This window comes from Paramisgurnus dabryanus, chromosome 10, assembly GCF_030506205.2.
Source record: "Paramisgurnus dabryanus chromosome 10, PD_genome_1.1, whole genome shotgun sequence".
Classification (NCBI taxonomy): domain Eukaryota; kingdom Metazoa; phylum Chordata; class Actinopteri; order Cypriniformes; family Cobitidae; genus Paramisgurnus; species Paramisgurnus dabryanus.
The window spans coordinates 30928161-31072339 of NC_133346.1; the positions used below are offsets into that span (position 1 = coordinate 30928161).

The window sequence follows — 144179 nt, forward strand, 5'->3', positions numbered from 1 at the left end:
TGATCAGAACAGAGGCTAAGCAAGCTTTCTGTGTGATTAAATTAGTACAGTGGGCCCCACAATGAACGTAAAGTGCTAGTGGCTGCTCTTGTTTTATCAGTGCCTGTGCCTCGTCATAATTTTGAACTCGCAAACCATGCCTTGGTAAGTTTAATCTTAGCAGCACATCTTTAACTACTCCAGCAAGGCTTTTTCCTGATGTATCAGAAACAGAATACAAACCAATGAACTAGGGATGCACGATTACAGGACAAATTATGATCACGATTATTTTACTCAAACTTTTGATCACGATTAAAAATATGGCTTATTAGGGTTGCCAACTGTCACTTTAAAACACAGGACCAAAGGTGTGCTAGTGCAGCAGTGCGGGTATGGTTTTGTGTGAATATACAAGTGTTTTGTTTTAAGCCATTTGTCAAAATTACAGTGGGTATAGAAAAGAATCACCCCCCTTTAAAATAATCCCATTTTGTTGCTTTGCAGCCTGAATTGAAGACAGACACATTTTTTGTTTCATTCAGCTGTATTTACTCAGTGTAACTTATATCATCCAAGTGAAAGATTTAAATCCAACATATCAGAAAAAAATTAAATAATAAAAAAACATAATCACTGAGTTGGAAAAAGAATCACCCCCTTGTTTCAGTATTTTGTTGAGCCACCTTTTGCTTTAATTACAGTCTTTAGTCTGTTGGGATATGTCTCTTTGCGCAACTTTGCGCATCTAGACGTTGCAATATTTGACCACTCTTCTTTGCAGAACTGCTCCAATTCAGTTCAATTTGATGGTGACCGTTTGTGGACTGCTTTCTTCAAGTCATTCCACAAATTTTCAATGGGGTTTAAGTCTTGGCTCTGACTAGGCCATGCAAGGACATTCACCTTTTTGTCCTTCAACCACTGTGTGGTCAGTTTTGCTGTGTGCTTTGGGTCATTGTCATGTTGGAAGGTAAATCTTCTTTCCCATTGACAACTTTCTGGCAGAGAGCAGCAGATTTTCCTCAAGAATTTGACGGTATTTTGCCCCATCCATTTTTCCTTCTATCCTGACAAGTTCTCCAGTCCCTGCTGCAGAGAAACAACCCCATAACATGATATTACCACCTCCATGCTTTACTTTAGGGATGGTGTTATTTGGATGGTGAGCTGTATTGGATTTTCGCCAGACATATCGTTTGGCGTTGAGGCCAAATAATTTAATTTTAGTCTCTTCTGACCATAGCACCTTTTTCCACGTGGCCTTAGAATCTTCAAGGTGCGTTTTGGCAAAGCTCAGTCGTGACTGCATTTGGCCTTTCTTGAGGAATGGCTTTTTTCTTGCAACCCTCCCATACAAGCCACATTGTTGTCACATGCACACAATCAGGGGCGTCATGCACCAATTTTTTTTAAGGGGGCACAGTGTGCACAGCTTACAGAAATGTGTGCATACCTATTTTTTTTTACGGTCTATGGTGCATACACGGACAGCAAACGAAATATTATAGAGCTTTCAGTCTTTTCCATGGCTTTATTTTGAGCCTTCCTGCCTTCATGACAAAAACCTCCAAAATAAAAGTGTTGACTAACTTTCATATCAAATACTATTCAATCGGAATAATGACACATTGGCATCATATTTACATCTGGAACGGCATGTTTTGTTTATTTACGTTTTGTTTAATGACTTGCTTAATTGTGTCTATGCAGTTGTTGTATAAAAATGCATTATCCTATAAAATTAATGTAATTTTAAATCCATAAAGTTTATAAACAATGAAAATTACATAAGCTATAGCCACGTGATTGAGTTTAATGTTCAATAATGATTCAAAAAATGTTTAGATAAAAATTATATTAGAGGAACGGATATTTGCATTCAACTTTACCTCATATGTGAACGTGTGATTCCGCGTCCCCGTGAACTCTGGCGAACTTTGGCGTTGTACCAAGATGAATCTAGAAATCTCTACTAATATTACGTTGAGACGGTCACATTTTAAACCATACATTTTCTACACAGAGGAGGTTAACTGCACATTACCGTACTGGGGTTTGGAAACGTTTTAATTCCTCAGATAGCAAAATGCAGCAGCAACAGTAAAGAGCTCGTGAGCGCGCTCAGACGTTGATGACGTCAGCGACTGCGCTGAATGCAGCCTGCCGCCAGAAGTAATGTAACACGATCAACACTATCAAAACGGCGAAAATCTCTGAAAAGTGACAAGGATGCAGCGAAGAATTAAGAATATTGTGCATATTAAACAGATTAAAAGACAAACAACAGATTAATGGACGCTTCTTTGATTTTGAAGCTCAAAAAACCAAGGGGGCAACTGCCCCCTCAGTTTGAATGTCATGAATTCCTGCAACTGCTTCAGAGTTGCTGTAGGCCTCTTGGTAGCCTCTCTGACCAGTTTCCTCCTGGCTCTTTCATCCAGTTTGGAGCAATGTCCTGACGCAGGGAGGGTCTGTGTTGTACCAAATACCTTCCACTTCTTAATAATAGACTTCACTGTGCTTCTAGGCACTGATAAAGCCTTTGAGATGTTTTTGTATCCATCTCCTGACTTGTGCCTCTCCACAACTTTAACCCGGAGATCTTTTGACAATGCCTTGCCACCCATAGTTGATTGTTTTCTTCAGTTGCACTACCAAGGACTGAAATGCTTCAGGAAAAGCTTGTTTCATGCTGAGCTAATCAAAATGACCACAGCTGATCACAGTTGAAAGTCAATTGGCTTTGTGTGCTATTGAGAAGGTGATTTAACTACACCTGGTTGGGTTTACAAGTCATTTTTAGGAGGGGGGTGATCGTTTTTCCAACTCCGTGATTCTGTATTTTATTTTGTATTTTTTTTCCTGACAAGTTGGTATTATATCTTTTACTTGGATGTTATAAGTTGTAAATACAGCTGAATAAAACAAAAATCGTTTTTGTCTGTCTTCAATTCAGGCTGCAAAGCAACAAAATGTGATTATTTTAAAGGGGGGTGATTCTTTTCTATACCCACTGTATATCTAATATACTAATTTATAACTTTTATGCCTACAACATATGGTAGGTTTATTAATAGTTTGTTAATGTACAGCTTTACTTTAAACACAGTCCTTTAATTGAACCATTACCTTTCTATATGTCTAAAACAAAACACTTGTGACTCCTGCACTAAGGGTTAAAACGTTATCCCCTCCTCTATGTGTGACAAACAAAAAAAAAACATCTTACATAGTATCTGCTATTGAAAACACACGTACAGGCTGTGAATCAAGCATGAGAATGTCCAACCAAAGTTGGAAATGCTTATGGGGCATTTCAGATTGAGGCAAAACAGTATAAAAAGAAAATATAAAATGGTATTATATCACCCCTTTAATGCACACTCGAAGGGTCTGTGATTGGATGACAGGTGTGGGTAATCATTATCATGTGTCGTGATCAGCACTGCTGCTATTGCTGCGGGTTCGACTTTATGCAGCGGTGCTGGAACTGACAGGCGGATGACATCAAAGTACCGCAAGAGCATTTCGATAGCAGTCTCCTCTGTATGTTTTCTTCAATCGCTCTCATGGGATTTTGATTTCATCTTCCTCTCGGTTCTTGTGGCACCACATAAAGTTAAACAAACTTATATCAGTCAGTCACTTATTAGATCAGCGTATCAGTCAAAAAATGGGATGCGAGTGGTCATGTAACTGTTACAGGACAAATCAATCACCCCCAAAATACGGGCAAAGACACGTACCTGGCTGTTTTATTTTTTTATCCCACGGACTAAAAGGCTTGCCAATCTTCCCCATTTTGCTAAGCCATGTGACGCCTTTATTGATCTCCAATATATCGGAGCCTTCCTGCATTAAAAGTATGTCCATGCTAGCTAGCTGAAATAAACTTTTACCTCAACTGAACAAACTACATTCAAAAAGCCTGGAGTGGATCCGGAGCGAAGTGATTACAGAAGATTACAAAAGATTTCAAAATCAAATATTTTTTTCTCCGTGGTATAATTTTGGGGGTTCTCCAATACGCCTTCCTAAGATTTTGTTTTTGTATTTTATTTTGTTCATTTCTTTTTCGATTTAGCCAGACCTGCTTTTGAGGCAAAGTCTTTCATGTTTTACACAACAGATGCCATGTTAATTGTTTAATAGTATTTGTTAATAAAACATAGTTCAATTAATTGTTTTTAAATGCAATTTTTATGTCTAAGAAGATACTGAGGTGTTCCATCTATTTTAAATTATAGGACAAATTATGATTTGCAGTGCTGCTTCATTGACATGAATGTAGATAACAGCTTTTTATACTATTCTATTCATGATATACAACTTCAATGCTATAAGGCAGTAATTCACAAGTGTTTACTAAATCAGTGAATCATATGTCCTGTATATAGTAATACAAATTTTAATATACTAATTACTATTAATTTGACTAATTCCATTCAAAAAGTGAAACTTGTATATTATATTCATTCATTACACACATACTGATGTATTTCAAATGTTTATTTCTTTTAATTTTGATGATTGTAACTGACAACTAAGGAAAAATCCCAAATTCAGTATCTCAGAAAATTAGAATATTACTTAAAGGGACACTCCACTTTTTGTAAAATATGCTCATTTTCCAGCTCCTCTAGAGTTCAACCTTTTATTTTTACTATTTTGGAGTCCATTCAGCTGATCTCCGGGTCTGGCACTAGCACTTTTAGCATAGCTTAGCATAATCCATTGAATCTGATTAGACCATTAGCATCGCACCAAAAAATAGCCAAGAGTTTTCAATATTTTTCCTATTTAAAACTTGACTCTTCTGTAGTTATATCGTGTACTAAGACAGACAGAAAATTAAAAGTTGTGATTTTCTAGGCAGATATGGCTAGGAACTACAATCTCATTCTGGCGTATATCTGACTTTGCTGCTGTAACATGGCTGCAGGAGGCGCAATGATATTACGCAGTGCCCGAAAAGAGTCCCCTGCCTTTCAAGGTTACCAAGTTACCCTGAGCCCAGTTATTGGAATCTGGAAGAGAAAAAGGGTATCAGAAAATCTTAAAGTTTTTTGTCTGTAGTCCGTGACACATTGAATGGCTTTCCCCTGAGGATAATTTTTGTTAAAATGTTCTTTAATTCTGAAAGGATTAAATTTTTGGGCCTTCTTGATGCCACATGTGAGGTTGATCACTACTAACCCTGAATGCCACCTTGTCTCCTGATCTAAAGGCTTTATTGTGGGCTTTGAGCAGTGAATGGACTCACGCATGCCAGGGTCTTTGGTTGGGCTTTACAGTGATAGTAGTGAGCACAACATCATTCGCACACTTACTGATGAAACCAGTATGCATATACCTCTAAGTCAATGTTTCGTATGGGAGTATCAATTTTAAACTGTACACATTGTTCTTAAGTTTACTGTCTCATTTTCATTAGGCAGACTTTGTGATGCTTCACTCCGCACCTTGTTTAAGGAAGCAAAGGCAATGGTCAACAGTGGCCCCTTTTAGTGGACAACCTGAGTGACCCTAAAAGGGGCGCCCGCACACCAGATGAGAAGCGTCGCGTCGCGCCATGAATCTAAAAACAGAACACATTATTTTCTATGAATGTATGCACACCGGCGGCGCCTGACAGCAGCTGTCTGCTGTGAAACTGGACAGTTTTTTTCAACGGAGCTTCAAAGGACTATAAACGATCCCAAACGAGGCATAAGGGTCTTATCTAGCAATACGATTGTCATTTTTGACAAGAAAAATAAAAAATATGTACTTTTAAACCACAAATTTTTGTCTAGGTCAAGTCCAGCGCGACCTAACGTAAATGCGTAGTGACGTAGGGAGGTCACGTGTTACATATATAAAACGCACATTTGCGGACCATTTTAAACAATAAACTGCCACAAAGACATTAATTAGTATCGTTTCACATACAACAACGTAGGAAAGGTCCTCTTTCAAGACGCTTGTAAACACTGGGGCGGAGTTTCGCGTTCGTCCTCTGTGACCTCTTGACATCATGACGTATTGCATGGGGTCAGCTGGCGCATCACGACCGGATCTACATGACGAGAAGTTGTGGAATAAAAGTGTATATTTGTTATTTTTATTGTCAAAAATGACAATCGTTTTGATAGATAAGACCCTTATGCCTCGTTTGGGATTGTTTATAGTCCTTTGAAACTCCGTTGAAAAAAACCGTTAAGTGTTGAGTTAAGTATTAAATGTTGGGCTCTATTAAAGTCCATTAAAATGAGAAAAATCCTGCAATGTTTTCCTCAAAAAACATAATTTCTTCTCGACTGAACAAAGAAAGACATCAACATTTTGGATGACATGGTGGTGAGTAAATTATCTGGATTTTTCTTTTAAGAAAATGGACTAATCCTTACCCACCCAACTGGTGGCAATACACAACTTGACAACATAAACATCAGTTGAGGGCTGCAACTCCACTTTTTAAATGACAATATCCTGACCGGACCACTGTTGCCAGTGATATAAGAAATTAAAATGATTTCTTAATTTCTAGGGACATATCAGGGCCATTTTATGATTAATTGATATACATTTCTTACATACTGTTCCTTTAAGAGTGGTACTCATGACAAAAGCAGTGATAAGGGTAGAGCGATTTATCACGGTTCATTTAAGATCCTTAAAATGTAAGATTTGTTAAGCCCCCACCCCAAAAGAGCATAAAGTGTGTGTGTGTGTGTGTGTGTGTGTGTGTGTGTGTGTGTGTACCTGGTAATTATCACGTTGTGGGGACCAATTGTCCCCACAAAGATAGGAATACCAGTGTTTTTGTGACCTTGTGGGGACATTTTGATGTCCCCATGAGGAAACAAGCTTATAAATCAAACAAAATGATGTTTCTTGAGAGTGTGAAGTATCAGAAAGGTTTCTGTGATGGTTGGGGTTAGGGAATGGGGTAGGTAAGGGGAATAGAATATACAGTTTGTATGGTATAAAATGCATTACGTCTATGGAATGTCCCCACAAAACATGGAAACCAGAATGTGTGTGTGTGTGTGTGTGTGTGTGTGTGTGTGTGTGTCTACACTCTAAAAATAAATGGTGCTAAATAGCACTTAAAGTGGTTCACTGGCTCCTAATTATAGGGGAACCAGCACCTATGTAGAACCATAAGTGGTGTTATAGTCGTGCTTTAACACCCCTATGGTTCTACAGAGACTGCTATATAGGTGCTATATATGTAGCACGAAAAATGGTTTTCTATCAGTAGCTTTTAGTACCATTAAGTATTAGTACTATTTAGCACCATTTTTTTAGAGTGTACTGTATGTGCCTACTGTTATTGTTAGTGAGTATTATTTAACTAAAACATAGACATATAGTTTTTGGACAAATTCATGTTTTGCACTGGTTTATTAGCTCTTATATGCTGATCGGTTGTAGTTATCGAGTGGATAAATGATGCACGTGTAAACTCTAGAAGACCACTAGAAAGGTTTTGACCATCATTTGATTTTAAAGTCATAATATGGCATAATTGGTCCTTTTTGACATATTATGGATGGCTGTTCCGAAAATAATTGATCTGTAACGTGTAAATATGTATTGGTTCCATAATTCATTGTACAGTTAGTTAAAATATACATTGGTTTGTTCAGCTTTATATTGGTTTAAATACATTGGTTTGTTCAGGTATGTATTGGTTTAGATACACTGGTTTGTTCAAACATATACTGGTTTGTTAAACTATACATTGGTTTGTTTAGCTATTAATTCATTTGTTTAGTTATATATTTGTTCATTCAGTTATATAAGATGCATGTGGTGAATGGACATAGAGGGGCCGAAGCCACTTAACTGCAGTTCAGTACAGTAATGGCAGAGGGGAAGAAGCTGTTCTTATGTCTGGTTGTTTTAGTGCACAGGGTTCTGTAGGGCCTCCCAGAGGGGACGAGGTTAAAGAGGGTGTATGCTGGGTGTGTGGGGTCTTTAATGATATTCTCTGCCCGCTTCCTGGTCCAACAAGTGTACAAGTCCTGGAGGGAGGGTTCTACAGAGGATTCGTCTGCCTGTTTTCCTGCTTCTTGGTCTGCCCATTGTGTCCCTGTGTGCCGAGTCTCTGATCCTCTCTGTCTGCTTCCATCTTGACCAGCTCTCTTTTGACTACTGTTGTGTTTAAATAAACTCATAATTTACTTGCTATTGAATCTGTGATTGTTTTCTTCCCACACCATGAAATAATTAAATATTGCAATGATTATGATGATTATATAAATAAATGATTAGGAATAAAACTCAACAATGACCAATTATGCCATAATTCTGACTTTTTTATCTCATAATTTTGACTTTTTTATCTTATAATTATGACTTTTAAAGTCATAATTTCTAATTTTATCTCATAATTATGATTTATCAGAGCTTGATTTGTTTTCTTATAAGGCGGAAATGGGCTTCCATACAATTGACTAAAAACAAGGACACGCAATTAATATTTGACAAACACATTGTGTAGTTCATTATGATATTTCTAAGATTTTACATACATCATAATTTACAGCACTTTTACTTTTAAAGCTGCCACAACTATAAATGAGTACTGTCACTTTAAATGAGGACTGTTACTTTATTTGTCTCCGTTTGATGTGAAAGTGAAACTACCGCATCCATTTAGAGAACACAGCAAACACGTGAGTGAGCCGAGAAAAACTTTACTACCATCATTCAGTACATATAATAAAAATGAAGAGTTATTAGTAAATGTTTTAACTAGATGGGATTGTAGTCAGTAGTGAGAAAGTGAAGATTAACAGTTTGAAACAGGTAAGAACTGAACTGATCTGACAAACACTGAGATGATATTTCACTCACAAGATAACATGAATGAAGCTTTAAAATGATCTGATATCAGTTAGTGATGAATACACAGAGCTGTATGTGAAATAATTTTCTGAGAGAATGTCTTTTTTTTACTACTGGTCTCTTATTGGATAGCTATCTGATTTATAAAAAACGTTTCATTTACATTCGCTCACATGGCTGAACGGATATGAATCCGATCTTCCATCCCACGCAAAATGTAAATGCACTATTCATCACTTTGCCTTAAAAAACTTAAGAGGAAGCTTATATAACTCAGATTTAGGATATTTACCACCTCAGCCCAGAAATAATATTTTTAGCTGTGCTCTTTTAATGTAACTAAATATAATAAATGTTTTGATGTTAGTAAATAATTAAAATACCTTGTTTAATCCAGACCTTATTTGTTTTGAGGTGGGAAATATCTTGGAACGCAGCGTTTTACAACAAAAGTCAGCACTTAATGTATTTTACACAAGGGCACAAGTACAGAGCAGTAGGAGAGTGAGACAGCGTGATGATTTACAGTAACCTGGGTTTCCCCATGCTGCCTTGCGTGCAAATTTATTCACGCTGCAAGTCTGGTCTGGTGTAAGCCAGGCTAGATTTACAGGTCCATGAGAAGGGGAAGATTCTGAATTTGTCATTAAACTATTTTATTGGTTCTAGAAAGTTTTTTTACCCACTGTCATCGCTCCACAAAGCAACTAGTGTGTTGTCTTTGTTTGTTTGCCTCTCTCCCGGCTAATGTGGGAGTGACGTGCTTACGTTTGGGAGGAGCAAAGCGCTGACATATGTGGCGATCTGATTTAAGTCCATCTAAAAAACATTTTTTATAGAGCACAAACTTTGCGTGGGAACCGGCATACACACATTTCTTGCCCTGCTTTGTGCATACACTAGCTTTATAAATAAGGCCCCTGGTCTTTTTATGATCAGATAGCTATTCAATCAGAGAAAACGCATGACGTGACCAGGTGTAAAATTATCACTGATGAACTCCAGACATAAGCTTTTGTTTTGTTTATTGTTTATTTTGTTTATTTGAACAGTAACTATTCTGCTCAAAAGGAGTGGGCCGAAACAAAAGAGCTTATAAGCGCCCTCTCCCAAAATTAATAAAATTTCTAATTTTACAATAGTACAGAAAACCATAATACAAAATCAACAACACAACGATACAACATCAAACAACAACAAAACGTAAATAAAACAAAAAAAGGATTATATAAACTTGCAATATCTGATCATGGTAGCAATACTCCTAATGGCAAATCATTTCTTCTTTATACTTTTCAAAAATCTTTTGTTTATATTTAAACAGGTTGATATTTGGACATATTCTAGGACAGAAGCAACACAAAAAACACACTTCTGTTGTGTGTGCGTGTGTTGTCTTCAGTTTCACTTCTGTCATGGGCTCCACAGCAACAAAGAGTCTCCCTGACGAAACTGATGAAGACACAATGAACAGGTGAGATAATTTTAAAGTCTTTGTTTTATATTTAACAGAAATGAATAAACATTAATGATTTTCTGATTCACTGTGAAATAAACACAAGATTCAATTTTTACAGTAATTTCTATACATTATAATTTTTCAGCCGTATAAAATTCAAAAAGCAACAAAAGGATCCCACACACTATAAATCTTGCAAAAGTGTCGACAAGTTTATTATCAATAAGTTATTGTCTCGAAAATAAATCTCTTTTCTTGAACTACAACAAACACACGGATTGTAGGCAACAGTTTACTTCCTGGGATTGATGATGTAGACAAGACAGATGTTATCATAATTCTTCCTGCTTCGGACTCACAGCCTGTAAGTTAACTCCTGTTAGCAACCGAATCTTTCAAACATAGTGAGGATCGTCACATTTCTGGCTGACGTCAGAGGTATTCAGACCGATTAGCCGGCCAATCAGGGACAAAGAGCTTTTCAAATGCATGCGTTTCAGGAAGAGAGGGAAATCTAGAGCTACAAAACTTTATGGTATGTAGAAAATTATGTGTTTTTAACCATAAACCATGCACATAACACATTGTATTATACCAAATACACAAAATAACATTGTTCTTTAACAATGAAATAGGTGCACTTTAAAAAAAAAGATAATAAAACATTACTATCCATCTGCAAGAGACAGGACTTAGATTTCTCTCTCTTTTGGGTGGAAAAAAATTAAGTAAAATTCAAAGTTCTACTGCCAAGTCCATACGAACATCAGAAATATAATGAAAGTTATCTCGTCAATTAAGAAAAACATTTGCATAAAAAACGTGTTTCTGAAGTGTTTTATGTTAATCTGCAATACTGCAATCCACTAGATGGCACACTTACCCAATTTATGAAAAAAACTGAAGCCAATTTATTAATGTTAAACTTGGTATGTTTTGATCATTGTTCTGAATCTGATCTCTAACAAAATTCCTTCACAAAATTCCTGCAATTATTTCAGCTTTTTGCAAAAAATAAATAAATAAATATATTTTTAAGACAAATTCCCATATTTAAGAGTTTATAAGCAGAGAAAAAATGGAATGGGTTAATAACCCATCAGACCGGTTTAGACAAAGACTGTTTTGCTTACCAAATTCAGTTGTATCGATTAACTGAATTATGAAGTAACATTGGAATGTTTTTTCTGGTCCTCTGGTCATTCACTGTGATGCTCTGGCTCTGTTGAGAATTCTCTCCCTATCCTGGTATCTAAGAAGCTGGAAGATTAGCGTTTGAGGGTGGTATGCCTTGTCTAGACTGCCGTAGATACTGTGAGCCTGTTGAATTTCAATCCTTTCACCTTCCTGAAGGCAAGGGATCCCCTTTGGTAGATGTTCTTGAAGAAACTAAAAGCTGTTCCCTTTCAATACGGTTCACTTCGCATTGCGTCAGTTAGCTGACGCTATGGGGGAAACTCCTGTTTACTCAGTGACTGAGGCCTATTGGTTAACGTCTGTACAAAGTACAGACCAATGACGTTTGAACCCGCGCGCGGGAAGCGCACGTCCTTATATAAGCGCGGTAAAATCGTCAGGAGCTCATTATTTTCTCCTTCAGCGCGAACCTCTCGCTGCTCCGAAGAAAAAGAAGAAGCCTTACCTCGCCGTTGACAAAAGCCCTGCAGCGGAGTCCAGGCCTAGCGTCTTCCCCTGCCGTTTTCCGGCTGAGAACCGAAGATAGCAGAGTCCAGGTCTAGCGTCTTCCCCTGCCGCTTTCGGCCGAGAACCGAAGATAGCCTTCGCTTGCCGTGGTACGAGCCCTGTGCAGCGGACACATGCCTGACGAGGTCTCCCCTGCGGCCGCCCGGTAAGATCAATATTTTTAATATAAAGCTACTAAAAAAGCCTCTCTCTAAAAAAGCCTCGGTGAGCCTCTCTGCTATGAATTCCCTCCGAGCGCGTTACCGGTCTGGCACCTCCCACGCCGGGACCGCGCTTATGCTTTGGTTGTCTTATCCATGTTTCGTGCTCCCCCTGCTGTTCCTCTCTCGCCGGGATGAACACACGGCGAGCCATGAGACTAGATGGATGCATAGACAAGCACACACGGACTAACCCCCCCTGTGTTCTGTCACACCGCAACCGTTCATGCTTACAGAGTCCCTTCGCTCCTCTCACATTCAGTGGCGAGATCTCTGGCACATATATTAATCCCCCGAGTACATCGGGTGATACCGTCACGACGCATGGCTGTTCTGTCTGTGTTGCTGCTCCCCTCTGCCGTTCCTCTCTTGTTGAGATGAACAAGCGGGGAACCGTAGACCTGGATAGATGCATACGACAAGCAAACACGGGCGGTCTGCCCCTGTCTCTGTCATAGCACAGCCACTCATGCTCCACGCTCGCGGAGTCCCTCGCTCCTTTCCCCACAGTGGTGAGGTCTCTTAACGGCTTAGCTAGCACGCGGTATTACGGCTCGCTGCCTCTAAATGCTGCTGTCCAGTGTTCAACGATTACAGAGCTTCATGCCCCTCCCCTCCTGGAGCGGCGCGATCTCATTCGTCTGCTCTATAGGGCCGATTCGCCGCTATTGGAGCACCAAGAACACTCATTATAAGAGAGCTTCATGCCCCTCCCCTCCTGGAGCGGCACGATCTCATTCGTCTGCTCGATAAGGCGGACACGCCTCTATTGGAGCGCTAAAACACTTATTATAAAGCTTTACTGGCCTGAGCCGATCTCACTTCAGATAGCTCACTCTTCGTCTGCCTGGTAATTTCTCTCTGGTTTAGACGGAATCAGAGGCAGAACGAATTTGTTTATAATATACTGAGGCCCGAATACCTCCCTTTATTCAGTCCCGTCCTATATCAGTGCGCTGAATATTGGTACATTCTTATATACCCGGTTTTTCTGCCCTTTTAATAAACGGCAAAACCGCGGGCCTCACGGCAGACTTCCTCTCTGCGATGGGTTCAGTCTGACATTAAACCACCTAGACATACTACCCTGCTCCGTGAGCCGTTCGGTCACCGTCACTACTGAGGCTTGTGCACCTGAACGGCTGAGCTCTGGTCTCCGCAGCACAGCTGCATCAACAGAGAACGAAACTGTCTAGGAGAAAAGGTGGTTATGTCGCGCCTAGGCTGGACTGCCCTGAAATGTTTTCTGTGTGCTGTTTATCCAAACATACTGTGTAATACTGTCGGCTATGCGACCTCACTATAGTGGCGAACGGTATTTAATTCCTCTAAAAAGAGTAATTTCCGTGCTTACTATACTGTGTATTGACACCCACGGTTGTACGTGTCTCTAAACACTTTATCGCCTTACTGACAAGCAATCAGTAATACGCACACACGGCCCGCTGTCCATTATTCTATCGACGCTAGCCGAAAAAACCCCGGTTTGGCCATATACTGTGTATTGACACCCCACGACTGTACGGTGTCTCTAACACCTTTCTGCCAAATTCGCTCGCAGCCCACCTCAGTTTCTCCGCTACGATGCTGATGGCGCAAACGAGCACGGTCTTACGGCTGTTATTCTCTCTTCCTAGAGAAAGGACAGCCTCAGACTTTTGCATGGCTCCAAGCGTTTGAATCGCGCCCTCTCCGGACGGCCACTCAAAGGCTTACAGCCAAGCGGTTTATGACGTTTTTCGGCCATATAGCTGATTTATATTAGCAGACCCGAAGACGCTCACACCTCCGCTCCAATACTCGGAGATATTAAGGGTAATATCAACCTCAAGTGAGCTTGCTACCTGCCACAATAAGTTTCAAAGCTCAAAGCGCGCGCACAGTCAGACGCGCGCGGCATCTCGTTTAAGACGGGCACACGTACCCCTCTAACGAGCCTCAGAAAGCTGAATATCGTGGCATTCTGTTCATAAGTCCACTTCAGTTTGACTAAGCAAAGGTCCCGCCCCGAGCTGACGGAAGCTTGCTTAAGTTACACACGGCTGCATGAAGTGCTGTCATTACGAGCTAGCCCAGCATCTGCTGTGGGTTGAACACGCTTTACGACGGCAATCAGCCTTCGGCGCGTGGAACGCCGTTTGTCTCATATAAATTACCTTGTACTGTGAATACGGTACATTAAGGGGATGATTTAGCACTGCAGCACTCTCGACCGTGTTATTGTGATAATGCGGTCGGGCAAACTACGGTGGTTTCATTATTTACCGAACCAGACTGAGATCTCGCCCCCTAAACAAGCTGACGAGTCATCTCCTTTATAAACTCATTGCATCGCTTTATAAGCTATGTTCAATCAGAGTGATACGCATCTCATGCTTAAACCACCAAGATTCAAATATTAACCCATTATGATGGGCGTGCGGAGATGGCATCCGTGGGACACGACCTACATTGACACAAGCTGCTAGGACCCCTTTCACGAGGCGTCCTTATGCAAAGTCTGACCCATTCTGTCTAGTGACATTTGAAAGTCTATACCCCCGCGAATCGTGGGTGGAACACTTTTCTCCTCACTACAGAGGCACGGCGGCTCTCTCCCCTGCCTATATCTATGTGGCCGTGATAACAGCGAACCACGCTTTTACGACCGACCATTCATTTAATTCACAAGCCTGTCATCTCTCAGATGCGGACGGCGGCGGTAACAGCGAACCATGCTTTTACGGCTGGCCATTCACTTTATTCATAAGCCTGTCATCTCTCAGATGCGGACGGCGGCGGTAACAGCGAACCATGCTTTTACGGCTGGCCATTCACTTTATTCATAAGCCTGTCATTTCTCAGATGCGGACGGTGCCCGAGGCACAGCGCTCTGGAACTGTCCAAGGTCCTGTATGACAGATACGTCTGACGTACATCAGACGATCAGCTGTTCATCTGCGTCACAGATCACTCACTAGAGCACCTGTCAATACAGGTTAATTATGGATCGTTGACGTTATCACCTCCCGTGACAATTATGCTCACTTGTCTTAGAGCATGGGCATGGTCTTAGAGGTTTCTCATTTGACAATTGTGACACGGCCGGCTGGTCCCCCGCCGTCCACGTTGTCAGTTTACAGCTTCGACATCCCTGCTTCGCACTACTGAGGTTTGTTGCATTAAAGGTGCGCCCATTAGCTCACCTGTATGCACGATATGGTTTTTAATTATATGCGTCCACCGTGCGCTTAGAGAAGCTCACATGTACACGCTATAACATTTTGGTATACAATAAGATGCGCTTGGAAAAGCTCACCTGTATACACAGCTGTGTTATGCTTTGTGACACATACATTGTTGTTCATCTGTGTACGTTCACGGTGCGTTGGGTGCCCACCGTTACGTTCATCAATCATATCTATACACATTCACGGCGCGTTCTGTGCACTGATTTATCTATACGCACTCACGGTGCACTGAAGAGTTCACCCGTGTGCGCACAATTTATTATCAGAACACATGACGGCGCGCTCGAGAATCTTGCCGACCTGTGCATTATAACACTCTGATTCATCTATATGCATTCACGATGTATTCAAGTGTTCACCTGTGCCCGTGCAATTTATAGTCAATACACATTTACGGCGCGCTTGGAAAGCTCACCGATCTGTGCACTATAATACTACCTATATGCATCCCGATGCGCTCGAGGGTGCACCTGGGTTCACACTATTGTGGTATCTGTATATTCCACGCTACGAACCGTTCTGCCGCATATTATAGTCAGATCGGCCGTTCGTGAGCTTCGCAGATCACTCACTACGTATGGCTGTTGCTAACAGTGGTTATTTAGATGGATTGTTGAAACCATCGCACTGGCTCACGCCCCTCTATGTCCTATATAGAGCCCACTCTGTGCGAGTTTGGCTTCTTCATGAACTTGGTCTACAGGGGTATCTATATCTATATTTGATATCTGCTACGCGGCCGGCTGGTCTTCGCCGTCTACGTTGTCAGATTGTACAGCTTAGACGTCCTTGCCCTACGAGCGCAGGTTCTCTCGGCTCAATCATGCACGCTCATGCGTTATATGTGTACACCACGGTGCGCTCAGCGAGCTCACCAACGTGACTCTGAATTTACTTATCTCGCACAGCCGCGGCGCGCTCTGTACCTCGCCGTCTTGTGCTATGTTATGTGCCCCCGGTGCGTTTAAAACCCCACCGTGTGCGCGTCAACAATTTATATGGTGCTTACACATTTGCTTTAAAGCTGTGAATATGCCGGGTATAGGGCCACATGCAGTGTCTCTCCGGTAAGGCACTTCAGTACGTTGTGTATGCACGGCGTGATGGGATTACGTTCCCCCATAGCGTCAGCTAACTGACGCAATGCGAAGTGAACCGTATTGAAAGGGAACGCTTAGGTTACTTACATAACCCCGGTTCCCTGAAATAACGGGAACGAAGCATTGCGTCTCTTGCCATGCTACAAACGTCTACGCAGCGAGTGTTATTCGGCTACGCGCTTCAGTCGAATAATAATGAGCTCCTGACGATTGAACCGCGCTTATATAAGGACGTGCGCTTCCCACGCGCGGGTTCAAACGTCATTGGTCTGTACTTTGTACAGACGTTAACCAATAGGCTTCAGTCACGGAGTAAACAGGAGTTTCCCCCATAGCGTCAGCTAACTGACGCAATGCTTCGTTCCCTTTATTTCAGGGAACCGGGGTTACGTAAGTAACCTAAGCGTTTTCACACTCGGCTGAGGTAGGCCCACGAATCAAACGTTACATCTTTGGGGACGACGCTCCATTTCCACCATTTTGTCCTGGAGATTCATTATCTCTTGCTGATGCGTATTAAAGAGCCACACAGATCCAAAATCGAAACTTACCTTTATTGCAGTGTGTCATGTAGCTGTCCATCAATGTAAACAACGTGTAAAGTAGATGAACCAAAAAGTGCACGATTAATAAAGTTATTGGCTTCTAAAGTAGGGAGTCGACTCTGAATCGCTGAAACGAGTCGTTATAGGGAGTGAGTCTTCTTCCTGATTTTATCCACGTCACACGAATTTATCCACGTCACATGAGATACTAATCTCCGCCTACAGCCTTGCCTGGGAGAAACAAAAACTATGACCCGCCCACAGCTAGTTAGTGTGTGAATGTAAACATCAGCTCATGCTGTGTTTTCAGCTTGTGTTGTTTTCACTACCAAAGGAGACTTTTTCAAGGAGAAATATACTAAACGTGTCTGGCTGTGAAGAATCAGTGGTTAAAATACATTTTTATCGGAGGGATTTAGACGTTTGGCAATGAAAGTGGTTCAGTACCCACTTTATTTGGAACAACATGTGTCTCCTAACCACAAACTGTAAGTATGATTATAGCTACATACTTGCTTAAAAGAGTGTTAAATGTCTATATTCATTTTTATTGCTTGGATTAATGATGAATGATATCGTTGTTTAAACTCTAACTTATATACTGTCAGAGTCACGATAGCAAGCGGTTTTGCTATGACCCGGTTAGTTTACATAAATGCTTAAATGAGTGTAAAATTGTTAGTTTCAATCGTCGTTTGTATTGTTTGGATTAATGATGAATGATGTTGTGTGTTTAAACTGTTAATTTACTGTCAGAGAGTCACGTTAGCAAACGGCTAACGCATGCTCATTTACGGTTTTGTAATGACCCGGTTAGTTTACATAAATGCTTAAATGAGTGTAAAATGTTAGTTTCAATCGTCGTTGTTATTGCTTGGATTAATGATGAATGATGTGTATTGATGTTGATAATGTCTTCTCAGTAAATCATGTTAGCACGAGGTCAATACATGTTGCACTGTTGTTGGTCTGCCACCGATCTGTGGTCTGTGAGACTGATCTGTGATCTGTGCAAAGACACTGTGTCAATTGACCAATCAGAGCAGAGTAGGCTACTGAAAGGTGGGGTTTAGGCAGACTGAGTCGTTGAACGGCTTTACACGAATCGTTTGGGGATCTCTGAGAAATGGGGTCATTTTAAATTTATATTTTGAGAAAATTACAGTGTTTTTTGACCTTGCATGCATTTAAACCTGTTGTCCAGGACTTATAAATAGTGATAGGATGCTTAAAATTGTCATCTTACTGGCTCTTTAACCTCCTACTTAACCGCACACACATTTGCATTAATAGAGTCCATCCACCCTTGTAATGATTTACAGAATTCAGCTTTTTGGGTGATATCCTGTCGCAATTCGTTAACAGATGAGTTTGGGGTTTTAATCATATTCTTTAAAGTTTGAATTTCTCTAGAGAGTACCTCTTCCATTATCTCTCTTACTGCATTTTTCATCTTTTTTGCAAACCTCTCCTCTTGATCTTGCAAAGATCGGATCACAAGTGGACGAGAGAGCAGAGGTGTAAAGAGTAGCTGAAAGCCATACTTGAGTAAAAGTACAAATTCCTTAATGTAAAAATTAGTAAAAAACTACAAGTTACAAGTCACCAATTTAAATACGACTTGAGTAAAAGTATTAAAGTAACCCAATTTAAAAGTACTCAAGTATTTTTACTCGTACTGAATGTTGGTTCAAAGATGCACTAGTCCTCAACACAAAGAGACATTGTAGGTCTGGGCAGTGAATACTAAGAAAGTTTATTTATGAGGTTTTATTTCCTAATATAGAAAAGAAATCAAACACTTCAAAATTTTGACCTGGCAGAACAAACACAGATTAAACATAGTCATAGTCTTTTGACTAAAATTTTATTTAGTTTTAGTCATATTTTTGTCATCTGAATTGATTTAGTTTTAGTCTTATTTTATTCAACTAAATGCCATGAGATTTTAGTCTAGAAATCTACATTAAATTTAATTTAAACCCATTTAATTTTAGTCTAGTGTCATTGTGTACTTGAATGTGCCATGTGGAAAAATATATAGCCTAACTTTGTGATATAAATATATGGTAACACTTTACAATAAGGTTCATTAGTTAACATTAGTTAGCTACATTAGTTAACATGAACTAATAATGAACTGCACTTATACAGCATTTATTCATCTTTGTTAATGTTAATTTCAACAATTACTAATACTTTATTAAAATCTTGTTAACATTAGTTATTGCACTCTGAACTAACATGAACAAACAAATAAAGCTTACATTTTTATTAACTAACATTAACAAAGATGAATAAATAATGTAACAAATGTATTGCTCATGGTTTGTTCAAGTTGGTTAATACATTAACTACTGTTAACTAATGAACCTTATTGTAAAGTGTTACCAAATATTCTTATATAGGCCTATCCTAAAAAAGATATAATTTTAATATTTAAAAAATTCCAGTAAACTAAAATTACACTAACAGAAATATGATAATGCATATTAAAAACGTGAAGTTGTTCATTTGAAAGATTAATTGTAAACACATGTAGTACGTAACACCACTATCTCACATGAAGTGCACTACATTTCTTCCGTAATGCATCCCTCTTTACAGTAAATACATTACAGCATACTTGATTAAATGTGAAGACAGTGAAATTGTACACTTATTATCAATCTTATAATGTACTTAAGTTACTCGGGCAATCAGTACAGGACCTCGCTGGTTTATTTTGGCTTATATAGTAAGTTATATCAAGTTATGTAACTTACCAGCTCAGGTTAGCAGATAAAGTAGCATCAGAGTATATAAAAATTTGTGCTTGCCTTTGAGTTGCGGGATGACCCTCCTGCAATCGCGCATCACTTTTGTTTTGATTGTAGCATCACATGTTTAACAAAGGGTCCCTTGACTGAAGCAAATGTGATATGCATCTATATTTTTGCTCTTTATCTCTTCTCTTAGACCGACGCAAACTTTTCTCTACAGTTTATGACATACGCAGCACGCAGATGTCCCGCTACGGTGGCTCAACGCAAGCCATTCAGCGTTTGACATCAAAGTACCGCGAGACCAGACTTCTCCATATGCATTTGATTCGCTCTCGCAGTACTTTGATTTCATACGTTTGCTCTGCGCACGCCAAATGAAGTCCCTCAGTTGTGTGTGTGCGTGTAACCTCGTGACCACAGATTCTATCCATCATCACCCTCTGACACTTTCGTCTCGTTTTTATTTGACGAATAAACAATGTAGCGAGTAACGTTAAGTGTCATATCAAATGTAGTGGAGTAAAGAGTACAAATACCCAATCAAAAATGTAATTAAGTAGAGAGTAAAAGTTGCCTATATTTTTGATACTCAGTACAAGTACAAAGTAGCCCAAAAAATACTTAAGTACAGTAACGAAGTACATTTACTCAAGTACTTTACACCTCTGCGAGAGAGACACATTACGTTTACACCTGGTATTTAAATCCGTCTTTTTTGTCCACTTTCGACGGCCTCTGTCCTGAATACTGTTGGGGGTGGTCTGTGAGACGGTGGGCGAGTCTCTCTGCTGTCATTCAAACAGCAGCGGGAGTAATTATGAGTTTATATGGACGCAAACTTATATTATGTTGGAGTCCACTGCTTGTTTAGCAAGTAAACATGCTGCACAGAGGCTTGTACATGTGTATGTTAGAGATTTCTCTGAATTTTCAGCACAATTGATGAAATAGGATCACACAACTTTCACACGCTTTCAAAACGAAACTACGGAGATCAGATGCTTTAGTTTTATCAATGAAAGGCTAAAAATAGCGCTGTTCACCGTATGTTCACACCAGAAGTCAAAAAAGACGTAAAACTTGTGTTTAATAGCTCAGATTAGATAAGTGGGCGGAGAGAAGGCGGTCGCGTGTGGCTGTTCGAACACATTCAACCAAATGCGTTCCGAACTCCAAAGCGATCCAATCGAAAGTGGTTTCGACTACCTCTGGATGTGGTTGAAAGTGGTCGAAAGTGGACGAGCTCAAAACGTTTTGAACACCATTTACACCTGGCATTAACGTCGTCCACTTGTGATCCGATCGACGAAAACGCATGTTAATGCCAAGTGTAAACAGCCTCTAAGTCTTCAGGCCATCTTTGCCTTTCTTTTTTGTTGTCGTCTCATCTTGAGATGGTTTATTCTTAGTGGATTTTGGTCCAGACTTTCCAGGAGTACTTTAGAGAAAAATTTTCTGACTTAATTTTTGAATGTAATTATGTTAAATCAAAATGTTGTATCCTTGAGACGGGGCTCAGTTCTAGGCGGATTTCACGGAGTGACTTTAGGTCAGCAGAACCAAAATGGCGGAAATAGTTCAGTCCGGACCATTTTCACTGTAACACCGGGCCGGTTCCGGCCAACTCGAAAAAACGAAAAAGAAAGAAACAAACAAGCAAAAAAAAAACGAGATAGAGCTGTGTTTTTTTGCCCACCGCCGAAACATGGGTTACATTTTCACTGCTACGCTGATGATACCCAGCTCTACATCAGTACTAAGCCTTCCACTTCTCTCCCACCCTTGCCACTTAACAATTGCTTGAAGGATATAAAGCACTGGCTTGTCAATAACCTTCTCAAACTCAATAAAGACAAAACAGAACTCATGGTGTTTGCTCCCTCGTCACTTCTTAAAAAAGTTGATGACTTCACACTGGATGTGGATGGCTGCTCAATCTCAGCATCTTCACAAGTACGCAACCTGGGCGTCATTATGGACTCTACTCTCTCTTTTTCTTCTTTCGTTTTAGCCCAACTACTGCAGCGGCGTTGGCCTGTGTCGTCATCTGCCTTGTTCTGCCTGAAGCAAAGAGGTGTTATCTCTCCTTGTATGTTCACTGGAGTATTCATACTGAAGGAAATGTATGTGTTCTCTGCTGCCAGTCTGCAGATCTGAGCCAAGGCCTCTGTGTCGTCGTGGGACTGTTCCACTACATGCTGGGAAGTCAAAGTTGTGTTCATCAGAAGTCTGTCCTAGTGAGAAAGGCTAGGAGTTCGCTGTGTGTCTATACGTCCTCTCCAACCACCTGAGTCTCGAAGAGCTAAAGCCCTGTGCATGCGTCCACCCACTTGTCTGTAAGTTAAACCCAAAGCTAAAAACCCAGTGTACTCACCTGTATACCTCCCTGTACGCCTAAACTAAAAGCCCAGTGTACTCACCTGTATACCTCCCTGTACGCCTAAAGCTCCAAGCCCAGTGTACTCACCTGTATACCTCCCTGTACGCCTAAAGCTAAAAGCCCAGTGTACTCACCTGTATACCTCCCTGTACGCCTAAACTAAAAGCCCAGTGTACTCACCTGTATACCTCCCTGTACGCCTAAAGCTCCAAGACCAGTGTACTCACCTGTATACCTCCCTGTACGCCTAAAGCTAAAAGCCCAGTGTACACACCTGTTTACCTCCCTGTACGCCCAAAGCTAAAAGCCCAGTGTACTCACCTGTATACCTCCCTGTACGCCTAAAGCTCCAAGCCCAGTGTACTCACCTGTATCCCTTCTGGACGGCAAAAGCTCCAATCCCAGAGTACTCACCTGTACACCTTCTGGACGCCTAAAGCTTTAAGCCTAGTGTACTCACCTGTATACCTTCTGGACGCCTAAAGCCCCAAGCCCAGTGCATTCACCTGTATACCTTCTGGACGCCAAAAGCTCCAAGCCCAGTGTACTCACCCGTATACCCCCTGCACGCCCCAGGCAACAAGTTTAAGGTACTTACCTGTCTACTTACCAGTGTGCTTACCTGTATCTGCCCTTCTGCGTCCCGGAAGAGAGGCTGAAAGTGTTTACCTACCGTACCTGTGAGACATGGAGAGAAGAAGCTGCGAAAACTTACTTACAGTGTTCTTAGCTCCGCCCAGACTATGTCGCTTCCCCAGTTCGCTGTTCACTCACATGGGTTAAGGAACAAGTAGTGACCGGCCTTTTGCATTCAGCCTCTGTCTGTCTTTCCAGTGGAGTTGGAAGGCTCATGCAGGCACTGGAAGGGTCCAGCAGCAGTGGCGTTTTGGTAGGGATTCCCAATTCGTCGTGAAGTCGTAGTGACCGACTGAAAGGGAACGTCTGGGATATGGATGTAACCCTCGGAGACATCACGTCGCCACAGTTTGCTGTTCCATTGCTGATACCAGGCTGGGCACTGGTGCTCGGCTTTGTTGCAACTGCTGCTTATATACACACCTGGCGGGGCGGCGCCCGCATTATGCAAATACCTGCATGCCAAGTTTTGTTAGTTTCTCGTCTTCTATCCAGTTTCCCCTTAACTGGGCACTGATATAGACCTTTATTCTCATCTTTAATGTTTTTTTGGTGTTAATAAGCTAAAAGTTCTCCCGCTTTCTTTGTTGCTCTGCATCCTCTACAGCAACTCCATGTTGTTGTAGGTCGCCCACAAGGACATCAAGCCATTGGGTGCGAGGTTTATTTCGTGGTCGTCTCTAGCCTGCGGCCCTTGGATCAAACTGGAGAATAGCTCTCGTAGGATGGTCAGAAGGGAGGCGGAGGACATGGCCGAGTTAGCAGGAACAGAGTTGTGCTGCCAGGGCGGATGCTCTGCGCTGGCACATACGGACTCTAAGAATTTGATTGGAAACCCGCTGGGGCCACCTGATGTTCCCGATGGTTCTGAGAGCCCTGCTATCAAAGCCATCTAATCTTGCAGCCAGTGTCTTGTTTAAGGGCCAAGTCTCTGAGCCATAAAGCAGGATGGAGAGTACTGCTGAGTTGTAAATTCTGAGCTTCGTCTTGCGTGAGATAGTCTGGTGATGCCAGAGTGGTTTCCAGAGAGACTGCAGAGCTGACGCAGCTAGGGCTCTTCTGCAGGTTATCTCTGGTTTTAGGTCCCCGTTGTCTGTCACTATGGATCCCAGATATGCAAAGTTCTTGACAGGCTCCACAATGTCATTGCCAAGCTGCAGAGAAGGTGGATGTAGTCTGTCACCGACATATATGAACTTGGTTTTTGGAAGCCAAGCAGGGTCGGGCCTGGTTAGTACTTGGATGGGAGAACGCCTGGGAATACCAGCTGAGCACGCCCGCTCTCATCTCTTATCTCTACAATGTGTAATTTTTAACCCACGCATGGGCGTCTTCTTGTGGTTCTGAGTTGTGTGTTAACTTTACCCGGGCTGCGTAGACCCATCGGTAGATTCAGCTCGCATGGTGACATTGCATGGTGACATTAAACGATTGACGCGTCATGAAATTAAACGGTTAAAACCCCGATTGTGCATTCTGTATTTTTGTCACGGGTGCCCACACATGCGTGAGTACTTTTGTCGCACTCTGGAGCCCCCAGGGCACTCACCCAATTCCTTCTATGGATAATCCGGCCCTGCTCTTAGCGGCTACTGGTTTCTGTTACACTTCATTTTTTTTCATTTTCATATTTTAGCCAAACTATCCCTTTAATTTCTGCTGTTGTATTTTACAGTTTGATTGATAGAGAATCTGCTGAATCTATGAAAAGTGATGATTCAATGCCACATCCACCTAACTTCAGTTTAGAAGACTCTGATACAGATGTGAGGTGAGGACAAATACACACATTCATCTGTGTTTACTGTTGTGCATGTTTGATTTTCTTTATATGTAAATGCATAATGTAATGTATTGTAAATTCCTTCAAAGGAATTTCAAAGGAAAGTCCTCCAAAGGGAAGGATATGGATTCTGTTTTCCAGGTGAGAGAAAGTTGAAATTTAAATGCCTTTTATTTACAGTGGCACACATATCTTTTACTTTTTTTACATCACCACATCAGAAAAGTGCTAGTTTTATGTTAATCTGCTATACTGCCATTTACCCAATTTATTAGAAAACTGAAGCAAAAACATTATTTACTAATTGTAAACTTTGTGTATGTTTTGATAATCATTCTGAATCTGATCTCTAACAAAATTCCTTCATAAAAATGCAATTATTTCAGTTTTTTGCTAAAAGTTTGTATTTTTAAAGAAAAATACCAATATTTAAAGGACAAGTTCGGTATTTTAGACTTAAAGCCCTGTTTTCAGATTGTTTATGGTCAAATAGAATGGTTTTGACTGAAATTTCGACATTTTCGGCTGCCCTGAGAATTTTCGCGTGTTTGTGTTTCAGCTCAGACCTCTACAATGGGTTTATAGGTGCACTGGAACAATCCTTCCTAAAATGCATTAAACTTTCGTTTACAAAGACGTGAAACTCACCGAGTGGTCAGGGGTGTTCACTGGTATGCTCACACAAAAATCGCTCCAAAAGACGCATTCCAACAGGTTTTATCGTAGTTTTTACCAACTCCATTGACTGTATTAGACGTCCTGTGAGGTACGGTATTACTCCGCGCCGGGAACTTTGTTTCTATTCTTGCAATTGGCAAAGGCGGATTAGCGCCACCACCTGGGCTGGAGTGTTTATTATTCAAGCTCTAAGCGGAAAACTGTACGGGTGTGAGGCGTTTGGGGAAATAGGTCCACAAGTTAACAACGAATGCTAAAACAGCTGTTGGAAAGCATCTTTTGCAGAGATTTTTGTGTGAGCATATCAGTGAACACCCCTGACCACACGGTGAGTTTCACGTCTTTGTAAACGAAAGTTTAATGCATTTTAGGAAGGATTGTTCCAGTGCACCTATAAACCCATTGTAGAGGTGTGAGATGAAACACAAACACACGAAAATTCTCAGGGCAGCCGAAAATGTCGAAATTTCAGTCAAAACCATTCTATTTGACCATAAACAATCTGAAAACAGGGCTTTAAGTCTAAAATACCGAACTTGTCCTTTAAGAGTTTATAAGCAGAGAAAAAAGATAGATAGGATGAAACTTTTTCCTGTTTTGTTTGTTTTTTGTTTATTGTTTGTTTGAAAGCAGAGGGCCTGTTCTTTCATTTGATATATTTTTATGTTTATATATTTTTAGAAGAAAATTTACCTGGAAGGCAAACAAAACAAAAAATGCTGGTGAGCAATTTAAAAAAAATGGCTGGTAGGGAATGAGTTAATTAAATCATGTTTTGTAAAAAACAACTCCTCACCAACCACAGAACACAAAAAATTATTACAACACCAAATCATCTCAAAAGTTAAAAGATCTTTTGTAGACTTATAAAAACAGGAATCAATCAGATCAAAAACACCACATCATCCCCTGACAATCTTTCAATTATTTTCTATTTCAATAAATAGCCAGTTTTGCATGACCTAAAACAAAATTTAAAGTCAACAGGTGTGCTTTCTACTAGGGCTGTTCTGAATACCATTTTTTGAGCTTCGAAGCTCTAGTAGAAATCAAATTGAATATTCGAAGCTTCGGAAGGAGGGGCTAAACATATTTTTCTCTTTAATAAAGGCAGGAATCTCTGTGTGTGTGTGTGTGTGTGTGTGTGTGTGTGTGTGTGTGTATGCGTGTGTCTGGCTGTCTACAGTTTTATTATGTGACGGATGTGTTGCTGCGGACCCAAGGGAGTGTAGTGCCTTTTTTCGTGCAATATGGACATCTGACACGTTTAGAATTAATAAACTTTAAAAATACTACAGAACAGCGCAAGCCGGAAGCGGCGTGCCTGTCATGCGTCCTGCGAGAACAGCATTAGTGAAACAAAACACAAGAGCAATACTTTTAATAAGGTAGCCTAACATTTTTCTAACAAACAAACACTCCCGTATCAGAAATGAACAGCACAGTAATTACTGACAACGTAAAGGGTAGGCTATTTAAATAAAACAACGAAAATAAATGAACGAAGTTCAACAAACTGTAATAAACTGTAGCATACTTTCAAAATCAAGTTTATTTATAACAATTACACCATCCAATCAGTTTTTCATCAGTAGAACAATAAAGAAGATATTTTGCAGAAACCCCAGTGCTCCGTCATGCAAGTCAACCGATCCGCACACTTTAAGAGCTAAAGCATATATATCCAATACAAAAGTAATCTTCCATAACTCCGTGTGACATATTGATGTCTTGTGAAGCAAATCAATCAGTTTTTGCAAGAAACTGAACGTTATTTACAACACTATTAGCGTGAATGTCAAAGCAGGAAGCGCGCTTTACGTTCGAGGCGATCTCTTCAACTGGTGGCGTTTGGTGGCTTTTTGCTATGGATGTTGGTCTCTCAGCGCCACCTATAGAGCGGGAGGGTGAAGCGCACTTCCTGCTTGGCAAAAGCTCTGCATTAACGCTGTAAAATATTTATATATATATATTCGAATCTCAAAACTGAAAATCAAATGTCAACCCACGGAATGAATATTCAAATATTCTGGTCCAGCACTACTTTCTACTTCTGGCGAACATTAAAAAGATTTCCAAAAATTAAAAACTGACGTAGAATACATGGATTTCTCGGCAACATCATCAGTGCTTTGTGCACGCAACCGAGAGGCAGAAAGAAGAGACGTGTCTCATGTTGTAGGCTAGTAGCGGTGTCTGTAAGTCAAAATGCCAAGAAGTTGCGTGGTTAATTTTACCAACCGAGCCAGTGCTGGGTGCCTGATATTTAACATTAGGGGTGTCCAGTAGATGCAGCTACAGTATTACATTACTATCCTAACATGATAATTTATACATGTATTACAGTAAAACTGCAAAATTAAAGACAGACAAACAGATCCAAGTAAAATCACGTTTTATTTAGTAAGCAGTTATATACAAACAATAAAGAAAGCTTCATTATTAACCTCACAGACTATACACACATAGAAACCCTGCGTAGGGGACACAATGTGGGTGCCTAGCCTACCACTGGTTTTCAGAGAATACATTTAGTGAGAGGCTGACAGCTGATGCTCCACAACATCGGCCGCTGAGGCGGTGGAGGAGCATTAAAACCTTTTTTGTAACATTTCGACACTTACAGTCTTCCATAATGGTGCAATGTCAAGGATACTTCCTTGGCAGGACTGGTCACTACAAGTCACTTCCTTCAGAGGCTAGGCTAGGCTCCTTTTTAGTATTCGGAGACAGTGTTGGGAACGTTACTTTAAAAAAGTAATTAGTTATAGTTACTAATTACTTCTCAAAAATAGTAACTGAGTTAGTAACTGCGTTACATTATTATAAAAGTAATTAATTACCAGGAAAAGTAATTACTGCGTTACTTAAAAAAATCTAATATTTCAAATAACTTGAATACCCCTTACAAATTAAATATGTTCTATGTAAATGACTAAAATGAATACTAAAGAGAAATCACAAATTTTTTGGCAGCATGTGACGATTTGAGGTGCTTTATTAGATCAGAATTACTTGCCACAGACGTGGAGAGAGTTTTTCTTCATGGGCATAAGTTGCACATTACACAAACATTATTGCCTTTCACCTCAACAATGGAAAAGTAGTGCTTTATACTTCGTGTTTGCGATCGCTACCTTTGAGCTTGTTGTACTTGCCATCGCCCTGTCGCCGGTGTTTTCGGAGTGATTGATGCGCGATGACCGGGCTGCCTGTCAGTGCTTTGAGATGGGGCACAGTCAGCAGCAGCACCGCTGCTCGTTGATAAGAGAAAACGACGCGTATTTTCATGTCAGTCTACAAATGTCTCCAACCACGTCAGAAAAGATCGCTAGATTAGTCCTATAAAGTCGCTAAAGTGATAGAAAGTTGCTAAATCTAGCGACAAAGTTGCTCAGACTTTTTTACACTGCTCGCTCGCTCAGACTCAGTCGGCCTGTGCGAGTGGGCGTGCCTGTTTGTGAACTCTGCCTTTGGTTGGCTAACGTTGGAGACTAAGCCAATCACCATCAGCTATGTGGTTCTCCCACCCCCTCTAACACACAGACACACCAATCAGCATCAGTTATGTTTCTCCCAACACACACACACACGAGAAAATCAGTGTTTGGCTGAGAGAGTGAGCATACGCGGGTGAAAATCACTACAGTTAGATCAATTTTAGTAACGCGCAGCATTTTATTGTCAGTAACGATAACGGCGTTATAACGGGGGAAACAGTAATTTATTTGATTACTCGTTACTGAAAAAAATAACGCAGTTACTAACGCCAATTACTTATAACGCCGTTATTCCCATCACTGTTCGGAGAGCACGTAAATGGAACAGGTTAGCAGGTGCATGTCATTGCATCATTATGTAAGTGAAAATGTGTGCTTTCAGCGCTGCACGCATAGGATTGTGGGTGATTTCAGGGCGCGAAGGCTACAAATATGCATCCTCTCCTGTATATGGGATATTTCTCAAACAAAGGACTCAGTCCTTGGTTGAAATTCAGAGGATCCTCAACATTGGAACAGTCCTTTGATGGATGTCAATGACGTAACATCCTCGAAATTCTGGCTTCCGAGGATCCTTTCTTGACATTGAGAAACACCTTTAATCTCCGTGCACCTCTTAAAAACCTCATAACCAGGTTGTGCTGACCCACTTACCTACCGTTTATCAGAGCGTGATATGTAGATACCGTAAAACTTCAAATAATAGCCGAGTCCCAAATAGACGCCTGTCTCTTTTAGACGCCTGGTGTGACGACAAGTTTGGGTAAAGAAACGCCTGTCTCAAATAAAGGCCTTATCTGTTTTTTAGTTTCGGGTTGTATTTAATCTTCTAAAACCTGTCAGATCATCTGTTTAAGCCAGTTCTATGGTGCAGATTGCACACGCTAAAGTTTTGATTACCGGTAGATGTCCCGTGACAGACGCATCACTATGACAACACAACAAGGTTCGTCGTCAGGATTGAAGTGATGATGACAGTAGCGAAGTGGCTATCGGGAGAGTTGGGACTTTTCCCGGTGGACTGGCAGTGTTTTGAGGCGCGGAATCACTATTTATCACATTTAATATGCTGCAGCACCCAAAATGTATCTGGCCGTACTGCTCTCTCTCTATCAAGCCCTTCTCCCCTGGAGTTCTAGTCGAGCAAGCCAATCCAAAAAAAAGAAATGATAAATAAAACGTAATATGTGGTAACCTCCTGCTGTCATGCTGGAACAATTAAATTAAAAGCCTGTCTCTTATAAGCCCTTTTCACACAGACATTCCGTAATATACACGGGATCCTCAGATTTTGTGTTCATTCACACTGACATGATTACCCGGCATCTGACGGTCCCGTAAAGACACGTGACCTGTTGAAAGTCCCGCCCTCTCTTCTACGCAGCGTAAGAAGTTTGCAAATAATTTATTATTTTGTGCATTTTTGTTTATGATAAGACTATAAAGGGGCGCTTGAACGCACAGTTCTATGCTGGTGAATGATCTCAGAGTGGATATTTGACGAGCTCCCTGATCTCTGCTTTAATACAGTTTTCAGACATTTCTCATCGTGATTGTTTATATGCATTTAAAACCCACATTTTGAGGAGCTGAACGATATATCTTGTTGGGATGACGCGCGGGTATTTTAGTTTATTATAGCTCAAATGAGCATGTGACGCGATATTATTTTATGCTGCTGAATGATCTCCGTTTCAACGCAGTAGGTGACGAGCTAACTTACCTGATATCTGCTTCAGTCCAGTTTGCTAACATTTCTCGTCGTGAATGTTGTAAATCCCTCATTTTAAAGAGTTGAACCAACTTCATGTTGCCATGTCACGCGCGTCCTCACTGCGGCACATGCGTCATTGTTTATGCGTCTCATTTATAATTTCCTGATAACTGCTTCAATCTAGTTTGCAACATTTCTCATGTTGAATGTTTATATGCATGTTATCTCTCGTTTCAAGGAGCTGAACCATAACTTTTGTTGTACGACACGCCCATTACGGCATTCGTTCGGCTTCTTGTTCACACAGAGGGTTATCCGGGTATCTGACTAGGTCCTCTTTCCGGCAACGATCCCAGAAGATTAACGGGACGAGTTTTTGTTCACACAGATGCTTGTCTGGCAATTTTACGGGTATTTTCTGGGACCAAAGGTCTGTGTGAAAGGGGATAGACCGCTGTCTCTTTTAGACACCTGGTGTGACGATAGGTTTGGGAAAATAAAATCCCGGGCTATTATTTGAAGTTTTACGGTATGCACGATGCTGACAGGGCATTCTCAGGAGTTTTCTTTTTGAGAAGAACACCAGTCGATATACTGGTTTCATTTCAGCGTGTAAATCTCTTCCCAACCTGTGGAATTTCCATGTATGGTCTCTGAACACGGAGGTTCTAAGTGATTTACCGCAAGGGTATCTAACATTATTGCTGCATATGGAACACAAACCCTCCATGGATGCTGTCTCGGCATCCTGGAGACCCAGACACAAGACCCAATGCTTGTTGCCATCACAGGGGAGCCATGTACATGCCGTATCCTGAACTAGAAAAAGGACAAAATGCCATCTTTAAAAAGTCATAAAGGTCAAACGTGTTGCTCTTTTAAAGTGCCCATATTATGAAAAACTCACTTGTTTTGGGGTGTTATTTTGTGTCTCTGGTGCTTCCACACGCATACAAAATTGGAAAAAAATCCATCCATGCTGTTTTGAGTGAGATACAGGTTTCTGATTGTCCTCTGCCTTGAGTCTCAGTTTGCACCGTTTCAAAATCAGCTCCATTGTGACGTAACTAGCCTTTTCGTCACATTCTGTTTGAATTTAACCGCCCACCACCCCACTCGCAGATCTCCACCCACCAGGTAGCTAGAGAGCATAGAGCAGTCACTTTGCCGATATCCTCTATACTGTTATCATGGCTCAAGGAAATAACAGCGCTATTTGGATTTTATGTATTATACTCCCGCCTTCTTTTAAAAACAAAGTTTTAACGCGTGCATATGTTTTTTTAGGAACCTTAAGCATAATCTCATATACAGTTTGTTACGACGCAAATAGTCCTCAGATTGTAGGCGATATTATACTATTACAAGACGTTCATGCGAAATCTGATGTAAACAACAGACTTAGGGGTGTCCTCGACTAAGGATTTACATATTCGAATCAGAATTTTCGAATCTTTCCATAGTCGACCGATAGTCGAATCATCTATTTTTGTGTGCATGGGTTGGGAGGGGGCCAGACCAGGTACAAATTGGTAACTTTTATTTTCTTTCACAAGCAGCACACATAAACAACTGTCTGATAAAGTGACCAAAACTGTCTTTCAAGTAATAAACGAAGACAAAACTGAGGATGCATTTATATATATATTTTTTAAGGTAAAATGTAAGGCAACATTTGTTTAATTATTCCTCATAACATTTTAAAGCCACGATCTACAGAACATCACACAAAAATACATTTGATAACTAAACCTAAAAAAATAACAAAGGTGATCCTGCCTTGGAAACTCCGGCTACAATTAAGTGTTTTTATTTAATTTGGAGATAGCGCGTCAAAGCAGTCATGACCAAAAAAACCCGACAAATGAGAAATGACAAATAATTTGTGATTGTGACTGTAAATGATAAAAACTAATCTTTATATACAATTCATTAAACTTTAATTTATAACAAGAAAAACACTGAAATTAATGATTTTATAGACACTACGCGTTATTATTTAGCACAGAAATACCTGCTTGCTTGCTTTGACTTTGATCATCTCTGAATTCACTTTAGATACAGAAAGACCGGATGATATTATTTATTTCAGGAATCTCTTTGCTATCATTTGAAAGTGAACACCGCCCGACCATAATATTAAATCACAAGAAAGACATTCGTGTCAGGCAGAAATAGGTTCGGTGCAGATACTAATTTCCGTTTAATCACCGAAATAAAAAAACGGCTTACCTGTTTTGTAGTTTAACTTTAAGATAGACAATATAACCACTCTGTTTTAAATACATTTTAAAAACTTATACTCGTCGAAAAACATCCGTTTTTTAATGTTTAGTTTGATGAACTCCTAAATATGGAAATATGGAGACGCATGCAGAGCACCTAGCCCGTTCGGCTAAATTACAAGCGCAAGCATGACCAGCACGCAATAGCGCAACATCGATACAACGAAAAGCTATCCAAAATTTACATACTTAAATTAGATCGGAATTTACGTTTATAATAAATACAATTTTTTAATAAAATAAGGTCAGAAGTAACAAAGTGAAGAACAAATATGCAAAATGTCTCAAGTGCACGGAAACAAAACACAAGCCAAATAGTTAAATCAGATAACCCAAAGTGATTTATAAATAAAATAAAATAAAGAAATTATTAAAGAACGAAAGTCATAGTTTAATTTGCCAGCTTTGTCTTTTAAATGTCGAAACAAAGAGGCAAGGCTTTATTAACATAGAGACCTCTTATGGACGTGAAGCCCGGTCACAGGGGTTGTTGGATTTATTAACGCATTTAAAAAATATTTATTGAAAGCTGCTACTTCACATATTATTTGCAGCATTATAATAATATGCTGTATATTAATATATTGTGAGAAAGCTGTTATATGTGAAATCAGATAATGTGTGCACCCATACGGCCAAAATTGAATGATCCTCATTTCATAACACATCTGCGACGATTCGACTATGAGATTGGTAGTCGAATCAGGCTTCTCCTATCGATGCATCGAATCTTCGACTATTCGGGGTCACCCCTAAACAGACTATGTATCTATATTTCACGAATTATACGAATTTGTGGACAAAAATGGTCATTGGATGTATTTTATTGGACTTTCATGGATTATTCACACACCTAAAACAGACTGGATTCGATTTGCGATCGTTATATCAAAATAGAGGTAAGAAGTTAAGTTTATATTTAGCATGTTGTCATTTGGACTTCTGTCACAAAGTACAACATTTATGATGCAAGAGCATCAGTATCTCAAAATAGAGACCATACAATGATGCTAAACCTGTAAGATATACCTTTTAAACGATGTATAGTAATGCTAATATAATTCATGTTTGTAGACAGTAGGCTATATAGATATTGTTAGCAGAAAAAAACTGACATCATCCCGCCCACGAATTGGTGCACGTCGAGTCGGTGAACTTGTGTGTGTGTGTATGTGTGTGTGTTTTAGCAGACATTTGTTGCTGTCACTGAGAACGACGAGGTGGCTAACCGCTATGCTAGTTAGTTTACAGCGTGGTTTCTCCTGCAAAGCCAGTGACCAGCTACCGTTCTTTTCGAAAGTTAAAAGAAATATTTAACTGCTTTGTTTTACAATTCTACATGAACTTACTAAGTAATAGTGTTTTGTCTAACTAACCAAGACCTGGCCTTACCGACCCTGCTTTTCCGACGAGGCTAACGTACCCCCAAGTCTCTTATAACTTTCCCAAGATACGGCAGACCTCCCGCTAGCTTCTAGCAATTAGCATGCTGTCCACAAGCAGTATACATCCCCAGCTGGGTCTTAATTTCTGTAATTTGCGAAAAATGTTTTATAACGGGAATATGTTAGCATTGTCCAGGGAAAATGAGTGTATTGTTGAGACTGCTACATCACAATTTTCTCTCGAATCATTATGTGTCATGAGTTTCTTCTCCTGGAGTGTACTTATTAGTGATACTTTTTTGCTTGATTTGCATGCTTTATGGAACTCATACACCTATTTAACTTGTGGAAAAGCAGTCATAAGATGGGCACTTTAAAGGAAATCACTCTTTAGTGTTTGCACTAGCTGATGAAGCACACAGAGGAGTGAAAATGCACACACTCAACTCAAAACTGAGAAATTAAAGAGGTGGAAAAACTGCGAGCCCTTCGATGTGTTGCTGAGAGTCCAACCAACTTTAGGGCAAAGCAGTGTAGATTCCCAAGCAGGATAGAGAGCTTCTATGGAGCAGATGATCTGCAGGCTTTTCGAACCAATTCGTCGGTCACAACCAGGCCCAGATTAACACATTGTAGGGCCCCAGGGTGACAACATTTGAAGTGCCCCCCAAAAAAGTCTAAAGTTTTTGTTATAAGGAGCACTGTAGCCCCTGACTAAAAATTTTACGAGCGCCAGCAGAAATTTTAGGGCACACCTTAAATCCGCCTTCAATGCAATTATTTATATTTTCCAAAATAACTGCATTTCTAAAAAAAAATTACAAAATGATTACTATTATTACTTAAAAGACTTAACTTTATGCATTTGCTGCACATGGCATTGTGCACAATTGATGAAACTTTCAGAATAGGAAGTTATGAACCAAATAAGCATAATCCCCTCAACTAATTCTAGGCATAAGATACATACATATACAATAAGTTATATCCAGATAGCATATTGTAATGACATGAGTGGCATTGCAATATAAATTCTATGTATATACACATGTACCCTTTACACGTTTCGCGTCTTCTATCCAATTTTACTTAATTGGTCACTGATTTAGACCTTTATTCTCATCTATAATGCTTTTGGTGTTAATGTAGGCTAAAAGTTCTCAAACCATCTTTATCTCTCATCTCTGCAATGTCTTATTGTAAAACGGCGTTGGTGCGTCTTCTGAGTGAGATGTGACCCATCAGTAGATTCAACTGAGTGCACGGTGACATTAAACAATGCATCATGCAAATTAGCTGTTAAAACCCGATCGCGCATTCTGTATTTTTGTCACTGCTTTCTGCCCATGCACGAGTAATTATAAAAAACATTTAGTCGCAGTCTGGAGCCCTTGGTGCCCCCCAACTGCCTGGTGCCCCTGGGCACCCGCCCAATCCCGCCTATGGATAATCCGGCCCTGAAATTGTGTGCGTGTTTGTATGTTTAGAGTAGTATGTGTTTAGTAGGGCTGTCAACTTTAGTCGTTTAGTCGACTAATCGGTCGATGCCGTCTTTGTCGACTGACATTTTCATTGGTCGACCAGTTGCATAATTTATTTTATTTTCTCCAATAAAGAAATTTTCATTGATTTACTCCTTGATATTTATTCCTTTATAGGCAGTTAAATATTACTGTATTCTAAATATAACTAGAAAAATGCATTTCCCGAGGAACTGCAAAAGTGTGCTTGCTCTGGTGCGGTCACTAATGTGATTTGTGAAATGTAAAATTGTAGAATGTTTTTTATCTTGTGCATCCTCGCATTGGAGTCCCAAGTTCATGTACAAACTTTGGTTTCAATACGTGAAAGCATTCATGAGACACACACACACACACACACGCACACACACACATTCTGGTTTCCATGTTTTGTGGGGACATTCCATAGACGTAATGCATTTTATACTGTACAAACTGTATATTCTATTCCCCTTACCTACCCCATTCCCTAACCCCAACCATCACAGAAAACTTTCTACTACCTTAGATTTTCAAGAAACATCATTCTGTTTGATTTATAAGCTTGTTTCCTCATGGGGACATCAAAATGTTTGGTCCACACAATGTGATAATTACCAAGTACACACACACACACACACACACACACACACACACACACACACACACACACACACAGACCTCCATAAGTATCAGAACAGTAAAGACAAGATTTTTCTGTTTGGTGTGGAGACCAGAAATTGATAAGATGAATATCGGTATGTCAGAAGTACAGAATGTCACATATTATTAACTTTTTTTTATGTTTCAACAAATACATGCTTTACCAACAAAGAACAACAGCATTGAATGCTGATTTATGTGTGTTGTACCCAAATGCACATAAGTGAATCAAACTTATCCTACACATTTAATGCTTTTCATGTGGGAACAATTAATGCATCAGGACACAGCTCATCACTTCAACACTTCTGAGTCAATGGTCTCAATATGCCCACAATAGATAGGAGTACCCTTATGCAACAAAAATATATTTCTCAATATATTACATGACAATATATTTAATGTGTCTCCATATATTGTGAAATTTACATAGTAATATATATCATGATATATTATATAAGAATATATTATATATATATGTAAGTGATATATTGCAATATATTATACAATGCTGCAATTATTGCCGTTTTCATATATTGAGTAAATACATCTCATTATACTATTTAATATATTCCATAATATATTGGAAATACACATATTCTAAATGCATGTAATATATTGCTGTATATATTGGCAATATATGGAGTAATATGTTGATACATATATTCTAAATGTATGTAATATATTGATACATATATTCTAAATGCATGTAATATATTGCAGTATATATTGGCAATATATGGAGTAATATGTTGATACATATATTCTAAATGTATGTAATATATTGATATATATATTCTAAATGCATGTAATATATTGCAGTATATATTGGCAATATATGGAGTAATATGTTGATACATATATTCTAAATATATGTTATATATTGCAGAATATATTGGCAATATATGGAGTAATATGTTGATAAATATATTCTAAATGTATGTAATATATTGCAGTATTTATTGGCAATATATGGAGTAATATGTTGATACATATATTCTAAATGTATGCAATATATTGCAGTATATTGTAAAATACATGAGTAGTATGTTGATATATATATTCTATATATATGTAATTTATTGGAGTATATTGATAAATATAAAAAATTGTCGCTTTTAATATATTGTACGTGAATATAATAGATGTGTTTATATATATCTCAAAATATATGCAATATTATATTCATAAATATCCGCCATATTGTATTCCGATTGATATGCAAAAATGTATTAACAATATATGTACAGATATAGTGGCACATGCATGTTTGGTAGAATGTATTTTAAATAACATGTAAAATTATATAGAAATATATACATAAAAATATGTACACACATTTATACCACATATTAACACAGACTAATGGATAATCCATCAAAAGCCACCTTTATTTTCTTTTAATCAGGCACACATACTAAAACCAATTTGAGGTAGAGAGCTAAACAGACCTATTACAACCACAAGAGGTTTTGCACATGGTCAGACAATGTGATTTGCTTTACATTACATAAATGTCTTGCATTACATTTACATAAATTACATGTTAAAAGAGTGACATTAAACAGAAAATATACAAAATATAAATTAAAGCAATTTAAATTACCAATGTCTATTTATTTAAAACTTTCAGCAGTGCCATTATACAGTTAAAAATACAATATAAACAAAATGCACAGACAAAAATAGATAAATAAATAATAAACAAACTTTCAAGGAGCTTTGGCAACATGGAAAAGCAAAGAAATAAATTGCCAGAAGAACAGGCCTTTATCCTGATTAGGAGTCCATCTTGGCTCTTCACTGATTTAAATGACTTATATACCCATGCTTTTGCACTTCACCTGGTGTCTTAGCTCGCATATTCTACTGTTGATGGATTTTCTAACATCAGCTTCGGTCGTGGAAACTGGTTTAAAACAGCATCTGTGGAACAAAACAACGATGATTACTCTCTCCCTTCTCACTCATTCCCCTCTGGTTCACAAAAATCTCTCCTGGAAGAGATGCAATCAAAACTGGAAAGCACCACCCCTGAAAACTATGTACCTTGTAAAGCTTGAAGTTTTTCCTGGGTTGAGAGCATGCCAACGATCAGTCTCCTCCTCAAGTTTTACTGGTGGTTAGCAAACAACTTTTAGGTGCAGTACCGCCACCTACTGATTAGGAGTATGAGTTAGGACTAAAGGTCAGGACCTATCAGCCTCCTTGTTGCTAGTGTCTCTTACGTGTCCTGTCCTCTCCTCGCGCCTGAATCTCAGCTTCCTACTCAAGGGATTATGCTCCATCGCCTTTGGCACGCATTGTGGTTAAAGCAGTCGGTGCTAGAGTACTGACAAACGTAGAAAATGAAAGGAAGGTCTCTGCGGTTTCAATAAAACTGTTATTTGTGTAATGCAGATTTTTGTCTTCAATATTTTCTTTAGGCTATATCCCATGCACATGCATGCATATGGTGCAGTTGTTTATTTGGAAAATATAAATTGTTAAATCATACATACATACATACATACATACATACATAGCACATGCATATATTCAGGGGCATTGCTAGATATAAAGCTCTACTGGGGCACAGGCCCCCCATTTTTTGCTGACTTTTTTTTGAAAGCCTGCTGTGTGCAAGAAGTGTGCAACACTTCTATACAATGTCCTTTGCTTAACCCACTATTCTACAGTTCAACAATTACTGCAAAATTTACATCTTCATTATACCTAACATTTTTACACAATTCTTGAAACTATGCCTCATATTCTCAAAACAGTAAAGACAATTCCATAAAGTCTCACACAATACTCCAAACATCATATTTTCAGGTCAAAATGAAGCTCTACACTCAAAACCATTCACTCTTACTGAAATACCAAACTTTTCCATCAGACAAAACACACAAGCTTTCAAAAACACACACACTACAACATAGCATTACACACTGGTGCAATCAATTCAAAACAATATATCCAAAACTGGTAAGTTGCTTGTGGTTCTCCCCCTCAAAAACCTTTTCACATGACCAAAAAGACACAATCAATGTATGCATTTGCTAATAAAATGTTTTATTCATTAATGTGCTATACACAGCACAACTGTAATGTTTTTTTATTATTCACCTCAACATCCCGTCTTAGTTCTGGGTCAGGCCAGATAATCTCATCCACATCACAGACTATATTGGTCCTAGCCAAACATCAAGGGTAAAATCCTCTTGCCTGATCCACCCCTTGCATTCATATACTGATATGTTGATCTGTATGGAAGGCAATTTGATGCATTTCTTTATTCCAGTAGCATAGTCCAACAGTGTATGCACACTAAAGTTACTGTACAGAGCAGTCTTACTGGAAGTACATCTATCTGTTTTCTTCCCTGAAGGCTCTGAAGATAGAGGCAACAGTGAAGCGACTCAAATTAGGCTTTACTCGTTTCTCTGCCTCCCTCATAGTCATGGACCAGGACATGGTGGCTTGAATTTCATCTGAGACTGCTTGTCACCTTGCCCTTCATCTCCCTCCTCCTCTTTCACCACGTCCTCCTCCTCTTCTTCCTCCTCCTTCACCATGTCCTCTTCCTCCTTCACCATGTCCTCTTCCTCCTTCACCATGTCCTCCTCCTTTCCCTCCTCCTCTCCCTCATCCTATTCCTCTCCCTCCTCCTCCTCAACCTATTTCTTCATCATGTCCCCTCCCTCCTCCTTTACCATGTCCTCTTCCTCCTCCTTCACCACGTCCTCATTCTGTCCCTACTCTTCTGCCTCCTCCTCCTCCTCTTCCTCCTCCTCGACCTATTTCTTCATCATGTCCTCTCCTCCTCCTTCACCACGTCCTCCTTCTTTCCCTCCTCTTCTGCCTCCTCCTCCTCGACCTATTTCTTCATCATATCCTCTCCCTCCTCCTTCACCATGTCCTCTTTCTCATCCTTCACCACGTCCTTTCCATCCTCCTCTTTCTCCTCCTCAACCTATTCCTTCATTTCTCTGTGGATCTATTGTTCCAAAGCTCAGTGAACAGCTTCAGGCCCTTTATCTATCTATTGAAGGATCTGATTGATGTGTGTTCAATTTTGACTTTTAGTGTTTTCACCTTGGTAATTATTTGCTAAATGAGCCTAAGCTGTGCTGACTTGAGTGAACAGTATTGAATGCTAGTGCTTTCCATACGAACAGATGGTGTAAGCACTGAGAAATGTAAGGATTTGTGTGTAGAGTTTTGAAGTAACAGTTCACCAAAACTGACTCATGTGTTAACCCAGGTTATTTAATATTCCATAGTGTATTTAAAGTGCTTTATTTTCACACACAAATTTTGTACTTAATATACTAAAAATTCATCAGACAAGTCTGTAGAATTGCATTGTTGCTGAGACAGATGTAAGATGTTCTTAAGATTATTAGTTATTAGATTTTCGTTAGATAATATTATTCAAAGATTTTAACATTAATTAACATTAATTCTGCATTTAAAAAAAACGTTTTTAAACTAAAACACAGCAAAAAAAGTGACACCTGAAAATGTGTTCTACAACTAAGACAAGAGGTTTTCCTGAGATTTTTCCTCTAATGTTTCAGACCTGACCGGGTGAGGATGTAGTTTGTCTTACCTCCTTTAAACTCATCATCTCTCTTGTCTGCTTCGCTTTACCTGCTTTGCACAAAACATGTTCATCTAAAGAAGCCAATAATGATCGAGTCAAAATAAGATTAACATTATTATTTAGAAACTTCCTTTAGTCTGGTCATGTTTTCATAAGCTAAGTCACTCGCGTGGCATCACTTTTTGAATGCGGTTGTGCGCAGATGAACGCAAAGACATGCGTGGTCATGGTCCATGGATACGTTTGTGCACGAGTCAATGCGACTGCTTCGTCGCTTTTGCAAGCGTAAATTGGGTAATTACATTGCATATATATCCGTTTTTGCCACGATTATCTTTGTATAGGAATACACTAGTTAACTGCTCAAATTTAAACTTGAGATTTACACCGGGACACAAAAGATTTACACTGGGGCATGTGCCCCAGTAAAAGGGATATTGCGACGCCCCTGCATATATTGCAGTATATTAAATCATATAAAGACAAACTATTAATTGGAAAAACATAGTGCCCTTTTTGGTCTTGGTTACAATATATTTTGTTTCAATATATACATGTATGGTCTATTCATATACTGCAATATAATGGAAAATATACATATTAAATCCTATATATGGGAATTAGAGCATGGATACCCGAACCGAGCCCGACGGGACCCGACGGTACCCGACGGGCCGGGCCGGGTTCGGACAGATATTTATAATTTATGTTCGGGTCGGGCTCGGTCTCGGTCACGTCAGGGCTCGGCACTGCATTGAACATTTGAAAATTTACATTTGAAATGTAATATATTAATATATTACATTTGAAATGTAATATATTAATATATATATATATATATATATATAATTAATATTTTTTTAACATTCATGTGTGCGTAAATTTGTTTATGTTGCCTGTGACAACGCACAACACGTGCGTGGCTGCGTGCATGCATATTACAAATTCGGCTACATGTGGCTGGCAGCGCAACGATGGAAGACGTTAAAAAGAAGTTGGCCTCAGGAGATTATAAAACCACCGAAAATGAAGGAAAGTCTACTGTATGGAAGTATTTCTACATAGTTGTCAAGGCCGATAGCAATGAACCTGTTGGTTATGTTCAATGTAAGGGTTGCAGAGTTCACATGAAATATGACAGCAAAAGGACCGGGAATTCCACCCTGCAGCGTCATGTGGATAGAGTCTGTAAGTCACCTGGGTTACTGCAGCCGACCATCACTGCCTTTGCTAGTACCTCAAGAAAAATTCCTCAGCAGGCCAAACAAAAACTGACAGAAAAATGTGTTGAGTACTGCTGTAAAGATATAAGGCCATTTCGTTCGATTGAAGGAGGGGGTTTCATTGAGCTGGCTCAGCAGCTTATTAACATCGGTGCTACATATGGTGTAGTGGCAGTGCAGGATGTACTGCCTGATCCCACTACTGTGTCAAAACGGTGCCGTGAGCTGACAATAGAGAAACGCACAAAGCTCGTCGAGCAGCTAAATTACACTTTGACTGAGGTGAATTCAATCGGAATGACAACGGATATCTGGACGGAGGACTACCACAAATTAAGCTACTTGACCATCACTTGCCATTTCGTGACACAATCATTTAAAATGATAAGCACCGTATTGACAACAGTCACATTCCCACCAGAAGAGGCTAAGACAGGAGAGAATATTAGGAGAGAAATCATCAGACTTCTAACAGAGTATGGTCTGGATATGCGTCTGCTGAATAAAGTGGTGTGGGTGACAGACCAAGGCTCAAACATCATCAGTGCCCTCAGACCATATCGAAGACTTGACTGCCAAGATCACGTCTATAATACAGTGATGCGACACGCACTGGACCCCACACAACTGGCCCAAGATGCTCCAACTGTTGCAGACACTCTGCAAGCTACCAAGGCACTGGTAAAATATGTAAAAAAATCGGGCATGGCAGCTTTGCTGTCTAAAACAGTCATCCAAATGGCAGACACGAGGTTTAGCACGGTATATCTGACCTTAAATTCTGTCCGCTCGGTTTATCAAGAACTGCGCGAAAAACTAAATGAACGCGCAGAGGGCTGGCGGATAGATGCCATATCTCCAGATGTCCTTGACTTTCTTATCGAGTTCCTGCAACCATTTTATGATGCCCAGCGTGAACTTGAAGGGGACCAGTACCCAACCATAAACCTGGTGTTTCTGTGGTTTGAGCGACTGAAGCGTCACTGCAACAAAAAAACGACTGACAGCCCCTATCAAGCCATCATACGCGAGCGGCATCTCAGTTGGATTTTGCGTAAAGTGGAGATCCAAGAATTCCAAAAAATTGCAACTTTCCTTTGGCCTAAATATAGCCAGCTCCGAATGTTGTCCTCCTCAGAGAGAGACAAACTTCACCAGGAGGTTCGGAGACAGCTCAGTGACCTCCGCAGTGAGGAGACCGCCACTGAAGGACCCACGCCCAAGAAAGCTGCCGTTGACTTTGAGGAGTGGGAAAATGTACCTGTGTCAGATGCCACGGACGAAGTCGAGATGTACTCGACTCAAAATCATACAATGCAGGACGACAGAGATGTTTTGGGCTTGTGGCGCGATCATCAACTCAACTACCCGAAGCTTAGTGTCCTTGCCCGCGGCATCTTTGCTATTCCAGCCAGCAGCAGTAGCAGTGAGCGCAACTTCAGTGCTGCTGGCAGGACCATCGAGCAGAGGAGGACAGCCTTGAAGCCATCCACTGTTGATGCAATCCTTTTTCTGCACAAGAACCTGGATTAGCCTAAACATTTAAAAAATTATTTATTCAATTTACTCATTTTTAAGGTAAGCAATCAATTTATTTAAGCTAAATTTAAACAAAAGTTTTTTAAATGTTTTTTTCTTTTTTTGTTTAAATGTAGCTTAAATAAATTGATCAAGTAAATTGAATGTATCATTAGTTTCAGTGATAGATTATGTAATAGATACCATGTTGCAGTTTTATAAGCCACACAGTTTTTGAGAAAAATTGGTATTTTTATTTCAATAAGCTGCATTTGTGTTACGTTAATATTTTGTTCTGTTAGCTTGGGCCATTTTTGGTAGACCTACCTTTGTTTATTTAATTTCAATTGACTATTTGTTTTGGCATCTTGTGCGCGCCTGTGTTCACGTGCGCTTTGTTGGCCGTGTGCTTTGTTGGCCGTGTGCGGCACATTCTGAGCTGATGCGCACATTGCGCACATCTGTATTTCCGAATGCCTTCCAGTTAATTAATAAAAGCGGGCTTTCTACACAAACAAATGTACATGTGTCATTTGTATGAAAAAAAATGATATTTTTAACGGTGTCGGACTCGGGTCGGGCTCGGACATAAATATCTTAATGCACGTCGGGCTCAAGTCGGGTTCGGGTACTTCCCTGTCGGACGCGGGCTGGTCTCGGACAGAAAAATGCGTCCCGATCCGCACTCTAATGGGAATATACTGCCTAATATATTACATGATATTTTCTATGCATATATTACAATATATTGGGAAATATAAATATTAAATCCGATATATGGGAATATATTGCCTAATATATTACATGATATTTTCCAATATAATGCAGTATATTTTTATTGCATAAGGGTAGGCCTGGCAAACTCGATTCCTTTTAAGGATCCGGGTTATTGTGAGTCACTCACTAAAGTGATTCGGGTTGTGTGATTCACTTGAGTCATTTGAGTCAGTATTGCTAAATTGCCAAGGAAACTCAGTACAGACCCACTTGTAGTAACCGGCTGATCCACGCGACTCGAGATTCTCAGAGCCGGAAACATTGCAGACTCGCAGACCATGGACATCAGACTCGCTCTACAGATCCACTAACTCAGCCGGAGCCGGTTAGTGGATCTATAGAGCGACTGAAGTCTCCTCAAAAGCAAATCCATAACAAAAGCCTTTCACTTCTGAAATAACATGCTTATAGGTTTTAGGTTTGGTGTGTATGGTCGACCATTTAAAAAAGAAGCCTAATAACAATAGCATAATAATAGAGAGAAAATATAGAAAAAAACTGTCCTGCTTATGTAGCCCCTAGAGCCGGAGAGACAGTTCGCGTAGATCAGCCGGTTACGAATCAGCCAGCGGATCAGCTGGTTACGGATCAGTCGGTTACGGATCAGCCGGTTACGAGTTGAGAGACTCTCGAGTCAGAGCAGATTCGCATGTCTCTCGAGTCCGCATTGTTTCCGGCTCTGAGTGAGAATCTCGGGTCAATTCGCGATTCGCTTTTTAATTTAAAGATCCGGGTTAAAGATCTGAGTGAGTCACGACTCGAACAGGTATATTAAAATACAAATGTGTTGTTCAATTGAGTTGGAATATTGTCTATTTTAAAACAGATAAAAAGTTTATGTGACAGATTTTAATGTTTAGACATTTCTTGACTCCACAGCAAACAGAGAAATTTTGCCTGTATTTTCCCAATACTTATGAAGGGCAACATAAACAGTACAGAAAAAAGAATAAAAATACAGACTAGAGAAGCATTTCAAATCAACAAATCAACTCTAGTCTCAATGTTGATGTAGCTTATAGCTGAAATATCAGACATGACTGAAAAGAGTTTTGCATTCACTATGTATAAAGTTAGAATCTCCTAAGATGGTCTGAGGACATAGACAGTTTACACTTACATGATACAAACTGATTTTAGACTAAACTTGTATTTTCTTATGTTGTGAATATCATGTCACGTGTGTGTTGTGAGAAGCACTTACATACAGTACAGTATACAGCGAATCAGACGTCAATCATCGATGAATTTTCAATCTGTGCTTCTGGAGGCTCACGCGTTTAACTGTGTTTGACGACGAACAGGTCACGCGTATATATTGGGGGTACATGTGTGAAGTTTTGCTTTTAGTTAAAGGATTGGTACATTTATATCCACATCATCCAACACTGTTTACGTTCTGTGCGTTTCTAACGTTACATAAGCTAGTAAAACAGCATGAGACGATCTAGTTTTTGCAGCGATCTGAACAATTCATTCAAACTGATTTGCGAACAAATTCAAAACGTTTGGCCCATTTGCTTTGTAAAGAAACGACTCAAAAGACTCATTTATTTGCAATACTTTGTAAGGAATCGACTCAAACGAGTCATTAATACGCCAATGGCCAAGAAACACAAGACGGCACTTTAAAAATAAAATACACAATGAGGCTGGTGAAGCCTCAGTCTGAGAGGATCAGACAGCGGAAAATGAACGTTGAAGTTCAAAGCGCCAAACCTGCAGAGAATGTTGCTTCGATGTTGAAGTAAGCGCAGAGGCATAGGTGTTAATTACGGAGACATCTGTGTATCGCAGCTAGCTGTACCGTGCATTAGCTGTGCCATCAGATTGAACAGATTTCCTCCTCCAGTTTGCTGGGGCAAGCCCAGACCAAATGTCCAACTTTCCCACAGGCAAAACACTTAATTTTATCCACACCACATAGTCAAAATCATCAAGACAGAAGTTCAACGCGAGGTCTAGGCTAGCGTCGTGGTTTATAATCATGAAGACTGAACGTCTAAATGAAACAATGGGCTCTATCTTGCACCCAGCGCAATTGACTTTGTCCGTGACGCATGTATCATTCGTATTTTGCCCCGGCGCACAGCGGGTTTTTCCCGTCACAGAAGCACGTCGGCAAACTAGGGAATGAACTTGCGCTCCCTGGGTGGTTCAGCGCAAAAAAAGAGGCGTGTTCCGGCGCAAACCATCCCTGATGCTATTTTGCAATTTCAAAAAACAATTGCACCACTGACCAGAAAAAAAAAGTTTAAAGTCAGTGGCGCGTTGCGCGTTGTTCATTATGCTATTTTAAGGGCGCATGCTTGACCATAATGTATAGGGTGCACAACGCGCATACACTTTGCTTATCTAATCTACACAGATGCAACAGTTATTTTTGCAAATCATAAATTGTTACACTTAAAAATATTAATACCTGAGATAAGGGGAATCATAGTGGTGAGCATTGTGGTGATAGTTTTTATTTATTCTCATGCAAATAACGATTAAAATATTTTCATAACTTTGTTGTGTGGCTGTATTACGTTTATTTTATGTAAATAATAATTAAAATGTTTTCATAAGAAACCTTAATGTATATGAACTTGATTTGTAAGAGTACTTTGGGGTTGGACCTTGCTTGCGTTTCTTGGGTCCGATTTCAAAGCCCCCAAACCCTTTCAGCGGTGAGGGTGGACGCAGCGATGTCCTCTGCTGGCGTCAAGTCCTGAGGCAGATCCACCTCCCGTTACACGGCGTGCCCGATTTATGCTGGCAAGCGTGGGATTCCCCCGTACAAGGACGTCGGTCTCCTCGGCTGTGAACCGCTCCTGGCGTGCGCCTGGTAAATCCGTCATAATAATAGCAACCCGCCATGGAACTTGCGCTCTTGCGTTTAAAGGGAATGTTGGCTAGCGTTCTGATTGGTTTATTTGACGTTACGCCCAAACCACACCTATGAATAATGAACCTACTTCAGACCAACCCCTTATTGATTTGCGCCCGGCGCAAGAGTTATTTCTCACGCCGGGAAAATAGCAACAGCGCCCAAGATCCGCCCACAAACTCACTTGCGCGTTGCGCTTCGCACTTGCGTTTCAGATCGTTAAAATAGGGCCCAATATGTTTTAGTTAAGGGGAAACAGGGCCAATTGGAATTTTATTAATTGAGGAGACAAATTTTCCATAGCAAGACAGCACTTGTGTTAAAACAGCATCGCTAATGAATTGTGATACATTAGAGAGAGTGACTTTTTTGAGCAGTAGTAAAAGTGGTAAGACTGCAGAAATTATCTGTACCATATAAAATTGCATAGCATCATATTTTTTCATTGCATCATACTGCTGTAACGACTCAGACAAGGTTGGATCCATATGCAATGCTTTATTCAGCACAATCACAGGTTGATTCAGTAAACAGGCAGTAAACAGGGCAAAGCAGTATACACTCACAAACCAGGTAGAGACTGTTGGTCGGGGCAGGCAGATATCATTCATAAACGGTAAACAGTCCAGGGTCAGGGCAGGCAGCATAAATACACAATCCAGGAAACAGACAATGGTCAGAAGGCAGGCAGCAATCAAACTCAATAATCCAATAAACAAACAAAGAGGCACAACAAGAAAACAAACTCGGGTACACAGGGAAAAACGCTCAGTAATGTGGCACTAGGCAAACAGGACTTCGCAAGAAAAGTGTGCATGAGTCCCAGGTTAATTACTGTAGGCCTGATGATGAGGAACAGGTGGAGCGTAATCAGCGGGTGAAATGCATAATGGGAAATGAAGTCTGTATTAGAATTCGGGTGACTGAGTTAACTCAACACCGGAGGCGTTGGCGCTGACATCCGTAACAACTGCATTGAATGACATTGTGTGGAACCAAATTAAAACCGGACCGCACTCCATCGTAATTGGGGTATTGCATTGGTAGCTGCTTCATATTTATTTTTAATGTATTGTTCCGTAGGCTATGCACCGAGATGCATATCAGCCTCAATTATGGAGATGCACATCCTTAGTGTGTGTGCATGCAGAATAAAACTCTCTGTGTTTGAACAATGATTTCAGGAGCTTGAACACGAAATCATCTCTCTGATGAAGGAAGAGCTGAAGATCTTCAAGAGTCTACTGAGCTCAGATTACCCAGAATGCTCTGAAAGAGAGGAAGAGGAGGATGAAGATCAGATCAGAGAGGAGCTTCTGAAGATCACACTGCACGTCCTGAAGAAGATGAACCAGAAAAACCTTGCTGATAAACTACTGACCAGTAAGCGAGTCATAAACTCATTCCTGTACATTACCTTTTTTACTTTTATTTGACATATTTCATGCATTCACATCCATTTCTCTTCATCTACACAACAGAAATTTTACCTTTGTGTGTGAAAAAACACAAATCCAGACTAAAGGAGAAATTTCAGAGAATAAATGAAGGAATATCAAGTCAAGGAAACTCAAGACTTGTGAATGAGATCTACACAGAGCTGTACATTACAGAGGGAGGGAGTGAAGAACTCAATAATGAACATGAGGTGAGACAGATTGAGACAACATCCAGAAGATCAGAGACACAAGAAACACCAATCAAATGTAATGACATCTTTAAAGCTTTACCTGGACAAGACAAACACATCAGAACTGTGCTGACTAAAGGAATTGCTGGAATTGGAAAAACCGTCTCTGTACAGAAGTTCATTCTGGACTGGAGTGAAGGAAAAGCAAATCAGGATCTTCACATCATATTTCCACTTCCATTCAGAGAACTGAATCTGATGAAGAACACAAATATCAGTCTGATGGATCTTCTTCATCAGTTCTTCACAGATACAGTAGAACTGAGATCAAGAGACTTTGATTTCTATAAAGTTGTGTTTATCTTTGATGGTCTGGATGAGTGTCGTCTTCCTCTAGATTTCTCAAACAATCAGAGTTTGTTTGATGCAAGAGAAAAAGCTTCAGTGGATGTGCTGTTGACAAACCTCATCAAGGGGAATCTGTTTCCTTCTGCTCTGATCTGGATAACATCACGACCAGCGGCAGCCAATCAGATTCCTTCTGACTGTGTCCACCAGATAACAGATGTACGAGGATTCAATGATCCTCAGAAGGACGAGTATTTCATCAAGAGAATAAATGATGAGAGTTTGTCCAACAGAATCATCAGACACATCAAATCATCCAGGAGTTTGTACATCATGTGTCACATCCCAGTCTTTTGTTGGATTACAGCCACTGTTCTAGAGAGAATGTTGAGTGAATCAGAGAGTCAAGCAGAGATCCCCAAGACTCTCACTCAAATGTTCACACACTTCCTGATATTTCAGACCAAACTGAAGAGTCAGAAGTATGATGGGAAACTTGAGGTAGATCTTCAGCAGGTCAGAAAGAGTCTTCTGTCACTGGGAAAACTGGCTTTTCAACAGCTGGAGAAAGGGAATCTGATCTTCTATGAGGAGGATCTGAGAGAGTGTGACATTGATGTCAGAGATGCTTCAGTGTACTCAGGAGTTTGTACTCAGATCTTCAGAGAGGAGCTTGGACTGAACCTGGTGAAGGTCTACAGCTTTGTGCATCTGACCATTCAGGAGTTTCTTGCTGCTTTATTTGTCTTTCTTTCATTTTCTCAACAAACGCCAGGATTCTTCAGCATGATCAGATTTTCAGATTTAATGAAGAGTGAAGTGGACAAAGCCTTACAGAGTGAGAATGGACACCGGGACCTTTACCTCCGATTCCTTATGGGTCTCTCACTGGAGTCCAATCAGATGATCCTACGAGATCTACTGACACAGACAGGAAGAAGATCTGACACCAGACAGGAAATAGTTGAGTACATTAAGATGAAGATCAGAGAGAATCAATCTCTAGAGAAATCCATCAATCTGTTTCACTGTCTAAATGAGCTGAATGATCAATCTCTAGTGAACGAGGTACAAACATATCTGAACAGAAAAGATAACAGTCGTCTCTCTGGAGTCAAACTCTCTCCCTCTCAGTGGTCGGCTGTGGTGTTTGTGTTACTGAACTCAGATCAGACGCTGGATGAGTTTAAACTGGAGAAATATGGTCAATCCGATGAATGTCTTCAGAGGCTGCTGCCAGTGATCAAAGCATACAGAAAAGCTGAGTGAGTCATTTTATCTTTAAATTAAAAAATAGACATGAGTTTAAGAAGAGAGTTTGTATGTTAGATGAGAAACAGTGTGTTGTTGTTATGTTGGTGATAGTTTGTGTAGTGTAATGTGTTTGTATATTTTGTGTTGAGGAGTTAAGACAGACACAGATTCAGTCAGTTTTGAATCAGTGTTGTTCAGTGTTTGGTCATTTGTGAGGTGTTGATGTCTCAGTGTTTTTGTGTCTGAATGATGTTAATAGCTGTGAACTCAATGTACTGAAGCTGTGGGTCGATGAGAAGATGATCTTACATCTGTTTACCGGTTTAGATGAGGAGCTGTTTTGTGATTCAAAGTTTTAAACACTTTTCAAACACAATTGCACTGAAAACCTGTGAGAGACACAGTTAAGGACCAATTTAATATAGTTAAAAGTATCATATATAGTCTAAAACTATTTATATAGTTGTTTATGTCATGTTATTATAAAGACAACAGTATGTGATGATGTCATCAGGGGAAAATTTTATTTTGGCCTGAAAACTAAAACATCCGAAGGTAGAAAATATTTGAATGTGCAAGAAATCTTTACAGAACTTGGGCCAGACCTACTAAACAGGGCAAATTAGCATGGGAGCACAATTCCAAAAAAAGCTCAAAGGGGGTTGGTTATATATGCGGGTTATTTACTAAAAAGACACAAATAAAATAACACAGGTGCAACATCTGATTTCCATAATGACTAACACAATCTACTAAAAGCAGCGCAAATTAGTCAGAATAAGCAGAGCTAATGATGTGCGGTTGATCTAATAATGCCTGATGCACTTGAGTTCAGCACCACTTAAATCTCAGGTGAAAATACAGGGTGTGAAATCCCAGCTAACAAAGCCAAAGGACAAAAAAATCAAGGTTTACAAGAAGTTTTCTTTATATCTGGCTGTGAGTGATACTTAAAGTTGTAGTTTAACACACTGTTATCTTGTTTTTTTTTCTATCAGTCTGATGGCATGTAATCTGACAGAGAAAAGTTGTTCATCATTGAGTTCAGTTCTCATCTCAAACTCCTCAAGTCTGACAGAACTGAACCTGGGTGGAAATAAACTCCAGGATTCAGGAGTAAAGCTTCTCTCTGATGGACTGAAGAATACAAACTGTAAACTGAGGATATTACAGTAAGAAAATCCTTAAACCAATAACATTAAACTTGTGTGTGTTTCTATCATCTTATAATTTATTTGTCTCATAACACAGCATCACTACATCTAAACATTGCATACATGCATGATGAAAATTTTCATCAACAGACAAAAGACACAAATATTTATTTTTTTCAAAATAAATATATTTACATATATTTTTATTATTAAACAGATGAATAAATGTTGTTTTTATTGAAAAACTTGAAAGAGGAAACCAATTTACAGTGAGGAACGAACCGGAACACCCAAAAGACAGGGCAACCCTACGGAAAATATCTACTTAGGTAGAATTTAGCTGGTTAAGCTGGTGTAGCAGGCTTGTTTTAAAAAGAGTTTTGGCCACTTTTTGGCTGGTCTTAGCTTAACAAGCTTTGCCAGGCTGGAAGGACTAGCTCAAACCAGCTACTTCCATTTTATGCCGGCATAACACTTCAGGATTTTCAGCCTGAATTTACCCTGATTTTCCCCTCGCGAGAATCAGAGAGAAAATTGGGTCATTGACCTCGATCAGCTCTGAAGTTTGGCCCAGATTGTCCTCTTACGTTAGCCTAGAAATCTACACGCACCCTAGCGGCCGCAAAATATATTTGCTGCCAGGGTTTAGTCTAGGCACTCACAATACACTTAACCGGTCCAAAAACCAAAATTTGGTCAGGCCAATCACATCGTGTGTAGCGTCTGTGGGGCGGGCTTAACATGATGACGACAGAGCTGCAACGGTTCCTACTTGAAAACAGAGAATGGCTGCTGCTGCTGGCGACCAGCTATCTTTTGAAGCGGCTTTGGCCGCGACTCTGGAGGACTTAGACTTATGTTTTTCTTTGAGAGAAGAGCAAATAAACCCTACTGAAGTCCTTTTTAAGCAAGAAAGATGTGTTTGGAGTTTTGCCGACTGGTTACGGTAACTACGTCACCTTCTTCGTTGCTCTGATCCGTCATAGCGCTATCCTATTGCGTGCAGAGGCATTTTGAGGGACAACCTTATATCCCGCCCCTTGCATTGAGCCGTTTGTGTGAAGAGTTGCCAGACCTTACATCTTGATGTAGGTCTGGCTAACCAGGCTACTCTTACGTGAGACATTTAAAAATCAAATCTTAAACCTACCGATATGCTCTCAAGCCAATCGGGCCACCCCAATCTTATCAAACATGTTTGATATTTAGGATTTTAAATCTAGATAATTATGTCAATACTTTCACAATAACCAAAGAGAGACAGTGATGAATGATAGGGGTGGGCAAAAAAATCGATTCTTAGATGAATCGCGATTCGGACGTGGGCCGATTCTGAATCGATTCACAAATGTCAAGAATCGATTCTTAAAAGTTAGTTTACAAAATAACGTCACGTTATCAGAACCAAAAGGCGGAACTCAACTGGGGGAGCGGTGATGCACACAGACAACTTAAGAGAGCGCGCCCTGCAAGAGCGCATAGCGGAGCTTACAAGAGCAGAAGAGAAAGAACACTTTAAATGCTTGTAGGACTATACTGCATATATCTCTACATTGAATTTAGGGCTGTCACCATTACTCTATTCTTTTTGAGGAGTTTAAAAAAAAATCCTTGAGTACATGTCGAGTACTCCTTAAAATAGCGGAGATGCGGTTTAGTGAAACTAACAGTATTAGAAGCATACAAATCAGCGCTACGCTGCCTCTCTCTCCCTCTCGTTTGCTCGCTCACACACACCGTGCGTGTGAATCAGGAACTGAGTGAGGCAAGAATGCGCATCCATGTGAATTTTGGAAGTTAAAGACGACTGAGCTGCAGTGGCATGGCAAAACACATTTGAGAAGAAAGGCGCAGCAACTCAAAAAGACCTGCATGTTTCACAATTACTCCAAAAGACCATAATGACAATTTTGCGCGTGGAGCAGCAGTTATGCGATCTACCGGCATTGCCTTTGCGATCGACGTATTGTACACCCCTGCCCTAAACCATCCGCAGACTGTTTAGATATAACATGAATATACTTCTGTAAAAATATGCACATAGTTTGTTATTCAGTCGCTGGGTGTGCTGCATTATATAAATACAGTAATACTGCCAATCACTGTGTATAATGATGATGATTAGACGCTTAACGTTCGTGGAAGTTAATGCCGGTTAACATATAGAATTAATATGTCACGTTAAATGAATATTTTTACTGGTTTTAATGTCTTACAACAGAAACAACACATGTATGTATATATGACATTATTTATCCCTAGTTGCATTAAAGTACACTATATGACAGTTCAGAGACTAGGATAAGCGCAAACATAAACCTGGATTTGAAAGCAAATGCGACATAATGACGTCACAGATATGCAAATTAGTAGGTCAAGAATCGATTCTGAATCGTATCGGGACCCTAAGAATCGATTCTGAATCGATTCATGAGGGTCCAAGCGATTCCCACCCCTAATGAATGACAGACCTTTAAAAATAGCAACCACAAATTAAGAGTTGTACGTGTCCGGTAGACAGCGCATCTGGAGAAACTGTTTGTGGAAGTCAGGGTTTCATTCTACATTTACTCCGTCATTGCTGCAAATTTTCCCGGCGCAAAATTAGGCTACCAAAATGTATATTGCCATTCCAGATGGACTATTTTAAATGGTGAAATAAATTCCTTGCTTGATTCGTGTTGTTCACATTCATAATCACATAAATATACAGTGGATATAAAAAGTCTACACACCCCTGTTAAAATTGCAGGTTTTTTATTTAAAAAACGAAACCAAGATGAATAATTTTGGAACCTGTTCTAACTTAATTCCGTACTTCTAACCTATATATTAAAGTGAATAACAATAACAATAATTTTATGGTGAAAATATGGCAAGTAAAGTTGTACAATAACCAGGTTGCATAAGTGTGCACACCCTTAAACTAAAACTCAGTTTAAGCACCTTTAGATGTTATCACAGCATTCAATCTTAATGGGTATGTGTCAATCAATTTCACACATCTTAAATTTAGGTACAGATACATTTTGGTACAGATACATTGATGACATTTTTTTTATTTTTTTGGGTAATCATAATGATGTTAATGAGTTTGTGTCTGTCCTTAACGGATTTGTTGAGGATTTGGAATTTACATTGGAAGTGAGTGATCTGAAAGTACATTTCCTTGATATGTGGGTACAAAAGAATGAGGGCCGTCTAATCACGACTTTGTTCACTAAAGAAACAGATCGCAACACATTACTTCTCGGAACTAGCTTTCACCCTACCTCGTTAAAGAAGGGTTTGCCGAAGAGTCAGTTCTGTAGATTAAAGCAACACTATGTAGTTTTTTTTACCTTTAAATAATGTCTCTAAAATTATTTCAGTGATTGAACAACTTTTAACTGGACAAATTGTACTGTTGCTTCAACCTGAGCAGCCTCCTAGCTGCTACAAGCACACTCTGAAAGTGGCGGTGGAGGGTAGGAAACACAGCCCCCCCCTCCCCCTGCCTGCAGAAGAGTGTCTGATACCAGGCACTGTTGCGCTTTTCAACCACATGGGGGAGCTGTAAGTCATTTTTACATGGAAACTACATAGTGTTGCTTTAAGAAGGATTTGTCACTCTGATTTAGATTTTATTGAGAAGTCAACGACAATGAAAATGAAATTCCTAGAAAGAGGATATCCTACAGAATGGATTGATGAAGCCTTTGATACTACTCTTCATAATACACAAGCTCAATTATTAAAGAAGAGGTAAAAAAGGATAAAAAACATTCGTTTACTTTCATTACGACTCATTCCGACAAATCTTATTTAATTCGATCTATTTTCAAAAAACATTGGCATCTTTTGTCATCTTATCCTGAGCTTAGTTCAATTTTCCTTAACCCTCCACTGATAGTGTACAAACTAGCAAAAAATTTAAAAGATCATCTAGTACAGGTGTTTTCAAACTTTTTGTGTGTGTGGACCACTATTTGTAATCAAGAATTTTCGCGGACCACCTCATAATACTTATTATAAAATATGTCTACACAAAGTCCTGAATTAATCTGCACATCTAAATAGTCTTACTAGCACTAAAACTATAACTGGTCATCACATCAGTACAACAGGTTTCTTAACCTTATATCAGTATTATTTATATACATATTCTCAGTGTTGGGAAAGTTCACTTTCTACATGACTAGTTTAGTTGACAGTTCACAAATTTTAAAATGAACTAGTTCAGTTCATAGTTCATATTTGAAAATGTTGAACTAGTTCACAGTTCCAAAAATGAACTAATTTATAGTTATTTTTCCCATATTATTTTTTTTAAATGATTGCCATTATAGCCCATATAGAACCACCACAGACAGCAATTATTTGATCAGTTTTAACACTGAAGCTAAATGCGTCAGATTTCATCTTCATATCTAACTTTAAATCCTTATCCAACCAGGGTTTACATTAGCTTCGACTGTCTTTTAATTTTTTTATTTGCTTACACATACCTTGAAAGGCTAGTCGGGTGGGCGTCGCACCCCGGACGAGAAGCGCTGCGAGGCATTGCGTGTATGACAACTCGCAGGTATTGCACACCACACGTGCACGTTAAATAGCGTGAGCTTAGTCGAAGTCTATTTCAAGATCCCGAAAATGCGTTAGCAGCCTATGTTAATCGGTAACGATTTAGGACAATATGATGTTATTTAATGTTAAACTATTTGAGTAGCGCGGCAGGAATATCAGCAGCGCCTGTATTGTTTTGATGACGCATGCAGCGTGACTGGTGAACACTGACTGGTGGCGGTGTTGCCAGATTGGGTGTTTTTTTCGCTACACATTAAGGCCTGTTTACAGTGTGTTTTAGTCGGGTTTCCGCCTGGAAGAATATACAAATCTGGCACCCAATTGAACGACGTTAAACTGAGAGAGCGTGCCGTTCACAGGCACCAGAATTAATGAGTTCACAGTAACGTTCATTAGGCAGTAATACAGTACGTTCAGTTCACGTTCGCCCAAAATATGAACGAGTTTGTATATCAAAATATACATATTCTTATTTTGCCTTTACACGGACCACCTGCAGTATCCTCACGGACCACTAGTGGTCCGCGGACCACAGTTTGGGAATGGCCGATCTAGTACATGCCCGTTTTCAGAGTTGCACACACAGTCTTTCACAGAGAACTATTAGTCCATTACAAAATGGAAATTACCGGTGTGGTAATTGTGCCCAGTGCAATAACACAAAAAAAATGTCATTCTTCTGTCACCCTAGAACTGGAAAAAAATTCCACATTAATTCTGTGATAACTTGTGCCTCTACACATGTGGTGTATTTAATTCGTTGTCCGTGTGGTTTAGGCTATGTTGGTAAAACTACGCGCCAATTGAAAAAAAGAATTAGTGAACACAAGAGCTCTATTCGAAGAAAAGACATTAAATATCCGGTTGCGGCACACTTTATGGCCATGAGTCATGATGTCTCTTCTCTTTAGTTTTTGTTGGATAGAAAAAGGGACTTTGCCACCGAGAGGCTGAGACATTGATATGCTCCTACAGAGACGTGAATTATTTTGTATTTTTACTTTACAAACATTATCGCCTCTTGGTTTAAATGATGAAGCCCTTTTCAATGTGATGTTATAATCTTGAGGAAAAAAATTGTGTTTTTAAAATTTTAAAAGTTTGCATTATGCTTATTCTAGTTCTTCATGCAGTATGTACGGTTTGTGGTGTTTTCTCTTGTCATTATAGACTGTTTCTGATTTGTGTATGAAAAAAAATTGTAGACAAATTTGATTGGTCATTGAAGGTCCGATACTGTGATTAGTCGGTGACTATTGTCTGATGTGATTGGTCTATGAATTTTTAAATACTTTGTGATACCATTATCATGTTCATATGCCTGAAGAAGATCTTACGATCAAAACGTCGCAATAAATTATTTTAATATTTTGCAAGTTATTAGTGTGCGGGATATCTCTTTTGTATACACATCTTAAATTTGCAATATTTTGCCATTTCTTCTTGCAAAAGCATTCTAACTCTGTCAAATTGGTTGGGTGTCTCTGGTGCACAACCCTCTTTAGATCACCCCATAGATTTTTGATGGGATTTAGATCCGGACTCTGGCTGGGCCATTCCAAAACCTTGATCTTGTTTTAGTGAAGTAATTCCTTTGTTGATTAGAGGTGTGCTTTGTGACATTGTCATGCTGTAAGGTGACATTTCTCTTCATCTTAAGTGTTTTGGCCCAAAATTACGGGTATTTGGAGTAGGGCTGTGACGATAACCGCGTCACAGCATCACCGCAGTAATGAGATGCCTACCGTGGTGATGAGGCCATCATCGTCATCACCGCACTTTTTTATATTTTCATTATTTATTTATTTTGCTGGTGTTACAGAAGTGCATATGGTGTATGATATATGAACTATACACAAAAGTCATTGTTAATCATAATTTACTTTCTTCCATCCTGTGTTCAAGGGCTTCTAGAGAAAAAACTGCTTTCAGCACAAGGGGGAGGGATGGTCCATTAAACATATATATAATAAACATATTATTTTTTTGCGCGTGTCTGATTATTTTTATTTAATTACTAAGTTTAGGTACTTGGTGTCAACAGAAAATGTTTAAGCGTCGTCCTATCCTTTAGAGTGGGGGGGGGTGAAAAATTCAAGTGCATCTTCAAATGAATATAACTCTGGCATTTTTTGGTCTAGAAGCCTAATCTTTATCTTGTTTTAGAGAAGGCAATTCAAGGTTTTTGACTGAAGTGTAAGCAGGTGTTACGTGCTCCTAGGATTCTGTTTTCTTGTTGTCTTTGTTTCTATTCTTTCTGTTAGTATCTCTTAGGGCGGTGCTGCTGGTTGCCTATCATCGTAATGATGTACACCTGGAGGAGCGTCATTACTTAAAGGTCGGACGTAGACCGGAAGCGGAGAGAGAGAAAGATCTTTGTTTGTTTTCGTTTGTATTGGTTCGCTATTTCTTTGGGTTATGTAGAATTAAAATTATACGTTTTTCATATTGTTTTATTGCCGGCCCGGGAGTAAGGAACAGGAAAGCATGTCACGTGACTTCCATTTATGCAACACCTAGGAAGCACGTTGTTAGTACATCAGGTAAGAAGCGGGTGCTGTTGTTGTATGTTTTGTTTTTATGTCAGTGTAGTTTAGGTAGGGCGTGTTGAGCGCCGTTGATTTTGTTCACTTCTTTTATTTTATTGTTGTAGCAGTTTAGGGGGTGTGGGATTGAAGTTAGAGTACGGGTTTTGTTTCTGTTTATTTCTTTGATTTAGCCCCGCTCTAATTCCTACTCCCTGGGTCTGGTTTTTGTGTCTCTCTCCTTTATGCACGTTGGTGTAATGAATAAATGCATTCATTTACCTATCAGTCCCAGTTTGTCCTCATGTCCTTCTGCACCAGCAACTTAAACATGCTAATAGGATTAAGTGATCCGGGAGTTAAATAGCAGTATTTTATGTTGTGTTCCCTCATGCCCTTAGCCATTTATTTATTTATTTTTAGGGACGTAACATAAATTTTGGGGGCTCGTCCATTCTTTAAAACCTAGCGTGGTTAGGGTGCTGGTTCAATTAGTTATCGGTCATATTAGAGAAGGAGTGCAGGTAAAAGGAGTTAGGGATGATGTTGTTTTCTTCTTACAGATGTTGTCGGTAGTCTATGGTGTGTTTGTAAATGACATCGTATGCGCAAAGGTTCATTGAGAATCCTTCGTTCGAGACGTTTGAAAAGTGTCGGAAAAAGGAGTTGATTGTTATAGCTAACCACTTCCGAATTTCTGTTAAGCAAAAATTAATAAAACGGGAAATTAAGCAAGTGTTGTTGCATCGATTAGTGGAAATGGATATTTTGGTTTTATCAGAAGTGGAAAGACGAGCAGATCAGATCGCCGAAGCTGCGCAAAATTATGATAGTTCAGAGGCGGAGGAGGAAGTTGTGAAACGGTCTGGGACGGAGACGGAGGTCGAAGCCCGAGTAGTTTTACCACCCTATGAGCCATTCTCTCCGCCTGCGCCGGGATCGACTGGAGATTCGAAACTGAAAGTTCGTCTCGCTCGGCTTCGTATGGAAGCAGAGGAGAAAGCGCAAGCACGCCAGGGCGAACTTGATCTGCGTCTAAAAATTCGTAAATTGGAGATAGATGCTGAGAAAGAGGTGAATTTGCGTCGGTTAGAGATGGAGGAGAGGAAGCTCACCTCGGTCACTGCTGGCTCGGTCACCTCTAGTTCAGTAAGTAATGACACGGCAGTTCGAGGTACGGCCTCAACAGCATTTGATGTGACTAAGAATCTTCCCTTAGTGCCTTTGTTCAGGGAGTCGGAAGTGGATAGCTATTTTGGAGTTTTTGAGCGAATAGCAATTTCTTTAAGATGGCCAGAAGATGTATGGGCATTATTATTGCAGTGTCGGCTGACAGGAAAGGCTTTGGAAGTTTTTTCCGCACTTTCGTTAGCGGATAGTTTAAATTATGAGACTGTTAAAACAGCTATCCTGCGTTCGTTCGAGTTGGTCCCGGAGGCTTACCGACAGAAATTTAGAAACCACAGGAAAAATATGAATCAAACATTTGTTGAATTCGCTCGCGAGAAGGCGGTGTTATTCGATAAATGGTGTGTTTCAAGTAAAGTAACTGATTTTTCTTCTCTCCGAGAACTAATGCTACTTGAGGATTTTAAGAAATGCTTGCCGGAACGCATTGTTCTGTATTTAAATGAGCAAAAAGTCACTGATCTTGCCATGGCAGCAGTGCGCGCTGATGAGTTTGCGCTCACACATAAGAATGTGTTTTCAAATGCGCGTACAGAGAGAAACACGACCGTTATTGCTCAGCCTCCGGTGTTTCAGGGGAAATCTACTAATGAACAGGCGAAAATGGCTAGTGAACAATCAAAGGAAAGACGCGAATGCTATTATTGCCACAAAATCGGTCACGTAATTGCAGATTGTTTAGTGCTGAAACGTAAGCAGCAGGGTTCGCCACAGCAAAAGGCTGTTGCTTTTGTGAATACGGTTTCCGAAAATTCGACCGAGCTAATACCTGATGCTATATACAAACCTTTCTTATTGAGAGGATTTGTATCATTTACTGGCGAGCTGGAGGAGCAGGTGGAAATACAGATTTTGCGTGATACCGGAGCTGCTTACTCATTTATATGCGCTGATGCGTTGCCCTTTTCTGACTAGTCACATTTGGGATCTAGTATATTAGTTCAAGGGTTTAGTATGGAGGTTGTGAAGGTACCTTTACATCGTATACATGTGAAGTCTGATTTAGTTACTGGATTTGTCAATGTGGGGGTGCGTTCTGCACTTCCAGTTGCAGGGGTGTCATTTATTTTAGGAAATGACCTGGCTGGAGGGAAAGTCTTACCTGCACTAGAAGTAGTTGATAATCCGATATTGACTCCGGAATCAGACGAGTTAGCCCGGACATACCCTGAACTTTTTTCTACCTGCGTTCTTACTCGTGCGCAGGTTAAAAGGGAAAGTGAGGAGGTTGTGTTAAAGGATACTTTTTTGTGTGTAACTGATGACACTAGAGCTACTACGCAGAGTGATCTGGTTGGTAAAGATTCGGAGGTTAGTAAGGTTAGTACTCTTTTGCCCATATCAGTTACCCGTGAGAAAATTGTGGAAGCTCAAAGAACGGATGAAACTTTGTCTAAGTGTTTCATTGCAGCAAGGGAAGGTAAAAACAAGGGTGCTTCGTATGCTATAGATAATGAGCTGCTGGTGCGTAAATGGCACCCGACCCCCACTGCGAGTGAAGAGGGTGCGTCTGTATATCAGGTGGTGATTCCCGCTGCCTACCGCCCTCACGTACTCTCCCTGGCTCATGATCACGTTTTATCTGGGCATTTAGGAGTTACTAAAACATACGACCGTATTTTACGACATTTTTTTTGGCCCGGACTTAAGAAGGATGTGGCAAATTTTTGTCGCACCTGTCATACCTGTCAATATATGGGAAAGCCAAATCAGGTTATTCCCCCGGCTCCGCTCGTGCCGATCCCAGCATTGGGTGAGCCGTTTGAGAGTGTTATTGTTGATTGTGTAGGACCCCTCCCTAAGACAAAATCAGGTAATCAATTTGTTCTCACCATTATGTGTTCTGCTACTCGTTATCCAGAGGCCATACCTCTACGTACGATTACTGCTAAAGCTGTAATTAAGTCCCTTATTAAATTCTTTTCAACTTTTGGATTGCCGAAATTCGTACAAACGGACCAGGGAACGAATTTCCTTTCTAAATTATTTAGACAGGTATTGAGTTCGCTCAATATAAAACATCGTGTGTCAAGTCCATATCATCCTGAGAGCCAGGGAGCCCTCGAAAGATTTCATCAAACTCTGAAATCGATGCTGAAAAAGTATTGTGTAGAGACGGGTAATGAGTGGGACGAGGGGATTCCTTTCGTTTTATTCGCTATTCGGGAGACTGTACAAGAGTCATTACGCTTTAGTCCAGCTGATCTGGTCTTCGGACATTCTGTTAGAGGACCATTAAAGGTGCTTAAGGAACAAATGCTAGGCATTAGTTGTGATTTGAGTCCGAAGGTTAATGTGCTGGATTATGTTTGTAGACTTCGTGAACGGGTGCAGAACGCCTGTGACTTGGCTAAAGATTTTTTATCTCAGGCTCAGAGTGATATGAAGAAACGATTTGATAAAAAAACAGTTCTTCGTTCATTTTCTGTTGGAGATAAGGTATTAGTGCTGTTACCTATTTCAGGGTCTGCATTGTCAGCACGCTTTGCTGGACCATATGAAATCGTGGGTAAAAAGAGTGAAACTGATTATGTGATCAAAACACCAGACAGGAAGCGACAGCGGAGAGTCTGTCATATTAACATGCTGAAAACCTATCATTCTAGAGATGACGTGCTGGTAAAAACTAGGGAGGAGATTGCAGGGCCCGCGATCTCTCCGGTGGCTGTGAATTGTCACGTAGGAGTGTCATCTACTGGTATAATGATTGATGAGGATGGTTTGACGTTACGCAGCGATCCATTGCCATGCGCGCGCTTGTCAAACTCTGAGGTACTGAGTGATCTTTCAAACTTTCTTGTCGGGCTAAATGAGTCACAGAAAAAAGACGTGATCGCTCTTATTCATGGTTTTCCCGCGATTTGTGGTGACATTCCTACACAAACTCGAGTGCTGTACCATGACATTAATGTGAAGGACGCGCACCCTATTAAGCAGCATCCATACAGAATGAATGCCACTAAAAGATCTTTAATGAGAGAAGAAGTTGATTATTTGGTAAAAGAAGGTCTCGCTGAACCTAGTAGTAGCCCGTGGAGTTCTCCGTGCCTACTGGTCCCGAAGTCAGATGGAAGTTATCGATTCTGTACAGATTATCGTAGGCTTAATGCTGTAACAGTACCAGATTGTTTTCCTTTACCACGTATGGAGGATTGTATCGACAATTTAGGTTCAGCTACCTTTGTTAGTAAATTAGATCTGCTGAAGGGGTATTGGCAGGTGCCCTTAACCCCTCGCGCTTCAGAGATCTCTGCCTTCGTTACACCTGACTCGTTTATGCAATACCGGGTCATGGCATTCGGATTAAGGAATGCTCCAGCCACCTTCCAAAGATTAGTGAATACTGTACTTGCCGGTGTTTCGAACTGTAGTGCTTATTTGGATGATTTGGTGGTGTATTCTACGTGTTGGTCTGAACATTTGTCTTTGTTGGGAACAGTTTTTCAACGTCTTGAGGAAGCTTCATTAACATTAAATCTAGCCAAGTGTGAAATTGGCAAGGCTATGATCACATATTTGGGGAAGCAGGTAGGACAGGGTCAAGTTCGTCCAGTGGAAGCTAAAATTTTAGCCATTCGTGAGTTCCCAGTGCCATCAACTAGACGTGAATTGCGGCGTTTTCTCGGGATGGCAGGATATTACAGAAATTTCTGTAAAAATTTCTCCGCGGTAGCTCGTCCTTTGACGGATCTGCTTAGTCCCTCAAAGTCTTTTGGTTGGACTTCAGAAAGTCAACAAGCTTTTGAGAATATTAAGGCATTATTGTGTAGTACGCCGGTGTTATCTGCGCCTGATTTTGCATTGCCGTTTAAGCTCGAAGTTGATGCGAGTGCGTATGGTACGGGGGCAGTGCTTCTTCAAGAGGATGCAGATGGAGTTGACCATCCGATTTGTTATTTTTCTAAGAAATTTAATAAACACCAAGTCAATTACTCGACCATCGAAAAGGAGGCGTTAGCGTTGCTATTGGCACTCCAGAATTTTGAAGTGTATGTTGGCTCTACAGCATGTCCAGTGATTGTCTATACAGATCATAATCCCTTAACCTTCTTGTGCCGAATGTATAATCAGAACCAAAGGTTAATGAGGTGGGCTTTGATTGTCCAAAATTATAACATTGAAATTCGGCATAAGAAAGGTTCTGATAACGTAATAGCTGATGCGCTTTCAAGGGTTTAATGGGAAAATTGATGTAAGTATATAAAAATTAGTTTTTTTCTCCTTATTGTTTTTTTTCTTTCCTCCCCTTGTGGAAATTGTGACAAACATAATGTTGTATCATGTTTGTTTTTTAAGGGTGGGGATGTTACGTGCTCCTAGGATTCTGTTTTCTTGTTGTCTTTGTTTCTATTCTTTCTGTTAGTATCTCTTAGGGCGGTGCTGCTGGTTGCCTATCATCGTAATGATGTACACCTGGAGGAGCGTCATTACTTAAAGGTCGGACGTAGACCGGAAGCGGAGAGAGAGAAAGATCTTTGTTTGTTTTCGTTTGTATTGGTTCGCTATTTCTTTGGGTTATGTAGAATTAAAATTATACGTTTTTCATATTGTTTTATTGCCGGCCCGGGAGTAAGGAACAGGAAAGCATGTCACGTGACTTCCATTTATGCAACACCTAGGAAGCACGTTGTTAGTACATCAGGTAAGAAGCGGGTGCTGTTGTTGTATGTTTTGTTTTTATGTCAGTGTAGTTTAGGTAGGGCGTGTTGAGCGCCGTTGATTTTGTTCACTTCTTTTATTTTATTGTTGTAGCAGTTTAGGGGGTGTGGGATTGAAGTTAGAGTACGGGTTTTGTTTCTGTTTATTTCTTTGATTTAGCCCCGCTCTAATTCCTACTCCCTGGGTCTGGTTTTTGTGTCTCTCTCCTTTATGCACGTTGGTGTAATGAATAAATGCATTCATTTACCTATCAGTCCCAGTTTGTCCTCATGTCCTTCTGCACCAGCAACTTAAACATGCTAATAGGATTAAGTGATCCGGGAGTTAAATAGCAGTATTTTATGTTGTGTTCCCTCATGCCCTTAGCCATTTATTTATTTATTTTTAGGGACGTAACAGCAGGTGAAAATATTTAACAAAAAATTGTTATAGCAGTTTAAATTTATTTTAATAAATAAAAATAATCCAATAAAATATTAATTTTATAAAAAAAATATAAAAAGGTAAATTTCTCAAAAAAGTAATAATGTAAACATGAAGCCATATGTCTCAAGCAGTTGTGATCCAAATTTCAAGGTAAAATCACAAAAAATGAGGTTTGTGTCACAGTTTTAGTGGTTTTACCAACAACGGCCAGTAGGTGTCAACGGTTTGCTGCATACTCTTGTCATAAATTAATCAATTACTGTCACTGCATTATTATTACTGCTAAAACATTTAGAAATATGAAAACTACATTCTAAGAGCTTTCCAATGATATATAGTTTGTCAACATTTTTGTAGATTTATACTAGTATATAGTGTTATGAATATAGAAAATTAATATGCATTCCTATGGGGGGGAGGGTGGCATGTAACAAAAAACGGTCACTAAATTATTTCTATCATCAGATGACTTTGACATATGAAAACTACATTCTGAGAGCTTTCCAGTGATATATAGTTAATCAAGATTTTTGGGGTTTAGGGTAGGGGTTTAGTGTTAGAAAAATGTAAAAACATATTGGGGCTACATGTGGGCCCGTGACCTTTTTGAAACTGACTCTCACTACGTCATTTTTTTCTCAAAATGGTAAAGATATATGATAACTACACTCTTAGAGCTTTCCAATGATATATAGTTTGTCAAAATTGTTTAGGTTTGGAATAGGGTATCAGTGCTATACATATGTAAAAACAAACTGGGTTTACCTGTGGCCCGGTGACATTTTAGAAACTGACTCTCACTCTCATAATTTCTCCAAAATGGTGATAAAATATGAAAACTACACTCTCAGAGCTTTCCAATGATATATAGTTTGTCAAGATATTTTAAGGTAAGATAGGGTATTCGTGTTACCAATATATAATAACAACATGGGCCCACCTGTGGACCTGTGGCATTTTAAAAAATGGCTCTCACTATGTCATTTCTTTCCCAAAATTGTGATGATAAATCGAAACTACACTCTTAGAGCTTTCAAATGATATATAGTTTGTCAGAATTGGATAAGAATTCACATGGAAAACACTGAAGTAAACGTAGGCGCCCCGCTGGCGAGACAGTGACATTTCGCAGGATATAAATGTTTTGAGGCGCACTCTCTTCATAAATGAATCAATTACTCTCCCTACATAATTTATTTTATAAAACACTGTTAAAATGTCTATTCTAGAGGCTTAGACCTTTCCAACAATATATAGTTTGTACTGATAGATTAACATTTACCTGAACAATATTGAAGTAAACTTAGGTGTCCCGTATACGGGACGGTGACGCTTAACAGAAATAGACTCAAATAATGTCACTGCCACAACCTTCTTAAACAAGAAGCCATTAATTTAAGTGCGTCATGCACAGGTGCTCTGATATTTATTGCATGCCAGGGAACAGTACCAACTCACTCACTGCGCGAATAACAAAATCTCAAGTGCAAGGAAATCTCAAAGCCACGCGCCATACAAGTTCAGATGCAAGAAGGTGTCCGGGCAGCACGAAATGCGCGTTGGTGATGATAATAATATTATTTAATACTATAAAGGGCAACAGTGGCGGCTGGTGCACCGCCCCCCCAAAGTTGGCCAGAGAAGAAAGCTACTTTAACACGTTACAAAAAAGATAAATATATAATGCAAATTAATACAAAATAAAATCGTTTAGTGGTACTATTTCACTGTTAGTCATGTTATAATTTATTAAAAAAAAAAAAAAATCAAAACTGAGTTCGTTTTGTGTGTGTCATGTTTGTGTGTCTGGGGCGCACCCCTAATGAGTGTCTATGTAGGTTCGTAAAAAGGGTAAAAACATGTGACCTAAAGCTGAGCTCTAATTGGCTGGTTTCGGATCCGCCCTGGGGCGCAGGACTGTGCGCCCCAAACCCTCCCACTTATGTTGTAAACAAATCAGAATAGTTTTTTGTGTCTTTGACCTCACGTGATTGGATCGTTTTCAGAGTCTCATAACCACGCTGCAGATTGCCATGTACCTGCTAGATACAGTACTGATCAGTGAAAGCAAGTGAAATACCTTGAGATAAAAGAAAATATGTTTTTATGCCAACAAAATCACCCTTTACAAGACATTCAGTTGAAAAATGAATAAAGGATTAAGGAGCTTGGACCAGATTGAGCAGCAGGAAATGATCATGGTCGAGTTTACATGCTTTTCCAGGACTTATGGCAAACTTTAGATGGATGCTATGTTAGTCAAATGCCTTTTATTATTTCCCTGTTTGCTGTTTATAAGAGCTGCCTTTGCGTGGACATGATGTTCCGATAATCCGGTATTTTCCGTGGCTTGGTCAACTTTGTTGCAACGTACTGATCTGTGATTAGGCAACTTCACTGTGTGTGTGTGTGTGTGTGTGTGTGTGTGTGTGTGTGTGTGTGTGTGTGTGTGTGTGTGTGTGTGTGTGTACCTGGTAATTATCACGTTGTGGGGACCAATTGTCCCCACAAAGATAGGAATACCAGTGTTTTTGTGACCTTGTGGGGACATTTTGATGTCCCCATGAGGAAACAACCTTATAAATCAAACATGATGATGTTTATTGAAAATGTGAAGTATCAGAATGGTTTCTGTGATGGTTGGGGTCAGGGAATGGGGTAGGTAAGGGGAATAGAATATACAGTTTGTATGGTATAAAATGCATTACGTCTATGGAATGTCACCACAAAACATGGAAACCAGAATGTGTGTGTGTGTGTGTGTGTTTGCGTGCGTGTGTCAGATCGCATTAACCGAACCGTAATGTAAGAGCATGCGATCAATCTCAAGAACAGAAGTAAAACTGCGTCGTGTATCTGAGGTAAAAACCTAAAATCTAATGACAAGAGTCTGCATTTATCTGCCTTCATGCATTTATTACACAAGGTTGTTTCAGATACACAGTCAGTGTTTAATTCAATTCAGATTTTTAAACGCCTGTTGCTATTTTAATCGGATTAGTATTTTGTGATTTGATTTGTTCGTATTTGCCTGTTCAGCACAAAGTTCGTGTGTTTTATCGCGTGTGTTTTAATTCATTAATCTGCTTCATGTGATGTTAAACATGTAAAGTGATCCACAGTCTCTGTTCATCATATGTTCTCTTCACAAATAAATAAACACATTTGAACTTGAATGCTCGTCTTGTAAGTTCATGATTAGAAATGGTGAACGAAAACAATTATTATCATTAAAACATGAAATGACGGATAATTGACTGTCGGGATTTTCAAATGAAATAGTCTAACGTCAACTCTGGTGTGTTTGTGAGTGTGTGTGAATGATTTTTACCATGATTAGTTCATTACTGATAATAAACCCACATTATACTCAGATTAACACATTCATAGTAAATGTATTTCATGATTTAGTTGACTTTAATAGTAACATTTTCAGAATTTTAGCCATACAGTAATGCAATTTATCACCTGATAAACTGCTATTTACAGACCTGCATTACCACAGTAAAAGTTTAATTTCAAGTTTGTATGCGCCCCCCCCCCCCCCCCCCCATTTTTTTTTAGCACCAGCCGCCACTGATGGGCAAACAGGTCAACTCTCGTTATAAAGGCTAGCGCGATCGGCTGTAGACCTATATGTCTGACTATCGTAGCGAGGAAATGCCACTATCTAAAATCACATCTTAAAATCAACTATCATGTGGTGTTTGTCGGACTTGGGAGCATCACACATACCTTAGTAAAGCATTAAACTTCAGGCCAGCAACAACAGTTGGGAATCTGCAAGACTTTTGCAAGAGGATCGAAGTACCAAAGGGACAGCAGTTAGTCAGTTTAGTGCTTACTGACAACGTGACTCGCTAATGCTGTAAACTAATTTCTCCAGCTTGGGACCAAAAAAAATCTTTATTATCATCTTGATTATGTAAATGGACAGCAGAAATTGAAAGCATTGATTGGAGTATCCATAAGTTTTGCAACAGGCTATTTCGTATCCGCTTTGAAAAATTCTAATTTAACATATTAACTATAGTAACATGAAATAGAATTTATTTTCGATGTCTTTTGAGTTTAATATGAATTATGGAAAAGTTTTTGTCATTGTTTGTAACCCATTTTATTGTACAATAAATTATTTAACGTTTCAACCAGTTGCGTTTGGAGGAGTGCTTTATATGCACGGAGTGTTACCCGAAAAACACTCTAAAAATGTCTAAAGAAATTGGAATCAAGGTTTTGCACAACTTACCAGAAACAATGTTAAGCTCTGCGTTAGGGTTCTGCCGATGGATGATATCATCGTCCATCGTGATGGTTGACCGATGTTTCTGGCCAGAAATACCAACTAGTTTATTCTGTCTGGTTTTAATAAGCTGCGGACTGGAGTGCTGGCTGATCCCCGCGGTGCTGAAGACATGTTCTGATGGAGTATTGGTGGCACATATGCACAGATATTTACGTGCCACCTACTAGAAAGCGCGGAGGAGCCATTTGGTTAGTAAAATAATGAAATTATAGTTTTTAAATAGAAGAAAAAAAAAATTATGTAAAGAGATATTTTAAAAAAAAGTGCACAACTCTTCTTAAGAGGAATAAAGCTACTTTTCCCCCTTATGTGCATCCTATTGGAAAGAGACATTAGTTGGGTTAGTAACAGAACGAAATTATTTCGAAATAAAGCTTTTAAGTTACTTACAAAAAAGTATTTATGTAACGATATATATTAAAATAAAAAGTGCACAACTCTTCTTAAGTGGAAGTAATAAAGTAAAATAACGAATAATAATTATATAATAACGAAAAATTTAAATATCCCCGCCTAACAATATCATCGTCCATCGCGATGGTTTGACGTAACCATCGTCAACTGCCAATTTAAGGGACATCGCCCAACCCTACTCTGCGTGTTCTTTCTAGTTTTTTCAGGTTGCTATTCTATGAAATGTATTGTACAAAAATGGGTTATAAACGATGACAAAAAAATCTATAATTCCTTTTACATTCAAAACATTTATAAAAAAAATTACATATGGAAAAACATTATTTCATGTTGTTATTGCTAATATAATTTGTTGTTTTAATAATTAAGAAGATGCTTTCTCGTGCAGGGGGGTGCATGGGGTTGGGCTTTGGGGGTTACGGTTGTGCAGTTAACCGCATAACCGCGTGATTTGTTGATGCTTCACCTCGGTAAGAAAAAAATCCTAACCGTCACAGCCCTAGGGAGAAGTGTAGGAAAATGAACGGGAACGTGATTTAGTGTCCCTTTGTGAAGGTAACACAAGGCTCTGCTCAGTTGCTGATTACAAGGGCCTGAATCAGAAGTTGTGCAGCATGCTCTGAAAGATAAGGCCGTATCTTCCTGATATTGTATAGCGCAAAGCAGCATGAACTTGTTGTCTTTGCAATGTTAAAGGAGAAAGACAGTTCATCATCAAAGACTAGACCGAGGTTTCTTGCCGTTTTGAAAGGATAAATGGTTGTGTTGCCAAGTTTAATGGATAGGTTGTGCTGTAGTGTGGGTTGTGCTGGAAAAACAAGCAACGCTGTCTTAGCGAGGTTCAGTTGGAGCTGGTGTTTCTTCATCCAAGCCGAGATGTCTTCTAAGCAGGCTGTAATACGAGCTGCTACGGTGTAGGGCTGCACGATTAATCATTTTTTAAACCGAAATCGCGATGTGAATGGATGCGATTTTCGAATCGCAAGAGCTGCGATTATTTCGATTCAAAACTATTAAATATAACAATCATCTAGTACGCAGTTTTTGACAGTTCGCTTCATGCGCATTTTACGTTTGATGTAGTTTAAACCAATAGAGTGCATTAACACTGAGGTGCTGACAACACGTCAGATAACACCATTGGGAAAACATGAGCGAGCAGCAGTTCAACTCCTCAACAAAGTGTACGGCCATATGATTTCCGCGATGCGGAAAACACGGACAGCATCGCGAAATGCATACAAATGGAATTAACTGCACAACGCGGAATGTCATGAAGTTGGCAGATTTTGGATTCAGTCATTTTAAAAACCCATTATAACTCATTAACCGGCAAATTAAAGGACAGAAATGCGCTAAAACATTTCCCTTTTGTGTAATGTTGGACTTAAAGAAAGGTGTATATACGTCCGTTTCTCGTCATGCATCGCACACAATGACAAGCGCCTCATCAGACTATAAGCAGGTTTCATTAAAGCCCGGAACACAGCAGACGAAAGAGGTACATTATACTTTCTTGCACGCGCACATCTGCACCACTTTGAATATTTACAGGCACAAGGGTTCATGAAGCGCGCACACAGAGAGCAGTCAGCACACGTGTGATCACTAAACTTAAGTTTTCTTTCTTGTCTAAGTGAACATAAACAGCTGGATGTTTATCAGTATATTGAAGCAGAGCAGTTTAAAAGCTGTCTTGTGTCTTAAAGTGACAGTAACCTGGTGCTTTCTGTGTCAGAAATGTTTATTACACACCAAAAATTAAAATCACTCCTTACTCTTAACTGAACAAGCTTCTGCAGCTCCACATTTAAAATCCTACAGTGAGGACTGTGCAGTGTTTTATTTGTATTTTTTGCTTATGTTAAATCATAGATTCTAATAACTAATATATTTACATTTATGACAGATGCCTGAAAAGTAAAACAAGATGAGTATAGTCTTATGATTAAAAGAAAAAACTAAACATTTGCTTGTCAGAAGCATTGTTGTAGTGACAGCCAAAATACGTTGGCCTATATGTTATTTTAAATAAAACATTCAAAAAAAATTTGTTAAATTGCATTTTAATGTCCTTAGATTAAAAAAAAGTAGGTCTGCAGAAGAGCAAAGTCCTGCAGACAACTTTGCACAATGTTTAAGAGGTTTTAAATAAACAGTAGCACAGCATCTTTCTTTGGTGCTATTAAAACCACCACTACAAACCTGGATGTAGCTCTTTTATTATATACTAATGAATCGCAATTTAAATCGCGAATTGCAATTTTGATCAGAAAAATCGCAATTCGATTTTTTCTCCGAATCGTGCAGCCCTACTACGGTGGGATCATCAGGGTGAAATGAGCAGAAGATCTGTGTGTCATCAACATAGCAGTGGTAGGAAAAGCAGTATGCCTGTATAATAGGTTTTAAAACTGACAATTACAGACCTGTAATACAGACCTTTCTCAATACTTCCGTTCATCGCGAAAACATTTGAGAGAGCTAATGTTTGTCATCAAGCAGGTCATTCTGAGAAAGAAAGGAGGATACCTGATCTCTCTCTTTTTTGTTCTGATCATAATAGTTTTACACATATAATTATAATTCATGACTTCATTTACAGTAAGTTTTTTTCTCTCTCTTCAGTCTGTGGTCCTGCGGTATTGGAGATGAAGGTTTTGTTGCTTTGGCGTCAGCTCTGAGATCAAACCCATCACACCTGACTGAACTCAATCTGTACGGTAATAATCCAGGAGATTCAGGAGTGAAGCTGATCTCTGATCTACTGATGGATCCACAGTGTAAACTACATAAACTAGAGTGAGTATTATTGTCATTATATTTGTAGCGATCTGTCTAAAAGAAGCAAGAAAAGATCAAATATTTAGCCCAAACCTGAAAAAAGAATCCATGAAACAGAAGATCACAGTTGACCAATACATTCAATAATCAAAATAACTGATCACATACACATGAAACACTGGGGTATTTATACATTAATTATATGTACATAGTGCTTTTCAGAGCAGCTGAAAATATAGTTTTATTTTATAGTTTTTTTAAAATATAGTTTAGAATGTAGTACATGTCATGGACTCTAACTCTTCTAATACCAAATACAACAACGATGATGACGAGGAGACAGGATTTTTGAAATATACTCTGGAACTTTAACGGGACGATGACCGACCAGGGCGGAGCTGGCAGAGAGGCATGCCACGGCTCAGTCGAACCAGCGGCATTGACGCGCTTAGGATGAGCAGGGTCGTGTTGCTGTGATGGCTGCTATGGCTTTAGACTGGCTGAGATAGGCAGAGGAGGCGGGGGTGGGAGGCTGGCCAGAACCAGCGGAAGCGATAAACAGGGGAAATGTCCACAGCAGAGTCCAAAAAAATAGCCCCAAGAGACGTTATGTGCTCACCCTCAGCGGCGTGGAAGTGGATGTCTTCCTCGACATCCTCAGCAGCTCCCACAGCAAATCCTGGACAACTCTGCTCTCGCACCAGGTCGGGGGAGGGATCCGAAATTTCGGCGACGCTGGGCTCAGGGGTTCTCTCTGGCTCACTGGTCGCGCTGCCGGGTTTTCCGCCCGCGGGGGGCTCGAGGTCCGTGGAGGGTGTTGGCATGTCAGTCTCTGGGAGTGAGGCGGGGCCCACGGTGAATGGGGAGTTGTTGTGGAGCAGCACCTACTCCACATATGCGCGAAGTTGTTCTCTGGACCGTCCGTTGGAAGACGTGCCCTTGACCACTTGTTCAGGCTGGTTTTCAGGAATACACAGAGCCCATGGTCAGGAAAGTGGGTTAGGCACGCCAGGTCCAAAAAGTCCTTGATGTGATGTTCCAACGGGCGATCCCCCTGGTCCAGAATTTGGATCTTTACTGATGGAAGACCCATGGAGATAACTAAACTAAAAATGAAACTGTGAATACAAAAAAACTAAAAACTCTAACTGGAAACAGGAGGGGAAACATTAAACGCCACGTAAAACTTTTTGGTGGGTCGTTCTGTCACGTAATCTAACTCTATTAATTCCAAATACATTGACGATGATGACGAGGAGACATGATTCTTAATATAATCTCTGGAACTTTAATCAAAAACACATGACGAAGACAAGGAACAGAATCACATATGACATACACAACGACTGACAAGGGAAAGACACATGAGGGCAGAATATAAAGGGTAGGTGATCATTTAAACACAGGTGTGAGAACTTAAAGGCGCAAAAGAGTGTTTGTTTACCACCGGCATATGCTGTGTCGTGTCAGTGGATTCATTATGTGAAAGGATATGATAAAAAACACATAAGATGTTAAAACGTTAGATCAGTCGACGCTACTCCCATTTCAACTAGCATGTAGCAGACTGGTCACTGCCTTACAACTACAGTACAAGAACAACGTCAATATACCTGAATTACAGTACAACAATAATTATTCCACAAAGAAAGAATAATCACTACCTGTCGGGAAGAATTTTTGCGAACTGCGCGTCTGTCTTGACACCTCTCTGTTCCTTCATTGCTCTCCAGCGTTGAAATGTTTCTCCAATAACGACTCTGGTTACATTACGTTCTTCTGACAATTGTCTCCCATTCCCAGCGGCTTTAAAAAAGTCTTTCTTTTGCGACCTTCTTTCTCTTCCATGGTGCAAATTTGAGGAGGAAAGCAGGATCGACAATGAAAACAAACCAAAACTTAAAAGGGAAACCAGGCAAGTCTGCGTAATATTTCTCTACGAGCTCCCCCTAGTGTCTGAAAGTAATGCTTTCAAACACACTGTCGTGAAAACGAACTGTTGTCCCTCCCTCCTCGGAACCAAGTTTATCAGCTTATTTCCAATCCAGTTATGTTTCCCTTCCGTCAAGGGATGGTTCTTCCCCGGCTCTGCTTTTGCAACAATTGCTAGCCGTGTTTAGCTCGTCTGTCTCTGTGTTGTTTGCCGTAAAGTGATCCTGCTTCTTGCGAAATCTGAGACTTTGCGTGACTGAAGGACACTAAGTCGGATACAGCGAACTTGCAAATTCTTCCTACAGACGGTAGGGGCGGGCAAGAGTGTCTTCATTCGTCTGGTAATGAGTCATTTAACCATTTACCGACTTATGAAGATGATTACTTAACATAAAAATGATGCCTTGTGTACCTTTAAGATGGAGTTTCATGCGCTATGCGCATGCGTTGCCTGTGTAAAGTTACTGGAGCGCACACGTCTCTCACAAGGATCGTAATGGCAGTGATTGACAAGCCAGAGGGCAAATCGCTGATGCGATGACCGCATGAGCAATTGGCTGATGTTTTTAAGGCCCTATCTTGTGCACAGATGAGGTATATTAATATTATTACTTTCAGTGCATCTAATAAATAGTCATTTATCATTTATTAAAGACAGTTTCAAGTAATATTGCAAAAATGTATAAAACAAACATCCTCTTTTGCACCTTTAACTAACTAAACACAGGTGTGACTAATAAAGATGATTAACAATGAATTAAACTGAATGCAACACAAAACCCTGACAGTGCATAAGGGTATATGGACTAATTCAAATGTATTTCCTTATTTGAATACTGTAATAAGTAGCTTACATGATTAAAAACCAATTGACTGCACATTATCTTTCACTTAATCAAGGGTAAGAGTGGACACATGGACACAATAGTGCGGGACTAAAGAAACAAACCCTGCATCTGAAATGTCATACTGTGACAGTACATACTAGGGATGTCCCGATCCGATCACGTGATCAGAAATCGGGCCCGATCACGTGGGTTCAGACTCGACCAGAATCGGACGTTATCCGATCAGGACTCGGATACATGGGTTTAAATTGGGCCAGGGCCGTCCGGGGCTAACCCCCAGCACAAAGGCTAAAGGTCTCGCTCTGCTCCACGCCAGTATACGCGCTGCGCTGGTGCGTGTTAACTGACGAGAATCAAATAATGACATGTTTTCATTCATAGGCTTCATGCTCATGCCTGCGGGGCACCCACGACAAAAACGGATTACACAATCGGGTTTTTCCCACTCACTTAAACGATCGTTTTTGTCATCATTTGCTCAATTTATCTACACCGGTACGCAGCTCCCAAATGATTCGGACTCAAGGGCAAAAAACCTGATCGGAACATCCCTAGTACATACCTAATAACATGAAGTACCTATGAATTTTGTCTATTAGTATGAATGTTGGTGATTTCAGATAAAGCAAAAACTTAAACAAAACTACAACAAGAAGTGACATGGTCATAATTCAAACTACACTTACAAAATAAAAGATATGACAACAACTAACTGCTAAGGTACTTACTGTAATTTGTAATTACACCATATATCACAGATATTTCATCCTACATTTCATTTTTATATATTTTATTTTTACTACTTTGTATTCACTGTAAAGCCGCTTTGCTACAATGCAGCATTGTAAATCACGCTATAAATGTCATTAAATGTAAATAAAATTGACATAATTAAGGTTTAATGAGAAATAATAAAAACTTAAATGAACAAGGCATACAGGGAACAATGAACAGCAATGAGAACATCTGTGTAATAAACTACACCCAACCTAGAAACATGTGATTTATAGACATTTCAGACGAATTCATGTTTAGGCCTGGGGTTTTCAAACTGCGTTGTGGGGTCCTCCAGAAGGTTCTAATGGGTCCCCAGAAAATTTCAAGAGAGAAAAGAAAAACAAAAATGGTAAAAGTCTGCTGTGTAGCCAATTATTTAAGTTTGTAAACAATTTACTTGTCACTGACAGAAGACTACGGAGGCAGATATATAAAATATAACAGAGTTTATTGAATGATAGAAGGAATATGCAGAGTTGCGATGGATGTTGTAGATCTTCAGAAGGGGAATCACAGACACACTGGGGAAGAGGTTATCCACTTGATGATGATGGTGCTCAGGTGAAGTTCTGCAAAGACACATATGTCAGAGAGTCTGGTTATCACATGAACAGTAGTGTGCTTGTAACGAGACCGGACGATGACTGTGTGTTTGTGACTGGTATTTAAAGGGAAGGCTTGATGAGAGGTGACAGGTGCAGCTGATTAGTACTCTGGTGATTGTGATCGTTGTTGATGAGGGGTGTGTGTGGAAGGACCTGGCAAATCCGTGACAGTCCACCCCCCCCCCCCCGAGGGTCTGCTACTGAGGACCCTTGAGCTCTAGGATGCCGAGGGGGATGGCCTCTGGGTCTGGGAGTTTGTTTGTCTGATTGAGCTTGATGGTAATCGCTGAGGAGTTCTGGGTCCAGAATGTCATCACAAGGAACCCAGGATCACTCTTCTGGTCCATATCCCTCCCAGTCCACCAGGTATTCAAGCCGCCCACCTCGCCGTCTGGAGTCCAGGAGCTGCCTGACGATAAAGATGAGACCATCTACACCAAGAGGGGGGGCTTCTTCACCAGGTCCTGTGGGAGGGACAGAAGTGACAGATAAGTAAAATGGTTTCAATTGTGACACATGGAAAACAGGGTGAATCCGGTAATGTGCTGGGAGACGGAGTTGAAAGGCTACCAGATTGACCTCTTTGATGATGGTGAATGGGCCAATGTACCTGGGACTCAGCTTTTTGCAGGGTTTTGAGTGGATAACCAAACCTTATCACCAACTTGAAAGTTCAGTGTAGGGGCCCTTCTGGTATCTGCATGCTGTTGATGACGGCGGATGGCAGATTGAAGGTGATGGTGAGCTGAGTCCCAGACCCTCTCACTCTCTTGGAACCAGTGCTGCAGTGATGGTACGTCGCAGGGTTCTTCAGTCCAGGGAAACATAGGTGGCTGGTAACCGAGTACACACTGGAAAGGCGTGAGACCTGTAGCATGCTGGTGTAGAGAATTCTGTGCATACTCGGCCTAGGGTAGAAACTGGCTCCAAGAGTCCTGGTGGTTATGGCAGAAGGTTCGGAGGAAGCGACCCACTTCCTGGATCTTGCGTTCCGTTTGACCATTCGTTTGGGGGTGATAACCTGAGGAGAGACTCACAGTCACATCTAAAAGTTTAAAGAATTCTTTCCAGACTCTTGATATAAATTAAGGTCCTCTGTCTGAGACAATGTCTTCTGGGAGGCCAAAATATCTGAACACATGCTGGAAAAGGAGTTCTGCAGATTCCATTGCTGTAGGTAAACCTTTGAGAGGTATTTGTCGCAGCATCTTTAAAAAAGCGATCTACCACAACGAAAATACAGGTGTTACCTTGAGATGGAGGAAGATTGGTGCCGAAATCCACTCCAATATGTGACCATGGGCGACGAAGGACAGGAAGAGGACGTAGTTTACCATGGGGTAAATGCCTTGGGGTTTTGGCCATTGCACATTCCTTACACCCCCTCACGAACCTTCTGATGTCTTCTGCCATATTAGACCACCAGAAGCGATGTTTTAGCAGCGAGAAGGTTTGTTGAGCGCCCGGATGACCAGTACCAACGGAGTTGTGAGCTTTGGTGATGAGGGATGTTCGATGTTGCAAGGGTACATACTTCATTCCTGGGGGACAGCCCGGCGGAACATTAGTGGTTTCGGGGATCTCATCTTCCTGACTCCAGTCAATGGGACACACAAAGATTTTCTCGGGAAGAATGGTTTCTGGAGAAGAGAGATCTTCATCTGCAATAAACATCCTTGACAATGCATCGGCCTTAGAATTCTTTGTACCTGGACGATAGGAGATGACAAAATGGAAACGAGTGAAGAAGAGAGCCCACCTGGCTTGTCTTGGATTCAATCGTTTTGCCTCACGAAGATACTGAAGATTTTTGTGGTCTGTCAGCACTGTGAACGGGTGACGTGCACCTTCAAGCCAGTGACGCCACTCTTCGAGAGCCAGCTTGATGGCCAACAGTTCCCAATCACCGATGTCATAATTCTTCTCCGCCGGGCTGAACTTGTGAGAGTATTAAGCACAAGGACGAACGTCAGATGTTTTCCCCTGCTGCTGAGATAAGACGGCTCCGACACCTGTTGATGATGCATCCACTTCTACGATGAAAGGTTTGTTAGGGTTTGGATGAACTAGAAGAAAATCTCTGAAAATGGTATGCATGAAGTCTTGGAATACAGAAGGGGCGTTTACTAGAACATATGGCATCACTAAATATTCCCAGTGACCAGTAGGGGTCACAAAAGCGGTCTTCCATTCATCACCGGCTCGGATTCTGACCAGATTGTATGCACTTCTAAGATTGAGTTTGGTGAAGATGGTTGCCCCACGGAGCTGTTCTAGTGCAGTAGGAACGAGAGGAAGAGGGTAGCAAAACTTCCGAGTGATGTTATTTAGGCCACGATAGTCAATACAGGGTCGGAGACCGCCGTCCTTCTTGGTTACAAAGAAAAATGGAGATGCAGCAGGGGAGTTGGACGGTTGAATGTACCCTTGTTCTAAAGCCTCCAAGATGTATTTTTTCATGGCTTCCTGTTCTGGTATGGATAATGAATAGATTTTACCTTTTGGTACTGGTTCACCCGGGAGGAGGTCAATCGCACAGTCCCATGGCCGGTGAGGTGGTAGTTTGGAAGCTCTCTTTGGACAAAAGACATCCTCAAATTCCTTGTATACTGGAGGAATAGATACAGAAACATTTTTGTTAGGGTAGGTGTGTAAATATGCCTTTCTGGTTGGACAGTACTCACTAACGCCCGGGGTGGACGGATGGGACATTTGGAGATGAGATGTCCTTTACTGGCACAGTATAAGCACAATCCTTCTTTAATACGGCGTTGTCTTTCTGACAGTGGGGTGCGAGTGGAATAGATATAGATATATAAAATATAACAGAGTTTATTGAATGATAGAAGGAATATGCAGAGTTGCGATGGATGTTGTAGATCTTCAGAAGGGGAATCACAGACACACAGACACACTGGGGAAGAGGTAATCCACTCGATGATGATGAAGGTGCTCAGGTGTAGTTCTGCAAAGACACATATGTTAGCGAGTCTGGTTATCACATGAACAGTAGTGTGCTTGTGACGAGACCGGACGATGACTGTGTGTTTGTGACTGGTATTTAATGGGAAGGCTTGATGAGAGGTGACAGGTGCAGCTGATTAGTACTCTGGTGATTGTGATCGGTGTTGATGAGGTGTGTGTGTGGAAGGACCTGGCAAATCCGTGACATTACTATCTTTATAATATCACAATTACTATTCATCTACAGTTTAAACGTTCCTTTATACAAAATATGGATAGGAAAGGGGTCCCTCGCTTAAGGTTTGTCATATGTTGGAATCCCTGCTATCATAAAGTTTAAAACCCCTGTGTTACGCTGGTTTAACACTGCACACGTGAGCAACACTTGAGGAAAGCATTTGCAGCGCGTGGCAATTGTGCTTGTCCACCGGCTGCGTTTGCAGCGCATACTGTGCAGCTTACCAGCAGTACAAAAATTTCAAGTACTTTATTTTACATACATTGATGAGCAAAACCTCCTCAATACGCTTTTTCACTGTCAGTGTAATTCATATAACTGTGATTTGTTTAATCCACATTGTTTTGTGCTGTTCTGGTCTGTGTAATAGCAGATATAGACATACTTACACAATACACAATTGAAGAGTTTTGTTGCAAAACATCCATCGAGATATATTTGAGAAATGTTGGTTATTTGACATTATTATTTAAGACATCAACAGTCAAGTTCATTAAAAAAAATTTTGTACATTAAACTATTACTTGAGCTCAGTAAAGGCCAGGGACACAATATTTTTAAAATCCAGGATATTTTTTATTTAATTTATGTCCATAAATAGTTCATAAATAAGTCAAAAACCATGCCAAAATGCAACATATTTATCTTAACATTGTCAAACATCTTAAATTGGTTAAAAAAACAATACATCATAAATATATGGAATAGTATATACAAAGATTGATTAATAATAATAATACGATTCTGTGTTAGTTTTGGCCAGAACATACACAACATAACATTATTTTTTTTTTGCAAAACGCTATTTATCCACCTTAGGCTATATTCTACTACTGTAATACCATTAAGAAAAGCTAGTGAATCAATGTTTTGTTTGTGTGTGTGCGCGCGCGTGTGTGTGTTTTCTTGAGTGTCACATGGGCTTCAGATGCCAGTGTGTGCCTTTTAGGCTGGGTACACACCAAAAGATAATCGGGCTGATTTTGGGCCGATATTCCCCCTTCTGACAATCCTAGCTATGTCCCGAGTATCACAATGATTCAACAGATTATTTTATCAGTTTGTCCCTTCGTGTGAGGTGTCTAAAGAGTGTCCAAACCTGCTCATAAGAACGTCTGAGCCGCGCAGATCGCGAATCGTAAATATTTAACAAGTTGGATCTGAAATCCTGATGTGTGTGGGGAATCCCGAGAACAAACGCAAGCACGCTATTGAGATTATCACGTGAAACGAAACCATATCCAATCAGAAAGTGAGATGAGGGAAGACGGAAGCAGTCATGGCACAGCACAAAGGCTGCTTATCAATTCGTAGGTCGCATTTCCAGGCTGCATATACGTCATCAAGACTGTCTTATTTCAGAATATAAATAGTTATAAAATTGACTATTATTCCTAGTTTATTGTATATTGTTGTAATATACTTATGACTTGCGAATGTAATGCTCAGGTAACTTGAATAAACTAGGTTTCATGACGTATGCAGCCTGCACATGCGACCTCCGCAGGCTACAGCCTTCAGATTGAGAAACGGCCAAAGTTAAGTTGATGTGGACAGCAGAGATTGAGGATCAGCTTGTTGATTTGTGGCAACAGCACGAATGTTTATACAACATGTCTTGTAAAAAATTTTCCAAGCACTATCATTGAAATGTCTTTCTGCGTATCGTCCGCCATGCTTATTCTGAAGTCTCGCAAGATTTTGTGTGTTCACAGTCGAGACTGGTTAAAAATTTGTTTGTGTGTGGTGTGCTGTCTTTGACACATAATGGCACACCACACACTATAGGAGCAAAACGGTTAAATCTAGGAACTTTCATCCTCATGTTTGTGGTCTATCACATTTTTAGAATGTAGAAGGCTTTTGCCGGGGCACCAATGGCTTTAAGCAAGCTAATGATGTCTCTCTTCTTCACAGCCTTCACTGTGGTCATCATGGGCAGGGGATCTGCTTTATACAGGCCCCAGTTGTTGCCTCTCTTCAGGAGAGTGTGCTGGTAGGTGGGACTGCTGAAGGTGGTTCTCACCCCCAACCCTTTGCCAGCACCCGGGCTTCGCTGATCTTGTAAGACCGTGTGGACTGCATGAGAGCCTTGGCTGCAGCATTGTGGTCAAAGCTCTCCCAGTCCTTGGCTTACACATACAAAGAGCCATGAATGTTGGTGTATTTGTCTGGCAGGAGGATGGTGTCCTGCTTACTAATATCCTGCTCAATTCTTCCAAAAAATCTGTCAACAGGGAGAAAACTATTGCCACGGACAGGGAAGAAGCACTCCATTTTCACATCTTTAAAGATAGTGCTTCATAGGCTGGACAGCATTCCCACCATTGTACTGTTCTTGTTCTGTCCATAGCAGAAATCACTGAAGAGCCTCAAATCGCCAGCCTGTTGGACATCTTCGGCTGGACTTGTTCTCAGGCAGTGGTCCAGGGCAGAGGCGATCATGTTGCTGTCTTTTCTATTTTGATTTTCTAGCCACACATAGAGATGACAGTCATTCAGACTCCTCTCTCCATGGTGGACCACAACACCAAACACATACATGTAAAGCTGCCTAGAGTAGTAGGTCTGGCCAATGGGAGACTTGGGCAGAGAGAGGTTCCCTTTCAGTCGGTCACTACGACGTCACGTCGTGACCGACGAATTGGGAACTCGCTTAGAGAGACCAATCTGCTTCGAATACTACTAAAACGCCAATGAACTTGGCATTGAGATATACCCGCCAGGTGCGTATATAAGCAGCAGGTGCAAAGAGGGAAATTAGCTTTTTATCGCTTCGAAAGCCGGCAGTATCTGCTACTGAGAAGCTACTTTACTCTGTTGGGATTCGATTGCTGAAGTTGGTTGGACTTAGTGTTAATTTTGTCACCTATTTTTAATTTAGTCTTAGTCTTGTGCATATCATTTTTTGTTAGTCAAGTTTTAGTCGACTAAAAGTCTCATCATTTTAGTCTAGTTTTAGTCAAAAGACAACTCAAGGTATCTTAGTCAAGTTTTAGTCGACTAAAAGTCTCGTCATTTTAGTCTAGTTTTAGTCAACTAAAAGTCTTGTTATTTTAGTCTACCGTAAAACTTCAAATAATAGCCGAGTCCCAAATAGACGCCTGTCTCTTTTAGACGCCTGGTGTGACGACAGGTTTGGGTAAATAAACGCCTGTCTCAAATAAAGGCCTGGTCTGTTTTTTAGTTTCGGGCTGTATTTAATCTTCTAAAACCCGTCAGATCGTCTGTTTAAGCCAGTTCTATGGTGCAGATTGCACACGCTAAAGTTTTGCTTACCGGTAGATGTCACGTGACAGACGCAGTTATTCCGTTACTCATCACTATGAAAACACAACAAGGTTCGTCGTCAGGTTTGAAGTGATGATGATGACAGTAGCGAAGTGGCAATCGGGAGAGTCGGGACTTTTCCGCCACACTTTGTATTTCTCACGCAGAAACACTATTTATCATATTTAATATGCTGCAGCGCCCAAAATGTATCTGACCGCACTGCTCTCTCTATCAAGCCGTCTCCCCTGGAGTTCTAGTCGAGCGAGCCCATCCAAAAAAAAAAGAAAGAGGCTACACAATAGCCAATCAGAAAATAGCACTGTTGTATCTGGGTAAGATTTCACGCAACAACCAATAAAAAAGCATATCCTCATTTGCTTTATTTATGCTGCCATTAATTTAAGACTGTTATACTTACACAAACTAATTTGTTAAACACATTCAAATTATAAATAAAACGTAATATGTGGTAACCTCCTGCTGTCATGCTGGAACAATTAAATTAAAAGCCTGTCTCTTATAGACGCCTGTCTCTTTTAGACGCCTGGTGTGACGATAGGTTTGGGAAAATAAAAGCCCGGGCTATTTTAAGTTTTACGGTAATTTTAGTCAAAAGAAGACTTAATATATCTTAGTCAAGTTTTAGTTAAAACATATTTTTGTCTTTTTAAAAAGAAATTATTTCTGAGATTATTTCTGATAACCATTTTAGTCAAATAGGGTTACACACATCTCAAATATTGGTTACACTTGTTGAATGATTTTTGTTGAATGCAACTTTGTTAATGGCGGTGACGTATCTCTATTGCGTGTAAATTGCGTCACCATTCATTCAGTGATGGGCGATAGGAAAGCACCCAGACAGCGATCAGTTACTAATAATAAGCTTTTGTCCTCACAATATACTGTACATTCAGAATACTTGAATAATATAAGGTATAGATTATCAACAATGTTGGTAAATAGCGAATGTGGATCAGAAAGACAAGCCGTCTAAGTTACTGAAGACAACAGGTACACGAGAATACGACACAAAAACATCAACACAATGCTGAAAAAATGCTAAACTTTTTAGCTGTTTGTGAAATATTAATCATAATGTGTGTGGGCTCATTTTACACACGAGACTCTTACTGACCTGATCGCGTATGCCTTTTCCATAGTAGAATCGCGCTGCGTGTGCGTGCAATTGTTGAAAAACCATATGAAAATTACAAAAATCCGATGGAAACATATCAATATTTCTCATATGTAATACGTTTGTAGACTAACTGCTAATGGATGTTACATTGTGAACACTTAGCATGGAGATTTCAGCAGCGCGAGCTTGTCTGGAGTTATGACAGACGCGCGCAGTTTCATAATAAGAGCACGCAGTATTTTTATGAATGAATTCACATTTAAATATGACCTCATTGCATAAAATGTAGTAGAGACGATTGAAGACGAAAATGAAGAGAGAGTTTATCTTAGTTTTTATTTTATCCAAAACATTTTAGTCTCGTCTTTTTTCGTCAACAAAAATGCATGTTAATTTAGTCTTAGTCAGCGTTTTTGAATATGTGTGTAGTCTCGTCATTGTTTCGTCTTAGTCATGGAAAAAAAGGTCGTTGACGAACATATTTCGTCTCGTCTCGTCTGACGAAATTAACACTACTAGGCCAGTGTTATATATTTTGTCCAACTGATTACTATCAATATCTCTAATGTTTTCAACTACTTGTAAATCGTGAGAAAATTGCGATTCAAAACATTGACACAGGGCAGTGCAGTCTCCTGTCAATGACGTTAATATCCACGTGACCCTTTGTTACCGCCTTTACTGACGTAAAAAGCACATGACAACAGTGTCATGTACAAATGCGAAAGTATGCGTTAACGCCTTTCGGGCTACGCGCTTGTTTATGGACTAAGATAATTCTTTACTGTCTGCCACTGGTTGTGTCAGCAAAGACAGCTCCGTAAGCATATGGGCCAACCAAATGACCCAAGAAGAGTTTAGAACAAGATGAGAAAAAGAATGAGGATCAATATCAGTGTTGCATTATCTGGATGGAGAGAGTTTCACAACAACATTTAACTAGACAGATATGCTGATCTTGCTTGTGTTTTACGCGTCGGGTGAGTTGTTTTGATTCGTAACTCTTCAAAAATTGTATGCTATTATATCAATCACAACATTAGTGTGTAGTCTGTAATCAGTGCGTCTTCCCGCAGACAATATAATGCACATCAAGAGGTATTGTACAGCAATAATACACTTACTAATAGTACTGTACAGTCTATCATTATTTTACATCATAACCTCATGATAAGATTTGTACTGTCAATACATTGTGAAAAATCGTTTTAGATTGTAAGTTTGAACACTTAATTCTGTGCTGTGTTAACACACAAATTTGGACTCATACTGTAACATCTATGACTAACAATTTCGTTTTGAACATCAAATATAACATTTTATATTAAAATAAAACGATGTCATCAAACGCAACATTTATAAGACTTGATTACCTTATCCTTCAACGTGATTTCTCGTTCGCGTCTGATTAATGGCCGTCAGCGGTTGAGTTAAAGACTACAAATCCCATAATTCCACGCTGCTTCAGAGCGTCATTAAACAACGTCATTTGTTGTTATTGTCTTTTGGCGCCATCTAGTGGCGAATTCTACGTATTCCACCTTTAAGGATGGGCATTTGAAGAAATCTTTTGGATCATCAGTGGGAAAATTAACAATCATTTACCAATTAATCGTAAATATTCATAATATTCAAAAACATAATGCCATAATAAACATAATGTGACTACGGTGTGTGCCAGTAATCCAGGGCAGTCCCTGAATGAAAAGGTCGGATAACTGCAGGATGTTTATCGTTTCAACCATCCATAAACAGCTTCGGACTATTTGTGATTAGTTAAAATTTAACGACTTGTAGCTTGTTACAGAAAAAGTGGAGGCTAATGTTGCAGGACCGTGGTTATTCATTGTGCTGCCCACCACGGTCCTGCAACATTAGTTCAAAAATGTCTTGTCTGCAAGTGTTCATTTATCACAAAATAGAGTAACGCGAGTAACCAACTCATTTAAATTTCAGTAATGGTGACTGCTTTACTTGATTTAAAAAAAAATACTTTGTTACATGCTCATTACCGCTAAAATTAGTGGAATTACAGTAACAAAATTATTTTGTAACGCGTTACTCCCGTCACTGTTTTTAACACAACTTGTGTTGGCCCTTTCATTTATTTTAACATGAAATAACACGTTAAATGGCATGAAACACACAATGTGTAACAATTAACACATCATTTTTTGCAGTGTACGTTAATATTTTCTTGATATTTGTTTTTATGTTAAATTTGGATAAGGGTTGGGCGATGTCCCCTATATTGGCAGTTTACGATGGTTACGTCAAACCATCGCGATGGACGATGATACCGTTAGGCGGGGATATTTTAATTTTTCATTATTATTTGTTATTATATAACTATTATTTGTTATTTTACTTTATTACTTCCACTTAAGAAGAGTTGTGCACTTTTTATTTTAATATGTATCTTTACATAAATACTTTTTTGCAAGTTACTTAAAAGCTTAATTTCGAAATAATTTCGTTCTGTTACTAACCCAACTAATGTCTCTTTTCAATAGGATGCACTTAAGGGGAAAAAGTAGCTGTATTCCTTTTAAGAAGAGTTGTGCACTTTAAAAAAAATATATATATTTTACATAAATATTTTTCTCTTCTATTTAAAAGCTATAATTTCATTATTTTACTAACCAAATGACTCCTCCACGCTTTCCAGTGCTCCATCAGAGCGGGTCTTCAGCACCGCGGGGAGCAGCCAGCACTCCAGTCCACAGCTTATTAAAACCAGACAGAGTAAACAAGTTGGTATTTCTGGCCAGAAACATTGAAATTTAAACATGGTCTGTGTATGTAAATCCCGCGTTTTGGTCTGAGTGTTGCTACTGTTCTTGACGTTCGCTGAATTCTGGGTTTATATCTTAATCTGCCGCTTCAGTGCAGTATAGCCACAGACCTATGTAATGAGCACGATCTCCCGACACACCACAATAGGCTACTAATAATGTATTAATATGGAATGTTTTCTTGTACAAAATTAAATATTTTCAGTTAAATGTAAAACATGTAAAAAGGCAAGATTAACACACGTCAGATCTCTGGCATAGACTATGGTATTTAAATTAGCATATATGCATTAGTTATATTTTCAATTTAATTTATGGACAAATTCCTGTAAAGATTTTAGGTTAACTATAGTCTATAGAAGAGAGTTAGTGTGTGTCGACTCGCATCGGAGTGGGGCGGGGGGCGTGGCATCCCGATGGTGTCTCTCTGGACGATTCATCGATTATATCATCCATCGGCACAACCCTAATTTGGATAGCCCGCACACCCTTTAGCTCCGCCACCTTATTGGAGTATTCCACTGTATTGCATTGATGGGCTTAACGCGCTGAAAGTCGCACAGGGGAAAGAGCCGAAGTCTGCCCTGCTGCCGTTGTCAAATGAAATTTAAAGGGGACTGAAGCGATCACGAATTCCTGTACCGTTTATGGGGCTAACAAAGCAAAATTCTTAGGGGGGCTGAGAAGAATTTTGGGGGGCTAAAGCCTACCTAAAAGTGGCCTAACAACACCCCTGCTGACACTGATTTTATGTTCATTCATTTTGCAGATTAAAACTTTAAATATGGAACCACCCTTGTTCATTTTTCTCTGTACAATGGGAAGCGTTACACACACCAGCTGTTTTACTTAATAATTACATACATAAAGTTTTGTCCATTGCACAAATAATACTTTATTTTTCATATTTACATCTATCACTATGGTTACAGGCACTATGTCCAAATAGCATACCAGTCTAAGGTCGATTGCTCGCAAGGATGGGAATAACAGCATTATAAATAAACGGCATTACTAACAGCGTTATTTTTTTCAGTAATGAGTAATCAAATAAATTACTGGTTCCTTTATTATAATGCCGCTATGTTACTGACAATAAATGTTGCGCGTTACTATAATTAATCTCACTGAAGCGATTTTCACCAGAGTAGGTTCCCTCATCCAGAAAGGCAATATTTTTCCCTGACCTGTGCTGTCTCTGATATTGCTGTTTGTCTGGATTTAGACCTGTACCTTTTCTGTGGATTTCCTTTATAAACGGTTTTGAATTTAGCCTTGCCTCAGCCTACTGTTACAATATGATTATATTCTGAGTCTACATTCATTTACACTTGTTTTCTTTATATCTAACTGTAAGTGATACTTAAAGTTGTAGTTTAACACACTGTTATCTTCTTATTTTTGTTTCAGTCTGAGCTACTGTAATCTGACAGAGAAAAGTTGTTCATCATTAAGTTTAGTTCTCATCTCAAACTCCTCAAGTCTGACAGAACTGAACCTGAGTGACAATAAACTGCAGGATTCAGGAGTGAAGCTTCTCTCTGATGGACTGAAGAATACAAACTGTAAACTGAAGATATTAAAGTAAGTGAAGTGATATGGATCTGTAATGTGTTCAACAGATCAGAATCTACTTCATAGCAGTGCAGTTACTAAAAAATAAATCAACAAAATTGTCAGCCAATCAAACAGTCAACATCACATTAGTGTCAACAGATAAGGTTTGTGTGTTATGATGTTTGATCTGCTGATGTATGAGTGTAAAAGTCATCTTGTGTTCATCTGACTGAACTGATCTGATGTTTCTCATCTTCATTCACATAAAACTGATTCTCATTTTACATTTATTTACACTTGTTTTCTTTATATCTGACTGTGAGTGATAGTAAAAGTTGTAGTTTAACACACTGTTATCTTGTTATTTCTCTCTCAGTCTGATGAACTGTAATCTGACAGAGAAAAGTTGTTCATCATTGAGTTCAGTTCTAAGCTCAAACTCTTCAAGTCTGACAGAACTGAACCTGAGTCTCAATGATCTGCAGGATTCAGGAGTGAAGCTTCTATCTGATGGACTGAAGAATACAAACTGTAAACTCAAAAAATTAAAGTAAGAAAATCCTTAAACCAGTAAGATTTAACTTGTGTGTGTTTGTAAATTCTTATAAAAGTTGATGAGAATCATCTTCATATAATGTTGTTCATCATATTATAAGAGACTCAACAGTGACAGTCATTCATGGGTGTAGAACCTGGGGGGGCACGTCCCCCGGGACGGGAGCATCGGCGCATAATGTACCGTGTGAGCGTTGAGGAGAGTTGAAATCAGCTCAACTTTATGGTAATGATCTATGATGCGTTATGTGGCAACCAATGGAAAGGCGGAAATGTCATTTTGAAGAAAAAACTCTAGACTACTAGATCCTGTTTTGAAAAGTCTAGGGAAAACAATGTTTAGAATTAGTTTTGTGGACTTATATCAGTGACTTAAAAATTTTGCTTTTTCAAAAACCACGCATAAATATTTTTTTAATCAAAAATACAAACATGTACATACATGTTGATTATATGATATTGTAGCCCAGTTTGCGATGAACAAAGTGTTATGAGACTTTTGCCATTAATATGTTTTTAAGCAACTGAAAAAAGCACAAATGTCAGTGCATGTCAAAACTTCCCCAAGGCCCTAAAAACCCCTTAGACCCCAGAGGGTTAAGAATCTATTGAACTCCTGCTCTCTCTCTCTGTTTTTCTTTCTTTTACTGTATGTGTTCTGATTATAATAGTCTCACACGTATAATTATAATTCATGACTTCATTTACTGTAAGTGTCAGGAGTTTTTCTTCTCTCTTCAGTCTGATGTCCTGCGGTATTGGAGATGAAGGTTTTGTTGCTTTGGCTTCAGCTCTGAGATCAAACCCATCACACCTGACGGAACTCAGTTTGATCAATCCAGGAGATTCAGGAGCGAAGCAGATGTTTGATCTACTGAAGGATCCAACCTGTAAACTACACAAACTACAGTGAGTTATTCATTTACTGTTTGATTTATAGTGACTGTCATGTAATTCTGTTACTCTCACAGTTCTGCTGTAGTGTTGTTTTACTCTGGTATTTAATGTAAATGTGGTATGATACTGTAGCACTACTTGTATTATTCTCATGTGTAAGTCACTTTAGATAAAAGCATCTGTTAAATGAAAAAATGTAAATGTATAATGATGAAAATCATGAAAGATGATAAATATCAACATGATTCTGACATGGGGCCCTATTTTAACGATCTGAAACGCAAGTACGAAGCGCAAAGCGCAAGTGAGTTTGTGGGCGGATCTTGGGCGTTGTTGCTATTTTCCCGGCGTGAGAAATAACTCTTGCGACGGGCGCAAATCAATAAGAGGTTGGTCTGAAGTAGGTTCATTATTCATAGGTGTGGTTTGGGCGTAACGTCAAATAAACCAATCAGAACGCTATCCAACATTCCCTTTAAACGCAAGGGCGCAAGTTCCATGGCGGGTTGCTATTATAATGACTGATTTACCAGGCGCACGCCAGGAGCGGTTCACAGCCGAGGAGACCGACGTTCTTGTAAGAGCAGGCAAAGACAAAGAAGTTGTTTTGTATGGTGATAAGAGAAACCCGCCCAAATCAGCGTCGGTTAAACAGGCGTGAGAGGAAATAGCCACAGTCTCATCAGCTGGCATCCTCGTTGCGCCAAGCGATACAATGATGTCAGGAGAAGGGGGAATCCCAAGCTTGCCAGCATAAATCGGGCACGCCGTGTAACGGGAAGTGGATCTGCCTCAGGACCTGACGCCAGCAGAGGACATCGCTGGTCCACCCTTACCACTGAAAGGGTTTGGGGGCTTTGAAATCAAACCCAAGAAACGCAAGCAAGGTCCAACCCCTGAGTACTCTTACAAATCAAGTTCATATACATTAAGGTTTCTTATGAAAACATTTAAATTATTATTTACATAAAATAAACGTAATACAGCCACACAACAAACTTATGAAATATTTTAATCGTTATTTGCATGAGAATTTTTTAACGCAGCCACACAATAAATAAAAACTATCACCACAATGCTCACCACAATGATTTCCCTTATCTCGTGTATTAATATTTTTTAGTGTAACAATTTATGATTTGCAAAAATAACTGTTGCATCTGTGTAGATTAGATAAGCAAAGTGTATGCGCGTTGTGCACGCTATACATTATGGTCAAGCATGCGCCCTTAAAATAGCATAATGAACAACGCGCAACACGCCACTGACTTTAAACTTTTTTTTTTCTGGTCAGTGGCGCAATTGTTTTTTGAAACTGCAAAATAGCACCAGGGATGGTTTGCGCTGGAACACGCCTCCTTTTTTGCGCTGAACCGCCCAGGGAGCGCAAGTTCATTCCCTAGTTTGCCGACGTGCGTCTGTGGAGGGAAAAACCCGCTGTGCGCCGGTGCAAAATACGAATGATACATGCGTCACTGACAAAGTCAATTGCGCTGGCTGCAAGATAGGGCCCATGATGTCTGTTGATAATGTAATTAGTAAATATTAATGTCTGATCTTTCTCTTCATTGTTTTACAGTATCTGATCTGGACTGTATCTTCATCTACAAGAGCTACGGAGGACGAATCAAACAACACGCTTCAGTCATAAAGTTATCTCTTGAAATATTTCGCCTTGATTCGACTTATGCAACTTCTGATTCTCTATTCAGATTCTGGACTTTATAAAGAAAGACTCATTAAAAAAGGGATTAGACTAATCCTAGTCTAAAATAAATGTAAGAGCTGTTAAAACTGAAAACAACTTGCACTGACATATCTTAAGATACATCAGTGCCCTTTGTTTTGCCTTAAAATTCACAAAAGTAATGTTTTAGTAAAGCATGTTTGTTAAACTAGTTATATTATCTTATTAAACTAAGGCCTAGTCCTGGTTTAAGCTAATTCCTGTCCGGGAAACCACCCCAGAAAGTTAAATCTGAGTTTAACATGTTTTCAACCAGTGGCAGCTGGTCAATGGGGGGGCCGCCCCCCAAAGTTGGCCAGAGAAGAAAGCTCTCAACCAGTTCTGTCCCTAATGGAAGTTTCTGAATCTACAGTTAATACATACCTAAATTCTCTTAAAGCTCCACTGTGTAAGATCTACTCCCATCTAGCGGTGAAATTCTATATGACAACCAACTGAATATTACTTTCTAGCCCCCCCAATTCGGAACGCGTTTTAACTCGTACGGTGACCGTGTCATGCCAAGGTTAACATGGCTTCCAGTAGCTACAAAGCAAAAGCGATGAAAAAAATGAACAATTTGCAATGTCCTTTGCCTGTGAACCATCAAAGCACACAGATTTATGTTAAACATGGAAAAAGTCTTATTTATTTTCATGATATGTCCGCTTAAAATCACATACATCCATAAACGTAGCTTAGACACTCCTTTTTCATCAACGCGAGGAAAAATATCCCAGGGACTGTTACACTTGGTATTAAGATGTGTTTTCGTCGATCGGATCACAAGTGGACGAGAGAGACACATCACGTTTACACTTGGTGTTTAAATCCCTCTCTTTTTGTCCATTTTTGACCGCACCTCTCCAGATTACTGAGGGGATGGTCTGTGGACGAGTCCCTCTCATGTCATTTAATCATGAGCGGGAGTAATGACGGGTTTAAATGGACACAAACTAATATTATGTCAGAGTCCAATGCTTATGTTTTAAGTAAACATGTTACATGTCCGTGTACAGTACCTCAGATTACATAAATGGGCGGAGAGACGGCGTGTGGCTGTTCGAACACATCAAATCACATGAATGTTTACACTAACAAGTGTTATGCATAGTCATGCTATAGTTAGCCTAGGAACTATAAAACTTCAAGTTTACAACATAGACTGTATAGATGTAAACGAATATGCTGAATTACCTGTGGAGAAGATAGAAAGTGCAACTTCAGTCTCCCTTGAGTCCCATCTTGGAAAACTAACATTACTCCAATATTGACTTTGGTCTTGTTGTTTTTCCTGTCGCATTGTCATTTTAAAACCCCTTTTCGCTTCCTTGGCGACGTGTTTTAATGTCCTCGAAAATAAGTCTTCAACAGGCTTTCAAATCTGCCTCAAATCAAAGATCGCGTGGTCATCACGGTTTGCAGCTGTTGCAGCCGAAGGATTCAGGTTGCATATGTGGGCTGCATACGTCATCAAACCTGGTTTATTTAAATTAACTGAGCATTACATTCACAAGTCATAATCATATTACATAAATATGCAATTAACTAAGAATAATTGTCAGCTTTATAATTGTTAATATTCTGAAATAAGACTGTCTTGATGACGTATACCGCCTACACATGCAACCTCCGGAGGCTTCAGCTAGCGGCCAGCGTGAGTGTAGTCTGAAAGCGCGAAAGGCGGAGCTTGAATTTCAGGAATGTCCCTCGTCGGCGAATGTATTTCAAAGATGGAGGCACAACATGGATGCGCCAGTCGACCGATTCGACCGTATGTATTTTAAATAGCAGATTCTACACTTACGAGAATACTTTGATTAGTGGGTGGGAACTAATTACACATGAATGAGCACATACTTTTGAAAGAAAACATGGGTTTTTTTTAAGAATTAATTCAAAAAAGTACACAGTGGAGCTTTAAAACCTCTAAATCAAATTATATATTTGGACAAGACTCCCTTTTTTAAAAGGCATGTGGATTTATTTACTGGTCCAACAACAAAGTTAATTAAAGCTGCAAGCAGCGATGGAAGGGCCCTCGCACGTATGAGCACCGCCACCCGATGGCCTTAGGAAAAACTGTGAACAGTGTGGATATGAATTTTTGTGTGCAAATATATGTGGATATTTTAATTAGACTGACCAAATATGATGTTGATATTGTTAAATCTCTTAGAGCAGTGAATCAGTGTTTTCTGATTCATCTAGGTGGCGCTATGACTGTATCTGTATTTTGCTATGTTGATGGTTACAGGCCGGGCCCCTTATTAACCATGTGAAGTATTGGGCAGGTTGGACATTGTATGCCTGAATTACAACAACTTCCAGTTTCATGGTGAAACATCAAACTTTGCCAGACTGCCACGGACACGCCTTTCAACGAAAAGTCAAGATTTTTACGATTTATCATCGCAAAGTCCTTAAGATCTGTCTGACCAAATAAGATGATGATCTAATAAAATTTCTGAGCAATAAATCACAGTGTAAAACCTGACATTTCCTGCTGCCAGCAGGTGACGCTATTACTGTATGTGAATAATTCCATGTTGATGTGTTCAGGCCAGGGCACTTATCAATCATGCGAAGCGTGGGTCAGATTCGATATTGTGAGCCTGAGTTAGAACAACTTCCTGTTTTATAGCGAAAAGCTGAAATGTGGCAGGCCGCCATGGACACATCCTCCAACGAAAAGTCAAGATCTCCGAAATTTAGCATCGCAAAGGCCTTTAGATGACACAGACCAAATATGGTTTTAATCTAAGGAAATCTGTCAGAGTAGTTTGTTATAGTATGAAGCCTGGAAATGGTAAAATTTGCGCTCAAATTATTTATTTTTTATTTATTTATTTATTGCCAAAGATTTATTCCTTGGATTTTTCTTGGTGAGCTCATCCACAATAGTGTCAAACATTTAAATACATTGAAATACATTGTTACATACACATACATATACAACTGTATATTTCTAAACAATTATAAGGAATGAAATACAGTTGCAGAAGAGTTGAGAGCATGAACAATCCTACAATAGGTACTATTCAAAAAACGTGTAGTCTTAGTTTTAATTTCTCTAAGGCGTCTACCTGAAGGAAGAGGCCTAAGGAGGTGACTAGCTGGATGTAGGGGATCTTTCAGGATCATTAATCCCTTTTTCTCCAAACGTGAAACATAAATCTCATCAATAGAGGGAAGATCACAACCAATAATTTTCGAAGCAACCCGAGGAATATTATTAATCTGAGCTCTCTGCTGAACTGTGGAGTTACCAAACCACACTATACGCGAGAATGTCAACACACTTTCAATGACCGCTCTATAAAAGTTTAACATACCAGCTTTAGATACGCCAAACTTTCTGAGCTGTCTTAAGAAAAAGAGCCTTTGGTGAGATTTTTTAATAATACCTAGTTGTCATCCCATTTTAGTGATGCAGAGATGGTAGTCCCAAGAAACTTAAAACATTGAACATTTTCAATGTCCTGACCATTTATAGTCAATGGCAAAACAGCATTTGTCCTCCTTCTGAAATCAAACATCATTTCCTTTGTTTTTTGGACATTCAACTTCAAATTCTGAACACAACTCCATGCAGACAATTTAGATACCTCCCTTCTATAGTCAGATTCATCATTATTTGTTATTAACCCAATCAGTGTGGTATCATCTGCAAACTTTAAAATTTGCACTGATTTACAATGTGAGACGCAGTCATTGGTGTATACAGAATACAAGAATGGTGACAATACACATCCTTGTGGAGCCCCAATACTGATTGTCTTTGAACTTGAAAGTATATTATTAATTTTAACTACCTGTGTTCTGTTCTGCACAAAATCCAAAATCCAAAAAGCAAGGGATCAAAAAGTTTAACTGGGATGATTGTGTTGAATGCAGATTTATAATCAACAAAAAGGACTCTAACATAAGTATTGGGGGCTTCAAGATGTTGCAAGATTGAATGAATACACAGAGCCACAGCATCATCAACCGACCTATTAGTCCTACAGGCGAATTGGTGGGAATCCAAACTGATTTTACTGATAAAATACCTAAGCACCAATCACTCAAAGATTTTCATAACAACTAAAGTTAGGGCCACTGGTCTGTAATCATCTAAACAACTAATTTTTGACTTTTTTGGCACCGGAATTATAACCGCTGCTTTAAAACATACTGGAACTCTGCATACTCTTAATGACCACTTGAATATATCAGTGAATACTGGGGCAAGAGTGAAAGAACACCACTTCAGTGTTGCAGATGATATGGAGTCAGGACCTGCTGCCTTTCTGCTGTTCTGCTTCCTCAGCAAACTCCTGACTTCATATTCCTCTATATTAAAGGTGGAACTCACAGTACAGGGCCATGAGGGCTGCATCTGCTGACCAACCTGTCCCTCCACTGTGTTTTCAAAGCGACTATAGAACTCATTGAGTCCGTCAGGCAATGTGATATCATCAGAGATGACTTGAGATTTTATCTTATAGCCTGTGATCTTCTCCAGACCTTTCCATACACCATAAGTATCATTGCTCTTCAATTTGTTATCCAGCGTACACTTATAATTTCCTTTTGCCTTTTTAACAGCTTTTCCAAAGTTACCTTTGATGATTTTATAAAGCTCTTTATCCCCACTTTTAAATGCTCTGTGCTTCTCTCTCCATAGTTCTTTAATTTCCTTATTAAACCATGGCTTATTGTTGTTGTATATGATAACAGTCTTTGAAGGTATACACACCATCTCACAAAAACCAATATATGAGGTAACCACCTCAGTGTACTCATCCAAATCAGAACATGACTCTTTAAAAACAGACCAATCAGTGTCCTCTAAACAGTCCGTAAGCATGTCTATTTCCTTCGCCGACCATTCTTTGATCACTCTCTTAATCGGTGTTATACTTTTAGATTTACAACGATATACAGGAATAAGAAAAATCAAATTATGGTCTGATTGTCCCAATGGAGCCCAAGCCACAGAGTGAAAAGCATTGGGAAGCACCCAATAACATTGGTCCAGTATCTTATCCAACCTTGTCTTAACTTTAATCTGCTGTTTAAATCTAGGCATGGTCTTCCTCATATCAACATGATTAAAGTCCCCTAAAACCAAAATTGTTGAATCTGGATGTGAAGATTGCAACTGAGTTATATGTGCAGCCAACTGCTGCGCTGCCTCATTAGCTGCTGCTTGAGGTGGAATATACACAGCAACCAAAATAACTGACGTAAAATCTCTGGGCAGATGAAAAGGTCTACACTTGATGGTTAACATTTCCAGATTGGTAGAACACACCGTTGAAATTACCTTTATGTCCGTACACCACCGCTGGTTCACATAACAGCACACGCCTCCACCTTTGCTCTTCAATGAATTTGAAGTCCGATCCGCTCGAAATAAACAGAATCCCTGCTGATGTAATATAGAGTCCGGGACATTTTCATTCAACCAGGTCTCGGTGAAACATAACACGGAGCAATTCGCCATATCTCTCCTGTTACTTAGCAAGAGAGTCAGTTCATCCTGATGTTAACAAGCGAGCGGACGTTAGAGAGTAAAATACTCGGCAGAGGTGTTCGATGTTTTTGTTTCCTAAACCGAACCAATGCACCAGCTCTTCTGCCTCTTTTCCTCCCGCGTGGAGCACCAAAACGGGGAGTGCTAGCGCTGCGCTAGCAATATCCTCAGGACTGATGGCAAAGTCCTCTGAGTAGAAATATAATTTGGGCTGACATTCAGTCATACTGTCCCTTATATGCAAAAGCTCCACTCGACTGTATGACATCATGCCCCCAACACAATCCAGGAAGAAACAACACCCAACTACACACAACAGAATGGAGAGCAACACCATGTCGCCATGCAACGGCGCCATCTTGGAGATCTTACAGAGAAAATTCAAAATGGCTGACTTCCTGTGGGGTTTAGAACTTGGCTCCAAGAGACTTTTTGTAGGTCTTGGGGTGATGCATTATCCTATCACATTTCATATTTGTACGTTTACCGTAGCTGGGGGGCTGCTCTCTTAAGTTTTTGTAGAGCCATTTTTATACCTCCAGTTCTAAAGCCTATTTCAAATAAAAAAAACATCACATTTTACACGTATGCAACATTTCATGACTATTGGGGCTTGTTTAGGCTGTCAAAATTGCGATTCATTTGTTGATACTTTGCGAGGCCACAACGGACACGCCCTTTAACGAAAAGTCAAGGTCGTTGCTATTTATCATCACACAAGGTCTTGAGATTAGACTGATGAAATATGATGTTGATATGGTTAAATCTCAAAGAGCAGTAAGTCACAGTGTAAAACGTGGTATTTCCTGCTGCCTCTAGGTGACGCTATGACTGTTACTGAATTATGCCATGTTGATGTGTTCAGGCCGGGACCCTTATCAAAGTGTGAAGTCGGGGACAGATCTGACATTGTATGCCTGAATTACAACAACTTCATGTTTCATTGCGAAACATCACACTTTGCCAGGCTGCCAGGGATACGCCCTTCCATGAAAAGTCAAGGTCTTCGCAATTTATCATCGTAAAGGGCTTAAGATCAGTCTGACCAGATATGATGATGATTTTATTAAATGTCTAGGAGCAGTAAATCACGGCGTAAAACATGGTATTTCCTGCTGCATCTAGGTGGCGCTTTGACTGAAGCTGAATTCTGGCATTGAAATGTGTTCAGGCCAAGACCCTTATCAAACGTGTGAAGCGTGGGTCAGATTGGACATTGTATGCCTGAGTTAGAACAACATCCTGTTTCATGGTGAGAATGCTGAAATTTGTCAGGCCGCCATGGACACACCCTCCAACGAAAAGTCAAAAGCTCCGCAATTTAACATCGCAAAGACCTTTAGATGATACTGACCAAATATGATGATGATCGGATTAAATCTCTAGGAGGAGTTCGTTAAAGTACAAAGCCTGGAAATGCCAAAATGTTCACAGAAATCACAGCGAAAATTCATAATGGCCAACTTCCTGTGGGTTTTAGAGCCTGGTTCCAAGGGACTTTTTTGTAGGTCTTAAAGTGATAGACGACCCTAACAAATTTCGTATCTGTATGTTTTTCGTAGCAGGAGGGTTGTTCTTTTGAAATTTTGCAGGTGGCGCTATCGAGCCATTTCTACACGCCCACTTCTGACGCCTATACCACATGTACATTTTCGTCACTTCTGACGTGTGTGCAAAGTTTCATGAGTTTTCGAGCATGTTTAGGCCCTCAAAAATGCAATTCATTTCGGAGAAGAAAAAGCAGAAGAAACTGAGCAAAAACAATAGTGCTTTGCACCCACGGGGCAGGCCATTCTGGCCTGCTCGTCGGTGCTCTGGCCCTAATAAATGCCTCTATTAAAGAAGGCAAGTTTCCAAAGGATTGGAAGTAAGTGTTCCTGTGTATAAATCAGGAGACTTGACTGAGGCAAGTAATTACAGGCTAGGGCTGCACGATTAATCGTTTTTAAACCGAAATCGCGATTTGGACGGGTGCGATTTTCGAATCGCAAAAGCTGCGATTATTTCGATTCAGAACTATCAAATATAACAATCATCTAGTACGCAGTTTTTGACAGTTCGCTTCATGCGCATTTTACGTTTGATGCAGTTTAAACCAATAGAGGGCATTAACACTGAGGTGCTGACTGAACGTCAGATAACGCCATTGCGCGAGCAGCAGTTCAACTCCCCAACAAAGTGTACGGCCATATGATTTCCGCGATGCGAAAAACACGGACAGAATCGTGAAATGCATACAAATGGAATTAACTGCACAACGCGGAATGTCATGGAAGTTGGCAGATTTTGAATTCAGTCATTTTTAAACTCATTAACCGGCAAATGAAAGGACAGAAATGCGCCAAAACATTTCCCTTTTGTGTAATGTTGGACTTAAAGAAAGGTGTATATACGTCCATTTCTCGTCATGCATCGCAAACAATGACAAGCGCCTCATCAGACTATAAGCAGGTTTCATTAAAGCCCGGAACACAGCAGACGAAAGAGGTACAGTATAGTTTCTTGCACGCGCACATCTGCACCGCTTTAAAAGTATATTTACAGGCACGAGGGTTCATGAAGCGCGCACACACCAAGTAGTCAACAACACACGCGTGATCACTAAACTTAAGTTTTCTTTCTTGTCTAATTGAACATAAACAGCTGGATGTTTATCAGTACATTAAAGCAAAGCAGTTTTAAAGCTGCCTTGTGTCTTAAAGTGACAGTAACCTGGTGCTTTCTGTGTCAGAAATGTTTATTACACACCAAAAATTAAAATCACTCCTTACTCTTAACTGAACAAGCTTCTGCAGCTCCACATTTAAAATCCTACAGTGAGGACTGTGCAGTGTTTTATTTGTATTTTTTGCTTATGTTAAATCATAGATTCTAATAACTAATACAGTATATTTACATTTATTACAGATGCCTGAAAAGTAAAACAAGATAAGTATAGTCTTATGATTAAAAGAAAAAACTAAACATTTGCTTGTCATAAGCATTGTTGTAGTGACAGCCAAAATACATTGGCCTATATGTTATTTTAAATAAAACTTTCAATAAATTTTTGTTAAACTGTTTTAATGTTAGATTAAAAAAAAAAGTGTGTCTGCAGAAGAGCAAAGTCCTGCAGACACCTTGGTACAATGTTTAAGAGGTCTTATATAAACAGTAGCACAGCATCTTTCTTTGGTGCTATTAAAACCACCACAACAAACCTGGATGTAGCTTTTTTATTATATACTAATGAATCGCACTTTAAATCGCGAATCGCATTTTTGATCAGAAAAATCGCAATTAGATTTTTTCTCCGAATCGTGCAGCCCTATTACAGGCCTATCAGCATATTACCTGTCATTTCCAAAATTGCAGAGAAATGTGTTGCTGAACAGTTGATTATGCATCTCAACAGTAGCCCTTACACACTGCAACCATTGCAGTTTGGTTTTCGAGCCAATCATTCTACTGAAACAGCAAATTGCTTTCTTTTAGCAGGCATTAAAATCCCTCACCTTTCTTCGACATTTGCCGTTTTGAAGCCAAAAAAGGTGACCCACGTGAATCGTGTAGATTCGATGAGAATTTTTTTTTGGGGGGATAGGGGGGTATGCGCCGTCATCCAACATGGGCTCTCCTGATTTGGCCAAGTGGTTGATGTCCTCAGGGCAACATTATGTTGACCCTGGGACAACATTTCAATCAACCAAGATTTCAGAAATAAGTTTACAGTTTGTTTTAAGTTTCAGCTTAAAACCAGGATTAGCTGTTTCTAGACCATTGTTTTTCTCTTATCATATCCTTCTGATATGGTTAGGGTAAGGGTGGGTTTTGGTTTTATTTAGAAAAATTTTGTCCTTGGGTCAACACAATATGTTGCCCTGAGGACATCAACCACCTGGCAAAATCAGTTAGAGCATCCAACATATATCCCAGACATTAGGTTTGTTTAGGTTTGTCATGCAAACGCATACTTTTTTGGGGCTTGACAGGAGATATATGCACAAACTATATTGTAATACCACAGTCTCTGCAAGTATTCTCATAAAAACAGTTGTTTATTATAAGTGAGCAGTTGATCATGTGTCAGTGTGATCAGCGCTTCTCCACCGGTGTTAAAGGGACAATTCCTCTTATAAGAAATGCTTATGTTTGAGTATTATGTTAATCAAACTACAAAAGACAAAAGGAAAATCACTTTTATAGCTTTAAAAAGATCAATTATATTTAATTTATAGAATGAAAACAGTGTTATATTAATTTCATATTGTTTCTCTACCTAATCAATACAGTTAGATCTTACTTTATTTGTAACTTTGTTCTTTTCTATTTTATATGCTTGTAATTTCTTGATTTGTTATTATTTTATTTTCCCACATCACTTTTTTTCTTATCTGAAAATTATTCAACCAATGGCTCAAAAACCATAATGTAATTCATTTAACCATGAACTATATTGTAAAATTAATTCATTTTCAATTACATGTAGACCTTCAGGTCCACCCTATTCCAAGGCCAACTTAAAATTGTCAATAGTCAGATTATGGCAAAATAAAATTATTGCAAAATAGTAAGGGAATGCTACTTGTTACAGCTTTCCACATTTATCAACCCATTTAATTAAACATGGTTTCTGTTACTAGTCAAATGTTTACATTTTAAATTTTAAATCTAAATTGTCCGTCAGAATTAAATAATTTAAATAATGGTCATAATGTATTTTTTGCATATGTTATGGTGTGCATTTTATTTGTTGCGCACGTGGAGGGATGTTGAGTTCCTTCCTTCTTTTTTGTCCTTGGCCAATCACATGCCTGAAGAATAACTAAGTTAAGTTACAGCATGTTCCCTAATGAGGCCATAATATTTATTCTGGGGGGGTCCTCCCACCTCGCGGCCCCATCAGAGGCCACATCCCCCCTCGAGCACCCTTCTCACCTTTTCACCCCTGACCCGTTTTCATGCCTGTTTTAGAAAATATCAAGCAGAAAATGGACAAAGGTGTTGTTGGGCCCATATTTCTGGACCTAAAGAAAGCATTTGATACTGTAGATCATCAAATACTCATTTATAAATAAGCTCATTTTAATTTTTCGTGTAATTTGCTGAATTGGATTAAGTCTTATCTTACAGACAGAGTTCAGTGTGTAAGGGTGGGTAGCAGGGCCGTCATTAGGGCTCTAGCCCCATCCCAAATTCTTCTTAGCCCCCCTAAAAAAAAATTCTATGTTAGCTCTATAAACTAAACACGGATTCAATCATCTTTAAATTTCTTATGAAAACGTCAGCAGGGCAGACATATCTGTGACTTTCAGCGCATCTATGCAATACATTTACATTTATCTGACGCTTTTATCCAAAGCGATTTACAATTGGTATATATGTCAGAGGTCGCACAACTCTGGAGCAACTAGGGGTTAAGTGTCTTGCTCATGGACACAATGGTGTGTCACAGTGGATTCGAACCCAGATCTCTCACACCAAAGACTTGTGTCTTATCCACTGTACCATCACCACCCCTATTGAAATACTCCAATAAGGTTGTGGAGCTAAAAGGGCGTACAAATTTAACACGCTACTTTGCCTGAAATGATTCAGAAATATCATATATTGTGTATTTAAGTTGTGTTTTTCCAAAAACTAAAATATATGACTTAATCCAATAGTTTAATAGAGTGACAATATCTAAATCAGTGGCAGTTCTAGACCATTTCAACTGGGGGGGCCAATCTGGGGCCAGTTGTACTGTTAGAGGGGCCAGTTACATTTATACCTTATTCTTGTAATATCATTTTCTGCAATGAACTAAAGGCATTAACAGGCAAAATACCATGTTTATAATCATTCAAAAATGTATTTGCATTTCCACTTTATTTTTTACATTTGCATTACATCATTCAGTATTAGTCACATTAACTGTAATTGCATTTTCATTAAATTTCTATATTTTCATTACATATTTAGTAGTAAATATTTACATTTTAATTATATTTTTACATTTGCATTACATATTCAGTATCAGTCACAGTAACTAAGAAGGAATAGTTCACCTTAAAATGAATATTATGTCATCATTTACTCATCCTCGTGTTGTTCTAAACCTGTATGAATTTCTTTTTTTATGAACACAAAAGCAGATATTTTGATAAATGATGGTAAACACACAGCTGATGGTGACCAGTGACTTCCATAGTAGGAATAAAAAATATGATGGAATTTAATGGGTAGTGTCAACTGTGTGCTTGTCACTGACAGAAGACTACGGAGGCAGAGATATAAAATATAACAGAGTTTATTGAATGATGTATGGAACATGCAAAGTTGAAATGGATGATGTTGATCCTCAGAAGGTAATAACAGACACACAGACACACTGGGGAAGAAGTAATCCACAAGACGATGATGATGATGATGATGATGAGAAGTTCTGAAAAGACACAGAAATTAGTAAGTCTGGTAATCACATGAACAGTAGTACTTGTGACGAGACCGGACGATGACTGTGTGATTGTGAGTGGTATATAAAGGGAAGTCTTGATGAGAGGTGACAGGTGCAGCTGATTAGTATTCAGGTGATTGTGATCGGTGTTGATGAGGAGTGTATGTGGAAGGACCTGGCAAATCCGTGACAGTGCTTACCATCATACAGGGTTCTTGCAGGTTTCAGCAAGTTAAATTTAAGACCTTTTTAAGACCTTTTAAGACCATTATGAGTACAATTTAAGACCAATACGACACATTACTAGAAGCATTCGAATGATCTCAGAAATTCTCAAGACGTTCTATTTTTATTGATTCAGTTATAGAAAAATATAAAATAAACACACTATTAAAACAAACACTCAAAATACACAGAAATACATTATGCTTAACCCTATTAGACCACAAGTGTTTGCGCCGACAAATTCTATCCATAGCCCTTTAGGAAGAGACTGACAATGGAAGTCCAAAAATCTCGGCCGTTACGTGATTCATGGAGACTTCAGTTAGTTCCTGGAAGCTCATAGTGAGCCATTGAAATACATTGAGTTAGAGGCAAAGAGCTGTGATTTTCCTTAATTAATAGTCAAGAAATGCATTGATTTACAATATTTATATATCACACTAATATGTGTAAGTAGTATTTTGTATAAAATTCTATCAACAATGTTTTTTGACAAATAAAATCCACTAATAAGAGATCACTTCTGGCTTAAGTCCTGGCTTAAGCCAATCCCTGTCCAGGAAACCACCCCATAATGTTTATGCATGTTTATCGGCATTAAGAAAACGAAATTGACCATTGAAAGGCTGTTCGTGGTTTATTATGTGTAGCTAACGTTATCCACGAAGACCGTTTATCAATCCGAAGGCTATAGCCAGAGGTCGCATTTCTAGGTCTTATTTCAGAATATTAACATTAAAATTAACTTTAAAATATTGATTATTATTTTTTAGTTAAACGTAAATTGTTGTAACATGCTTATTATGACTTGCGAATGTAATGCTCAGTTAACTTAACTAATAAACCAGGCTTGATAATGTATGCAGCAGCCTTCCTATTCAACCTCTGGAGGATAAAGCCTTCAGATTAAGAAACACTCTGATTCTACCGCTATTCATTTAACCGTAACTCCTGAACAGGGGCGTTGCTAGACATAAAGCTCTACTGGGGCACAGGCCCCCCATTTTTTGCTGACTTTTTTTGAAAGCCTGCTGTGCAACCCTTCTATACAATGTCATTTGCTTAACCCACTATTCTACAGTGCAAAAGATACATATATACAAGTGTAATCTTCATCATACCTAACATTATTAACATGTTTGGAGGCATAAATGGCATAACATGTTTGGAAATAATGACAGTAGAGAAATATTTTCTACATTATACAATGATAGCAATGATTAATAACTTATTTTTACAAGAATATTTTAAGAAACCAGTCATTTTATGACTGCTATACTAAATAATCTCAGTCATAGTTACTGCTAACTGTATGTAGTGTCCTAGAGTTAAATATTAGTAAACTAAATATAAATTTCATATCTGAAAATACAGAACAATATAACACATACATCTGTTGATTTTCTCAGCAACAGTGCAATTCTATAGACTTGACAGAGGTTTTCCTGAGATTTTTCCTCTGTTTGAGACCTGTCAGGGTGAGGATGTAGTTTGTCTCCTTTCTGCTTCCCTTTACCTGCTTTGCTCAAAACATTTCTGATTTACATCTGAAGCCAATAATGATCGAGTCAAAATAAGATTAGCATTATAATTAAGAAACTTACTTTAGTCTCGTAATGTTTTCATAACCTAACTCACTCGCGTCACCTTTTGAATGCGGTTGTGCGCTGACGAACGCAAAGACGCGTGCGGACATGTACGTGCATGCACGCGTCAATGCAACTGCTTCGTCGCTTTAACAAGCGTAAATTGGGTAACTACATTGCATATAGATCCGTTTTTGCCGCAATTGTCTTTGTAAAGGATTGAACTAGTTAACTGCTAAAATTTAAACTTGAGATTTACACCGGGGCACAAAATATTTACACTGGGAAGCGGTAAGTACTACGTGACTTGTAGCTAGTACGTACATTGGCCGACGCTGTCTGAAACTGTCAGCTGCGTGCCGGCCCCCCAAAATTTTTCCCAGACCCCGGGGTGGGGTCGATCTCGCCCGAGGGCCGGCCCGGTCACGTCCCGTCCCCCAGGACCCCAGGTGGGCGGAGCTAGCCGGGGTCAAAAACATGGGGTTTCTCTTGCAGTTCGGCCACCGGGCGGCAGCACGCCCGGGCGTCCACGGGACCCCTAAACTGACAGTTGCAATTTACGAAGTGCAATTCATCAGGCGACGCCCCCGGACCCCCCCCATTTGTCCACGGACCCACTATTTGTCCATTTGCCCATTATTTGCGCGGATTGACCCCCTGACCCCACCTGACTGCACCCCCGACCCCCCCCATGACACGGACCCACTATTTGTCCATTTGCCCATTATTTGCACGTATTGACCCCCTGACCCCACCTGACCGACCCCCCCATGCCACGAACCCACTATTTGTGCATTTGCCCATTAGTTGCGCGGATTGACCACCTGACCGCCCCCTTCCCCCCCATGCCACGAACCCACTATTTGTCCATTTGCCCATTATTTGCACGGATTGATCCCCTGACCACACCCCCGACCCCCCATGCCACGGACCCACTATTTGTCCATTTGCCCATTAGTTTACCCCACCTTCCGTTTGACCTTGCCCGATCTTCACCAAATTCGCACCACGCGTAGAGCGCGCCTAGATTAAGAAGTTAAGGCGTACCCCAGTCGTATATTCCTGACGGATCATTTTGACCTCCCCCGATCTTCACCAAATTCGCACCACACATAGAGCGCGCCGAGACTAATACAGCGGCGCAGGTCCCACCCTCCTAGCTCGTTCCTGTGCCGAGATAGAGGCCTGACACGTACATGTAAATAGATTGCCAATGGACGAATAATGGGTTCGTGTCAGTTTTTCCCTTTAGAGCCTCGGTGATTTCAACCGGGTTAGCGCGACACAGACGAAGCACGGAGAGCGTCGAGGTCACTTGCGCGCACGTACGACATGTACACGAACCCACTATTTTTTTTTATGGAATCGATGACACGTGTCAGTGCCGTAGCTCCGCCCCACAACGAGTCACCGCCCCGAGACGTGCGTTCCCGAGCACGGCTCGAGCCCCTCATCACGCGTGAGCGGTTTGAGCTAAATCCGGCAAAGTTTAAAATTTTGTCCAAAAAAATGACGTAAGGGGTACCCCGTCGTCTTTTTTTGACCAAATTTTCGACCTCCTCCGATCTTCACCAAATTCGCACCATGCGTAGAGCGTGCCAAGACTAAGACATGTGTCCAACCCTCCTAGCTTGTTCCTGTGCCGAGATAGAGGCCTGACATGTGCATGTAAATAGATTGCCAATGGACGAATAATGGGTTCGTGTCAGTTTTTTCCTTTAGACCCTCAGTGATTTTGACCACGTTAGCGCGACACGGATGAAGCGCGGAGAGCGTCGCGGTCACTTGCGCGTACGTACGACATGTACTTGACCGCACGTTGTCGTGCGTGCGCGCAAGTGACTTTGATGCTATCCGTGCTTTGTCCGTGTCGCAGTAATGCGGTCGAAATCACTGAGGCTCTAAAGGAAAAAACGGACAAAAACCCATTATGCGTCCATTGGCAATCTATTTGCAGGCAAGTGTCAGGCCTCTATCTCGGCGCAGGAATGAGCTAGGAACGTGGTACACACATTCCTGTCTCAGTCTCGGCACCCTCTATGCGCGGTGCGAGTTTGAAGTAAATCCGGGAATTTTTTTTATCTCAGGCACTGAATTTCGGCCTTTTTTTCCCAATTTGAATGCCCGTAGCTTAGCCCTCAAGAGGGCCACGCCCTTGCCACTGTTCCAGGGCTTTCCAACGAACCCAAGCTCAAGTGTCTCCGACCTTGCTCGGCTGAGAAAAAGAGCACTAAACCTTAGCCCAGTGGTTCCCAACCTTTTGAAACTCACGGCCCACACAACCAAACACATAGGTTCCCGCGACCCACTGCAAAAATTTTAAAGGAGTCCGCTATTTGTGTTGGTACAGTAAATGAGGATTCAGAAGCAAGACTGTTAATTGTCTTTATTGAATAAACTGGTAATTGTAGTGAATTAATAGAAAATGAACATAACGGGTCGGGTCACCAAGCCCAGAAAGACTCGGGCTGACACTTGTTAAGGAAAACGGGAGAACCAAATCAAGGCAGAGGTCTGAAGCGGGTAGCCCGTCAGCGGAGAAATCAGTCAGAGGGAACAGGCAGAGCAGGGTTGAGACGAGGAGTCAAAACCGCCAGAGACTGCAGGACAAACCAAAACTAGAGTCAGGCTCGAGTGACAAGCACATGTGCACAAATGTGTTCATAATTTATTTAAACGGATAACGTGACAAGAAAACTTATTAGCGTGTTCAGGTGACAAAAGACATCATAAACAACAACATGTCACTTACCTAATGCGAAGGTTGGTGTTGTTTAGCATTTACTAAGCGCTGTATGTCAGGCTGAAGTGAAGAAAGTTGCAAGCGGAGATCAGACTCGACGTTAAGCTTATTCCGGTATTTTGTCTTGAGTGCCACCAATGCAGAAAATCCAGCTTTACATAAGTAGGTTGTTGGAAATGGCATCAAAAATCTCAGAGCTTTGTCAGAAAGATCTGGATACTCGGAGAGAGTGTGAATCCAAAAATCTGTCAACGATTTTTGTGAAAATGTTAATCTTAAAGCACTGTCACAAGATAAGTCAATGAGGCTGTCATGTTCGTTTGCACTTAAACTTGTGACGGCTCCCTCACACACGTCTGCAAAAGGATTTTCAATCCAGGTAAAATGAACATCTGGAGTTGGAAAGTAGTCACGCATCTGGCTCTTCAGTCCTTGTAGATGCTCTTCAATCAGTTTTTTAACCGAAGCGGGAAGGCTCGTTGCTTCTTCTGTCATAAAATGTGACAAATTCTCAAATGATTCGCAATTTGATTTGCAAATTTGCCTGGCCCAAATGTCCATTTTCTTTATAGTGGCTTCGATTTTATTTTGGACTTGAAACGCTGTTACCGATTTGCCTTGAAGGCTCAAGTTCACTCCATTTAAGTGATTGAAAATGTCAGAAAGGTAAGACAATTTTGCAAGCCACTCAAAATCGCTGAGACGTTCCGAAAGGGGACATTTTAAGTCAGATAAAAAAATCCGTGCTTCGTTGCGTAATTCAAAGAGACGAGTAAGCACCCTGCCTTGTGAAAGCCATCGTACCTCAGTGTGTAAAAGAAGTTGAACATGGTCACTTCCCATTTCTTCACAGAGAAGTCGAAACAAGCGTGACTGAAGGGGCCTAGTTTTTATGTAATTTACTATTTTAACAGCCTCATCCAAAACACAGCGGAGATCTGTGGGCATATTCTTGGTAGCTAGCGCTTCCCGATGTAAACTGCAGTGGACGGAGCTCATGAGTGGCGCAACTGATCTCACGCGTGCAACGACTCCGTTGCGATGACCCACCATAGCTCTTGCTCCGTCAGTGCTCAGTCCCACGCATTTAGGCCATTCTATTCCATTTGAAACAATAAATGCATTCAAAATATTAAAAATGGCATCGGCAGTTGAATGGGTCGGCAGCGGTTTACAGAAAAGGAAATCCTCTTGTATTTCTCCATTATGTACAAAGGCAATAAGATTGGAAAGGTTGGCTACATCAGTCGATTCATCCAACTGTAGGGCATAAAAAGGACTCTCTCGAATGTTTTTAACCAACTTCTGAAATACATCATCTGCCATTTCATTAATTCTTCTCTCGACTGTATTATCCGAAAGTGAAATCAGATTTAATTGCTTGCGAGCTTTTTCTCCGCACATCACTCCAACCATTTCTTTCGCAGCAGGTAAAATCAAATTTTCACCAATCGTGTGAGGTTTTCCAGCTTTTGCGATGAGCTTTGCAACGCGATAAGATGCTTCAACTGCTTTAATGTTGTCATTGCCAGAAAGCGCAGTTTCTATAGTTTTTTTCCTGCTTTGGTACTCTTTGAGTTTGTTTTCAAAAAACTCAATAGGCTTGGATGCATATTCTCTGTGTTTTGTCTCCAAGTGCCGTCGGAGTTTGTTTGGCTTCAAAGCCTCATTTGACAAGACTTCTGTGCATACAACACAGAGCGGTAGCTGCTCGTTCTCCGCTCCCACACACGTGAAACCCAGCGCTAAATACTCACTACTATATTTCCTTCGTTTGGGTTTATTCTTTTCAGTCTTTTCAGAGTCAGGCTTACTTGTGGATGAAGAAATGTCTGTATTCGTCCTTTTCAGCGATCCCGTTGACAGCCATTTATCCATGTTTAAAGTTGTAGCATGTATGCAGCAAAAAATATTAGATAAATTGGCGGGTTGTTATTAAAACCAATCAGCGAGCTCGAATAGTAAACACATAGTTATGGTTTAATATTTATTTTTAGTTATTTAATTATATCTCTCAAATTATCATATTTTAATATGAGTAGACATTTTACATGTATGAACAATATTTTTATTTCATTTAATAATAATTGGCGGCCCCCCTGCAATACCTTTGCGGCCCACTAGGGGGCCGCGGCCCACAGGTTGAAAACCACTGCCTTAGCCTTTTTCACATGTTTAAAAAAAAAAAATCCTAAGTACAAGCTTTTTTTTACATTTTCAAATGACCGTAGCTCCGCCCCTGATTAGGCTACACCCTCGAGCTTGGGCTCGTTGGTGTCGATCGAAAGCTCTCTCCGCCCCCTTCAAAATGTCACCGCCCACTAGTCTCTAGGACCTCCCCCTTTGGAGATATGCAAAATTAGCATTAATATTCAAATGGCCGTAGCTCCGCCCCTGAAAGTGCCACGCCCCCCGAGCTTAGGCTCGTTGCAAAGGTCTCTCCGCCCTCTTCAAAATGTCACCGCCCCCAAGCCCCAAGAAAAGGACCTCCTCCAGCCGAGAAACTCCGCCCTGAACATTACCCATTGTCACACACAAAATAAATTGAGGCCAAACTCAAACAGAGCCTTTATTGAACGTTTCAAAGAAAAAAATGTATCTTGTTCGAGCAAAGTCGTAGAGACTTAAACTGTTAAACGGTGCTATTGCATGTTATTTACCATGCAATAAAAAGTACCAGTTGTAAGTGACACAATAATATGACTACCTGCTTTACCTGATTAAGAAATGCATCCATTTGTGTTGTTAAACAGTGCTATTGTATGTTATTTACCATGCAATTAAAAATGTAAAGAAACGACCAAACACACGATTGAACACTTAGAACATTTATTAAAACACAAGAACAAAACACGTGTCGGGAGGTCCGTGAACGTCGGCTTCCCCGGAAGTCCCATCGACAACCAAGCCCCTGGAAATAACTGTTTTTACAGGGGTTGGGTGTCGATGTGTAAAAGAAATGGGTGGCTTCCGGCCCGCCTACCAGTTTGTCCCTCATCGCCAGGAACCGGCGAAAACAACGCGTTCTCCTCCGGCGTGAGGGACAGCTGCGCCGGACCGAACGCCTGGTTGGTCTTGTGGAGTGAAATCTGCGAAAACACGGAGAAAAGAGACAGAGTCAGACGTTCGAAAACCCTCGGGCATTTCCGAAGTACGCTAGAGAAAACACTCACGTTTATGAGGTACGACCCCGAGCTGGCCGACTTGACGGCCTTCTCCACTTCCTCTATGGTCAGGTTCTGAAAGACCCTGAGTCTGTGACCATAGATGGAGGCGAAATATGCCGTCAAGTGGCCGTAGAGCAGGAACTGCGTTTTCTGCAGCCCGTCCTCTTCCAGCTGGTCTGTGGAGACAAAAAGGCACGTTAGTAAAACCGGGCACGGTCCACACGAAGGAACGCGGAGCCGCCGGCGATGTCGACTTACCTAGGAGCCCCAGGATGATCTTTTTCGCCTCGGAGCGGCATTTTCTCAGCACCTGTTTTAGGGCCTTCTTCGACAGGCAGGACGTGGGAGGGGGGGTCTCCGAGACGTAGTCCATGAACTGGGCAGCGTTTTTGAGGTAGTGGTTTATGGTTGTCTCCGCTATTTTGCACAACCTCAAGCTGCCCTGCCATCTGCGGACGAACGAAAAGAAAGAGTTAACGACCAGAGTTAGCGTTCAGAGTTAAAACGTCAAAACGATGGGAGCGAAACTCACTTCCTGATCATCCCGGGGTCGTCCAGGAACTCCAAGGTCGACAGGCGCCCCTTCCCCGCCGCCATGTGCCCGATGAAGGATCGGATCCTGTATATCTTTGCCGCCGGGTTCTCTTTGAGCTTCCTGGAGGGTTCCGGGCCCTGCTGAGGCAGGCAGTACTCCTCCAGAAGCTGGTCTAAAGAGAGAGAGAGAGAATGAAAGCATTATAGCATTCGTTAGCATTACAGACAGGAGGACGTTCGGAACCCGACACGAACCCGCGTGCCGAAACGCGGGAAACTGTCGGGTCTTCCGCGAGGACGGGAAAAGTCGTAAGCTCGCCAAATTCAGCATGCGGGCTGCCGGACGGCTCTGGCCCGACATATCCGAAACCCGCGCACCAACGCCGCACCGCGTGCGCACAGGAGCGGCGCGAAATCCCAGTTTTAGGGTTCGTAACTCGGCTCGCGATAGGCTCTCTGCCGCGTCCTCCGGCGTCCCCAGCCGGGCCCCCGTTGGGATGTTACAACGGCCGTATCGGGGTCGCGCGACGTTCGGGAACCACGCAGGGGTCGCGACACTTTTCCATTAAACCAATGTTATTTTCCGTAATGGGTTTGCGGACGCGCTCCTCGTGACCCCACGCGGTGTCAGATGACCTCTGGGGTGCCCCCGATCGACATCTGGAGAACGTAGCTCCAAAATAAGACAAGGTTGTCCAAATGTTCTCAAAATCACTCATCATGATCCTCTTGATGGCCTAGACCACTACACCATGTTGTTTGCCATTCGAGCTCCGTTTTGCTAACTGTTTTTCTGAAGGTCCCAGAGGTCCGCGGGGGCCGAATTTCGACCCGATCGGACACCACCCGTGAATTTTGCGGGAAATTGTCACAGTTTCTTTCAGATAAGCCACGGGCTAATTGGTTAAATTAACCCAGAAAAGATTTTTGCTTACACAAAACTAAGTTTAAGGTTTGTTTCTTGCCCAGCCCACAGTATACATCCAGACAACAATACCTGTAATATAGCTAATGGCACGACTTGCGTGGATTATGACAAAGTGTGGACGCCGGTTTCTTTTTTAGAGACCCACCCATCTTTCTGCCTCCGCCACCGATTAGTTCTTCAGCGTTTTAAATTACTATTTTATTTTCTGCGGACAACGCTTTTCGGGAATGAACGGAGGTAAGAAATTTAAGACTTGGGTAAATTAAATTTAAGACCTAGGATAAAAATCTGGGTGTTTTTAAGACTTTTTAAGGCCTTAAATTTAACATTCTGTATTTTAGAGTTTTTAAGACCCCGTGGGAACCCTGATCATACTTATACCTGTTTAAGTTCCCATATTAATTCGTCTGTTTATCTTATTGTTCAGTTTTCCATTATTTACTGATGAGAATAAATTTACATATTTATTTTACCACCTTTACTTTTACACTTTGTCATGTCTTTTTGTTGTTATAGAGTTCCGGGAGATGACGTAGTTACGTGACAGGAAACCGTGCGCGCCGCCATTTTGGCAGTATTCAGCATATTGGCAGACTGTTGTGGTGAAGGAGGCTAAACATGGTCGATAACTGTTGTGCACCAGGTTGCACAAATAAACGAGGGAAAAAGAAAGGTACGTCGTTTTACCGCATTCCTAAAGATGCAGAGAGGGTTTCTAATCAGTTTAATAATAGCTAACGTTAGTTGAATTATAGCATGCAATTCGTGGGGCTAACAATGTCATATAAGCTAGCAAGTGCTAACGTAGTAAACAAAACCCAGGTCGATACTGAAATGTTTCTATTTATTTTGTAGGGAGAAAGAGTGATAATCCCTTGAGTCCGGACTATGTTCCATCTATTTTCAACTACGTTCCATCTCCAGAGAAGAGGAAAAGAAAAATGAGACTGGAGGTTTTCAACAGACGACAGAAAGCAAAGCTACAGAAGATCGAGCAAACAAAGCTATCTGCGAAAGCCATCCCTTCCAGGTGAATATATCAAAGTTTCTTAAAGGACAAGTTCGGTATTTTAGACTTAAAGCCCTGTTTTCAGATTGTTTATGGTGAAATTGAATGGTTTTGACTGAAATTTTGACATTTGCGGCTGCCCTGAGAATTTTTGCGTGTTTGTGTTTCATCTCACACCTCTACAAAAGGTTTAATGGTGCACTGGAACAATCCTTCCTAAAATGCATTAAACTTTCGTTTACAAAGACGTGAAACTCACCGAGTGATCAGGGGTGTTCACTGATATGCTCACACAAAAATCGCTGCAAAAGATGCTTTCCAACAGCTGTTTTAGCATTCGTTGTTAACTTGTGGACCTATTTTTCCAAACGCCTCACACCCGTACATTCTTCCGCTTAGAGCTTGAATAATAGACACTCCAGCCCAGGTGGTGGCGCTAATCAAGAATAGAAACAAAGTTCCCGGCGCGGAGTAATACCGTACCTCACAGGACATCTAATACAAGTCAATGGAGTTGGTAAAAACTACAATAAAACCTGTTGGAATGCGTCTTTTGGAGCGATTTTTGTGTGAGCATACCAGTGAACACCCCTGGCCACTCAGTGAGTTTCACATCTTTGTAAAAGAAAGTTTAATGCATTTTAGGAAGGATTGTTCCAGTGCACCAATAAACCCATTGTAGAGGTCTGAGCTGAAACACAAACACGCGAAAATTCTCAGGGCAGCCGCAAATGTCGAAATTTCAGTCAAAACCATTCTATTTCACCATAAACAATCTGAAAACAGGGCTTTAAGTCTAAAATACCGAACTTGTCCTTTAACCTGTTCAACCCCACTTTCGTGGAGTTTAAAATTATAAACCAAAAAGTTTTCGCACAATTCATTGTAGGTTTAAAACAACCAATGAGCTAAAAACCATAACATCTGTGACTGGTTTAAAAATTATTACAAACATCTAACGACTTGCATTTAACTGACTATGCATGTGATTGTCACTGTCATTGTCAATATTTATCTAGTAGGCTATCGATAATATATATTATGGTGTAAATGTGCTATACAAATAAAATATATTTACTTACTAATAAAAGCTAGTATATACGGTAGAAAACAGAGTGATTGACAAAAAAGGACATCAGTTGTGTATACATATACCCTTAATCTACTACTTTTGTGTTTTCACCAGAGCATCAACCGATTGTTCCCAAGACAGCAACATGGATCCTTCTGCAGACGAAACTCCCACCACTGAGCCCTTGAAGGAATCTACCCATGAAGAACCTGGAAATTATGTCCAGCCTGTTCTCCATGAGGATGATCCAGCAACTCCATCATGCAGCACTGAAACCTTTGTTAAACACGCCCAATCTCTTGAGCAAGAATGCCAAGATCTGAGGACTGAAAATATGTTGTTGAAGGAAAAAAAATTATAGGACTACACTGAATGAAATGAGCTTGCATAATGATGATAAAAGGGTTAATACTCTCACTGGTTTATCAACATTTTCAATTCTCATGACAATTTTTCATATTGTGTCTCCTTTTCTCAAACTTAAATCTTGTTTAACATGTTTTCAGCAGTACATGTTAACTTTAATGAAGCTTAGAATGAACTTGTCCTTTGAATGTTTGGCTTTTTATTTTGACATTGACTCAACCACTGTTTCAAAGCTCTTCAAACATTGTATTCGTGTGATGCATTGCAGACTGGTGCCAAGTCTAGTGTTGTGGCCTGACAGAGAATCCTTAAGAAAATCTCTTCCATATGCATTTCGAAAAAGTAGCTTTGAAAAGACAGTTTGCATTATAGATTGTTTTGAAATATTTCTAGAGAAACCCAGTAGATTGCTAGCCAGTGCTCAGTGCTACTCATCATACAAATCACACCACACAATGAAATATTTAATTGCAATTTGCCCTCAAGGTTCCATTTGTTTCATTTCCACTGGATGGGGAGGTCGCACAAGTGATAAGTTCATCACAGAACAAAGTAACTTTTTATCTCATTTGCTCCCAGGGGACGTAGTTTAAGCGGACAGAGGTTTCCTGGTTAAAGAGTCCATTCAGAGATGCCAAGCTGAATTAAAGATTCCAGCATTAACTCGTGGAAAGAAACAGTTAGATCCTGTTGACTTGGAGAACACCAGATGTCTAGCCTCTCTATGGATACATAGAGAAAGAGTAATAGGAGTTCTCCGTCAAAAGTACACAGTCTTGCAAAGCACTGTCCCCATAAGTTTCACAGACATAAGCCCTATTCGGACGGGATTAGTTTTACAGGGGGACCTCTGAGAAAATCGTGCTTCTCAGAGGTCCTCTGTGTTTTTAATCCCGTCCGAATCGGCCATGTCTGTGTTTTTCTCTGACGACCTCCGTAAAAATTCCAGAGCAATTTACCTACTGTTTTTCGCCGAACTCAGAGGTCCTCTGAGAAATTTAATCCCATCCGGATGCAAATGTCTGTGTTTGCCCGCAATATCTTTTGAAAACGCGGTTCATTTCGTGTTTTGGCCAACTTGATCTGCCGTAAGGTCTTACTAATGCGCGTATATTGTATTTCCTGAGTCCCATTCATTCAGATATGAATGTTTTTTCGCATTCGGCAAAATAAAGTAATTAAATCAAGACGAGCTGAATATCAAACACTGTTAAGACTGGCCACTGTACTATAATTAACGTTATAAGAAACTCCGTTCAAAGTTGTTCAACTCCGGAATGGTAATGTTAATTAATAAAGATATTAAATTGTATTAATCATTATTTCTTCATTATTTTGTGTTTGTTATAAGCAGACAGTTATATAAAACACGTAGGCTAATGTTACTTTAGTAGGATTTGTATATTTTATTTTGATTTGTTAAAATTAAATTAATAAATTACATGTTCTGTCATGATTTTGCATTTAAAGCAAAATATTAAACATTACAAACACGCGTATCCAGAGCACGTGCTACTGCAACGCCCAAATGCATGAAACAGACACTCCCATCTCTGGAATAGCCTGCATCATTTTAATCCCGTCCGAATCGGTACATAAAATCACAGACGTCCTGGGGGACACGCTGAAACTCAAACGTCGTTTGGAAAACTAATCCCGTCCGAATAGTGCTATAGACAGAGAAAATGATGTTACCTACCTTGACAAGATTGTGAGCATATGTTGCGCACTTACAAATGTGTCTGAATTTGTGGTGCCCTTCCAGTGATGAAATGTACAGTGAATTGAACTGATGTGACTGGCTAAAGATGTGCTCAACCAGGAAATAAACCTTTTTGACTCTCACATCTTGCTTTGTTGTTGAGACATTACTTTACCACTCGTTATTCTGATGCGATCACATTCTGTTTACAGATCAAGCTGCACATCCACCTATTCTAACAGAGCTCCACTCAAGCAGATATTTGTTCTGGTGTATTTGATATGAAAGACCTACCCATGTTTCATATCCTTGATTGCTACATACCCAGGTGAAATAGTAGTACACTTCCATAGTGTACTTTATTTTATTTTTCACACACTATTTTTGTACTTAATATACTAAAAATTAATTTTTATTACTTCTTAAGATGTTCTTAATATCATCTAAGTGTACTTCACTGTGCTATTTTGAGACACCATAAATATGAACTAAAATGTGCTAAAAACGTATTTAAAAAATTTATTTAGGTACCACTTGTAATAAACTTGAACCAATCTTTTTATGAAAGTTGAGTTCAAGTTTAATACAAGTGTTAACTAAATACATTTTTTAATACAGAGATAGTATTTCAAAAGTGCATTTTAGTTCATATTCATGGTGTCTCAAAATAGCACAGTGAAGTACACTAACCCTCAATTTCCACCGACTGCGGAAAGGCTGCGGATCCGTTGCGGAACGGCGCCGGAGTCAATCGGTTTCCATTCAAGTCAATGTGTGTATTTCCACTGACTGCGTTCCGAATCCGTCACAGCTCCGGCTCTCCGCAGCCCTCCGCCACAAATACGCAGAGCTTCTATTTTTGACGGATGCCGGACAGCTCCGCAGGGTGGAGCCATGACTTTATCGCGTGATCATACCTGAATTCGCGAGATCTCGTGTTGTAATCTGTGCTGGTTTGTAAAAACGTCATAATTCAACGTCATAATGGGCGTAGACAGGACTCAACAGGTCAGATGACAAGTGACCCTGGCTATCATGGACGAGGAGATGCTCATCGTCGAAGTGCAAAATCACAGAATTATATATGACACGGCGCATCCTTTTTATAAGGACAATATTAAAAAGGATATGGCGTGGAGAAGCATAGCAGAAGTATTGGGTGTGGATGGTAAGTCACTAATTTGGTCACTAATAATATAGGTAGAAAGTAAATTGTTTACATGTAGCGAGAAATTCTCTACTATAAATGTTAAAAACCAATAAAAAAACCTTTGAATTAAGCAACCATTGCAGGGTTGTTAGATTTGGATGAAGAACTTTATTATTAGGTTATGTAATGAAGTTTAATTTGACGTAATCTCTTTCGCTCACTCTCTCTCTCTCTCTCTCTATATATATATATATATATATATATATATATATATATATATATATATATATATATATATATATATATATCTACTATAAATGTTAAAAACCAATAAAAAAAACCTTTGAATTAAGCAACCATTACAGGGTTGTTTGATTTGAATGAAGAACTTTATTATTAGGTTATGTAATGAAGTTTAATTTGACGTAATCTCTTTCGCTCTCTCTATCTCTCTCTCTTTCTCGCTCTATATATCTACTACAAATATTAAAAACCAATAAAAAAAACTTTGAAATAAGCAACCATTGCAGGGTTGTTTGATTTGGATGAAGAACTTTATTATTAGGTTATGTAATGAAGTATAATTTGACGTAATCTCTTTCGCTCTCTCTCTCTCTTTCTCGCTCTCTCTCGCTCTCTCTCTCTCTCTCGCTCTCTCTCTCTCTTTCTCGCTCTCTCTCTCTCTCTATATATATATATATATATACACATACACACACCTGTAAAAAGTTTGAGGTCACTCGTTCTTTATTGACATTTTTTCCATGTTATAGATTAATAATAAACGCGTCAAAACTACTACATAACACAAATTTAACTGTGAGAATTATGTTGGTGACTAAAAGCATCCAAAATAAATCAAAACTATTTATTTATATTTTATTAAGGATTAATTTTAAAGACTATAGAAGGAGTTCATCTTTAATATAACATTTATATTGATTGCTTTTTCTTCAATATTCAATGTATATATTTCAAATTTAATATTTTAAAGTAAGATTTTAGTTTTCCAATGTAAGTTTTGCACAGGTATGTTTTTGTACAAAAAAATAACTACAAGCATTTAACCATACACCTTCAGATTACATGATTTTTAAGATCATAGTTAACAGTCAAGTGACCTTAAACTTTTGAAAAGTATATATGTGTGTGTGTGTGTGTGTGTGTGTGTGTGTGTGTGTGTGTGTGTGTGTGTATAGCTTAACCCCCCTAGAAATTTTACGTTCCCATAACGTTCTCAGAACGTTATGAGACGGACGTGTTGTGGAGTTCCCTAAAGGGTTGGAGGACGTTATTTGGCAGACCTCCACGGAACATTCAGGACGTTCTGAAAATGTTAAGGGGACCATATTTTATGTACACTTTACGTTCCCATAATGTTCTTAGAACGACCCCACTGGTGTTAAGGACGTTGCCCAGTTAAGTTCCCAGAACGTTATGAGGCGGACGTGTTGTGGAGTTCCCTAAAGGGCTGGAGGACGTTATTTGGCAGACCTCCACGGAACATTCAGGACGTTCTGGAAATGTTAAGGGGACCAAATTTTATGTACACTTTACGTTCCCATAATGTTCTTAGAACGACCCTGCTGGTGTTAAGGACGTTGCCCAGTAAAGTTCCCAGAACGTTATGAGACGGACGTGTTGTGGAGTTCTTTAAAAGGGTGAAGGGCGTTATTTGGCAGACCTTCACGGAACATTTAGGACGTTCAGAAAATGTTAAGGGAACCATATTTTATGTAGAAATTTTATGTTCCCGGAACGACCCCGCTGGTGTTAAGGACATTGCCTAGTAAAGTTCACAGAACATTTAAGACATAGAAAATAACCATAACTCAAACAATATATAATTATACTGTTAAATTGATACGGTTGGTGTGGTGGAAGATAAAGGAGGAGATGGAGATCATGATGAATCCAAAATGATAATCTTTAATTAATATAAAACAAGGAACATGGAAACTGGTACAGCAAAACACACAACACATCACTATAAACAAGAACTGACCTAGACAAACGGAAAAGTGGGGTATTTAGACAATGGAGTGATGAGGAGGATGACTGTCAGGTGAGGATAATAACAAACACAGTTCAGGTGAGAGAGTGAAAAGGATTATGGGAAATGAAGTCCAAATGGATGATGAACGGGGAAACATGGAGAAACAAGCAGGAACAAATTGGGACTGTGACAAAAATGTATCATTGAAAAACACAGAAAATAATTGAAGTGAGATTACAGGAAAAACAAATAGAAGGTCAAAATCTGGCAAATTAACAGAAGGATAATAAAAACAAATAAATAGCCAAAAAATACAAGAATAACATAAAAGCTAACAAAAACCCACATTAATTAAATTGTTTAAAACAATAAAGATGCAATTAAAACAAAACATTTACAGTTGGAGTGCATAACATGTAATAACAGATTTCAATATACAACAACTGGTTAAATAAAATTAAAAAATATTAAATTTATGTTTACAGATGTGCAAATGTGTATTAGATATATAAATGTAAAAAAATAACACCATGCAATAAGGTCACAAGCTTGATAAACATCAACCTTTAGGAACTTCAATCTCCAGGTCTGGAGCCTGCAGAATAAGGCCCTGTTTACACGGGAACGCTCGAGGGTGAAAACGTAAAAATATTTTATCGGATGTGCCTTTCGTTTACACGGAGACGGCATTTTTGGGGCTTAAAAACGCAAAAAAGTGAAACCACCCTCCAGAGTGGAATTCTTAAAAACGATCTACCCTCGCATTCTCGTCTAAAGGGTAAAAACGCAAAAGTCTGCTCACGGTGGCTCTCGTCGCGTACGCGTTTACGTCACAGACAAGCGCCAGTTCAGAAAAAATAACAACAAACATGTCGGATTACTTCCATACGTCGGACCTTCAAGTTACCATAGCAGCTCTGATGAATATACAAGAGTCTTTACAGCAGTTGTACGAAATATTCACAACTAGAATTACTGATCAGAGAAGGCGCATTAATTACCTCCATCAAATTGTTGATGCGCCGACTCGTCGGAGGCAAATCAGGCGGCTTTGGACGAGACCTGGGAGAACCAGTAAATGGTGGGACAACTTTGTGGAAGAAGTAGTTGATGACCATGCATGGCGTGAAAACTTCCGTATGTCCAAAGATTGTGTTGTCGCCTTAAGTGAAGAACTAAGCCCTTACATCAAGGGTGAAACAACGAACATGAGAACACCTGTTGGAGTACTCAAAAAGGTAGCTTGCACGTTGTATTATTTAAGCGACGAGGGGCGGCTACGAAAAACCGCGAACGCCTTCGGCTTATCACGGTCCACTGTGTCGGTCATCATCAGACAAACATGCAAAGCTATAACGGTCCACCTCAGTCCGAAATACATACATTTGCCATTCACTGTGCCCGAGGCAGAGGAGCTCGTTTGCGGATTTCTGCAGGATCATGGAATGCCTCAATGTTTGGGAGCTGTAGACGGGACCCACATTGAAATAAAACAGCCAGCTGTCAACGCCATGGATTACATAAACAGAAAGGGCAAGTTTTCCCTAAACGTCCAAGCTGTGTGCGACCACAAATACAGGTAGGCCTAATCAAGGTGTTTAAGCACTCTTGTGCTCTTTCTATATCTCATTTACAGTACAGGCCAAAAGTTTGGACACATTTACTCGATCTTTATTTACGTTAATGTTATATATTTGTACACATAACAGAATAATAATAAACTTCTTCAAACTATGTCATAACACAAATGTAACTGTGAGAATTATGTTGGTGACTAAAAGCATCCAAAATAAATCAAAACTCTGTTAAATTTTATCATCTGAAGTGCAGTCATCCTTTGCCTAGAAATTGCAAAACCATACTCGTGTCATTTTATACTAGTGTCATTTTATCAAGAAATTTTTATAGTTTTACTTAAGATGAATTTTAAATAATATAGAAGGACTTCACATTTAATCTGGGCTCTTATTGACAGCTTTTTCTTCAATATTTGGTGTAAGTAATCTATTTAAAAAATATTATTTTAAAATTAACAGAAATTAATGTTTTGCACATGTATATGTTTGTCTTTAAACGTAATTTCAAGCATTTAACCATACACCTTCAGATTAAATGATTTTTAATATCATCATAGTTAACATTTTAGTCAAGTGTGTCCAAACTTTTGGCCTGTACTGTATTAACAATGCTGTGCAACACTGTATTGTCATTGTCTAAAATTGTAAAGCACTTGGGATGAAAATATGCTATTTGCTTGCCTTACAGATTCATGGATGTGGTCATAAAATGGCCTGGAAGTGTCCACGATGCGCGTGTCTTCGCCAATTGCAAAGTGAACACCTACTTCAAGACTGGGAAGATACCTTCACTTGAAAAGCAGATTGTGGATGGAGAGCAGCCCATACCTATCTTTATTTTGGGTGATCCTGCCTACCCCCTTCTCCCTTACCTTATGAAAGAGTACTCAAATGGAGGCTCTACCCCATCAGAACAGTACTTTGGACTTTGTTTGTGTAAGGCCCGTATGGTGATCGAATGTGCATTTGGTCGGCTAAAGGCCAGGTTTGCAGCCCTGAGGCGGCCCATGGACATAAATCTCCTTGACCTGCCAAGTGTTATTTACGCTTGCTTTGTGCTCCACAACTACTGTGAGGCCTGTAACGACACTGTGGATCACCATGTTGAGCAGGAAGCCATAGAGCATGACAGGGATGTGCAGCCTCCCACCCAGACAAACAGCTATCTGACTGACTGTAATGAGGGAAGTGGAAAGAGAGTGCGGAGAATCCTCACCAAATACCTTGACCCTTAATAGCTTATGGACTAGCACGTGTGGACAGTGACCAAGGTAGCTGACTATTGGCTGTACGTTCTCTACAGCAAGGTGATCAGTATACCTACAGTGTATTCACATACAGCACAGCATTGTTAAAATGACTATGATTCTAACAAGCCAATTGTATTCCTTCAGTTATTAGTCAACATGAACAGTGTTTAATCTCAGGTGTGTTTAAGATATGCTTGTTCAAGCTGCAAACTTGTCCTTTACTATTGCAATAGACAAAAAAAAAACAACAATGCAAAGAATAATAAAGTGCCATGTCAACTAAAGCATGGGGTCTCTTTTATTTTACTCCATAACTGCAACACAACAGCCTGGTAAATATTGTTAACAGAATTAACACCTCTGATGATACTGTAAACATTAATTATTTTTGTACAGTTATCCTTACACATTTTGTGTACATTTAACTTTGTGGCTCATATCACTTTGTGATTGAGAAATAATGAACTTAAGTGCTTAAACAGTAGGCAGGTACTGCACAGTTTAACAAAATGTAAACAAGTTTAACTTAACTCTACGAACTCAAAGTTTTCCTAAAGAGACACAGGTTAAGTCTCTTCCTCATCGGAGTGTTCCCCCAGCAGGAATTGTCTGTAGGAGGATGGAAGTGCAGGGCCCATCGGCTGTGTTGCGTACGAATGTGCAGGGCCCATGGGTGCTGGTGTGTATGAATGTGCAGGGCCCATAGGTGGTGGTGTGTACGAATGTGTGGGGGCCATGGGCTGAGCTGTGTATAAATGTGCAGGGCCCATGGGTGATGGTGTGTATGGATGTGCAGGGGCCATGAGCTGTGCTGTGTTGTAGTGGTCAGGTGGGGCACGATTTGCTTGTGGCTGAGATGTCATGTGTCTCACAAGGGCATCAAAACTATGGCTTATTCTAATTTGAGCCTCTGCAATTGTGTCCAGCCTATTGCTGTTGCTTTTTTCAGCCTTCTCCAAAATATCTACAATCTTCTTCTTTATGTCGAGGTCAGTCTGCACTGGATCCACCCGAAGTTTCTTCTGGAGCCTTTCACCTTTATGGCCATCAAGCCTTGCCTTTAAAAAGAACAGAGGGAAAGTATTAACGTTCATTAGCTAATGATATCTTTGGTATTGACAATGATAAATAGTATGGCATGGTCAGTGGTGCAGTGTAATGTATTGTAGTGGGTATACTGTACTGTATATATGTATATGTTTGTCTTCAAATTAGAATAAGCCCATTGTATATATATATATATATATATATATATATATATATATATATATATATATATATATATATATATATATATATATATATATATATATGGGGGGCATATCATTAGGGCTGTAGCGATACACAAATCTCACGATACAATCCGATACGCGATATTCATCTGCCGATATGATATATATCGATCTGTTCGTCCACCGATCCGATACGATCCGATATAATTCGATACACTTACATCATTTTCTGACAGATTTCTGACATATGCTTCAGTTGTGCGCGAGGTCCAGCCGTCGCACGTCAGGGCAACTCTCTCCGCGCTGGCCATGGAGGCTTTGACGCGTGCCTTTGTCTGAGCGTACAGCCTGGGAATGCAAACCTTGGTGAGGTGTTCGCGGGTTGGAATAGGATAGCGAGGCTCCATCGCGTTCACCATGCGCCTAAAGCCGGCGTTTTCCACCACCGAATATGGTCTTAAATCCTGACAAATAAAGTAGGCAATGGACTCTGTAATTTTCTGCGACCTTGGTGAAGCAGATGGAAACTTGTGTGAACAACCGCCATCGATGTTCAGTATGGTTTGTTTTGGGTCACGCGACCGCAGCTTCTTGGGGTCCTCTGATAGCGTTACTTTGTCCGGGTGGTGACGCTTTAGGTGGACTCGTAGGTTGGTGGTATTTCCAGAGTATTTCACGTTTGTGTGACACAGCTTGCAAACCGCGAGGCTTTTGTCCAAGTCGTCGCTTTCCTTCTTTCTTTTGAATCCAAAGTGATCCCACACATCTGCTTTTAAGCATGAAGGTGCTGGGTTTATATCTGCCGCCATTTTCTTGAATCTCCTCGCTCTGACTCCGTAAACAGGATGACGTCTGTGTAAAGTTAGTACGGGTGACAGCGTTACTAGCGGCTGGCTGACCAAATCGCTCTTCCTGCAACACGAACGGGGGTAAACACGGAAGATTTGAATGGACTTGTGTATCGATACGCGCAGCTTAAAAATCGATACGTTCTTGGGGAAATTTATATCGATTTATATCGCCGAATCGATAAAATCGCCCAGCCCTACATATCATAGTGGGGGGTCTGGGTGTCCTCCCCCAGGAAAATGTTCACCGTCAAAAACTTCATTTCCAGCATTCTGACACACATTTTTTTAATAAATTTTTATGGAGTTGTATCTTTATTAACAAGGGAAATATCTTTTTATTTAGCCTAGGTGATGACAAAAATAACACAGATGACAAATTTATAATTAAAAGTATGTTGTTACATGTTATTGGACGGAAATCCTGGAGCTTAGTGGGTATCCTGCGTATAACTGCGTATTACGTCGTAGACTTACGTTACACCACTGGGCATGGTTTGTGTAATAAACAAAAACATACCTGAAGTAGATTTCTCCGCTTCTGGGCTGAGGTATGGGGGCTGACAATTGATTCTTCTGTGTTCGGCAGATCAGACGATGTAATGCTCGCGTTTGACTCACTACTAGTGTCCACGGTTTCGTTCACCTCTGATGTTTCAACACCGGCCTCTATTGCTGTGGTTGCTGGCGACCCACCCCATATTTCGTTACATAAATCAAAATATAGAGTGATTACTCGCCCATGGCCACTCCGCCGTTGGGTATCCACAGCCTGCCTATACTTGATCCGGATGGCTTTCAGCTTTGATGTTATCTGACTTTTGCTAATAGCGTCTTTCTCTTGTGGATATGATGTCCCTCCAGGTATAGGATACTGCTGAAGAAATTCGGTCCATATGTCTGTATATTTTGCCTGGCAGGACTCCCAGTCCACGCCCTGATGTGCCTTTGTTGTTTTGTAATTTAAGGTTGTTTGCAGCAATAACTCCACCTCTTCGTCTGTCCAGACAAAATTGTCAGCTTTTGCTGTTCGCTTCGCCATGTTGTATTTCGCGCTACTAGGGAGAGAAGTAGTAAGAAGTTTGTACGCAGGCGCGCAGACTTGGTGTTGTTGTGTGTCAGTGCTTCACATTGCCACCTAGCCGTCTGGAGTGCACACTACATAGAATATCACACACTTTTGCGTCACCGTGTGCACGCAGATTTCCACCCCCAAACGCCCTCGTATAAACGCGAAATAAAAAGTGATAACGCAACGCCACTTTTGCGTTTTCTCTTCAGATAGTTTCCATGTAAACGTAGCCTAAGAGCATACAAATACAAATCCAGTTAAAAATACATTTACATAAAATGCATAAGTAAGGGCAAAAACACATATTAGAAAACATCACAAATCCAAGAACTAAGATTTTTAACATTCAAATCAAGATAAGATAAAATATGTTGGAAGATGTCAGACTTCCAAAAAGATTTTCAAATTACCAACTTAAAGAAAAAAGCAATTACAAACTACAAAAATGTTAAGCTCCAAAACTTGTTGGTCAAGTATTTTTTATTGCCTGCTTCATTATTTGCCATTATTCTTTACTACTTCAAACAATCCAAGCCCCAGTACCTGAAACATTTTTAAAACATGCTGTCACTTTTAAACCAAAACACTTGTGCTTTTGTATCTAATACTAATATTAGGCAAATTAACCCATACAAGAAATTACCTCATACAAAATTTAACAAATTCAATACATTCAATATTGTAATTTAAATCAAATTACACAAAGATAAATAATGAACATGACTGTTATGTTTTTAAATAGTTTATTAAAGTTACACCTTCTTTACCCAGATTGCAGGAAGATACACTTCTTCAGGTTTGACAATGTGTGGTACATGACTTCTGCAAACAAAGCACAATAATCATTACATTTTTTTGTAAAAAAAAAAAAGTAAAATAAATGGGTAAGACAAACACTAATTTATGATTCTTAGGTATTAAATTCCTTTACAAAAGTATTACCAAAAAGTGTCGATTTTTTTGTTTTTTACACAAAACATTTGATCTTCGGTTGGCTTCTTTGTGGGCTGAGCATTAATTAATTTTGTAAAGATCGAACATCTTAAAGATTTTTTTAACATCCTCTTTATGAAAATTGTTTAGCTCACTGTAAGCCTGCATGTTTATCGTTATACTTTAAATGGTAAATAAGAATATATAGCCTAACATAGAAATAAAAAACATCACAGAAAAGAATAGCAAATAAACAGAAAAAACATTCATGTAACTCGCTGTAGAACAACTAGTGAAATCTATGTAGGTTTAAAAAGAAAAGTATCTTAACTTACCTTACAGTATTATATAAAGACAAAACAAAGATCATGCGTCGTCAAGTGTGGCAGTTTGAATTTCATGCGACTTCCGGATCCTCTTGTAAGCTGTAGCATTATGGGTAAGGTAGTCCTTTTCATAAAGCGGATTGAACGCTGTTGCTGTTAACTGACTACTGTTTCCAAGGTGCATTGCATTCTACATCATCATATTCAGAGAGTACAACATAATACATATTAGTATAGTATTACTTACTAGTATTTTTGTGCTTGTTAACACAATTTAATGTAAAGTCTTATTTAATTGCTATTTGTCTTTGTCTGATGTAGGATAGTGCAGACTGAATCACTCATTTATTTTTCTTCATTCTGAAATCATTTATTTATTTCTTTGTTTGTATGGTCCACTGCACATTGACACATCCTTTGTATTAACTGCCTATAAAAATAAAATGCTCTAACTCTAATTTCATATTTTGTCCTCCTAGTGATATCAGGAACATTATTAAATGACCAACAGAGGACCATGTGAGAACATTCTATTAATGTTCCAAATGTCCTCTTTGTAACGTTGCCATGTGACCACAGAATAACCAATATGGGACGTCCCCCTAAAGTCATATCAGGAACATTATTATATGACCAACAGAGGACCATGTAGGATGGTTCTGTAAATGTTCCAAATGTCCTCTCTTTAACGTTCTTATGTGACCACAGGATAACCAATATGGGACGTCTTCCTACAGTCATTTCGGGAACGTTTTTATCTGACGAACATAGTACCATGTGGGAGTGTTCTGTAAATGTTTCAGGTGTCCTCTCTGTAACGTTCTTATGTGACCACAGGATAACCAATATGGAATGTCTTTCTACAGTCACATCGGGAACGTTTTTATCTGACCAAAATAGTACCATCTGGGAATGTTCTGTTAATGTTCCAAATGTCCTTTCTAAAACGTTCCTATGTGACCACAGGATAACGAATATGGAATGTCCCGCTACAGTCATATCAGGAACGTTATGATATAACCAAAATAGTACCATGTGGGAATGTTCTGTTAATGTTCCAAATGTCCTCTCTGTAACGTTCTTATGTGACCACAGGATAACCAACATGGAACGTCTTCCTACAGTCATATGAGGAACGTTTTTATCTGACCAAAATAGTACCATGTGGGAATGTTCTGTTAATGTCTCAGGCGTCCCCCTAAAGTCACATGAGGAACCTTGAACTGCAAGACTTTTATAACCAACAAAGGACGTTTTAGGAATGTACCTAATGTTCTCTAAAGGTTCAGGTCTTTTCACCCCCTTTAGAGAACTTTTAGGGAACGTTGCGAAAGGTCACGAGAACGTCACCTTCTACGTGGGAAGTCAAATTTATATGTCATAAATATATATATTTAACCATTTATGTAATAGTGATTTTTGCAAATGAGGGTGCTGATGTGGAGTACCCAAAACAATGGTTTTTAAAACTTTATTTTCAATACAAATCACTCACAATTCACATAACTTAACATTACAGTACAATATAAAAAAAACAGTACACACAATAAATATATAATGTGTTTCAGTCAACAGGAATGGCAAGGTTTTTTACACCATTCTGTCCTGCCAAGACACACTTCCCTCGGGAGAATTGAAGAAAGTGGCAAAGCTATCCCTAACAGCACAGGCTTCTCTTGATGCCCTGTTTCCCCCCATGTTTCTCACTGGTCCCATGTGTCTCCCTAATTCCTCTGCCTCTTCCAGCAGCCGTACATATTAACTTGGGGCAAGTAGGAAATTGTGAAAGATGCATGCTGCCACCTCAACTCTATCCACATTTTTTGGGTGCAAAATTCCAAAGGCATTTTCAACTACCATCCTTGCTCTCGAGAGTCTGTAGTTGAAAATCCTCTTCCTGTGGGTGAGGTTCTGTTCTGGGTTGGGTCTCATTAAGTATGTCTTAAGAGGGAATGCTGCATCACCCACCATGACATGTGGGACATCCCCGAGGTGAGCAGCACCAGGCAGACAGGTACTAGGAGGAACCTGTAGAGTTTTGTTCTCCATTTCCCTCCCCAAATCAGATCCTGTGTACACACCACCATCAGATGTTCTTCCAAAGTCCCCCACCTGTATGCACCTGAATCGGTAGTCTGCATCCACAAGTGCCAAAAGCACAATGGAGAAAGTCTTTTTGTAGTTAAAGTACTGACTACCGGACAGGGGTGGTGCTTGAATTACAATATGTTTCCCATCAAGTGCCCCCAGGCAGTTTGGGAAGTTCCATTTCTCCCAGAAGCGTTGAGCTATCTCCTTCCATGAGTCTGCAGTTGGCCGGGGCAAAAATGTCTGCATCATGACCTTTTCAATGGCAGCACACACTATATGTCAGGACTCTGCCTTGAAGTCTTGTTATATTTGCATTTTGTCATGGTGGCAGAGTTCTGACAGTCCCTGGCCTTGTGTGGAGGTTCATGCCTTGTTTTTGTGTTTGGCATGTGCCACCTGTCTTGTCTTGTGACCCCGCCCCCTCGTTCTCCTGCTTATTAGTAATCATTGGTTTTCTCCCATCACCTGTTCCCGCTCGTTATCTTGTTTGGTTTCTTCTATTTAATGTCAGTGTATCTTTAGTTCTGTGCAGGATCATTTTGTATTGTGTTGTGTTTTGTTCCTTGTGTAGGCTCAAGTCTTGTTACCTAGTCAAAGTTTAGTGTCATCTGTCAGAGTTTCATGTTTCATGTTTTGTACCCCCTCGTGGGTTTTTGTTTTTTGTAAAAATAAAGTGTTTTCTGTTTTCCCCCGACATCGTTTGCGTTTGGGTTCATCTGTTCCTGCTAATCCTGACAGAATGATCCTGCCAAAATTGAACCCAGCAACGGTGTCGGGGTTACATGCTACCCCTCCTGGTTTCGTTTTGTTGCCTGTTGTGGTGCGTCCTTTCCCAGAGTGGCTGACCAGGAGGGTCCGTGGTGTTCTCTTTGCTGAGCTCTGGAGTGCAGCTGTCGAGTCCGATCCGGACCTTGAGGGGATGGCTGCCTTGTCCGGGCCGATCCTTGGACTGGCCGCTGTCCAGTTTGTCTCGGCCTACGGGATGGCTGAGTCCGCGCAGTCCGCGTCACCCACCGAGCCAGTGCATTCCGCGCAGCCAGAGCCGTAGCCCGCGCATTCCGCGCAGCCGGAGCCCACTCAGCCCGCGCAGCCAGAGCCGGAGCCCGCGCAGCCAGAGCCGGAGCCCGCGCAGCCAGAGCCGGAGCCCGCGCAGCCAGAGCCGGAGCCCGCGCAGCCAGAGCCGGAGCCCGCGCAGTCCGCGCAGCCAGAGCCGGAGCCCGCGCTTTCCGCGCAGCCACTGCCGGAGTCGCCGACAGAGCCCGTGCCGCCGACCCGTCCCGCGCAGCCCGCGCGGTCAATTCAGCACGCGCAGTCCCAGCTGCGTCCTCGCCCCAAACCCCCGTGGACTGTCCTGTTTAGTATCTTGTGGACTTATGTGTGTATGATTTAGTTTGGTTTTTATCTTGTTTTTTGGCACCTTTTGTTAAGTTTTAGTCTGATGTGTTTTAGTCTTGTCATGTTTATTATCTGTCATGTTCTGTTGTCTTGTGTGTTCCCTTTTTGGACGCCAGGTGGCGCCCTTTGAGGGAGGGCTACTGTCAGGACTCTGCCTTGAAGTCTTGTTATATTTGCATTTTGTCATGGTGGCAGAGTTCTGACAGTCCCTGGCCTTGTGTGGAGGTTCATGCCTTGTTTTTGTGTTTGGCATGTGCCTCCGGTGTCTTGTCTTGTGACCCCGCCCCCTCGTTCTCCTGCTTATTAGTAATCATTGGTTTTCTCCCATCACCTGTTCCCGCTCGTTATCTTGTTTGGTTTCTTCTATTTAATGTCAGTGTATCTTTAGTTCTGTGCAGGATCATTTTGGATTGTGTTGTTTTTTTCCTCGTGTAGGCTCAAGTCTTGTTACCTAGTCAAAGTTTAGTGTCATCTGTCAGAGTTTCATGTTTCATGTTTTGTACCCCCTCGTGGGTTTTTGTTTTTTGTAAAAATAAAGTGTTTTCTGTTTTCCCCCGACATCGTTTGCGTTTGGGTTCATCTGTTCCTGCTAATCCTGACACTATATGCACAGAGTTCATCACTGTTGTGTGGCCAAGGCGGTAACTAAATGCAAGGCTGATCAATGAGTCACCAGAAGCCAAGTATCTGTGAATTAAATAAACAATTAAAGATTAGTTACATGTATGAATATTATTTTAATATGTCTATCTTCTTTTTTTTCAGTTGATCTCTGCAAGGCAAAATGGCGTTCACTGAGGGACACTTTTGTTAAAAGCAGAAAGAAAGTGTCTACCAGTGGTTCAGCTGGAGGATCTATAAAGGAATGGAAATATGCGGACATCATGTCCTTTATTATGCCCAAACTACAACAGAGAAGCTGTGTACGAAATAATATAGCAGTACTGATGACAATATAATCTTTATGCTCAATATTCACATTTCAAACAGATAAAGTGATAGATAATTATTGTGTATATGAGAAATTTGTCAGTATGTCTAGTTTTGGTTCTTAAGTTCCAGAAGCAATCTTGCTGGTGTGTTGGCGGAAGAAGAAAGATCTTCAACGCCATTCTCAATGTGTGGATCTGATGGGCAGGGTCCTTCAACTTCTACAGTGCCACCGGACAGCCAGCAGCCACAGACTGTTTCCCCACAGATTGTTTCCCCATCACCATCGGGGCTCCCTACATCTGGGGTGAGAGACAGGCCCCACAGGTCCCGGAGTCCAAGGGAGAGTGTGCCTATTGCTGGGCCAGAATCAAGGAGGAGCCACAGACCACAAACATCTGATGTGGAAGAACGGCTTCTGTCCATGTTACAGGATCCGCTTCCCAAACCAGATTCAGAGCTTGCAGAAAGCTACCATTTTGCCATGAGTCTGGTTCCACTCCTCCACAGACTTGACCGTAACAAGAGGCGGCAGGCCAAAATTGGTATTTTGAACCTGCTGCACAATGTTGAGGACAGCACAGAAAGGCAAGAACCAGCAGGACCATCAAGTGGATTTCACCCTCCCCCTACGTTCCACAACCCCCCTACGTTCCACACCCCCACTGCAACTTTGGCTGGGCCAGGTATTTTCAGGCCATCAGCTCAACCCCCATCAACACACCCAATAGGACCATACACTGGCATGCTCTCTGATGATACACAGTGGGGGTAGGGCAGCACCCCCTACACCTGTCAATAGTAGTTTTGCTGTGATTTTTCACTGATATTTTTACATTTGTTTTAAATATTAATCTTTAAATTTTTACATTGTGTTTGTACTTTTTCTATCTGTTTGAAGTGTGTATGTCTTTAATATTGAAAATAAAAGGTAAAATATATTGTGATCATGAATGTTCATTGTGTATGAAATTTAAGCTCACCTTAGTCCAACAGCCAGTCTTTGCTTTGGTTCTATGGCAGACCTGTAGTTGGTATTTTTTCTGGTGAGTTCATGGCCAATGATTGAGAGTAGCTCATCCATCTTCTCTGCACTCATCCTAAAGTACTGGTGATGGCGTTGACTATCCAAACGCAGTTCAGCCACAAGATGGTAAAAGTCTCCTTGTTGAAGCCTGTGCTGGTTCAGTGGATGGACCCAGTACTGGCTCCTTCTCCTTCTACCCCTCCTCCGCAGTCTTGCAAGAAGAAGTAAAAAAGCTATTGTTCTCCTCCTAGCAATGGGCACTGAAATGCACAGAATAATTTAATGAATTACTATAGTAATATTGAGTTTAAAAATAAAACCAAAACATTATTGTCACTGGGAAAATGTAAACCATAAATGTGTTCTATATATTTTTTCCTTTCCAACAACAGGAACAATAGTTAACTATATTTACCCAGACTACTAGTTTTCAAATACATTAAAAAAACGAACCCAAAATAAACATTTAGCATTTAATAATACAATAATAATACAGTTATAATATAATTATGAATATTGTACTTACCCATTGTAGAATCACAATAAACAAAAACGAGAAATCCGCAGTTCAATAACGAGTGGTTTCCTATCTGCTCCTTTGGACGAAAACAACTGTTGCTGGTTTTGTAGTTTTATTCACCAAAAGTCTCGTGATCTGGGCGGGTCCAGCAAAACGTCATAAAGGGCAGAGACGTAACTAGATATTGCGCGATCTTCATGTGAATCTGCGAGACCTCACGGGTCCTCGTCACTTCAGCACGCAGCCGCTCTGCAACAAATACGGAACCGGTGGGTATTGGCGGACGACGGAGTGCGGAGCCGTAACCTGCTGAAAAAAACAGCATACCAGCAAGACCAGCATATGTTGTGTTTTGGTGCTGGTTTTCTAGTGAACACCAGCTAAACCAGCATCAAACCAGCATCAGCACCAGCATTAGCACCAGCTAAACCAGCAACAAACCAGCATTAGCACCAGCTAAACCAGCATTAGCACCAGCATCCCATGCTGGTCATACCAGCATATGTTGTGTTTTGGTGCTGGTATGCTGTGACCACCAGCTAAACCAGCATAGACCAGCATAATTCCCATGCTGGTTTGATGCTGGTTTTTTCAGCAGGGAGTGGAGCCGATCTGCAGCCGTTCCGCAGTCGGTGGAAATCCGGGGTAAGATAATCTTAAGAACATCTTAAGTAGTACTAAAGATGAATTTTTAGTATATTAAGTACAAAATAAGTGTGCTAAAATAAAGCACTTTAAGTACACTATGGAAGTGTACTACTTTTTTCACCTGGGGATACTTAATACAAATGATGGGGAAGAGAACAACATTGGTTTAACAAATATTTATTCATAAATAAGAGAATACAGTATCAGCTACTATTAATAACTCATTTCACAGTCTCCTCACTAATGTTTTTTCTTTTTTGGGCATTGAATACTTTTCGGCAGCTGGGACATACCCACTGTTTTGGGACCCTTTTCATGTGAAGGCAGGTTTGGTAAAACCGTTTAACTGAACAAAAACCTGATGCACAGACCAACATGTTTCCAGCTTCTGGCTCACGGCAGTAGCACCACTGTTGTTGGCTATGATCAGCAAATGCTGCTGGTTTTGGTGCAGAAAAATACTTTGCTAGCAGCTCTGGGATGATACATTTTTTAAAGAAGTCACAAGCACATTCCAATTCTTTGGCAAAGGATGCCACATCAGGTGTGACACGTTCAACAAATGGTGAAGTACTTTCTCTTTCAGTCCACAGAATGAAATCACAATATTGTTTGTCAGTAACAAATAGCTGCATCTGCACTTGATAATCATATGCATGGTCCCGCTTCAGTCTAATTTGTCCTTGCGCATCTTTTTCAAGGCAAAAGTGTGCAACAGAATTTGCTGCCTCATTAACAGAAAGGTCCTTTACAGAAAATGGGCACTTAATTTCTATGACACCTGAACCACAGCAGCTGCGGGAAACAAAGCCATCAGGTGAGGCCCCAATAAATGGGTGCAGGGGTGAAATCCTGAATCCAGCTGTTCCTACCATGACATCCGTGTGTGAGAGGCGATGCTGCATTTCATAGTATTTTCTTGCCAATTCCTCGTGCTGACATCCTCATCTGAAGAAACAACAATAACATTAGCTTTGGAGCTTGATGGTGTTTTAAGCCCCCAATGGCTCCTTAGAGGCAGCTAACTCTACCCTCAACCTTAAACCTACCCATCCCCTCGATGCCTGGAATGCGCCGTTGGGGGCTTAAAACACCAGACACTAATTTGGACAATAGTAATGCCACCCCACATTGGCACCTCCCTGCTCTTTCAAATTGGTACTACTTAGTTTTACACTCCTGCTTTTAGGGATGGGCGATATGGCCTAGAATCCATATTGCACTATACATTGCAGCATCTTGCGATAGCGATATGTATTGCGATAAAACCAAACTGCTAATTTTTTTTTTTTTTAATAAAGAAACGTTGTATGTTGTTTTCAGAACATTTATTGTGCAAAAGCAAAACTGTAATTATACAACACAATGTTGTAGATAAATAAAAGAAAAGTCTTTCCTTCAAAATGCACTATACTTAGTTTGTTTAAGTCCTTAATTCTTAATTTAATGCCACCCAAGTTGCAGAGAACAGAAAAACTGGTGCCTTTTTAGTTAAGGAACATACAATGTACTGAACATACTTACAGTATTAATTAGGCAAAGAAAATTATTTTGTGTAATGCACAGATACTTTAAATAAAAACATATTTTAAACCTATTGCCTAAGGTAACGCATTTGGTAATTAAATTAAAACTGGTGTCTTGTTAATAAAGGAACAGACACTGTGAATTAGGCATATACATCCAGTATTAGGCATGGCTATTTTAAATAATGAAAATTCTTCCAAGTGTAGTGCACACGCCACATACACTTCAAATTTAAACATTATAAAGTGCTTGAAAGCACAAAATAAATAAATAAAATACTTCCAGTATAAGGGACATATACGTCAACTAAAGAAAATGTTTTAAGTATAAAAGTTTCTTTACAGTAGTGCCAATGCCATATATACAGTACAGTGCAAATGTAGTTTTAGTTATTTTCTTAAAGGACACAAAATATGCAAAGAACAGAAAAACTCTCTGGTGTTTTCTCAGTTAAACAGCAACACAAGAACAAATCCTAAAATCAGGCACTCACTGAGATTTTGTTTAATACACACCATTTTTCATTTTTTAGGCCCTAAAGATTATTAGCCAGGAACACAAGCTTGTCCACAGTCTCTGGCTTCAACAGAGACCGGTGGCATGTGACAATGTTGCCACCAAAGCTAAACGCCCTTTCCGAAGGAGCACTTGTGGCCGGGATACAGAGATATTTCTGGGCCAATCTAGCCACCCTTGGAAAATTAACTTGGTGCAGCCGCCACCAGTCCAGAGGTTCAGTCTCTCCATCAACCTGCATTGTCTGCAGGTAACTTTTTAGCTCCACTTCGATGGCCTTACTGTCAGCAAGAGCAGCTGTGCCATCGGAGGAGGCCTTTTTAAAAAAGCTTCCCAGGCTCCGTTTTACCTTCTTTGATTGCCTCTCAACAGCTACTTCAGCAGCTTCAGCACCATCAGCTGCAGCTTCTGTGCTTGTGTGTGGCAGTGGTTCTCTGACCGTTGCAGCTTGCACCTCCAACAGTGACAGAATTTCCACTACTGCTCTGGTCTTAATGAACTCCTGGCGGTCATCAGCTATATATGCATCTTTAAACCGTGGGTCAACCAAGGATGCAATATCCAGTAGGTCAACCGTTTTTGGGTCAGAATACTTCTCGTTTAAGTACTCTAGGATGACTCTTTTCATGTCTTTGGTCAGCTCTGTGTCATCATCAGCTGCAGCAAGAACAGTGTTGTTGAAAAGATGGAGAACAGGTTTTATGTACGACACACTGACATAATCTTCTCCAGACAGCGCGTCTGTGAATTCCAGCAGTGGGCCGAGGGTCCGACTGATAGATTCCAAGACATCTGTATCTTGCCAAGTGGGTACCAGGTGTTTGGTTTTCCTGTCTGCTTTCAGTACCTGTGATAGGGCCTTCTCTTGTTCAAGCACCCTCTGGATCATCATCTGGCGTGACCCCCACCTTGTTGGTGTTTCTGTGATTAGCCGATGAAAGGGAAGATGGTGCTCTGCCTGGGCTTTCTTTAACTCTTTTCTCCTTTTCCAAGAGTATGAAAAGGCACTTACAATCTTCTTGCATACGCCAACAGCGCGGTCAATTCGGGGGTCTTTCACACTTTTTCTGTTGACAAATTTGTAAGATATTATTAGTTAATTTAATCTATAATCACTCTCTCTCTCTCTCCCTCCCCCACACACACACAGAGAACAACTATCATTTACAACAACTGATATGCTTGATAAGGATTGAATGAACACTTAACACAAATGCAACATTAAAATAGCATTGGATATACAACTAAATACAGACAAATTCTACTTTTCGCAAATGCAGCATTACTGTGCAGTAATATAGGCAAATATTACAGTATAATGTTAAAATAGTGCACAATTATAATATATAAATATTATATTGATTATTTTTGTTTATGTAATTTGCATGCGATAGTCATTGCGCATCTCGTCAGTGAAGCCGGTTCCTTAATTATTAGTAAATCGCTATCACCTGCCTTCAGATGGAGCCGCATTAAAAGCAGGTGATGGCGATTTACTACTAATAAAGAAACCGGCTTCACTGACGAGATCACAATGACTATCGCATTATGCACAAAAGGTTTAACCTACCGATGGCAAGGTGCAGCCTGTGTCCAAAGCATTGCAGCCTGGTCCAGTCATTCAAAAACGCCGCCTTGACCACGTTCGTTCCATTGTCAGTAGTTATGCAAACTTGGCTTTCTTCTTTTAAACCCCATGACTCAAGCGCTTCCTTGAGTCCTTGTGCTATCTCTTCGGCTGTATGTTCAGCGGGGAAGTACGACGTCTGCAAACACCGGCTACCAAGTTTCCAATCATCCGTTATATAATGAATGGTCAGACTGAGGAAAGGCTCCATGGTACGGCTCGACCACAGGTCTGTTGTAGTAGCAAAGTATTTCAAGACACACAGCTCTTTTTCAACATTTTCGCGGAGCTCGGAATACAATTTTGGCATCTCTGTTTCTGTAAAGTATTTGCGGCTTGGCACCTCATATCGTGGATCAATAGCATTGATCATGGCTTTAAAGCCGCGTCTCTCCACCGTTTGAAAAGGCACCATGTCCTTACATAAGTAAACAGTTATAGCCCTGGTAATCTCAATCCATCGCGGGCTCTTTCTCATATAAGGAGTACCTTTTAAAAACGATTGTTGGATTGAGGTTTGGACCAGTTCCTGTTTTTTCTGTCCTGCGTTCTTCGTACTGGATTTTGCGGTCTGCTGCATTGCTTGGCAATGCTGGTATTCAACGGCATGCTTGGTTTTTAGGTGGTAAAACAGATTAGTGGTGTTACCTCTCTTAGCTGGAACTTTTGCCCGACACATTTTACAGAGAATATTTTGCTGCTGCTCGTCGGACGGCTTAAATCCGAACCAATTCCAAATAATAGAGGTTGCACCTGATTTTTTAACGAGCTCCTCTGTTTCGCCGACGCTTTCAGCCATGTTGATTCAAGATGACGATTATAATGATGCGCTGCAGCTCGCGGCTCTAAATTTCGCGGGTAGATTGCGTCATCAACGTGCTTTATCGCGATAGTGCAATAGAATAAAAATCTCTATCGTAGGCCAATTTTGTATCGTTCATATCGCATATCGTTCATACCGCCCATTACTACCTGCTTTTTTAGAATAGTACTTCCTGGATTTACCCTCCCTGTTCTTTTACCCTCCCTGTTCTTTTACATACATCACATTCACTTGATTGTACAGCAACTGGAAATGACAATTTTATACACAGGAGCAGTAACACACTGCATGCCCCATTTTACCCTAACTCTTCTACACTGTAAAAAAATAATTCAGTGGCTTTGTAAATATCACAAAAATAAATACTTGTATTAACTCAATAAAATCTCTAAATATCATTTAAGAGATTATTTAAATTGGAATTACCAAAATTAATAAGTAAAAATCCCAGAGATTTTTTTAAATAATATTTACTTAATTAATTAAGTATATTTTATTAAGAAAAATAAGCATTTAACCAACAAATTATATTTTTTATATATATTTAATGTTTTTGTTACATTCAAATTAAAATATTTGAGAATGATGCAATTAAAATTCTTAGTCTTAAAGACCAAAACGATTACTTACTTCCAATCAATTTTTTTTTGTATTTTGCTTCGACTAAATAAATTGAGTATGTTTCCCGGCTGTTGTGATGACGTGTGATGATCGTCACGTGGTCAACGCTCGACGACGGGAAACCAGTTTGAGTTTGCTGGTCACAGGAAGACTAAAACCTGACTAAAACCACCGTAAGACTCCGTAAAAACTGGTAAGTAGTCAGTTGTCTAAATTTAATTACATATTGGCCGTGTTTTGGTTACACAACGTTCGGTGTCTTTGTTTACATTTTGTTGCAGTGCTGTTCTGAGGTAACTTTCTGAAAGGCGCCAGCATTTCTAGCATCACGGTGACTGTATTTTTTCAAACCACTGAATGTTCAGCTAAAATTCGGTTGTTACAGCACGACAACTAGAAAATGTATTTTAAAATGCACCGAATATTAGCGTAATCTTAGTGTGCCCGACTATATATGAAGAGGTAGGCGAGGCGAGTCTGTATAACCGCTGAGTTGGCTTCGTCATTGTTATTTACTTGGGTTGTGGGCATATAGTGACGTGGGAGAAAGTTAAATGCAGAAAATAACGACTAAGTTAGTCCAGCAATTGTAGGTTAACTAGACTGTAACGGATAAAGTTAATGGGGCAAATCCCGGTGGGCTGTAGCGTCATGGTCCGTAAAAAATGCACGTTGTCTCTCAGGGTGAGTTCCCATCATGTCGTAATTGTCCAAGCTACAATATTACTGCGTGTAAAAAGTCTACATTGTTGTTAATCTGAAGTAACGTAAATTACCAATCTCATGTCAAAAATGTTGAACTTTGTTTTACAGCATTGACACTATATTGTCTGAACAACTGAACAACAAAAAGCAGAAGGTAAGTGTTGTTTACTGCTATCTATATATATTAGCGAAGCATAGAAACACAGGACACAAAATGTTTGCTTAAAGGGGCCATGAATTTGTCGATTTTATTGTTTTATACTGTTGTCTGAGGTCTACTTATGATGATCGCGTGGTTTTTTTACATTCAAACACAAAACATCAAAAGCAATAAGTAATAGGCTATCTTGTAACATGGATTAGTGGCTCTCTGGAGAAATGGTTCGTTTGAAGGGGCGGGCCGCATTGAAGACCTGGACGTAAGCGTCCATTGCTATGATTGGAAAGCTTCATTCCCCGTCATTACATGTGGGGAAATGTTTTAAAAACATTTGTGTAGCATTAAAAAAAACTCTTATCTATCTATCTATCTATCTATCTATCTATCTATCTATCTATCTATCTATCTATCTATCTATCTATCTATCGTTCGTAAAGATGAACAGCTTCTAAAACTATAAATAAATTCCATATAAATGCACGGATTATCCGTTGTTTTGTCACAATTAAAAAACAATATTGACCTTCTAGTTAAAAAAGGAGCCTCATATGATGTAATAGAAGGTCAATATTGTTTTTCACTTGCGACAAAACAACGGATTATCCGTGCATTTATATGGAATTTATTTATAGCTTTAGAAGCTGTCCATCTTTACTCTCCTTCCTCCTTACGTCGTATTCGGAGATCGATACATCTTGACTGGCAAGATGGCGGCGAGCGGACACCAAATCAACCAAAGTCAGTTGTTCAAAAACTTCTTTTTACTCTGTGTACACAAACAATGTTCTTAATGCTCGAGTTCACGTGTAGAGACACAGGTGATGCTTAGAGCAAAGTATGATGTTGTTTCGATCCTTCTTAGTGTTGTAAAAATAGCGACCACTTTCAACCACATTCAGAGGTAGTCGAAACCCTTTCAATCGGATTGCTTTTGTAGTGTGAACGCACATCTGGTTGAATTTGTTAGAACAGCCACATGCGACCGCCTTCTCTCCACCCATTTATCTAATCTAAGGTACTAAACACAATGTTTTGTCTTTTCTGACTTCTTGCGCGAACACAGGGTGAACAGCGCTATTTTTAGCCTTTCATATAACTAAAGCGGCTGATCTCCGTAGTTTCATTTTGAACACATACATGTATGTGAAAAACTTTTTTGGGATTATAACGTTCCAGCCACGCTGAAAACGCATTCTGATGGTGTACTGGTAGTGTAGATTGATACTTTTTCGCAGCTTTGAGTGACCAAGAGAGAACGGACGTTTCTCAATACAAAGGCTGACGCCTCTGGAGGTCAGATATGTCATCAAGCCTGGTTTATTTCAGTTAACTGAGTTACATTTCATAAGCATATTACAACAATGTACAATTAACAAATAATAATAGTCAACTTTATAATAGTTAATATTAGGGATGGGCATTTATCTCATTTTTTCATTTCGATTAATCCATAGGTCTGAAGAACGAGTACTCGATTAACTGGGGGCAATCAAAGGGGCGGGGCGTATACGTCATGGTGAAAATGAAAATATTTTTATTAAAAACACTCAAATAAAACTTAATTTTGAAGAAACTATGACAGAACAATGGACACATACTAGATTCTTAATTAATTAAATGTTTTTAACAGAAACCTCTAACAGGAAAAGCTGCGTGATGAAGTGAAACCAAAGGGTTAATAATCACAAACTAAAGCGCTTTCTATATGACGCACTCTACATAGTATTAAGCTGTTATACAACATAAATGGATTATACAACATATATCTGCACAAAATGCAAGACTTCAACTAAGTTTTCAACTAAGTTATGTACAGAAAGTTTAACTCCCGTTGTGGACGTGCACCATTAACTGTGCGCTTTTAACACCTCCAGTCAAAGCACATAACATTAACCAGTTTTAAGTCTTCTGCTATCATTTTAGCGATTAGCTGTGTCATGTCATCCCCTTACCTGTTCTCAGTCAAGATGTAATGTTAATGCTCGTATGGCTCTCTGGTATCTCTTGGCAGGTGCACCCCTAATTTTGGTCAGTGTCTCTGCCTACAGTACCAACCACACTTTTTTTTGCCATTGTTTATGCATATGATGGAGAACGAACTGTGCCATTTCTCTAATTAAGCTGGGCGTACACGGTGCGAATTCTGACGGTCGGAACGTCGTGAGCTCTCGCACACGACACGAGTGAGTTTATACGAAAATAATTCGGATGCAGTCACACACGACAAGATTTTACTGTACGACTTGACGAATTCTGACGTAAGCATTTTCACACCTGTGAGGATGAAGTAGGCTACCTTTTGTTGTGGCAGAATGTACAACAAATAAAACAAAAAGAATAGGGTAAAGATATTGGCTTAGTATATAAAACAGCCTGGAATTTCTGTTCTTTTGTATTTCTATTTATGCATTCCGAAATTGCAATATAGGTCTAGTGCTGTGGCGGTGAAGGAATTTCTCTGGCAGTGATTGTTCGTGCTAGCCCATATGCGGTTTTACCGTCTTAATATATCATGTTTGTAGTGCCAAGTAAATATCTATATTGCTATTATAAATGTTACATATATTGTTGCTTTTTTATGAATATGACCGTTCAAAAAACACATTCAGTGGGCCTATTTATTTATTTGTAAATGCAGAATGAGGAGCAATGAGGTAAAACGCAAGCTAACATTACACGTCTTTCCCTTTATAATTAAATTATTAAGACAACACATCTATAGCCAAATATTAATTTGTAAAACGAAAATAATTTAATTTAATATAAAGCACATTGTCTAGGCTTGTTATGTGCAAATGTTCGGTCAATGCGGTGTCTTGAAGTAAATGTGAGACTGCAGCATTTATGCTCCTGTAACTGCACAAAATAAATGCCATACAGAAGGCATTGCATATTAATATAGGGCATTTTCACAGTAGGCCTATGTAAATTAATACATAGCAATACAAATATAGTATGAAAACAAATTAATCATTATTTAAATAAAGTTTCAGAGATAGCCTACATTTTTTGTCATTTAAATGTTCTCATCATTTCAAAACAAGCTTAGGCTACCATATAACTTACACTGGGCTATATCATTTGTTCATTTGGTCGAAAATATGTAAAAGAATATATATGTGGGTAAAAATACCGAACAATCTCACTTGTTAAAGCAGAAGCTCCATAATAAGATGGGAAACATCGTCTCCGCATATGATCATCATGTTTTTGTACTCTCTCAATAAATGCATATCTTAGCCTATTAACTCTTTCACCGCCAGCGTTTTAAAAAAAAGTTGCCAGCCAGCGCCAGCGCTTTTCATGATTTTCACCAAAGTTTAATGCCCTCCAGAAAATGTTCTTCTTTAAATATATAAACATACAATATACCAAATGAAAGAACAGACCCTCTGCTTTCAAAAAAAAAAAAAAAAACGTTTCATCCTACCTTTAGTGGTTCTTATGCAATCAGCTTTTGAATATGGGTAGGTTTTTGCAAAAACACCATATTTTGAGCAAAAAGCAGAGATAATTCCATTTTTGTGACGGACTTTTCATACAGATCCCATTCAGAGCGATTTTTAAAACAGACACGGACATGCAGCAGCTTGCCATAGGGCAATACTTCCGGGTTTAAAAAGTTGCGGAAGGGCGCCACCTGGTGGATAATAGCGGTATTGAGGAAAGACGGAAAATCTGGTCATTGGCGGGGAAGCGTTTTCTCTTAATTGACGAGATATCTCGTCATTGGCGGGGAAAGAGTTAAACATGGACATTCCGTTGCTTTTTCTGTCGCGACAGCCCTTTTAATATCCAATCATTTATGAAACTACAGCAACTTTGGCACAGCTTGGATTACACAAAAATTGCGACATTCTTTGAACATCCTGTACTGTTTAAACCAGTGGTCTCTGCACGGAGTCTAATCATTTTTATATTTATTTATTACATAATTTAGTTGGCTTATTTTATGTTTACATTGTAAATAATGATAAAACATATTAACAAGTAAAGAAAAATCAACAAGTAAAACAAAAAAGTTTTAATATCAAAAAGCCTCATT

At 39.9% G+C, this 144179-nt stretch overlaps 2 protein-coding genes across 3 annotated transcripts; one reads left to right on the forward strand and one right to left on the reverse strand.

Annotated features, from left to right (window-relative positions):
- Nucleotides 1-8622: 8622 nt before the first annotated feature.
- LOC135753701 (NLR family CARD domain-containing protein 3-like) lies at nt 8623-94620 on the forward strand. 2 transcript variants are annotated; one of them, XM_065271652.2, is made up of 12 exons: nt 8623-8648; nt 10145-10294; nt 24515-24610; nt 24712-24763; nt 48512-48710; nt 48809-50570; nt 51558-51731; nt 72426-72599; nt 88565-88738; nt 89088-89261; nt 90008-90175; nt 91743-94620. In XM_065271652.2, the coding sequence occupies exons 2-12, from the start codon at nt 10236-10238 to the stop codon at nt 91747-91749; spliced, it is 3039 nt and encodes a 1012-aa protein (XP_065127724.2). In that variant the 5' UTR covers nt 8623-8648; nt 10145-10235; the 3' UTR covers nt 91750-94620. The 2 variants fall into 2 exon arrangements, with proteins under 2 accessions (XP_065127724.2, XP_065127723.2); XM_065271651.2 differs by having other exon boundaries at nt 8632-8781.
- Nucleotides 94621-136217: 41597 nt separating this feature from the next.
- On the reverse strand, nt 136218-138624 carry LOC135718350 (E3 SUMO-protein ligase ZBED1-like). The gene is made up of 2 exons (XM_065240699.1): nt 137765-138624; nt 136218-137265 (listed from the first exon to the last, which is right to left on the reverse strand). The coding sequence occupies exons 1-2, from the start codon at nt 138622-138624 to the stop codon at nt 136218-136220; spliced, it is 1908 nt and encodes a 635-aa protein (XP_065096771.1).
- Between the last annotated feature and the right edge of the window lie 5555 nt (nt 138625-144179).

What these genes read in the sequence shown, in the direction of transcription:
- LOC135753701 (XM_065271652.2), top strand. Translation starts at nt 10,236, where the DNA reads ATGGGCTCCACAGCAACAAAGAGTCTCCCTGACGAAACTGATGAAGAC. An exon ending in GACTCTGATACAGATGTGAG is followed by an intron (nt 24,611 to 24,711) that starts GTGAGGACAAAT and finishes ATTCCTTCAAAG; the next exon opens with GAATTTCAAAGGAAAGTCCT. An exon ending in TGTAAACTGAAGATATTAAA is followed by an intron (nt 88,739 to 89,087) that starts GTAAGTGAAGTG and finishes TTTCTCTCTCAG; the next exon opens with TCTGATGAACTGTAATCTGA.
- LOC135718350 (XM_065240699.1), bottom strand. Translation starts at nt 138,624, where the DNA reads ATGGCTGAAAGCGTCGGCGAAACAGAGGAGCTCGTTAAAAAATCAGGT. An exon ending in CTGCACCTTGCCATCGGTAG is followed by an intron (nt 137,266 to 137,764) that starts GTTAAACCTTTT and finishes ATTTGTCAACAG; the next exon opens with AAAAAGTGTGAAAGACCCCC.